The 133,518-nt window shown below is 38.3% G+C and overlaps 10 protein-coding genes, 2 long non-coding RNA genes and 1 pseudogene across 17 annotated transcripts; 4 read left to right on the top strand and 9 right to left on the bottom strand.

Moving 5' to 3' along the window:
- Nucleotides 1-23,310: 23,310 nt before the first annotated feature.
- Nucleotides 23,311-28,512, top strand: LOC110697112. The gene is made up of 3 exons (XR_002506456.1): nucleotides 23,311-24,004; nucleotides 25,341-25,586; nucleotides 27,412-28,512. It is a non-coding gene; the product is annotated as an uncharacterized LOC110697112 (long non-coding RNA).
- LOC110697111 (BAG family molecular chaperone regulator 3-like) lies at nucleotides 28,323-30,061 on the bottom strand. Its single transcript, XM_021874455.1, has 4 exons — nucleotides 29,770-30,061; nucleotides 29,420-29,676; nucleotides 29,064-29,210; nucleotides 28,323-28,957 (listed from the first exon to the last, which is right to left on the bottom strand). The coding sequence occupies exons 1-4, from the start codon at nucleotides 30,059-30,061 to the stop codon at nucleotides 28,553-28,555; spliced, it is 1,101 nt and encodes a 366-aa protein (XP_021730147.1). The 3' UTR covers nucleotides 28,323-28,552.
- Nucleotides 30,062-45,292: 15,231 nt separating this feature from the next.
- On the top strand, nucleotides 45,293-49,592 carry LOC110697110 (dihydrodipicolinate reductase-like protein CRR1, chloroplastic). 3 transcript variants are annotated; one of them, XM_021874452.1, is made up of 10 exons: nucleotides 45,298-45,807; nucleotides 45,902-46,024; nucleotides 46,111-46,185; nucleotides 46,442-46,507; nucleotides 46,663-46,758; nucleotides 46,927-47,043; nucleotides 48,001-48,093; nucleotides 48,232-48,333; nucleotides 48,443-48,529; nucleotides 49,042-49,592. In XM_021874452.1, the coding sequence occupies exons 1-10, from the start codon at nucleotides 45,706-45,708 to the stop codon at nucleotides 49,072-49,074; spliced, it is 894 nt and encodes a 297-aa protein (XP_021730144.1). In that variant the 5' UTR covers nucleotides 45,298-45,705; the 3' UTR covers nucleotides 49,075-49,592. The 3 variants fall into 3 exon arrangements, with proteins under 3 accessions (XP_021730145.1, XP_021730144.1, XP_021730146.1); XM_021874454.1 differs by having other exon boundaries at nucleotides 45,894-46,024; XM_021874453.1 differs by lacking the exon at nucleotides 46,927-47,043 and having other exon boundaries at nucleotides 45,293-45,807.
- On the bottom strand, nucleotides 46,033-53,613 carry LOC110697109 (protein COFACTOR ASSEMBLY OF COMPLEX C SUBUNIT B CCB2, chloroplastic-like). Of its 3 annotated transcripts, none has more exons than XR_002506454.1 (8): nucleotides 53,356-53,613; nucleotides 53,123-53,238; nucleotides 52,969-53,040; nucleotides 51,715-51,858; nucleotides 51,415-51,568; nucleotides 50,008-50,195; nucleotides 46,642-46,739; nucleotides 46,033-46,131 (listed from the first exon to the last, which is right to left on the bottom strand). XR_002506454.1 is itself a non-coding variant. In XM_021874451.1 (7 exons), the coding sequence occupies exons 1-7, from the start codon at nucleotides 53,555-53,557 to the stop codon at nucleotides 46,692-46,694; spliced, it is 924 nt and encodes a 307-aa protein (XP_021730143.1). In that variant the 5' UTR covers nucleotides 53,558-53,613; the 3' UTR covers nucleotides 46,396-46,691. The 3 variants fall into 3 exon arrangements, 1 of the variants encoding a protein (XP_021730143.1); XR_002506453.1 differs by lacking the exon at nucleotides 46,033-46,131 and adding an exon at nucleotides 46,156-46,243; XM_021874451.1 differs by lacking the exon at nucleotides 46,033-46,131 and having other exon boundaries at nucleotides 46,396-46,739.
- A 1,906-nt stretch (nucleotides 53,614-55,519) lies between these two features.
- LOC110697108 (lysophospholipid acyltransferase 1-like) lies at nucleotides 55,520-61,497 on the bottom strand. The gene is made up of 8 exons (XM_021874450.1): nucleotides 60,858-61,497; nucleotides 59,756-59,811; nucleotides 58,233-58,453; nucleotides 57,727-58,129; nucleotides 57,475-57,560; nucleotides 57,148-57,211; nucleotides 56,951-57,063; nucleotides 55,520-55,949 (listed from the first exon to the last, which is right to left on the bottom strand). Exons 1-8 carry the CDS (start codon nucleotides 61,157-61,159, stop codon nucleotides 55,806-55,808), a joined length of 1,389 nt encoding a protein of 462 aa, XP_021730142.1. The 5' UTR covers nucleotides 61,160-61,497; the 3' UTR covers nucleotides 55,520-55,805.
- Nucleotides 61,498-65,714: 4,217 nt separating this feature from the next.
- Nucleotides 65,715-73,385, top strand: LOC110697106 (probable transcriptional regulator SLK2). 2 transcript variants are annotated; one of them, XM_021874448.1, is made up of 11 exons: nucleotides 65,734-65,856; nucleotides 66,217-66,265; nucleotides 66,627-67,829; nucleotides 68,072-68,203; nucleotides 68,308-68,356; nucleotides 69,240-69,454; nucleotides 69,544-69,612; nucleotides 70,016-70,116; nucleotides 70,431-70,524; nucleotides 70,616-70,685; nucleotides 72,163-73,385. In XM_021874448.1, the coding sequence occupies exons 3-11, from the start codon at nucleotides 66,909-66,911 to the stop codon at nucleotides 73,080-73,082; spliced, it is 2,571 nt and encodes an 856-aa protein (XP_021730140.1). In that variant the 5' UTR covers nucleotides 65,734-65,856; nucleotides 66,217-66,265; nucleotides 66,627-66,908; the 3' UTR covers nucleotides 73,083-73,385. The 2 variants fall into 2 exon arrangements, with proteins under 2 accessions (XP_021730139.1, XP_021730140.1); XM_021874447.1 differs by lacking the exon at nucleotides 66,217-66,265 and having other exon boundaries at nucleotides 65,715-65,856.
- LOC110697107 (pentatricopeptide repeat-containing protein At2g37310-like) lies at nucleotides 73,275-75,903 on the bottom strand. The gene has a single exon (XM_021874449.1). It carries the CDS (start codon nucleotides 75,710-75,712, stop codon nucleotides 74,057-74,059), a length of 1,656 nt encoding a protein of 551 aa, XP_021730141.1. The 5' UTR covers nucleotides 75,713-75,903; the 3' UTR covers nucleotides 73,275-74,056.
- Nucleotides 75,904-77,429: 1,526 nt separating this feature from the next.
- On the bottom strand, nucleotides 77,430-81,780 carry LOC110697104 (annotated as a pseudogene).
- A 521-nt stretch (nucleotides 81,781-82,301) lies between these two features.
- On the bottom strand, nucleotides 82,302-87,134 carry LOC110697103 (probable E3 ubiquitin-protein ligase ARI8). Its single transcript, XM_021874446.1, has 16 exons — nucleotides 86,893-87,134; nucleotides 86,527-86,672; nucleotides 85,591-85,715; nucleotides 85,401-85,509; nucleotides 85,207-85,297; nucleotides 84,895-85,067; nucleotides 84,688-84,789; nucleotides 84,487-84,569; nucleotides 84,298-84,402; nucleotides 84,117-84,192; nucleotides 83,950-84,030; nucleotides 83,768-83,815; nucleotides 83,586-83,657; nucleotides 83,388-83,487; nucleotides 83,168-83,294; nucleotides 82,302-82,975 (listed from the first exon to the last, which is right to left on the bottom strand). The coding sequence occupies exons 1-16, from the start codon at nucleotides 86,972-86,974 to the stop codon at nucleotides 82,615-82,617; spliced, it is 1,881 nt and encodes a 626-aa protein (XP_021730138.1). The 5' UTR covers nucleotides 86,975-87,134; the 3' UTR covers nucleotides 82,302-82,614.
- Nucleotides 87,135-104,010: 16,876 nt separating this feature from the next.
- On the bottom strand, nucleotides 104,011-108,985 carry LOC110697354 (probable E3 ubiquitin-protein ligase ARI8). Its single transcript, XM_021874736.1, has 11 exons — nucleotides 108,884-108,985; nucleotides 106,722-106,846; nucleotides 106,324-106,435; nucleotides 106,093-106,231; nucleotides 105,658-105,830; nucleotides 105,378-105,482; nucleotides 105,109-105,191; nucleotides 104,591-104,689; nucleotides 104,414-104,501; nucleotides 104,220-104,309; nucleotides 104,011-104,097 (listed from the first exon to the last, which is right to left on the bottom strand). The coding sequence occupies exons 1-11, from the start codon at nucleotides 108,983-108,985 to the stop codon at nucleotides 104,011-104,013; spliced, it is 1,203 nt and encodes a 400-aa protein (XP_021730428.1).
- Nucleotides 108,986-123,363: 14,378 nt separating this feature from the next.
- LOC110697353 (SKP1-like protein 7) lies at nucleotides 123,364-124,445 on the top strand. The gene is made up of 3 exons (XM_021874735.1): nucleotides 123,364-123,651; nucleotides 123,847-123,944; nucleotides 124,391-124,445. Exons 1-3 carry the CDS (start codon nucleotides 123,364-123,366, stop codon nucleotides 124,443-124,445), a joined length of 441 nt encoding a protein of 146 aa, XP_021730427.1.
- Nucleotides 124,446-124,613: 168 nt separating this feature from the next.
- On the bottom strand, nucleotides 124,614-129,095 carry LOC110697102 (F-box protein PP2-A11-like). Its single transcript, XM_021874445.1, has 3 exons — nucleotides 127,937-129,095; nucleotides 127,669-127,787; nucleotides 124,614-125,340 (listed from the first exon to the last, which is right to left on the bottom strand). The coding sequence occupies exons 1-3, from the start codon at nucleotides 128,237-128,239 to the stop codon at nucleotides 124,911-124,913; spliced, it is 852 nt and encodes a 283-aa protein (XP_021730137.1). The 5' UTR covers nucleotides 128,240-129,095; the 3' UTR covers nucleotides 124,614-124,910.
- Nucleotides 129,096-131,783: 2,688 nt separating this feature from the next.
- LOC110697410 lies at nucleotides 131,784-132,654 on the bottom strand. The gene is made up of 2 exons (XR_002506482.1): nucleotides 132,461-132,654; nucleotides 131,784-132,161 (listed from the first exon to the last, which is right to left on the bottom strand). It is a non-coding gene; the product is annotated as an uncharacterized LOC110697410 (long non-coding RNA).
- Nucleotides 132,655-133,518: the final 864 nt, after the last annotated feature.

Genomic DNA, 133,518 nt, shown 5'->3' with positions numbered 1-133,518 from the left:
TCATTTGATCGATTCAAACGGCTGCGAACTTGCCTTTTTTGACAGTTGGTAGGGCCATTTGTTTTAAGTTTATAGAGCAATGTGCCTCCCGAATGCCAGATGCTCTCTGCGACGAATTCACCCAAATGGGCGTCGTTGGACGCCTCCTCATGTTGGAGCAGACGGATTGTTTTATTTAATAAGATCATCCGGCCATTTTCCTTGATTTGATCACTCCGGCCATTGCCCTCAATTTGATCATCCGACCATTGGCCCTGATTTGATCACTCCGGCCATTGGCCTCAAATTTGGTTGTTCTAAAATAAACAACACAGCCGCTAAGTTGTTTAGACTTAGCTTATATCTACTTATGTTGGAGCAGGCGGTTGATTTAAATTTTACCGCCTGCACATTGCACAGGCGGTGGTTCTACTTAAGCCAGTTCAACATACTTTTAGACCTTTTTCGGTCGGTATGCTTCCGATGGAGGATTTTTATCAATATGCTGGACGATATTGAGATGCCTCCGGCTTAAATTCACAACACCATGCTCTTCAAATGGTGACAAGCGGCCATGAGACGCCGAGTAACTGAGCTTGAGAAACAAATTTGCTCTCGGATTATACAGACGACTTTCTATTGGGATGCCCCCTGCTAACCGGGCTACACCAGGCGGTTATTCTACCATGCCGCTTGGTTTCAGATTCAAATTCAAGTGCCGGGGGGTTGTCAACCCATATACATGTGGCAAGACTTCAAGCAATATACACACGGAAATTAAACAAGAAATTGTTGAGGTACCCAGGCGACATCATCTCTAGACCTTTTTCTCGAAGATGCTTTTAGAAATGAAAAAGGTTGGCTAGCCGAATCAGCAGGCGAAAGTCAATCAGTTGCTTGTTAGGTACCCAGGCGTTTCCCTGAAGCCTTGCTTGATAATACCCCAGATGGTTGATTCAGGCGACAAGGCCTTAACCCAATTTGGCTAGGCTTCAACCCATATACATACAGTCGACTTTAATGGAGTATGATCATGACGTTGCAGAGTACGCAACCACAACCAGTTTCAATGGTGCAACACATGCGCCACCCATCCAGTCAGTGCATGACGGTTGTGTATATATACATCCGGGTTTTTTTTTTTTTTTTTTTGAATTATAATATGAATCATAATAATGATGAACTTATGGTGGCAACTCACTTAGCCGGCTGTAATGAACAATCATCCAGCACTTCTCAAAGTCATCTTGCGGTGATGCCAGATGCTCTTGTAGTCGAGGCTTTTGCTTTGATAGCGATGGGCATGCCGGATGAGTTGAGTTGCCGCCTGAACATAGCTAAGCTTCATTACGCTCCACTTATTTGTTCACGGTAGTTATAGCCAAACCAGGCGGTTTGGGTTACTTGCTCATGGAGCTTTGCCACCTTGCTGATCACAGCCGGCATTCTTATACAAGAAGCACAGGCTTCTACACAAGTAACATAGGCGCCATACTTGTGCTCATTGCATCAGTTGCTCATTGCATTCACAGCCTCTGATCCGGCTGACTCAGACATCCATCTGCCCATTACACATGCCTCTTGGACACTTGAATTTATCAGGCGGCTAGGAGCCACACTTCTTGCAATGCACACACATGAGGCAAGATTTCCTGTATTGCACATGCGGCATATACATGATTGTCTAGCGTACGATGCCTGTTGTGTACCACTTACAAGTTAACTGGGTATTTGAAACATGCATTCACACATCCGGTTTCTGGACAGCTTGGCATACAACCGGCTTTACATTTGGCCGCCTGGCCGGATGCTCTGCGGCTGCACATATGGCGGTTGGCTTGTATCCGGAGGCACATCAACCTTGCTGTGCTTTTTTTATGCGGCTGCTGCCACTAAATGTCGCTGGTATTGCTACCGGATACATCACCAAATGCTGGCTGTGATAGCACAGCTGCCTGCCAGCTTGGGGATCAAAGAATATACTCAAGCCCAAACGCCTTCTGGAATTGCTGGCTATTTATACAGCCGATCTAAGACCTTGCCAGGTGTATGTCTTGGCTGGAGGCATCACATGATTCAAGTATCCGCAGCCGGCTTCAATGGCCACCTCTTCTTAGGTGATTGGGATGGTGCCGGCTGTCCTTCTCTTATATGCTTGATGCTTTATATCCATGCCAACCAATTCACCACAAGCAGCACAACCATCCTTCTTCACAAGTAAAATAGTCGGCCTCCTAGGCAAGTAGCACAGCCAGCCGAGGAAGCTATCCATCACATACGCATCATGGGAGTCGCCTGTATATGTGGAGATGGGGGCTAGGTGGTTGCTCTTATAATTGCCGCCTGACCCTTGCCTCTTAGATTGATTATCGTGCAAATATAGGTGAGTAAAGAAGGCGGACAAAGCACACGCATTCTATTCAGCCGGTGCTAATGCCAGTTGTATTGTTTCGGCTGGCCAGATGTTTGGTACAGTACATTGCTCATACTCACAAACGGAGATAACTAGAATTCCTTGGCGTAGCACCATTCGACTTTTGTTGTATTGTTTCATGCGCTTGTACTTAAGTCAACAAGTTGAGGCTCTCATGGATGATGGGTGTTTGCAGCATATAATATTGGAGCAATGCTCATCACTATATGGCTATTACCAAGGACACTATACTCGATTTTACAAGCTACTAACGCATTAACAAGCGGTTTACCGAAGTGATAGAGTAGCAGCTCTATTGCACCACCCATCCGGTCAGCTCTAGGCTTGGCTTGATGCATACAGCCGATTTTCGGTGTTATCCTCATGGGCATCCAGCCATGAAACACTGGCTGACACCCATGATAACCACCACATAAAGACCGTCTCTCGTGGACAATGCATCCCTCAAACGCTCTTTATTTGAACAATGCTCATGTTGGATAATGAAGTCGGTTACTCTCAACTGCCCAACCATCCAGACTGTCCATGATGACTCACGATTAAGCACAGCCGATTGCGTGGTGGTTGGGAATGAACCGATTATATTACCACCTTGCTGTGCTCTTTTATGCGGCTTCTTCCATCCGGATTGATTGCCGGTTGACCCCATTGATAATAGCATAGGGTAGCAGCAGCTCTAGCACTCACAACCGGACCTCTTCGTGCCGGGATGTGTTGAGTTCGGTTGTTTGCATGGAGATTCACCACCTAGTCGGTCAAAGTGACGTGTGGCTAGCAAGCACTACTCATGTAATGAGTATAAAGTCAGCGCTTGATTCCTTATTTACCAACATTGTATATATATAAAATGGTAGTTAGGCGGCTTGACTCTTACATCAATTTTATACATACATACATACATAAATATATATATATATATATATATATATATATATATATATATATATATATATATATATATATATATATATATATATATATATATATATATACAATCATAAAAATGATATTGATATACAATCAATAGCTTACAAGCTTGACCATCTGATTCTTGGCATTCGGCCATATGATGCCTGTAGCACTTGACATTCGGCCTCATGACGCCTCCTGTGCTTGACAGTTGGCCTCACGACGCCTATAGTACTTGGCCGCCTGGTCGGATGCTTGGAGGCTGGTATCTTGCCGGCTGCTATAACCATACGACTGCCGCCTATATCCAAGAAGAAACTAGCACAAGCATCCTTATTATGCCGCTTGTGTTAGCTGATGGCGTTGAAACATCATTGCATACAGCCGCCTCAGCACCCTGACCGGATGACTTGTTATAAGATGGCCGGATGCTTGGTCATTGGCTGGCCATGGCATTGGAACATGACTTGTTATAACATGTCCTTATTGCAACCCATGCACCACTCCTACATACAGCCGCCTGATTATATAATTTGGCCGACTGCTCTGTGGCGGGGATAATGCCGGCTGGGCCTATTTCTAACAACATTGCAAAGACTGGGCTCATGCATGATAATGTCGACCACAGGTAGCTTGTCCCATTTTTACACAACCAGATGTACTCATTGAGTGTCATGCTAATTGCATGTAGCCCTTCCCATATATACACAGCCGCTTGCTAGCTTAAGAAGCAAGAGAGGTGCCGCCTGGGTTCTCTCGAGATAAGAAGCCAACCAGATCAGGGCTTCCTCCATTATCTCGTTTGTGGCTGATATTCAAACTTGGGCATGAAAAAGTGCCACCTCTTCCATGCGTGATTATGTCGGTTTCCCCTCCTGAGTGCAATTGCATGCTCTTGTTAGGGGGAGTGCCGGCTGTATGGTATGCTTACAAGGGAGCTCGTGGACGATTGTGTATTAATCAGCCCCTGCTCACACGCATGTACGGACCCATTGGACTCAGTATTGAGGCCGCCTATATATAGCTGGGCTTAAAAGTATTTGAACTTCCTTAAGTCGGCTTAGCTACCGCTTATATGCCAACATGCCGGCTGACTGAGAGGCTGCTTGGTGGCATGATGCCGCCTATCTAAGCATGGGGCAAGTATGACCTCATGATGCCTGTAGCGCTGGACCTTTGGCCTCATGGTGCCTGCTGTGCTTGACAGTTGGCTTAATGACGCCTGTATTACTTGGCGATCTAGCGCTTTCGTACCAAAAGGTTATTTCTTTGAGAACACAAAAGGTTGTTCCTTAAGGTTTTTGCAGGCGGAGCTGCTAGTCCTAATGGACATTTTTGCCGCCTGACCCTTGAAAAAGGGCCGGCTGCATGCATGGTTGCCCACACAACATGTATGGCTGCTGAGGCACATACGGGCCGAGTGGATAATCTGAGTCGGTTTAGACGGACATGCCGCCTGACTAACCCTCTCAGTTAGAATATGAATACCCCATTGAGGTATTCTGAAAGTTGTCTGAGTAGGTCGATGTCGAGGCCGACTCAGACATTTGTTGACTTCTCTTCTCCTGGATGAACATCCGGGCATCCGAGTAAGTCTTTTTTGACCCATCCGGCTGAACTTGCCGGATGGCCTTCCTTTGCCCTGATTCAGGGAAAAGAAGTCTGGATAGGTCGATCACAGGCCCATCCGCCCCCTTTGGTTTAGGGTGAGGGGTTAGCACCCGATCTTTGATATGCTTCTTCCCGGAGGGAGAAGGCTTCTTGGCCGGCCGACCCTTGTTGGTGCCAGTTGACTTTTTGATTATGTCCTTGATCTCCCCTTTGAAACTCGTCATGAATTTCATGTGTTCGTCTCTAGTGACGGGGGCGAAACCCTTCGCCGCCTGGGGTCTCCCAGCCGGCTTGCCGGTTGGGCTGCTGAGACCAGCATTGTTTTTGCCCCGTTCCCTTGTTTCTTTGGAACGGGTGCATCTCGTTCTAAATGACCCGTCTGGGGCCACATAGGTGTCGATCGCATAGTCGTCACCACTATCTTGGTTCGTATGAACCTCGGTCTCGGCCCATAGGTCGTTTGCCCTCAGCAGGCGGTACAGAGTAGGATGCCATCTCGGAAGTACTCTCCCCACAGACGGCGCCAAATATTTCAGGGTTTTTTGAGTGTCCTGTGGGAGAGTTACAACACCAAGACTGACCTCCGGCTGTATGTACCTGCAAAACTACGGAGACTCCCGTGGGAGTTCCGCCTCCGACGATTAAGTTAGAACGTGTATGAGGAGTATAGTGCGGAATGTAAATATGATCGGGCTCTTCTTAGAAGAGGAGCGATCTTCCGGCTGTCTGAGACAACCTCAATATCTGAGTGTTTCACTCTCTGATTTGTGTGGATTGAATGTGTATTCGATATCCATTTTTTTTCCCTCTCAACTGATGTAAATGATCAGTATTTATAGAGTTTTTAGGAGAGGTGCCTCTTAGGTTAATTATCTTTTGTTTTACGGTTTCTAGGGTTATGGGCGTAAAGCCCGTTTTCCCCTTTAAATGATACGTGTCATGCTCTAATGGGCTCATTGAGCGCTGAGCTCAGGGACACGTGTTGCATTAGCATAGGTCCATTTGTCAGGGGTATTTTTACCCCCAAACAAAAGATACTATATTATGAAAATCTAAGTACTTCGTACTATAATAACTAATTTGCCAAAAACTTATATCATACACGCCAACTTTATGCTAGACCTTTTTTTTTTTTAGAGAGTCACAAAGGCAAATGACTTGAACAGTCACAAGTTTAAAGTACCACCACTCAAGACTTAAACCAACTTAGCTAGTTTATCATCATGCACAATAACTTATGAATACTATAATAAAAATAGACATCACTAAATCATTTTCTTATCTGTGATTACTTATTGACAAAATTTTGTGTATGATGAACTATAAAATTAGAAAATACACATAATAAGAAACTAACAAGACCATAATTTTCTTATATACTACAGTAGTATTAGCCTTAACGACTTAACCTATACTAATATATAAGTTTAATTAATTATAAATAAGAAGAATGCATCACACCAACTTAGAAGAATTTAAAAACCAAACCATAACACCTTATCTTAGACAAAGAGAATATAGCCTTAAACATCTCTCAATATAATCAATTTTTCTTAGACCGGCTAACTAGTGAAGTGTTATTCGTAACAACAGTTGACAAATACTTCGCATTACATTTTTATTTTTTTAATTTGCCAACCATGCATGCATAACCTCGTGACAGGGTTAATATATAATTCTCAATGTCTTGCTCTGCATCTAGACACTCACTAAACTCTTTGTCAAGGATGAGATCGATGAATTTTTCACCGACAATTAAAGAAAAATATTACGAGTACTTTTGTTGTATTATTTTTGACCACCTTTCCTTTTCCAACGTGTAGTTTTGAATGTTATAATTAAGCATGCATGCATGGTATTGTTAACTTTAGTCACTAACCATGCCTATCTAGCTAACTTCCCTTAAGAGACACATTTACAATCATGCAACTCCTCACTCTTCATAGAACAATCTATAACAACTTTCTAATAAAAAAAAATGGTTTTAATAATCCCAACTGTTAAAGGATCTTCTCGACCAAAAGTTTAAGTTGGTTGAGGACCAGGAATATGTTTTACAGGCCCTCCGCAAAATATTTCAAAACTCTGCGCGAAATATTCCACTTTAAAAGGAGGGGTGGATGAGATTCGAACCCGTGACCTTTGTGTCACGCTGACTCTGATACCATGTTAAAGGAGCATATCAACCAAAAGCTTAAGTTTATGGTTGAGGCCCAGGAATATGTTTAATACTCTATCACCAACTCTAAGCGATTTTCTTTGAAAAATTTCAAATCGAATATTTTGGAATAATCCCACCTTGTGATGCGTTATTTCCTAACAGTAAATGAAAGTTAAAGAAAATTAGGATTATTTAAAAAAAATCGATCAAAATTGAGATTATTAAACCCAATTTTTCCCAAAATTTTATAGAAACTCCGCATTATTAATGACCTAATTAATCAATCTTTGTTGCTCTTGTACCTCTCAAGGCCTCGATCAGCTATGCTCTCAGATTCTCATGGCCTGGAACATTCCTTTTCGATTGTTGACACATTAGTGACCAGTGACGTTCGCAAGATCAGTAAATTGAATTGTAGCGTTAGTCAAAAACTTTCTTCGCTATTTATCATGCGCCGAACTTAGCACTTTAATTAAGTCTTTTAATAATCCTTCACTCCCTCAGATCATATATAAAGGAAAAGAAAATTTAGTTATTAAAAATAAATAAATAACTAACTCTGAATAAAACCAAAAAATAATAATTTTGTAACAAGAAATTGTGCATGCTACTTGGTGTATTGGTTATTAGCTCAATACTTCTGTTACTTATTTTATCAACACCGCTATGTGCTTAAAATTAGGGAGTAGTTCGTAGAACAATTAAATTGTTTGAGGCTTTATTGTTTATTCTCAAATTAAAGTAAGATGACATATAAGATGGTAGCATTAGTCATCACATGAGTAGTTTGATTTTCCATTTCTTTAATATTATAAAAACTTTGAGAAGAACTTAAACACAAGCATAGAAGTCTAAAAGTGATTGCCCTTTTTCTTTCAAAAATTGATAAAAGTAATAAAATATTACTGCTTTCGTTTCAGATTAATCGCTCAATATAATAAATCATCTTCCTGTTTTAGTTAGTTGAAACATTTTTTTAATTGCTCGATATTTCTGCCACTAACCACACTTGCTTTACATTTTATTTTTTTTGATAAAAGTCACACTTGCTTTACTTTTTTTTTTTTATTATTTCTTTTTTCGTCCTATATACTTTTGGAAGATTTCTCCTACTAATTAATTTAACCCTACCTTTGTACGTAGTTACTTTTTAATTATTTATACTCCTCGTCTTTGCTAATAATATTATATTATAATAAACCATCATTATTTTCCAATGTGAGTTATGACTCACACACGTATCAAACAATACTACGTATTCCGCAGTAAACTAGGCTAGCTTTTAATTAACTGTATATTAAGATAAATTTGTTCTTCTAGATGGTCATGCATGAATTATTTACCAAACACTCATAGGTTAATATCTTTAGTTTATGTTAGCAAAAGTAGTGTTTACATATTCTATATATATATCAAAAAAAAAGGGTAGTTTTTAAATACATGTGTTTTTCAACATTGGAAGATGACACAATGATCTAGTTCGAGAACCTTTAGCCAAAGCAACCAAGTGGCAACATCATCATCATTCATCAAGCAATCTAGTAGTAGATGGATTTAATACTTTATATTATTACCCAAAAGATAGAATCAACAAAATAAACTACACCAACAACTTTCAATTCACATCCTAATCAAAACCATTGGTAGAAGTTATTTAAAGAAATTAAAAGTAGTAGGAGAATTTAGACTTTTGTGAATGTGATTGGCATAAGATTAATGAAAGAATAAAAGGGCGAACTGTTGCAATTACGGCGACAATGCCAACAAAGAAGGTGGTGGCGCCTTATAGGGGAGACAAAAGGAAAGTAGCTAGGTGAATTGAATGGATGGCTCACGTAACTAACGGCTATCGGCTAAGTACAAAGGGAAAGTTATTGCGAGTGGATTGGGCAGTTTTTGCAGGTAATTATATTCCGTGTCGATTTTGTGCTTCAACCCTAATTCTTGTTTGTCGACGCCCAACATGATACGCACTAGAATTTATACTTTGAAATTTCATAATAATTTATGTTTTCCATCCTTTTCATGCTTTTTCATTTTAAACAATTGGTATAATGGTACAATAAAATCTAATTAGGTTGACTTTCGGGTATGACACATATACTCTTATTTATCGTGTAGAAGTTAAGTAGGTTTGGTTTATTGGTAAAGGTTTATATGTGTAGTAATTTTTAATTTAAAAGCCGAATTAAATTTTACAATTGACATTTTAGCAGTGGAGAATCCTTAAATACATCGATTTATAGAGATGAATACGAGACTCATCTTCTTATAGACCCATGGTTATTAATAGGAGTGTCATTTTACACCTTTTTATAACTCTTGTACATTGATAAAGTACATCTATCTGATCTTCACATAGGTTTCATCTATTAAAACGCTACCTGTGTATGTAGATATTTTTTTAAGAGTACAATACGAGTATTATTTTAGCAAATAATTCCAATTATAGTCGTAAAAAAACAACTCATCTCTTGTATCGAAATGATCATATTAGATGCGTTATAAACCTCGATCTTCTCTGCCTATTGAACAATACCCCTTCTCTACAAACATATTGGGAGAAAACTTTAACATTAGGCAGGATTCATGAATCATACATTCATACATGTATCTTAATCTACAAAACTAATAGTTTTCATACTAAAACAAGAGTAAAAAGACAAGATTAACTGATCAAACCATTGATAGTGATAAAAAGAGGGGCTTAACTAAAACCAATAATCCGTATGCCAAACACTATATTTAAATGAGTAGATAGATCTTGTGTTTGAGAATCATGAATGACTACCAAGTGGCAAGCATTCCATTATTAGTACCTGTAGTTGTACTTTATAGTTGTTCTTTAACACACTAAGATCCAAATTTTAGCACTTTCGGAAAATTAAGATCTTACTCGTAAAAATGGTGGAAGTAATTTAGTATTCCCTGATCTGTCAGAACTAGTTGTCTGGCTACATTTATAATATTTTGGTTTGTGTAATACCGAGTAATATTTGGTTTGTTGTTAATTGTTATAAACTAATTTACTACTCCGTTATAATTAATCTTTCGGTCTTGTCTGATGCACATGATGTTAAAAGTAAAATAGAGCAAAAATAGACAATTATTTTATTTTATACAGTCACATTCATTTGTCTTAATTTAGTTTAAATATTAAGGCACATAATTTTAGGTGGAAGTTTAACAATGTGGTTATCAATTTATAATTCTATTTCGTAAAATAATAGCAGTTCTTTGTAAAAAAAAAAAAATGCTACTAATGGGACGAACATAAAACAAAAACAAGCAAATTACATTAAAATTAAAAGAGTTCTTTTCATATAAAAATAAAGATTAATAAAAAACGAAGAGAGGAATGGGTGAATACATGTTCAAACATGCAATTATGCTATACAAGATTATTACTACTCATTAGAATAACGAATTATGGATGAAAATATTTGTGTTTTTATAAACTTTTTTGTTACAAATTGTAGAAAAATCATACCAATAAATTATAAATTCTTCGTCATAAACTTTTTGTATTTATCGTCCTTACCTTAATTAATACCTTGATGTATTAAGTATAAGAAATGAAAATAATACCAGTTACAAGTAGACAAGTTTGATGCACAACGGGAAAATTGGAAAAGTCTTACGTAGTACATAGCTTAACAAAAATCTAAAAAGACAAATGAGAAAACCCATTGTTTGGGTCCAATTTATTCCAATTGGCTCGGTTCACAAATGATTCAATTACAAAGCTCAAAAGAAGGTTCAACTCTCCTAATACATGCTAAGTCAGTTAAAGGCCCGGTCAACATAACAAGCCCATTTGACCTCAAGGCCCAATTTATCCATTTGAGTAAAGTATAAAAGCCTTGACGCCTTTCTCTCTCAATTCATTCACTTCAAGACTTAAGTAATTAATTCTCTTGCATAACTTTCTCTCTTAGAAACACTGTACTGACTTCGGCATCGGAGGGGCCTTCCTCGGCACACCCCCGAGACCAGTTTACGTGTGTTTGCTATGCAGGAAATCCTCGTCCCAGACATCACTTGGGCTGAGTCCAGTCTTCAACCCACAGGAAAGGTCCAGACGAAGGACCCATTGTTTATACCCGAAATAATTTGGCACCGTTTGTGGGGACAACAGTAAAAAACAAGGCAAAAATCCACCATCTTAGCAACATGACTAAGAGCGGAAAGAGTGTCAAGAGCACCAAAAAGAATGGTCCTTCTTCCTCGAAGAAAGACCCAATTCCATCTTCACTCTCGAAGAAGGGACCACCTTCTTCATCATCTTCCGGGGCAACCTCGTCAGGGAATGCTGCCTCAGACAGGTCACCTCGCAACACAGGTCAGCCGTCCAACTCTTGGCGGCCTAGCCAGTCAAATGCTAGGAGTCCAACTCCTAGCCGCCATTCCCAATCTCGTCCAATGGGGACGCCCCAAACAGGTCCTACTTCGGAGAAGATGACAAGAGCCCTTGCTACCTTCATGGACTTCATCAAGGCTCAAGCGAATTATCATCTCCCACCTATTGCTCCCTCGGTGCATACTAACACTATCGACCAACCGAGGCACTTGAGAAGGATAATCGGGCAGGAGGAAGGAGGACGAGTTCCATCCTTTAAGGAACTCGAGCATTGGGAAGAAGATACTTGGAGAACAGAGCGGGAAAGAAAAGAAATCCCAAGTTCTTCGAGGATTCCGAACCCCAAAGCCTCAAGGGCAGCAACATCACATCCACGCGACTGAAGCCTGCTCGCCGAAACATTCACGAACGTATCAGTCCGAGGGAGGGGAGTGTGCACAGCCGCCTCACCTACCCTGGGGGAATCGCGCCTTACCCTGAACCATCCCAGCCAAGGACGAAAACCACTTTTACCTCTCTAAGAGGAGGAATGAGGTCCCATTGGCTAGGTACAAGGGGAAAGCCATGATGGTCCCCACCAGTTCCCCATTTCAGAGCTTGATTCTGGAAGAACATGTGCCGAAGGTCAAAATCCCGGCACACATCACATATGATGGTACTTCGGATCCGAAGGACCACATCGCCTCCTACGAGAGGCACATGTACCTGAACCTCAAGTCCGAAGCAACCTGGTGCAAATACTTTTCAACCACTTTGAAGGGTGTTGCACAATCGTGGATCACCAAAGGAGTGAAGGAAGGTTCGATAACCGGTTGGAAGGACCTTTCCAACAAGTTCAAGAGCAAGTTTTCTACGGCAAATCGCCGAGAGAAATCAACTGCAGAGCTGATGAGCCTGCAGCAAGGGGAGGACGAAAGCCTCTGATACTATCTGACTCGCTCGAACAACGAGTCATCCATAATTACAAGTCTGGACCAAGGGCTAGCCGGTTTCGCGTTGCGGAATGGGTTGCAAGCCGGAAAGTTCCTTGACTTCATGGTCATGCACACTCCGCAGACCTTGGAGGAAGCCCTTGAAGCTTCGGACAAGTACATCCGAGCCGAGGAATGGAACAAAACCAAGTCCCAATCTCAAACTGGGACTAGTAAGGCAAAATAACAACAGTCCGAAGGCAGGGCCAAAGGAAAGGGAAGGCAAAAGCCTCAGAACCGTCCTCAGCAGCTGAGCCGAAGAAAGAGAAAACCCCATTCGTAGGGAAATACGAATCTTACATTCCTCTCGCTCTTCCACGTGCTAAAATTTACAGCATAACGAAGGACGAGCAGAAGTGGAAAAAGTCGAGGCCACTACCATCGTGGTATCAGCAGAAGAATAAGGACCGATGGTGTGAGTTTTATGAGTCTCCTCGACATCACACCAAGGATTGTATCTAGTTGAGAGATCAGATTGAAGATACAGTCCAAAAGGGTTACCTGAAAAAAATATCTCGCGGATTTTCGCAAGTAGAAAAAGGCCGAGCAAGACTCTCGGCAACAACTGGACTTCAACAGAAAAAAAAAAGACAAGGCGCACGATAAAGAGAATTATATCCTTGTAATTTCTAGGGGGGAAGAGCTCCCGCAATGCTCGAAAACGCCACTTGAGGGGTCTGACCCATCAAGTCAACCATGCCTCCATCCGAAGTCCACAGTCTCCGGTGCCAAACATTACGTTCACAGCCGAAGATTGCCGGGGGGTGGCATACCCCCATGATGATCCGCGGATAATCATCACAGGGATCTTTAACCACAACGCTTGGCGAACCCTCGCCGACGGTGGCAGCGGAGCAAACATCCTGTTTCGGGATGCTTTCGACCAGCTGAAGCTGCAGTCTAAGGACCTAAGTCCAGTACCCTACCCGGTATCTAGATTTAACGATTCTGCGACATATCCGAACGGGAAAATCACACTTCCATATGTTTATAATGTGATCATGGAGAGACCCATGATCCATCATATTCAAGGAGTGGTCTCCGTGTACCATCAAATGATGATATATGACGAAGACCACTTCGAAAGAATTCAGGGAAGCTAAGAGGCTGCCCGAAAATGCAACTACCTCAAGCCATCCAAAGAGCGTTGTGAAGACAAGGATGATGAGGAAAAATAAAAAGAGAGAGACCAAAGCACCAAGAAGCAGAAAGGCTTAAGTGCTTCGGCCCAAGGGACCCTTGCCCAAGAAAAATTTAAAGGGAAAGGAAAGGCTGGTTCTTCATCCGAACCAAAGGATTCGAAAAGCCAGTCGAAGTCTGGGACGCTTGCCGACATCGATAGTAAGCCAGATTGTGAAAAGTCCGGTTCCAAAGCAATGGAGCTGGACTGGCAGACTGAGTCAATTGATTTGACCGAAGGAGACCCAAAAAAATGTGTCAACATCGGGCTCAGACTCCATTTGAACAACCGAGTCGAACTTATCCAACTCCTTTGGGATAACAGAGATGTGTTCTTTTTCTCAGCAGCAGGCATGCTTGGGATTGATCCCACCTGTCGACCGGTTAAGCAAAAGAAGCGAAATTACTCCGCTAAAAAGAACCGAGACATCGCACCTAAAGTAAAAAAACTTCTGGATGTAGGTTTCATTAAACCCTATCAATATCCGGAATGGCTGAACAACGTGGTGATGGTTCAGAAGGCAAATGACACCTGGAGAATGTGCATTGACTTCATGAACCTAAACAGGGCTTGTCCAAAGGACTTCTATCCTTTGTAGAGGATCGATTAGCTAGTCGACTCGACAAGTGGCCATGCTCTTCTTAGTTTCATGGACGCATTCTCGGGGTATCATCAGATCTTCATGCACCCCGACAAATGAGCAAAAACGACATTCATTACGAACGTTGGGGTGTACAACTACAAAATGATGCCCTTCGGATTGAAAAATGCAGGGGCAACATATCAAAGGCTGGTCGATCAGGTCTTCGCCGAGCAAAAAGGCCGCAACATGGAAGTTTATGTTAATGATTCCATCGTCAAAAGCAAAGAGGACAAGGACCATGTCGTGGACCTGGCCGAAACCTTCGCCACCCTTGGAAAGCACCAAACGAAGCTGAATCCGTAGAAGTGTGTCTTTGGCGTGAAGTCAGGCAAGTTCCTAGGCTTCATGGTCAGCAAAAGAGGGATTGATGCCAATTCCGCCAAAGTACAAGCATCGCTCGATCTTCCCAAGACAAAAACAAAGATGGATGTCCAGCGCCTCACTGGGAGAATGGAAGCCTTGTCCAGGTTCATCTCCATAGCCTCGGACAAGGGATTACCCTTTTTCAAAGCGCTGAAACTCCCAAAAACCAAAGAGCTCATCTGGGAAGATGAGCAAAAAGAAGCCTTCAAGCAGCTCCATGAGCGGCCCGCCTAGTCGAAGGAGAAACTTTATACTTATATGTGGCAGTTAGCCCTGCCACCATAATTGTGGTTCTGCTGAAGGAAGAAGACAAAGTCCAAAAGCCGATCTAATTCGTCAGCCACACTCTGACGGATGCGGAAACCCGCTATCACCTGCTCGAAAAAGTTTCATATGCAGTAGTGGTAGTCGCTCGAAAGCTAAGGCCCTATTTTGATTGTCATCAGATAGTGGTCTTAACTGATCAGCCGTTGGAAAAATTCCCCAGCAAAGTGGAAAAATCTGGTAGGCTGGAAAAGTGGGCCTTCAAGCTCACTGAATTCAGCATCAGCTACCAGCCGAGGACAGCCATCAAGGCACAAGCTTTAGCGGACTTTATGGTCGAATGCTCGTACCAAGAAATGCTAGACGAAGAAAAGAAGACATGGACCGTTTTTATGGATGGATCCTCCACCGTAAATGGTTCGGGGGCGGGGGTAGTACTTACCTCGCCTGAAGACAATTCCTTCGAGTATGCACTTAAATTTTCATTCCGAGCTTCGAACAACGAATCAGAATACGAGGCAACGATTGTTGGCCTAGAGTTGTGCATATTGTTGGAAGCCGAGCATGTCTGCCTGAAAACAGACTCTCAGCTAGTCGCAAATCAGATCCAAGGCGAGTACGAGGCAAAAGAGCCCTCGATTATTGCTTACCTCGCAAAAATCAAAACGATAATTGCGAGGCTGAGAACTTTTGAAGTCGAGCTGATCCTAAGGGTTCAGAACGCACAAGCCGATGCACTCTCCAAACTTGCAAGTTCAACTCTAACCGAGCTGAACCGATCTGTTTATGTGGAGGTGCGGTGAGAAAGAAGTGTCGACAAAGCACCTAAAGTCTACTGCGCACATGAACCGAGCTGGATGGATCCCATCCTAGCTTACAAACTTCAAAGAGAAATTTTCGAAGACAGAAACTTAGCCTCCAAACTGAAGCGAATCAGCTCAAGGTTCATTGCCTTCAGAGGAGAGCTGCTGAAAAAATCCTTCTCAGCCCCACTGTTGAAATGTGTGGGACCAACAGATGCTGATTACATCCTTCGGAAAATTCACCTCGACATCTGCGGAAACTATATCAGGGGGAGAACACTAGCCCACAAGGAATTGAGGGCAGGATACTACTGGCCCACCATGATCCTAAATGCTAAGGAGTTGGTGAAAAAAATGCAATAATGTCAAAATTTCGCACCAGTTATTCATCAGCCAACCCAAGATCTCCAGCTGATTCTGAATCCTCTTTCATTCGCTCAATGGGGTCTGGATATCTTGGGGCCATTCCTGATGCTCCGTACCAAAAAAGAAGGCTGGTAGCCGGCATCGACTAATTCAACAAATGGATCGAGGCCGAGGTAGCCTCGAACATCACAAAGCAAACTGTCCGAAAATTTATCTAGCAGAATATAATCACTCGCTTTGAAATTCGAAGGTATTTGTCTTCGATCATAGGAGGCAATTTGACAATTTTTCTAAGGCGGTACACTAATTAATTTGGCATCAAGTTGGCTTATTTTGCAGTATGCCATCCACAGAGTAACGGTCAAGCCAAAGCGGCAAACAAGTAGATTCTCAATGTACTCAAGAAGAGGATTTAGGATCAAATGTCCAAGTGGATAAAGGAACTCCCAGGAACCCTCTGGTCACTTCGGACAACCGAAAAAGAGGCTACAGGACATTCGCCATTTGAGCTGATGTATGGATCCGAAGCCATTCTTCAAGTGGAAATCGGCATAGAAAGTCTACGGGTGCACCATTTCTCAACCAAAGAAAATGAACAACTCATGAAAGAATCCCTCGATTTTTTGGATGAGGTTAGAGATTCGGCCCGAGATAGAATGCTGATGTAATGAAAAAATATCATGTGTAAGCCCTTCGGGGAAGAACAATCTATGTAAGTATATCTTTCGAAATTAATGAAAGGCCACTGAGGCACCATTCTAATCAATTTTGCAAGTTTCTATTTTCTATCTTCTATGTTTTATGAAAAAGGCTTTCCTGCGGCACTGTTCAAAGTATAGCCCAACAGTGCCATTATACTTCAGATCACCGCAAAACCTGCCCAACTGGGAACAATGATTTCATAACCAAAGTATATCCATATGAAGGCACGGTACTTCGGACAAGTCAGTTCCTTAGGGCAAAGAGGCCGTGGACAAATCTGAAGCATAGCCAATCACTGGCATTGTGCTTCAGAGGAGTTATATCTGAGGCATTGCCAAACACTGGCATTGTGCTTCAGATAGTCATTCCCTCGAAAAAATTTCAAGGATCGAGAGAATACTGCTCTCTCAGTCTAAGACTTCTAAGCAGCGAACTCATAGATTCTTCAGAAAAAAAAAAGGACAGAAACTTCAAGTATTTGCTAAGTAGTACAAGACAAAATGAAGCAAGACTTCGGCTGTGCGAGCAAAACCAAGCAAACAGCTTAGAAATCAGAAGATTAAAACTTCAGATTTCTGGGGGGCAAGAAGCACTCAGCAGGCCTACTCTTTCAACAAGTTGGGAACCAGACAAGTTCAAGCCAAACCTCAACACTTAGAAAAATTTTGCAAAAATTTATAAAAAATCAAGCAAAGAACTAAGTGAAAAGGCAGGACAGCTGGAAAGGAAAACAGTTCATTCAAAGAAAGTAAATTATGCTTGGGATACCGAGCTACATCAAATCGAGTTTAGAGTAAACAGTAGAAATATTCTAAATCAGCAGCCCCCCACAAGCGAAAAAACATAGCTGCCGAACTAAGTACAACTACTCAAAAACAAAAAGAAGGCAGAGTTTGTACATCAAGACAAGCTAAACAAAAAAGGTTCAAAAGGCAAAAACAGAAGCGGCATAATTTAAAATTAACAGCAAGTTGACCCGCAAGATTCCATAGGCGACTGTCCGAATTCCTATGCTTCAGCATCCGCTGGATTGGGCTGAAGAGCAGCAAGTTGCAGCAGCTGAGGATGAAGCAGGATGAGCTAAAAGCCTTCTCGACCTCCAGCTTTTGAGCTGCTTCCTTTTCTGTCCCTTCAGCCTCTTCCTCCTCCCAAGCCTCATCCTCTACCTGACGAGCCAGGAAGTCAATTCAGCTTGGTTGGCCTCCCTCAGATGAACATCCTTCTCATTCGAGGCCCAAACCTCCACCTGATCCTAGTTGATGTTGGGCTCAGCATGGAAAGCCAGCCGCCAAGCTACGTTGAACCCGTTCTTGTAGCCTTCGTTATACTCAGCTTGGGTATAAATCCGCACCGTCAGCAGTGGCTGACCCTTTTCAAGTTCAGTCTCAGTGTTTAAGGATTCTTCTTGCTGCGCTTTCAGTTGATCCTAGAGTCACTGAATTTCATTTTTAGACCAGTCCTTCAACGACTCCTTTTCGGCTGCAAGAGATTTCTACAGAAAGTCCTTAGCCATTTTGTCCTTCTCGCTTTCAAGCTCTCGAATTCGGGACTCAAGGCCAGGGATCTCCTCGACTTCGTACTTCCTCAGTAGTTCTGCTCCCTGATCCATGAGTGGGAACAGATTTTTCTCCAAATCTTGGAGGACAATATCTCATTCGTTTGGAGATCCTTCATGTAAGCCCTAACCCTAGCGACCTCTTCTTCGGCGGCTCTGGCTTTGAGTCCAGCGAGGTTGGCTTGAACTTCAACCTCTTCATGTTCAAACCTCAGCTCCTCGTTCATTTCCACAGCCAGAGTGTAGTTCTGAACAGCCTGCGGAGGTTAGGAAACAGTCAGCCGAAGTAAAAGAGTTGCAAAAAATTAAAAATAAAAAAAACAAAAAAAAGAGAAAAAAGAAAGCAACGCTTAAGTAAAAAATGCTTAAGTATAAGAGACTTCACCTGCATTAGCAGCCTCTGAGTCTCAGCAAAAGGGTCAAGCACCCTTACCCTGGGCTCGACTATCCCAGCAGTGGCCTTAAGAGACCAAGTTTTGGCTCTCTCCAGCTCGAGCAGCCCAGACAGGTTGCCGAAGAACGAGACAATCGAATCTCGATGCGACCAAAGGATGTTTCGGGTACTTTCGGGAACATGAAGCAGTGGAGCCGATTCGAAACCCATGTCTGCAGATTGGAAGGTTCAGAATGAGTTGTCTACAAAAGTTGAAGGCATGTCGCCCTTCACAGCCTCGACTCCCTCCTTGGTCTCAACACCCTCCAAAGATTTCAACATTGAAATCCTCAGGCTTCCAATCCAAGATATGCACCCCTCCTTCAGGATGGACTATCAAGTTATCTTAGGCATAAACTTCTTACTGGATCTCGTGCGCAAAGGGCTCGCCCAGATGTTGTGGAGATGGAGGAGGAGTCGAACCCTTAGATTGAACCTCTTGAGCCTCGACCAGCGGCTCAAAGGGTGATTCCGCTCCTCGGCTTTCTCCTCATCCTTCTCTTCAGCAAGACCGGGAGGAACGATATGCTCTTTCAACTCCTCCTCCTCCGTCTGAGAGGCTTCTTGGCAGGCGCATTAGCAGCCTGAAATTGCCCTGGTCCGATAATGGCCCTCCGCTTCGGCCTGGTTATTTCTCACTTGAGGAAAACTCTTGGACAGTTTCAGCAAGTTCGTCGTTGTTCTTTTCTTCCTCGTTTGACTGCAGACGAAGGAACAGGGGGGCAAAGAACCGTATAAGTACGAAATAAAAAAAAAACATACAACAACAACAAACAAACGAATCAAGTTTGAAAGCTCACCGAAGTCTTGAGTAGACGCTCGTCTTCGTCTTCTTCCTCTTCAACTCCTAGAGAAACTGTTTCAGTTTGCTCGGTAGCAGGAGGGGAAGTCCCAGCAGCAGCGGAAGTTCTAGCTGCAGAGGAAGCGCGAGCTACAATGGCTTACTCTTCGGCAGACAAAAGAAAATAAGGATCACCCTTCTCCCACCAAGGCTTCTACGCCTAATACTCGTCTACACTAACAATCTGGAATTTGCTAGCGTTCAAGGAGAGTGGCCGATCCTTCGATTCGGTGATCTTAGGAGTATTGGTGGCCAGACTCCTCTCCTGAGTGATCCCGAGCAACTCATAGTTAATTCTTGAGTTTTCTTCATATAGCTGTGAAAAGGCAGAACAATAGTTAGCTTTGCCGAAGAAAATAAGCATCAAAAAACAAAATAAATAAAAACGATAAAGTCCTCGGCCCCAGCCGAGCTCCTTACCGCCTCAGTACTTTTGGCTGAGGCCGACAACAAGCATCTTCTCTTGGAAAATGTAGTGGTAGCAGGGTATCCAAGTAGTGGCACGTCCTTCATTCGATCTGTGGGCCCACGCACTATGGTCTGGCCAAAAAGTGTCATTTGCTTCAAGTCCGCATCGGAGAACTCATCAAGGCCGATGCTAGGCATACTGGGGTCAGGCTTTATCAGATACCTCGGCGCACCAAAGTGGTTTGAATGGTCTTCGTCTTGGGTCGTCCTTACCCAGATCCATTGACCCCTCCAGTGTTTATCCGAGGTATCATTCGACCTAACCGAAAGGTAGCCCTTCTCATCTTCAATTTGCCACCAACCGGAGCCATGAAACCTGTTTTCCTGGGTGTTCGGGACCAGTTTATGCATGCAACGGAAACAATGAACGCTTGGTGTGAATCCGTAAAACAGGCACACCCAGAGATAAGTCATCACCCTTCAAATGCTCACGGGAGTAAGCTGACACAACGAGATGTTATACCCGTTCAGCACCGAGTTTATAAAGGAGTGAAGTGACCGGGAACCGAAGCCCGTACTGCAACTTGTGGGTATAAACCCCAATGTATCCAGGTGGAAGACGGTGAATCCTATCATCAGCAGAGGGCATTTGTTCCAAATGCCCATCTTCCTCCATAATTCCGTAGCAAACCTCACTTTGCTCGGCGAAGTAGAACTCGGCGTCGTCTTCAATCCACCATTTATAAGGCGGAGATGACATAAGGCCGACTTTTTCATTTTCATCCAGCCACTCCCTTTCCTCGGGGGTCAACGGCCTAGATGCTAAAGCCGCACTTCAGCTAGATGTACTAGCTTCTCCCGAGGCGCTGGGCAGGAAGGTAGTCAAAGGGACGACCCTAATCACAGAGCCGCTAGAAGCAGCGTCGACACTAGTTCTAGCCCTAGGGTTCTGGTCGCTGAGGGGTGGCATCATCACCAAAGGGCGGTTCCACCGCAAAGTCAATTGCGGAACCTCTTCCTCTTCTTCAATGCTCGGCTCAGCCTCCACCTTTTTCTTTCCACGGTCACCGGCCATTTTTAATAGTGGTGGTGCAATAAAACGGAAAAAAGAGGGGTACTCGAAAAATCAAGAAAACCGAAGAAAATTTTGAGAAAATTACCTTAGTCAGACGCTGAATTTGCCGGTTTATAAGTTCGGAGCAACAAATTTCAGTTTTGAGCTTCGGATTGTTGAATATGAGTGAAAAAAGAAAAAAGGTTTAGCAGCGGTGATTAGCGAGAAGAAAATTGAAATTAGCAAAATGAATGAGGAGAGAATGTGGGGCGAGTGGATAAAATACCTTCCAGAAGTGGGAATCTTGAAAGTTCGCGCCACTAACACCCCCATTAACTCCACTTCAATGCTCCAATTAACTCCAAACTGCAGTTATTGGCTCAATAACCACAATAATTTAAAAATTAATTAATCATTTGTTTTCCTCCATTTTGCAAGTCAAAACTCAACTCTTCAAATTTTCGAATCGGGTTTAGGGGGCAAGTTGTTTGGGTCCAATTTACTCAAATTGGCCAGGTCTACAAATGATTAAATTACAAAACCCAAAAGAAGGTTCAACTCTCCTAATATATGCTAAGTCAGTCAAAGTCCCGGTCAACATGGCAAGCCCATTTGACCTCAAGGCACAATTTATCTATTTGAGTAAGGTATAAAAGTCTTGACTTCTCTCTCTCTCAATTTATTCACTTCAAGCCTCAAGCAATTAATTCTCTTGCATAACTTTCTCTCTCTAGAAACACTGTACTGACTTCTGTATCGGAGGGGCCTTCCCCGGCACATCTCGAGGCCAGTTTACGTGTGTTTGTTGTGTAGGAAATCCTCGTCTCAGTCATCACTTGGGCCGAATCCAGTCTTCAATTCACAGGAAAGGTTCAAACGAAAAGACCCATTATTTATACCGAAAACACCCATTAAGGACGTAAAGTATCAGGGATTCAACAAAGACTAGCAATTTCGTGAAAGAACAAATTTAGATGCAATGAGTCCCTCTAATATCACATTAAAGATAAATATAAAGGGATAAAAGGGCAACCTCCTACAGTATTTTAAATCTTTAGGAGCTGTGATCGAGCATTCCATTATTTGCAGTTTTGCACTTTGGGAAATGCATCCTAGTTTCCTTGTTTTTTTATTATTTTTTGGACACACATCATAGCCTCCTTATTGTCTACGCTAAGATCCAAAATTTCCACATTCGGAAAGTCATGATCAACTTGCTTATCTAGCTTTAATACGAGTACCAAGTACACGGCATAGTGTATTTGTATGTTATTCTAAGTTTAAACATGTGAACATAGGTAAATAGAATATACTACTTCTATTTTTGAAAATTCGAATCACTTACTAGTTATGTAGTCAAAATAAAATAATTTTGACCATATTTTATAAGCTATACAATATAAATAGATTAGCATGTGAGATCACATTAGATTTCCCTTATTATAAATGATCCAAATATCAACTTTTTACAAATTTCACTTATGCACAACAGGAGTTATTCATAGTCAAAGATGTTCATTGGAGACCACGCAATTGCAAAGTGAGTCGAACTTTCGGAAACGGAGGGAGTACTTAAAATCAGATACTCTCTCCATTCCAGAATAACTGAACCATTACTTAAAAACTACTTCGTATTTTCCTCTACTCTTCCATGACCCATTGATTTTAGGGAAACAATTTCAGCCACATAAATAAATCAAAAAGGATCTTTTTACATTGAACAAATGTATTAAATGATCTCATTCAAAGTTTTCTTAAACTATGTACCTATTTCAACAACGACCTGATATTCTGAGAAGGAGAGAGTATTTATAATCTGAGACTTATTTTTCTTCAATTCAACGATATTTTACTTATCAAAACATATGTTTTTGATCTTTACAAATAATGTTGAGCTAAGTGTAGTATAAAGTATTAACCAACTTTTACACATTATTCAAAATGTTTACGACGTCCTGCTATTAATTAAATCCCAAAATAATAAAACGGCTATAGTAAAATTATAGTGTACTTAACTTGTGCATACTTTTCAAAATCCCCCCTCCCCCAAAAAAAAAAATAAAAAAAACCCTTATGCATACTTGATGAGCAATAGCATATTTGGCTGCCTAGTTAATTTGTGCCTTTGTGGCAGTGAAATGAAGATGATTTTGTTAGGGAGCGTTGATGATGAATGGGCTTTTCCCTATGACTATACTTTTGAGTTGGGTTATGTTTTTGCATTTCCATGATGAAATAGCACAATCCAACATCAAGCACAATAAAGCACAAAATCAAGTCAAGGCCCAACAACACACGGTCAATCGGATTTCAAGGGTCGGACCCTTAAACACGGATGACAACACAAGTCCACCATAATGTGTCATAAACCATCCTAGCCAGCCTTCCAGACGAGAGAACCCTTAAGCACGGTTGGACAACACATGGTCACCATAACGTGCCGTAAATAATCCCTAGCCAACCTTCCAGCACGATGAGGCTCAAACACGGCTGGACAACACAAGGCGCCACCATAATGTGTCGTGAACCATTCTTAGCCAGCCATCCGGCACGAGCCACAGCCTAGTTACTAATCATCCACCATCACCGAAACATCCATTGCTTTTCTCGTAACCCAATCGCGATCCATCATAAAAATAGACAAAACAACTTCATTAGTTTTCCCTTAAACACCGTGGGCAGAACTCCTAGATTTAGGCTTTTGGGCCATGCAACGGAAACTCCGGTAATTGGGCTAGCTTTAATCTTCCTCAATACTCTTCCACAGTGAAATAAATTCCCAAATTCAAAACTGCCACTCTAATTCTCCCCCCTTTATCAGAGCTATATCCTCTCATTTGTCGATCACTGGAGAAATTAATGTCGCTTGAAACGAGAAATCAGTTGCGAAATCGCTTTCTCTCTCCTCCCTACTTCTCCATCGCAAAAGCTAGGGTTTCAAGAGCTTACTATTTCCTGAAAAAAGAGGTAAAATTTGCAGCATTTCATCAGCTTAAAGTTCTAATTTATCCAGTTTTTCAGCTTAATTATCTGTATTTTTTTTCCTTAACTTTAGATTTTTGATGATGATGCGTTAATTCTGTGATGATCAATTCCTTATAACTTTGAATTTTGTGATGGTTAGAGTAATTGAGCGAAATTTTGTCAGACTAATATACCGTTATAATTTCCTAACTTATGTTGTTTGATTAATTGATTCTGTTGATGATGCTTCAACAATTTGATGCTCAATTCCTCATTATACTTAGATTTTGAAATTTGATTTAATCTGAGTTTTTGCGCCGAAAATTAGGAATATGATAAGGAGATGAGTAACTCGAAATTGCTTAAATTTTGTTGCTATTATAAACTTCTGCAAGTAAATTTTGTTTGTTATCTATTACTCCGTATTAGATAATCCTATGTTTAATTTGTCTTCGGTTTAAGAAATTTCAATAATCAGGAGTATGCAATGCTCAAAATTTTTTCCTGAAATAGTAGCTTGTTCAATTATGCAGAAAGATCTATCATAGAATTGAGAAGTTCGAAAGAGTGATCAGAACACTGCATGCTGAAACAGTGTTTCTACTACAATAATGTGTCATGTGATTATGTGTTTATGGACTTGAACTATACAGTAACATGCAGTCAAAATTTTCGCATGATTTCACATTGCATCCATGAGATTTGAGAGCAAGCGCTTCAATAGTACTCTCGTGTTGTTGCTCCTAACGTGCTTGTTTAATCAATCGTCTAAATATAGGTCTATGAACTACAACTGCTAGTTTGATTGGATTAACTGTTAGGTTCATGAAGCTTAGAAAACCGATATTCAGCTCTTTTATAAGACTTTAACTGACCTTACATAGGAAAACAGTCTCCTTATCATTCAGTGTTGGACAGGACACTAGGACTAAAGCTTTGTGCATGATGACCTCTCCAACGAAAGGATCCATAATGGTTTGGTTTTCGGTTTAATGTTGTTATTGCTGTATACTGGTTGTTTACTAAGTTTAGATAGTGATTAAATGCTCTTCGTACTACTACTATCATCTGTTTTTATGATATTAGTCAGAAGTTCAGCAGTGCACACAATTTTTCTTTTCAGTGTACTTGCCTGTGCTGTTATTGATCGTTGCTAGAAAATATCGTGCCATCCCTATTGTTCTAATTCCACCCTACACAATATCTTGTTCTTCATCAACCAAACCTTTCTACTTTATGTAATGTTACATATGAAGTATGTTTTTCTTTAATGTTATGACTACATTAAGATATTTCTTAATAATATTGAAACCAATATTCATACAAATCTTCCTTTCAGTGTTGATATGTATGGTGATCAAACAGAGTAAGATTAAGCAGAGTGATGAAGATCAATCTGCTAATCTGCTATGTGGGAGTTGTGATGGCATATGATGATGATGATGATCCTGATGTATGCACTTTTCTTGTGAATTTAATTATGAAGGGTAGAGGATGGGCCTCAAAGACAAGACTTTTCTGTTACCAATGAATTGCCTAACATTATGATCATCCGTACAACCAGTCAAACCATAATCCTGTGCAGGTACTCTTCACCGTTGTACAAAAACTATTCTTCCGTGTTCTTCTTCTAGGGTGTATGTTAGTGTTTAATGTAATACCTATGAGGCTATGACCCTTTGATTTTTGGAAGTGTAGACTAATAATCGTGTAATTTCAAGTGTCATCCATAATGTTTCTTTATCTTCCATTATGTTCTTGTTGCAGCTTATAATGAACTGGTTAGAAGTACTTTGTAAGCTGTAACAGAGGGTTTCAGGATGACATGTTATGTCCTAACACCGCAATCATTTGTATAACCAGTCAAACCATGATCCTGTGCATGAACTTCTCCAATGTCATTGATATACGAACTAACAATCGTGCCATATCAGATGTCATCCATAATGTCTAATTGCAGCTAGGGTGAACAGGTTAGGAAGTACTTTGTAACAGGGTATTAGGATGGCATGCTATGTAAATTGTACTTTTAGCTGATGAGCTTACAATCTCATATTGTCATTTCCTCGTGCTAAGTTTCATGTTTCTACATAATAGTGCTATCTGTCAATATGAAATCTAATTCAGTAACATGACTAATATTTTGGGATACATTTATAGTTCCTTCAGATCCTACATGCAGTGAACAATTCACCTTCGTACTAACTCCTATGCCTAGATAATCTGCCATCGTGATTCTGTGCAAACTTCACAGGGTTCTCCTTCCCTTGTAGGAACTTAAGTTTGGCAATACATGCCGAGTATATTACAGATCTGTCTGTCTTTAATAACCATCTTCGTATTCTGAGATCTGTAGGCACGTAGCAACCCAATCTTTCTGTGGTGTGTCACATAAATAGTTCTAGGATTTCCAGCATATCTAGAACTTTAGAATCCTGAAAATTGATGGTGTTTTTCTAACTTAAGCACCTTCTATGATAACATAAGAATAAGAAAATGAGCTGGTTTGGTCTATTCTTGTCGTTTACTTATCTCAAATTCTTCAGTCGATTCTTTATGCAATACTGCCCTTTACTTAAAAACAATTTGCAGCTATTGAATATTTCTGTGCATTTACTGTGCAGCTAAATAATTTAGTTCATTCCTAGTTTTCCGGCTAAGAGGGTGTGGGTAGTAGAGTTTTAATGTACTGTCTAATACAGTATACTATTATAACAATTACAGCTGGACTAAGCTTATCACTGCTTTTGCCCAACTGTTTCTTTGGTCTTTGTGCTCCCAAGCCAGGCATTTTGCACGTTTAGGTCAGCTTCATTTTCCCTTAATGGAATAGATTTGATTCTAGATTTGCTTTTCTGTTAGAATCTTTTCATTGTGAAATACTCTGCTTTATAAGTGTAGTACTTTCGTATATTGTATACTTCGTATTAGAATTACTATAGCATGCACTTTGCTTTTTACAGCTAAAAGCCATGATCTAACCAGTCATAGAGGACCATCAGACTATTCCGCTGGTCGAAAAGATAATGATTTAACATAGCCCTTGCAGCTGAAGAACATTATATATTTATATGACCCTTAATGATAATTTGTGATTTCGGCTCTCTTACTGATCAATTCGTTAATCACGAGACTGTAATTATCTCAGTGATACAAGTTGCATAATGTTAAAAAACTGTTTACCAAAAACAGTTATCAACTCATATGCTTTCAATGACTTGATAACGGATAGAAGTAGCGCGAAATCTGTAAAGATAAATGCTGCAAACAATCTCCCTCTTGCCATGTGTTATGCTTCTGCGCTATTTTGTCTGTTCTATCCGCATGGCTCAATTGGATTATAATTGACTTCGAAGCTCAGTCTAATCTGAATGTAACCTTCTTTGTACTTTTCCTCCATGTGCTAACAGGAATCAAAGGGACAGGGACAACTTCCGCTCCAAGTGAAGTGTGCAATACAAACAAGGAGTTCCAGGTGGCTGCGTTTTTTGCTTGCTCCCAATGTTTCAGCTTCAAGCAGACCTATATAGATCATGACTTGTGCCAGGTAATAGCCAATTATTGCAGCTTATAACATTTATAGTTTATGCTACTTTTATATCATTTTGGAGATGAATATACATTATCTTGGCCAATGTGGCATCCTACATGTAGTAACTAGAAACTGCCCTTAACTGCTATTTGAATAGGACTGAAAATAGGCCATTCCGAATTAGGGAAGCCAATAAAATGCCCAAATCCTAATCCTACTAACTTAATTACCTTGGTAATTTATTGAATGCACCGGGGATGGAGCACTTAGCATTGTGCTCCTGTTGGCACATGGAGGCCCCCGTGATGATCATGTGCCACCTCACACGTGCCATGACCATAAATGTTGCTCCTGGGAGGAAGGTACAAGTAGTAAATTACCCTCGTCCTCCCTAGTAGTGTTAGCCCAATCTATGATTATTTATGGTTGGTTTGTTAGAAGTAAGTAATGCGGTGCCTTCCCCCTCCCCACTTTTGGTTCACATTCTCATCTGTCATTGTAAACCTCACAGGAAGCAAAGCATATAAGAGCAATAATATTCCCTACCTCTAGCCTATCTACCATTCTTTGTTATGGAATCGTACTTACCAATAATAGCACTGGCTTGTAATAGAAGAGAGAGAAAGAGAGACCAAACAGCGGCAACAAACTAAGGCCTAGTTTTCAAATTGCTTCATACCAATTCATCCATGATTATAACTAACACCAGGAATTTACACCTTTTATTACTTCTCATCCCTACCACAACTAGTAGAAGGAAAATATCTAAAGAATCCAGAGTCTTAACAGTAAAATAAAACGGGCCATTATCATAGTATTAATCGATATTCATGGATACATCCCCTGTTTATTTCCCAAATGGTGAGGCAATAAGGGGGTACTAACAAAATCTAGATACAGAAAAGAATGAACAAACTGAAACCAAATCCAACTGGACACAGATATCGGAATGTGAAAGAAAAAAAAAAATTACACATCCACACACATAAAACATATAGGGGGATATGTATAAATTTCTCTTACTCAAAATCCCAAGGGAACTTGGGGCTGATGAGTTTTGGAGTGCCTGATCCCGATGATGTAGGGGATACAGGAATAAGCGGGGGTGCAGACTCGAAAGTCTCCCATTGTGTGGTTACCACAGTCCCATTCCCTGAAGTAGATTGCCTTGATGGTTGCTCTTGTTGCCGTGGTTGTAATGGCGAATGGCCTATAGAATGTCTCTGTCTTTGTGAGGAGGGAAGAGGTGGTTTTCCCAAATTTGATGTTTTCTCTTTACTATAACCATTACCGTTACCATTGACTGAGTTCCTGGCATGCCCATTTGAGTTTTCATTTGTCCTGTGAACTCCATTTGCTGCTGGTGTCGAGTTTTTCGCCTTTAGCACATCCAAAGTCTCTACATACTTCTGAACTCGCCTCACCTGTATAAATTTTAAGAAATGTAAAATCACAACTAACTTAAAAAACTAAATTTTCTACTATCTCCAGATAATTACTATATTTACTAACAAGTATCAGAAAGTTTACCTGCATCTTTCTTTGCAATTTGACATCACCGTCGGCGGTAATTCCGTCTAATTTGATCAATTCATTCATTAATAATTCAATGACATTTACAACATCCTTCTCTGCTACTCTTCCCCCTTTCAAGATCACTGATTCAAGAGCTGACACCTGCCAAAGTACCAATTACAGTAAAAATTAAAACAATTCACCAATTACCTCGATTTAGAGGTCATACAAACATTCCCTATAACACTTCCAAAACCAAACATCATTAATCCCAAAATTTTCAGCTAATTGTCGGCAATCATATCATACTCACTAATCCCTCAACTTATGTTGAAATTCAAGTAATTAAACACAACAATTAATATAATTACCTGACCACCAAGTCTGTCTACTTGCAAACTGATCTCTGAAATAGACTTGGCTGCTTTCTCCATCTTGGCATTCTTCCTCATTTCAAGGTACCTTTTTTCCTGGCTAAGTGGATCCTCCACCAATACCATTTTCGATTTATCTTTCACTCCAACAATATCCAAAAAATCCTTCGAATCTCTCTCCTTATCTTTGTAATACACTTTCATATCTTGATGATGCAAACCTGTTGGCGCTGCCAGCATTTTCTTCAATTCCCCTGCAATTTTTTAAAATTATTATTCCACAAATCAATAAATTCATCCAATTTCATAAATTAAAAATAAACAAAATTAAATAATAGAAAAATTACCAAATGAAGCTTGGGAATTAATATGGATTTCATGGTAGATTGACGCGTATTTGACCCGAACCCGAATAGTTGGTGGAGGTTTGGTATTTTGATCTTCATCTACTCTTTTCTGTACCAACATCCCACATGGCCGCATCTCCCAATTCTCCGGCCCTCCTTCTCCTTCTCCACCACCGACACCTCCGCCGACGCCGACGCCATTGACAACACCAACACCTCGGTGTCGGTCACCATGGGCTGTGTTACCATTCATAGGTGACAGCCCTGTCAACTTAGTCCTCATACGCATCATCTTCGCCTAAATTTAATATCCGCACCCTCCTCTTAAGTTCACCTTTTTATAATTTTTTGTATTTTTGCACAAAACAAAAAAACCTCACTCTAAATTTTCCTTAACTGTCACACGTGACTGAAGAAGAAGAAAGAAGTACCTTAGATCAAACCAGTTATAGAAATCCTCTCTTCCTTCTTTTCCATTGGTTCACCTTCCAAAGAAAGGAATGTGGTTTAATTTAGAAGAAGGGAAAAAACCATAAAATTAGATAGCTTCAACTTTTTCTCAAAGAATCTGTGGCTTTCTGACAAAGAAAAATAAAAACCACACCAATCTACTTCTACCAGAGAGAAAGAGAGATATATAATCAAATCTCTTCTTTATAAAAAAAATGAAAAATACTGAAATTTTAACTCTAATTTTAATTACTTGTATTTGTATCACTTTTTCTCAGATCTCCCTTTCTCTTTCTCTCTCCCTCTCTTTCTGAGAAACTAAATAAAAATTGAATGTGGGGCAAATAAGTAGCCGCCCCAGTTCTGGTCAAACCAACCCCCCTATTCTTAACAATTACCGCTACTAATGACAATAATAATCAGGTTATTAATCGGATTATTATTGCAAATATTATGAGGAGAAAAAAAATTAAAAGTAAAAGACTTCTGGAGAGAACGCGAAGAAGAGAGGGGGACACAAATACAACACCCCCAACTGGAAAGAAAGAGAAATAGAGACCTCAAAGATTTTATTATTATAGTAGATTGACAGCGAACCAACCAAGGTTTTGAACTTATGATGAGGTATGACTCGTATCATCGTATGAGGTACATAAATATTTAATAACATTATTTTCTTTTTTTAAAAAAAAAATTGTTTGTATATTTTATTTTCAGCTTCTATTTTAATTAATGGATAAATTCAAGCTTTTTTCTTAGATAAATTTGTGAATACATCTCCTCTCACAACCTTGTCATTTTCTTTTATTTTTTAAATGATAAAAGTAAAATAATAAAGTGACATAGAAATCAATGTATAAAGTTGTGAGATGAGATAAATTAAAATGTTAATCTCTGAAATAAACTGGAGCTCCCTCATTTTTAATTGTATTATATTGACTTTTGTAAAAATATAACCAAATAACCAATGTTTTCACTTAGAATGAAAATATACTACTTTGTAGTATGTTATTATGTCAATTATTTTTGGTTTTTTCTTGATGTATGTATTAATGTATATACATTTGAAAATTCAATTTTTTTTTTATCATCTTTACTTTAAAATATTTTTTAAGGTCAATATAAAAGCACGGATTGTATAAGAAAAAACAGTACATTTTGTGTGTGGCCTGTCATTCTATGTGACTGCTTATAAAAGAAGAAGAAAAAAGGTGGAAAGTACAATTATAGATAAAAATTAAAGAGAGAAAGTAAAAAAAAGTACAAAGTATATGAAAAATTCAAGGGTAATTTAGAAAGTACAATGAATAAAGTGTAAGAAAAATGAGGGTATAATGGTCTTTACTTACTATAAAAAAATAGAAATAAAAACAACATTTTAAGTCTCCAAATTAGAAAAATAAGAACTATAATATGGGACGAAGGGAGTAAAAGTACATCTTAAGATAATTTTAATGATATTTCACGTAGGTACATAGTTATACTTTCTATTGTACAAATCAAAATATGTACTTCATAGAATATGAAATGATGTTAGAAGTGCAAAAAGTGTAATATTCAATCAAACGGAAGAAGTATGTTATTACCGCAAGTAGATGACGCGTATAGGTTATTATTACTCGGGAGGTAGAATTAGGAAGGAAGATTGGAAGCCGCCAAAGCCTTAGGTGGAAGGTTTTTTTTGAAAGCCGGGTACGCGTATAGGTGGTTAAGATATTAAGATTAATGATTAAATTAATACACTCCAATATATTTTACTGTATAAGAAAGATTAATTCGGAAAGGTGAATTACTAGCCCCTAGTAAACTACGAGTACTAGGGAGAAGGGATCTTGTGTCTTTCACCAACCTAAGTCGTTGACAGTGGGATTTATTATAATAATAAGATATGATTATGATGATGAATGATGAGATGATGAGATGATAATATCGTTTCTCTAGCTGACACGTGTATATGGGAAGGGTGATTTGGGGACTTAGTGCCGTCCAATGATTGTTAAATTAATCATGAGAGCTACAGTATGGACACGTGGCTGCTAGATAGATTTGGATGCATGGTATGTTAGGTGGGGTGGATCACTGTCGATTACTCCCTCGGTAACCTTCTTTGGGTTGGAACTAAATACCGGAGTACGAAAAAAAAGCCGGGTACAGGATCTTTTAACCCAAGTAACTAAGCGCCCATCAGCCACACGTGTCGTTTTTACCAATGTAATAAAATAACCATTTCTCATGCAGACAGAAATAAAATTACAGTAGTTATCTTGTAGACTGTAGTCTGTAGAGGTTTAGGTTAAAATGTACGATTTTTGTATTAATGTTGCTCTAAACTGTAGTATCAATTGACCTTGATTGACACTTTTGTCCTGTTTTCTTTGTTTCCTGATTGGTTCAGAGCATCTTAAATCTATGCACTGTACTAATTAAATGGTACTCGTATTTTACAGCAATTTTGTTTTTAAAGGTTAGGTTGTTAAGGTACGGAAACATTAATAAGACGAGGAATACCTATAATAATTTGAACACGAATGACTTTTATAGCACGCGTTGATATTAAATTACTTTAAATGGTATTATCATGATATTTAAAAAAAATAGTAGTACTAAATACCAACGAGTGTTTTATTGGTATCGATATAGTTTCTTGTTGATATTTAGATGATACCATCTCTCTATAAGACTTTAGCCCTCCTGAAATTTGATTTATTGACCTTAAGGTAATAAGATAAATTCTTACCAATTACACCAAGTAAGCTTTGTTATTTGTATTTTAGAAATGAATACTCCGTATATATGCATGTTGTGTATTGTAATTTCTAATACTACCTCCGTTAATTTTTATGTGCAACTTTTACTATATTGGTCCGCTAAACATTATGTGCAACTTTCTATTTTCTTTCCTCTTTTAGTAAAAAAAACTAGTCAAATGTCAATTTTACCCTCATTTAAAAAATTAAAACACAATTTACTAACTATAATCAGATTTTATTAATCACTAATTCTCACCCAATTTTCACTCCAACCAACACAATCTAATTCATCAACTCTTCATCTTCAATTCAAGAAACCCAAAACCATCCTCATTCATCTTCATCTTCATCTTCCCCCATATTTTCTCTTTCCTCTTTCAAAACCATCTTCATTCATCTTCATCTTCATCTCCCCCCATATTTGCTCACTCCTCTGTCATCCTCATCTTCCCCCATTGATCTTCTTTCTCTCTCTTCAACTTCAACCGGCGGTTTCGTGGGTTTTCGTGAGGGTGGTGGTGGTTTCGTGGAGTTGGTAGTGGTGGTGGTTTCGTGGGGGTGGTACTGGTGGTGGTGAAGCCCGCGTTGAAGGCGGCGGTGGTGTTGGTGAAGGCGATGTGGGTCGTGGTTTTGGGTTCGAGTTGGGGGTTTAGTTTTTGGTGGGTTGGTTTTCGTGGGTTGTCGTTTTTGGTGGGTTGATTTTCGTGGTTCCGTTGATGGGTTTTGGTGGGTGGTCGTGGATTTGGGTTTCGTGGGTTGTCTGGAGGTGGTGGCCTGGGTTTTTGTGGATGGTACGGTGGTGATTTCGTGGGGGTGGTGGGTTTTCGTGAGGGTGGTGGTGGTTTCGTGGGGGTGGTAGTGGTGGTGGTGAAGCCAACGGTGGTGTTGGTGAAGTCGGCGGTGGTGTTGGTTGGTCTTGGTGGTGCAAATGGGTGGTTGATTAATTATCCAAACATTCTCTCTCCACCTTAATTACATACCCCTATAATACATTAATCACCATTATCAAGTTTTGCCTCGTGAACCGTAAAACCCCCCAAAGTTGCACATAAAAATTAACGGAGGGAGTATGTTTTTAGTATAAAATTATGGAGTATTGTATTACTTACTCGTAATTTTATGCGAGATTCTAGTACTCTTTATGTTCCTTAATTAAGGATTTTGGCATTTTATTTTTCAACATTTCGAAGACATGTCTTTAAACATAAACAACTCTTGTTTCTTATGCATAATTATTACAAAAATTTCACATATGATCATGATAGACATATTCCTGAGCTTCAACCATTAACTTAAATTTTTGGCTGAGTTGGTCCGCTAACATGGTATCAGAGTCGGCGTGACACAAAGGTCACGGGTTCGTATCTCATCCACCCCTCCTTTTAAAGTGGAATATTAAAACGCTGGGTATGATGGGGACCATGCTACATCCACACTTCAAGGCCAATGGGCTCTTATGTGAAAGGACGTGATAGAGTTAAAAACATATTCCTGTCTCAAATGTTCCTTTAAATAATGACACCTCACGTGCCACGCTATACCAAATAATAGCCAACTATATTTAAAACTTATAGTAACATATCAACCAAGAAAATAATACTTTAGTAACATAATAATTTTGCAGGAATCTTTTTTTATTTTCAATCAATATCAATCAAACAATAACAAGACATTTTCTGAATATTTCGATTGTAGAAATTAAAAAAGTTTTAATATTGTGTTCCTTTGCAAATTGACACATCCTGTGCATTGGCATGGATGCATATTAGTTTTAACTTTTTTTATGGAATAGGTTTTTTTTAGTGTAGTGGGGCTAATAAAGTTGTGACCCGTTTGTATATTTATGGTATGGAACAATTTTGGAGGAAAGACTTAAAAAAAAATGGAAAAAAAAAAATGGTTAAAAGGAACCTAGGGATTAGGGGGTAGTAATCTGAATTTGACTAAACTTATTAAATTGTATTAGAACTTATTTTAGTCGTAATTTGAATTATAATAGGCCAAATTAACTCATATCTGAACTTATTAATTCTCATCTAAATTATCAGAACTCACTAAAGATGCATAGAATATACTTTTTTTTTTTTTCAAACGTTGAACAGAGTCTTACTTGATAATGTTTGTAGTTTTCCTATTTTATGTTTGCCCATTACATCAAATCAAAAACAAACTAGGCCAAAATAAATCATGCTGTACAGTGTACATCAAAATGAATTTGAATTATACCATAATTTAGATGAAAATTATTCTTTGTATGTTTGTAGAAAAGAAATAAAACAGAACAATACAATCTTGTCACCTTCAATTCATGTGGACAATTTTTTTAGCTAAAATGCACTATGTTTTACGATGTTGGTACTAAGAGAAAGTATTAGTATGATCATAATAGTTTGACATTCATGCTAAAATGCAACTTAAAAAGTTCAACCTTATTCATTGAACCGGGTTGTCTTACTCGTATTTAAATTTATATACAATACGTAAGGAAAAAAAATGTCTGCGGATTAACAAAGATTCAATATCAGAGTTCTCTTTTGGGGCAATTATTAGCTAGCTAAATGTCCTTGACTAGATACTAAACTTATTGCCATCTGGTTTTATAAGGTAAGCTTAATGCCATTAAAATTAATACGAGCAATTTTGTTATGGAATATACTTTATCAATTATTGTCATGTATGTACCAAATGATACAGTATGACCTTAAATCAATTGGAATCTCTAAGAATATTCCAGCTCACAAGTCACAACAGAGGCATCTATAGGAACATTACTTTGCTAACAATTTTATGAACTAGGATGATTGGATAATGATATTTCGTTAAATGTTAGGCATAATCGCATAAAATTATTAACATACATCATGCATTCGAATTGACAAAGGTATTATGATTAGTGGTATGACAGATTATACGGAGTGTTATTAGTGGTATATAGCTTCAGAGTATAGAGTAAATTATTAACATATAGTTTATGAGTACATGCAAATTACACAAAAGTCTATGCATGTTTTTAAACAGGAAAACAATGATCTAATATCATTCATCAGTGAGAAAATTATCTTCGATTTTTTAAGTGTTATATTTTAATAGACACATAATATTTATACTTTAATATAAATCCTCCGTTAACACTTAAAACGAGTCAAGATTGATTGCATACTATTGTAGAGTACTCTCAAATTTCAAGCTCCTTGTCTTAAAGTTCTAAAATTGATTCAAAACTCTTAAATACAGGACACTAGCACTGCTGCACTTTTGGTTAAAACATAAATGTGAAGCGTGTTAACCGCAAATTTCCTCATTCTAAAAATACCTTAGTCCTTACTACTCGTTTTTCATATTGATCTGCCCTTAAAATATAAGAACACTCGTTTTCCACCTTGTTCCTATCTTTTTCGGGTAGTCTCTTTTAGACCTTTATTACTTTATCCTTGTTCTTTGCCAAAAAAAATTCAGGGTTATATTAGTCATTTACTAATGGGCACTGTAATATACGGAGTACTCTTTACATTTTTTTTTTCTAAAAGCAAATGTTCATCTCTATTTATAACATCCTTGTTTAAAAGGGTTTTAACTCAATTTTTTAAAAAAGTTTTAAATTTAAAAAGATTTAGCTTTTGTCACGGTCCTGTCACGGCCGGTGCTTTTTGTCTGTTAACAAAAATTCGAGCCACCGACACTTAGCCACAGCATCCGAGTCAGCTCCTATTGACGTTGCACTTTCTGGACCGTCATCATAGACTAGATGTTGTTATGCTCACCGTGGGGTGCTGCTTATTGGAGTATTTCCCTGCGACGTAGATGAAGATCGTACAACCTACTGATTTATTAGATAATTTAAACCAAGTGGGCGGTCGTTAGACGGATTTGTCAAACTAATTATATAATCTTTAATTTTTTTTTCGTAGTAGTTAGTATACCATCAATTTAAAACCATCACCTATTATAATGCAATCATCATTTTTTATATCGTTACCTTAATCATACTAACCAATAAAATATTAGTTGTAATACAATAAGTGAATTCATGATATTTTATTTATTTTATTTGTTGGTAAAAGATCCTAATTTATATACCATAATTCTTGTACTTTGTCATTAAACAATTAAGTCCTCCAATTGTCTTTTTTTTGAGTCAAAATACTACAATTGTCTTCTCTAGTCTAGTTTATGGTGGAATCTGCTAGTTTATGGTGGCTTTTATATTATTCAATGCACACTTGTGCCTTAGCCTAAAAAAAATTGTTTTACTCCTATTTTATTAGTAAATGGTTTGTAGGTGAGTTTAAGTGTATCTACTTAGAGTTGAGACTTCCATTTTAAGATTGGGAATTATAAATCACATTATATTAACAAAGTATTTTTTTTAAAGACAACCACGAGAAATTAATTCATCAAATCAAGATCCGGCAAAGTTTGAAAGTCTTGGGGAAACAAATTCATACAATTACGTTTATTACTAAACCCGTATCCCACCTAGCCGCTAAATAGTACAGTAGATAAGAAAAAGGTGTTTATTAAATCAAAGTATCGCACATGATAATCTTGTTTGTGTTAATGGACAAGGCCCCTTAGAGGGAGGGCGAGGAAAAGGATTTCACACCCTAAAAGTGCGTGCCTCTAGTAGCAGGGCAACTAGAACTACACACATTTAACCTCCTCCCCCTTGAGCCCTTGACATCTCTTTGTTGTATACAAATTATTGTAGCTTAGGTCTGTACTGAATTAAACATTTAGATAAATTCTCATTTCTCAATGATGATGCTCAATTTGTGAGACAGTGAAATGATGACCTTATTAAATTTTTTTATTTTTTGCTTTTATACAAACTCACCCTATTTAAGAATTTTATCCTGCTTATAACCTTTTTTTCATAAATAGTTAATTAAAAATAACTATAGTTAGATTTATTCTAAAAAAAAAAGCTAAAAAAAATTAGCCCAACCACCAACTCAGCAGCCACCCTCTCCCTCTCCCCCTTCATTGTCGGCGCTCAAGTTTCCCTACCACGCGGCTACCCTACCCTGGATCCTCGATACCCCAGCCCCCACCCCACCCCACCCCTCCGATTTTCCCCTACCCGACCACTGCCCACCCAGAACCCCAAATCCTTACCACCACTCCTCCTCTGTCCTCTAACCATGACCACCACCTAGTTGCCAAACCCATGACCCCCCTTTCTTTCTCCTTTGCCCAGATCAAAACCCAAAACCACGACCTTCCTTCTCTCTCCTCCTCCTAGACCCAAACCACATCCCATGACCCAATCACCTCGGTTAGGGTTTAGACAAAGGTGGGGTGGCTGGGGTTAGGGTTTCGGTGGGGGATGAAGGCGGTAGGGTGGCTTGAATTAGGATTTCGGTGGCGGGGTGGCTGAGATTAGGGTTTCGGTGGGGGGGGGGGTGAAGGTGGCAGGGTAGCTGGGTTGGGTATTTTTCTTTTTCTTATTTTTAGAATATATTTAATCATAGTTAATTTTAATTAACCTTTTATAAAAATAAGGTTATAAGTGGGATAAAATTCTAATAGGGTCGTTTTGTATAAAAATATTTCAAAGGAATCACCATTTTAATGTCTCACAAATTGAGGGTCACCATTGAGACATTGAGAATTTCCTAACATTTAACCACCCCAAAAAAGTAAAGAATAAGAGATCTATGCAATGTTAGGAGGTAATTTTTAAAACTGTATAGAGATTAGAGATGTTCTTACGAAGGTAAGGGGAAAAAAATCATTAAAAAACCATCTTGATTTGTGCACTCAGATAAGTGTCACCATGAACTTGATAAGAAACTGTTTCCTGTATAATAAAATATTATAATTTAGTTTCTTTCTATTAATTGGCTTAGGTTGCATAAATTATCTCCATTCCTTGATAAATCATGAGACAACACCTAGCTGCTAGTAGTAATTGCTAACGAACCGCCCACCCGACACTGTTGTTGCATTGGTTTAATTGTAGCATAATTAGCTATTATATACAAGTATTATCTTATTGGATACTATCTTAACATAATACTCTTTAATAACATCATTGTGCTTGTAACACCGGATTTCTTTAATTTCTATATCAATTAGCAATGTATCAAGATGGCATATTCTGGCTGAAGAATTATGGAAATAGTCAAGGTGGCCCTCTTTACCATTATTGAACATCATCTTTAGAAATGGGGGGAAAAAGACATAAGGGTTTAAAAGAAAAAAAAATTCCAATTCATACCTGATTTGAACGACATTTGTTCCTCCCACCTAAGAATGGGATGCATCTGGAAAAAGCCCTACTAAAGAATTAGAAATTATATTCATATGGAGTGTACTCCTTTGATTTTGCACGTTTTTACCAATACTATAACAACTATTATTATTATGTAAAATTACTAAAATATTGTTAGGTTAGTCTAAAACTAAATTTTAGTATCTCTAACTTTGTTTTATCGGTATTCGGTAATCACCTTTTAAGTTTCTATTAGTAAAGACACCTCAATTAAGTTGTTAATCATAATTTTTTTAGCCAAAGACTACCTTTAACCATACTCCGGCCTTTGACTACGATTTCCGGCATTAACTCGTCGTTAACTCTCACACTCTCTCATGCCTTGGTTGTACTACTGCTACTTAATATTAAGCCACTAAATAAGTACTATACTGAGCAATATGCTGTACCCTTAAACATTTTGTACTGGAGAAATTACAAGTAAAATCCATGAACCGACAGAATCACTCACTATAACGCAATCAATAATGCATATTTGTACTCTATACAAAAAGCTGACATTAAGAGACTTATTATAGATTTTGGTGAATTGCTGAATCTCTTGCCCAAAAGTTGTGAATTGCTGACCCAGTGACCCCTCCCCCCCTTTCTTTTTGGGTCATTTGTTTTATAAGGTTATTCTCACACACTCCTGTATCAATGGTATAATGTCTTAATGTCTTATGCAAGTATTAAGATTGTCTAAAAATGTCATGTATTAGGAGTTCATAGTTCATTGGTAATATTATGTATATACATTTGTCTTAAAAATGATCTATATTAATTTTACTAATGTATGTCTATATCTATATCTATATTTTTAGTATTTAAAAACACAAACCACAAATCATTCATATGCCACATGTCATCACAAATCACTCATATGTCACATGTTACCTCCCTTAATTTTTTCTTTTGTATTCCCATTTTAATATAAAAATTAAAATAAATATATTATATAATGTTAAAGTTTTTATGTATTTCGTAACTTGCAAATTTTCTCAAAATATGAATGTTGTACATCCTTCTTTGCTATCTTAAAGATTGTATTTGTAAATACACAACTACACGAGACAAATCCTTTTCTTTTATTTTCAGGGGTCACAACCTCACACGAGACAAAAGCCTTCATAGTGGAAATTAAATGTACTTAGTATGCAGTAGATTCTTACATTTGCGTAGTTTTTCCACAATCTACGTCAACCTCTTATAATATTCTTGTGTGTCCTTATTAACCATGAAAGTCCTTCTAGTTCGATTTTCACATAGTATTATTCTGTCACTTCATGCCTTGGACAAAAGCCAAAAAAGCGAGTATTAGCATATCCTTTAAACTTCGTTGGTGCCAACAAAGTGAACAAACGCTTACCTTCCTTTCTTTTTAATTTTCTAAATTTCTAATACTATGACACCTATTACCTTAGGCAATGTACAACATCAACTCGAATTAGCTAGCTATATATATAAAATTGAAAGAAAAAAAATGAGTTAAATGATATTAGAAATCTTCTAATACGAAGTAAAGTTTCATATATTTGATTGATATATATTTTGCTGAAATTGACTATTTTTAATACTTATACAATAATATATGATACAAGTATATAAGTAGTTCAAATCAAAGTATCGTAATTTTGTATACAATTGAATTATACACATAACTTGTCTTTCCTCAAGATGGAACCCTAATTCTTAAATAATGCGAAGTATATAAGGAAGTACTTACAACGAAAGTAGAAGGATTCAATCCTCAATTCTACAACTTAATTCACTTTTATACTAACAACAGTGATTTACTGATTTATATTGAAAAAGATAAATTACAAAAATGTGTAAAAAGTTAAAAACCCTTCAAATAAGAAATAAGTGACAAAACGAAGTAATCTTAGTAAAAAAAACCCTTCAATCCTCAATCGGCGCGTTTTTTGATAAGAGAGAGAAATAATAAAAAAAAAAGTAATGTAAGTGGGTTGATAAGAGAGAAAAATAGTAAAATATAAATTACTAATTTATCTTACAGTGAAGTTGGTAAGAGAGAAAAATAATTAAAAAAAAGTAGTGTAAGTGGGTTGATAAGAGAGAGAAATAGTAAAATATTAGTAGGTCCTTACTAAATAAAAAAGTGTTGCAATTATTAAAAAACAGATGAAAATGAAAAGTGTTACGATTATTACAAAACGGAGGGAGTAACAATAAAATAAAATATGTCTAAACTTTAAAAAGAAGGTCAGATTCTATAGATATATAAAATTTATTTTAACAAGGGAAAGAAAAAGTATGTCGTTTTTTTCCCTGTGTGCATCCTAACGAAGAAAAAAGTTGTTGTGTATCACGGGGCGTCGGTGACAAGGTTTGTTGCATGTCAAATGTGCGCATCAATATGTCAATTTTCGGCTGTTTTGTGTGTGTATATAATTAGAATGATTAAAAGTATAATGTATTAGTTAGAAAGGTGGTAGAGAGTCTCTGTATATGTTAGTTCAAATTTAATCTCGAAAATGATTTATCAACAATCATGCATATATATACAAGCAAAAGTGAAAGTTTAACAGCCTAAAAACAACAAAAAAAAAAAAATATACTGTACAAAATAAAATTGAAAAAAATAACATTGAATATGATCAGTTATTCAGTATCCCTTTAAAATAATGCTGAGAGGAATTGACCCTTTGAGCAACCACCTAATATCAAATTATGCATTCTTCTCTAGGCAAATAGTCAATAATGCCGATTAATACCTTGGATTCTTTTTTTTTTTTTTTTTTCAAAAGAAATACCTCATATATGCATATCAATATTTGCAAAGTGAGTACTAAATCCATTTGTTACTTAACAATCCAATTGGTTTTTATAATTGTTGCAGTGGTAGACTTGAGCTGTGTAAAATAGGGAATTGTAGTAATTTTATATAAACTAGAAAAGTGAAAAAACTATCTGTTCATTCGAAGAATGCAAACCAATTTAAGGCATATTTAATCGTATAAAGTAAATTTTCTACTCCTTTAGCACAATCTTATACGAGTAATTCCTATTAAAAAAATAAAAAATATATATTATGCTTACTTTTAGAGATCCATACTGCGAAATGCAAATAAAATAAATAAAAAAAAAAAAAAAAATTAATACTTGTATTATAAAGATTATAAACTACTTGATTGTCTATGCCCATGATTATGTATTTGCAACTGCAAATGGACCCTCATCATATTTCCACCTTTTTTCTGTTACATTCACCTGTTGTCTAGGCTCTAAGATTTCATGTACAATTGGCTAATCCATAAATAGGTGTTAGAAGGAAAATAAAAGTACAATACTTTACCATTAAGTAGCAAAAATTATGTTGTTATTATTACAAATGAAATGGAATTATAATCATAGTTTAGTACGTAGTACTACTTTTAAATTTTTACCCAACAAATATATGTGATCTTTTAAGTTTTAACTACTTTATTGGCAAAGTTGAATATCTGCAATGATAGCATGCTTCACGATTTGATATTTCATTAATTTATTTAGTGATTACTCATTGCCAGCCTCTTAATTAGGGTTGCCAGCTCAGCTCTCTCAATTGTGTGTTAGTGACAATTCAATAATAAGTTTCTCTTCAGTTGACTGCTGTATAACTGTATTTATGTTCAAATTATTAGAGCCCTTTAGCTTGTCTCGGTGATGAACTTGGAAAAAGAAGACCGGAGAGAAGTCTAGTTAATTCATGTCAATTTCAGCCTTTTATTTCAGCCTCTGTGGAACTTACCTTTAGATTGTAAAGTCGTGATTTATTAGTTACGTTATATATAATTTTGTTATTTAATATTTACATATATACACCGTATTTTACAAATTTGAAATTATTTATACTGATATTTTACCTATAATATTATTATTTTATAGTATGAAGTTATTAAGTCAATAGAAAAATTGAATTTTTGTCTTATATTATTTTAATTGAACCTGACCGGCCCTAATTAGTCATGATTTTTATTTTTATTTTTTTTATTATTTTTTCCAAGGGGAAGAGAGTGCACTCTAAACCTTTAATTTATTACATATTTAGATGTAATTGTTTCAGTCAAAAGAACATGGCCCTGCTAAGATGTAAGGGCAATATCCAATATTCCAATATCACCCATTTGCTAATTGTGCCATGTGAAAGTCTCTCTTGGCTCACCCTGTTCGGCTTATCCGTAATCACAAGTTCACTGTCAGCATGGGCGAAGTTCTATACATAACCTGCTGTATTTTATTTAATTATGTATTTTTTATAAGTTACCAAATGGTGTCTTATCTTCTAACCTATATATATTCAAATGTGATTGACTAATTGTTCAGTTTCATAATTCATTACCCAACCACCTGGGCCTAGCCTGCTAGGTATAATGGAAAACTATAGCATAAATGTATAGTATGGAGTATAATAACTTGTGAAGCTTCCCCTAAGTCTTCTAGGAATGGTTTTATAATATATATTAATCTATTGACCAAAATTTTATTAAATTATCATTAGGAGGAATTAGTATGAATGTCTAAGATCTCAGCCTTACCTGTTGACTTGAAACAACATCATATCTAGTAATATCTTCATATTTAAATATTCGAAAATAGTATATGTGACCGATCCCTCAAGGGGGAGTGGTGTTGTAACATGTGGTTCAATGCGAAAACTCTTGGCCCTTGGGTGACCATCTGGACCATCTATATCACCGTATAGAAGGGGCAACGCTAACAAAACGGCCCTTTATGTTGATGTGAGCGACTAAATTATGTACACCTTGCAATTCAAATGACTCGAGGATAATAAGAATAAAAAATAAAAATAAAAAAGGTTGTAATGAATTATTCTGTAGGACTGCTATAAATGGTAGGTAGAAATAGAATGGACCATAGTAGTATTGTGGCGTTGGTTCACCAATTGCCAATATCTAAGTGGGCTCACAGAAATGGGCTTCATTTTACTTTTGAATTTGAACCCCACTGGCCCACTTAAAAGAAGTTTAAGTATTTTTGTGGGCTCTATTTTTCCATAAAAATCTGAAATTTAACATATTATCTGTAAAATGGCTGGCTAGCAAATGGGAGAGACAGGGGACTGGTGTTTGCAGTCATAATTAAAAAAGGTGTAACTGGGGCAGAAATAAGATAGAGAATATGGAAATGATGAATTGGAAGTTTTCATTGTTTGGAATTAGAGGCATTATAATTTATATACTTGTATGTAGGTCATATTATTGTATATTGTCTATGTTTCTTGTTTTGTCAAAAATTTTGTTTGGAGAAGAACAGGCCTACAAAATAATTAAACTAATCAAGAAACTTTTATGTTTTCTATTGAAGGTATATGGGGTACAGTAATCTAAGTAAAGTTTTCCCAAACTTTACGATCATGTTTTTAGCTAATAAATCTCAATATTATACTCAATGTACATGTGTACTTCATTCCTTCACAAAATAAATTCCTTAAAATAGGTGCAAATATACTTCCTCCATCTTTTTTAGTTGCATCATTTTAGTTTTCACGTATTATTGACAATTTTTGGAGTAGAGGGAGGTTGAGAGTGAAAAATAAATGGAGCCCATGTGATGGATAGAGAGAATTAATTAGTTAAAAAAAAATGATACATCTAAATTAAAACTTTCTTATTTAGAAAGTGATGACATCTAAAAAGAGGAGTATAAATAATCTTACATTTCTCAAAAAATGAATACTCTAGACTCTAGTTGAAGGAGGGCGCCCAGTGCATAATTGAAACATACAGTCGAAGACTCATAAGTATATCATGCAGTATTTTGGTAAATTTGTTAAATATTTAAGGGTATTTTGATAAATTCACTGACATGACTTGAGGAAGACAAATGCTTATATAAATGATATATACGGTTAAATGATGTATATTCTAAACCAAATGTTGTACGTCCAAGCATAATAGCATGTATTAACAATTGAACATTAATGTGCTTTATCAAAAACTATATATATAAAAAAAAAAAATTAACAAAAAAACTTTGCAGTTATTTACAAATACCTCTTTGTAGCTAAATGCACGAAGTTCTATTTTTAGGTGCGCCATATAAGTAATGCATTGATTTAGGGTGGCCTTATGATTTGCAGTTTTGTGCCATAGGCCCATAGCCGTTTGCCTGTTTGTGATAATGGTAATTTTTTTTTTTTTTTTTGATTTTTTGTTTAATAATGGTAATTATTAAAAAGCAAGATATACATTTATAATGCAATACGCAAAATAACGATTAAGCTTATGTCAAGTAGTTTGATTTTTTTAAACCTTTTGGCGGTACATGGCCTATCGAATTATCGATATCAAATGTAAATCCAACTACAGTCACAGAATTCCCTCCAAAGAAGGACCTTATCAAAATGACAAACCTTATCCTAAGTTAGGAAACCAGCAAACCACTGCTTGTAGCAGACTATGGACACCAAGACTTAGAAGCTCAAATTGCTAGAGATATTGAACCACACTGAAAGCCATGGCAGCATTTATCTGCCACCTTCAACCAGCAAATTTCCACGCAAAAGGCCGGTCGGTTATTTCTTGCACAATGCAGCAGCCGACCCAGAGTAACATCAAGGTAATATGGCATTGCTCTTACCAACATGACATCTTGTTCCAGCTATAAGAAACTCTCTCGTCACTTGCTCGTGGCTCATTTGATAGCTTTGCAGGTGATCATAAATGGTGCTGCCAAGGAAATAGGAAGGGCAGCAGTGATGGCGGTGACCAGAGCAAGAGGGATGGAGGTGGCTGGTGCAGTAGACAACTATTATGTAGGAGAAGACATTGGAAAGGTAGAATCTCCATTTCTTTGCTTAATTCATCAGAAATGTTCTTTCCTTTCAAGCTTGTCTGTAAAACCTCTGTTGCAATTGATCAGCTATGTGACATGGAAGAAGCCCTGGAAATACCCATAATGAATGACCTTACAATGGTGTTGGGCTCGATTTCACAGGTAAATTTATGCCAAAAGTATTACTCCCTTTGTTCCACGTTAATTTGCATACTTGCCTCTGGCAAAAGATAGAGTAGTAGATATAAAGGAAAATGTAAGAGAAACTGTTGGGGGCTGAAGACATAAAATTACTTCAAAAGGAAAGTGTGCAACCAATTTGGGGCAGTGAATAAAAGCAAGTGTGCAAATTAATATGGGACGGAGGGAGTATGTCAAGTAATATCTGCCTGACATTTCTTTTGCAACATGAATTCAGTCAAAAGCAACAAGTGTAGTGGTTGATTTTACTGATCCTTCAACGGTATATGACAATGTCAAACAGGTACAATTGTTTTTTTTTATCCTCTCTTTGTACATATCTGAAATCACATACCCTTTCTCTCTTTGCACATATCTGAAATCAAATACCCTTTCGTACATAAAAAATTACATTTTTGGAGTTAAGATATTACAAACCTCCCCTGTTCTGCTACACAGGCAACAGCATTTGGCATGAGAAGCATTGTTTATGTGCCGCGTATAGAGCTAGATACAGTGGCAGCATTATCTGCATTCTGTGACAAGGCAAGCATGGTGAGCACATGGTGAGACTATAATGAGAGAAAAAGTTCACAAGAAGTTTTAGTGAAAAGAAATCCACTATAGTTTATTACAGTAGCTGTTGTCCTTAAGTTCTTTGCATAAGTTCTTTGCATACTTTCTTTCTGAAATTTCTGAATTCCACTTGAACATTCAAATCAGGGTTGCCTTGTAGCACCAACACTGTCTATAGGATCTATACTTCTTCAGCAGGCTGCAATCACAGCCTCTTTCCACTACAACAATGTGGAGATAGTTGAATCAAGACCTACTGCAAGAGTAAGCATATGCACTAAGCTCTTATTAAACTTCTACTTAGGATTCAGGTAATAAATAACTCTCACACCATCTCATAATAATAAATAAATCCACCAACCCACATTCATGATAACAGAAAACAAGTTTCAAATATTGTCTGCTGGACAACAAAACCTACTCGAATTTGACACTCCTTAGTAACCTATCAATCTTTTTCTCCTTTGCTTGTTTCAAGACAGTAGATTTACGACTGTCAAAAGGCCACATAACAAACATCCCATATGACCATATATAATCGTGAAGGTAGTTATATATTGGTAATTAGAATTTCTAACCTCAATGTGAAACCAATTACATTTAGTCCTGTTTTTTTAGCCCCTCTAGCAAATGATTATAGAAAGTCACACTTCCACATGATTTCTCTCTCTCTCCTCTTTTTTTTTTTTTTAGCATTTGAATTCGACCAGCACTCCATCAGTAGCAAACTGTGTCCACAAATCTAAAGAAAGTTTTCATGTCCTTGTTATAAAGCTGTGACTGGGACCAGCAGATGCAATTCATTTCGACACATTACATCTTGTCCAGCTCTTTTCTAATTTGGCTTTCTTCCTTAAATATTCTTAAATAGGGCCAACCAGGCAACCACTTGAGGAACCATATATCTATTACACTTCAAGGTCAACAAATTCTTTTTTCAAGCATAAATTTTTGAGATCCTACCAAAGACAGGACCCTCATACCAGCATGATGGTCATTGCTTTGGTTCATAAGCTCATAACAATAGTATGAAATAAGTTGCTTTGGTAACAGTATCAACCAAAGTTATTTATATGGAGTACTATCTAGGATTTTAAGAAAGATGCTTCATTTAATATGGTTCAGCACTAATTTAAATATCTAGAAAAACAAATGCACTAGCAATTCCTAAATCAGTAAAAAAATAAACAGCTATCAAATTGACTTCTGACTGCTTTACAGGATCTTCCATCACAAGATGCAACTCAAATTGCCAACAACTTATCAAACCTTGGCCAGCTTTACAATAGGGAAGATATCTCAACAGATGTTGTGGTAAGAAGATGATCTCATACACAGGAGAGATGCTAAAAATGTTGCAAAGTTTAAGCACAGAGAGTTTTATAGACAAGAAACTAGGAACAATATGTTTGAAGAATTAATAAAATTGAGCTCTGTCCCTTATTTCTGAAGGCAAGAGGTCAAGTTCTAGGAGAAGATGGAGTTCGAGTACACAGTATGGTCCTTCCAGGTCTACCCTCTGGCACAACAGTTTACTTCTCAGGCCCAGGAGAGGTTTGTCTAGCAAGTCCTTCTCAAAGATTTAAAAAACAAGAAAATTTTACTTCAATTAGATTACATGGAACATACTTCTTTGACCCCCAAACGAAAATTTCTGGTTCAGGTACTAACTCTTAAGCATGAGATCACAGATGTGCAAAGCCTAATGCCAGGCCTGATTATGTCCATAAGGAAGGTTGTACGACTAAAGGTAACTAGCATTTGTTGTTTTGCTGCTATTCTGATTGTTTGTTGAGGAAGATGTACTGTTGAATTGAGGACTTTAAGGTTTCAGACTGAATTGACTGAGCAGTGCGTTCTGAGATACCCCATAAAGTAAAAGTTTATCAAGACTACAGAGGTGAAGGTGTATATGTCACAAACGCAAAGTTTCACTTTAGAACACAGTTCCTAATCTAGAGCAATTTAGTTACCTCAGGTCTCAGAATTTCAAGTGACAAGAGTTTCAAAAATAGACTATCTCATAAGAAAATTAAGAAAAGTCATAGTACCTTATTCTTTTTTGAGGGAAAAAGGAAAAAAGCCATGGTTCCTAAATTTTCAATGACCTCAAGATGTCTCAGTGATAAAGAGTAGTGGTTAGGGGTGAAATGCCACTCGAACCCAGAGCTAACTTTATTATGTCATCTGCTTCTAGCTTAGCATAAATTTTTGTACTTGCTTGTTGACATTATCTGAAACCAATGTTTCCCTCCTTGACAGAATCTGGTATATGGATTGGAGAAGCTATTGTAAAGATCAGATGTTATTCCCACAACATCAAATACTATCAGACATTGGACTTTGGAGCCTCTGTCCATATTCTTAAGTCTCAGACAACGCAAACAGAAATTCGAGAAAAAGAGCTGGCCAGCAATCAGATGAAAGGAAGAAAAGTTAACACATTGAATATGTCAAATGGCGACCACACCCAGCCATTCGGAGAGTATGCGGCATGTTAGAACTGATGAGATTACACTAACAAGACATAACTGAACAATTTTTTTGGTCCTGAACTGGAAAAAAAAAAAAAAAAAAAAAAAAATCACTATTGCAGTGTCTTCCACCAGCTGCATTATGAGATCTTTAGTCCTGTATTATTTTTGTTCATTTTGTTATTGTCTCCAAAACCTGTGCTTTAATTCTGAAACTACCTATGTTAAAAGAAATAAACTCTTTAAGCAAAAGTGTTTATTGGTTAAGAAATATGGGAAATACCACCAGAATAGAGAAGATTGCTAGGTTAACCATTTACTGAAGCAAGATCTTTTTCACAAATTTCTCTCAACATAAAGAAGCTTATAATTCAGCTTGTACACTAAGCTAATTCTGTTTTTTTTTTCGCTCAGTGTACCACATGGTCCACGCCTCTACCTCAAAACGAAGTATACTCAGTCTGTGAAGAATATATACATCGCATTATTTATCCACCTACGCATATCATTGTCAGAAAGGGCTACAGATATCCTTAACTATAACAGCTTGACAAGGGTACACATATATGCCCGATATAATATCAAGATCAATGTAGAGTATGATTCAAAATGCAAACACAATTGACATATGTCATTCAAGTAGTCTCAGGAAAAAGAAAATCTTGGACTGCCTCAGTACCTCTGTTAGGACAAATAGGTATCCTGAAGCAAAAGGAGAGTTGTGAATAATTAGGAGCTATAATTTTGGTCTCACCTTAAATTTTCTGGCTATAGCTTTTGTCCACATCATGTCTTTCTCGTCATAGGCATAGCTTATGCTTGATGCTAGAAGCACAAATTCCATATCATTCTCCTCTCCAATGCCCTGTGTTTTTGCAGAGCGAAGTGGCTGTATCAAAATAGAGCCAGTCTCCTCAGGAATAGCCTCCTCCAGCACTGAACCTGTAATAAAATGAACCGTGTGCCATTATTTCAAGAAAAATCAAATGCACATACAGGAGCACCTTTGGGATACATCATACATGCATTTCAGCAAGTTGGAGAGTCATAAAAATGTGTATCATAAGAAGGTAGTCACACTAGGTTATAACTCATACTTTTGATATTCTTCTTTGCCATTAAAAATTTATTGGAATGTCCAGAAGAAAAAATGAAGCCTCTCCTTGGACATCTAATGACCAAAGTTCATATACAATACCAAAACAAGACTTATTGCCTTTAAAGAGCGCCATAAGCCATGGAAAAAGTCAATTTCTCAAAAGCCAGGGACCATATATCTTCACAACAACAGAGCATATGACAATGGTCGGCCTGTTCCTAAATGCTACGGAGTATAAATCAATCTCTACGAATAATTTCGCCCAAATGGTCATTCTACGTCCACCAAGTTTATACTTTGTCTATGCTTTATCCCATCGAAAACATTACTAGTCATGTTAAAAGATGCATTGTGAACACCAATGAAAAGGATAAGAAAGAATTGTAAGGACTAAAGTTTCATAGGCTTCCCAGCATTTCACCCCAAGTTATGTTGGTCACTTTAACCACATAATGCATAGGAAATGCCAAGGCTATAAATCATAATAGGTCAATAGTGAACCTCTTTTAGTTACAGCAAGGTGAGGAAGCCAAGGAAAACTTGGAGAAGTGAGTCCTTAATAACATTACACCTAAGTTCTTTCACAGCCACCAATTGTAACCAAATCTGCACACATACCAAGAGTTTTGTACAAATTTGTTGAGGAGTCTTTCAGGCTCCCAACTCCCAAGTATCACCTACGTTCCATTTTGGCAATCTTAGTTTTGACCACATATGACACAATTCCCATATGGCCTACCAAGCCATAATCCCATGACGTAATTGCTATAAATTACAGACACACCCTTATAAAGACAAAGGAAGATTAGAACTATTAGGAGGAAACTTGGAGAAACCTTAATCACCGTAGGTCCATACCCAGCAAGGAGTTGCTTCAGATATTATAATATACTATTATAGTAAATTTCTCTAGGAAAGCATAAAAATTAAATGATTCAAAATCCCTGGTTTTGTAATAAATGGAGAATTCATCATAAGGTATTATTCAGTGATATAAATAGATATAGTCAAATAGATTAATAGTAATAGTAATAGTAATAGTAAGCCCATATTATTATTCACCTGTGCTTTGAGGAAAATAGAGTGTCTCCTTCACATCAGACAGACCATATTTCTTTATCTTTTCCACAAACCAGTTGACAATCCCATCCTTTGATAGATTTTCTGGTAAGTTCCAATAGCCACGGACACAGATCACATCTTGCAAAGATAAAAGCTGAAATATAGAGATTAAGACTTTTTAAGAACTTGTAACTTTGTAAGGCCACTAAAGGCTTTTTTTGTTGGGGGTGCAGAGGTGAGGGGTGGCATGCAAATATTATGCATCATATCGCATAACTAAATGCTTTTATGTGAACTTACCACTGAGACAGATTTTGTATTACGTAGTAGAATATATGTTGTCCAAGCAAGGTCCTCCTTCAGGGTATTTGAAACATTGGGGGACATTACAAAGATTTGCTGAGCACATTCAGGGAGAGCTGTTAATTTTTCTGGTGTTGCTCCCTGTATTGTATTAAGATATCAGTCTACAGAGCTATCAAGATTCATACTTCCCACATAGTAGCTACATCCAGATCATATTATCTAGTGGCTAAAGACCCTTAAAAATCAAGCAAAAAGGCGCCAACCCAAATATGATAAAGGGAAGTGACAATAAACACACACACACACCCATGCAAGATTCATCAGGTGTTGTTAAACGTCGGGAAGATACATGGCTAAAGGGAAAGCTTGGAGTATCGCTACTGGACCCTTGGTACTAGATAAAGCTCAGAATATTGTAGCAGAAGATTGCACTAGTACCGCATTCCATGGCTGCTACAATAGTCATTGAATTATGTGGACACCTAGTCTTAGTTTTAGTTTCAGTTTGAACTGATTGCAAAACCAGAAATTAGTAAGCTTTTAAAAAGTTCTTAAGGTACAAAATATCTATAGCACTTTATGGAAGCCTGGCAGGATTACCAAACTGTTAATTTGATAATAAATCTCCATAGAGCATTGAGCGACTTCGCTTAGCACTTATGGATAATATTTAGTTATTCACAATAGTAGATGGCAATCAATTTACTTAATTTTTATATAAATGAATGGTTTACAAGTTTTACAACATCTGTGTGATTTTCATCATAGCTACATGATCAACATAGAATAGACCTCACTTAGCTACTTGGAGGAGTGTGTACCCTGTGTATAAGGATGTTAGAGCATTAGATTGATCTTCATGATATCACATTTAAATCAAGAAAATTAATGGTGTAGACATTGCATGAAGAACATTAACTTCTCAATAGCATAACATAAATTCCTAGTCTTCCACATTATTCTCTTAAAATATTGATTATAGAAGTCCCTATCCCTAATAAGCTCTACTATAATAGCTTGATAAACCGATTGAAAACCAGCAGATATAGAACATAATCAAAGAAACTATAAAAACACAACTTGACATATAGCTTCACCTAGAGAGAGGATTCCTTCTTTTATACTCTGTATTCTTTAATACTTTCTTTATAGTCTCAAAAACTAAATTAAACACTATATCAGTCCATTTTTTTATTAAATGAAAGTGTAATCGATAAACAATAAACGTAACTTAGCACAAAACTTTACCTTGAGAAATCTTCCCACATAAGGAAGTGACGCAGAGAAAGCCGCCAACGAAAGACCCAAAGCCTCAGAAATCTGAGAACACAATTCTATGTAAATTACTTGATCAAACAATAATCATCACAACAACAAGCAATCAAAGTAGCTATCGACTCACAAGCTGAGCTGAGGTTACAGGGGAACTCGAACCGACAAAATGGTTGAGAACAAGAAGAGATCCAAATCCATAACCAATCCATCTGGGCAAGTAAGATTCATCAAGCCAAGATATTCCTACAAAAACCCAGTTCATTTAAATGAGCAATCAATTGAAGTAGTAAACAAATCTCAAATTAATGAATAATGCACACAAGGTGTTTGTGTTTATGTCTCAGAGAAAGATGAACTAACCGAAGGTAAATCGAAGTACAGAGAGGTTTATTTGTTGCTCGGAATTTGTGGATGTCGAAGAATCATCAAGCTTGGCTGATAATTTCAAAGATTTTCTGGAATTTCTTCTGGTAACTACGCCATGAAGACGATGATAAGAGTTGGCGCGAAATGGGAATGCTAGGTTTAACGGTACCAACTGATTTCCAATGAGAATACTCATTTTTTTTTTAGTTCAAAACAAATTGGAAAAAGTATATAAAGACACAATAATTTCAGAATAATAGATTAAAGCCTATGCCATGCACAGTAAGTCTAACTTTTTACAAGAAAATTAATTATATCTAATAAATAAAATTTAATAAAACATACTGATCAAATATATAAAAATTATAACGTCATTATCTATATTAATAGACAAAGCAAAAAATTAAACAAAAGTGAATTTTTTGCGCCGCCTAAACCTGAGAATTTTTTCAAGTGGGTGGTTTGATTAGGTCTAGTGGTCATATAAGTAAATACTTATTTACAAAATGCCTTTGTAATAACATAAAAAATTAATCAAACAACAGACTAAAATCTCCACTAAAACTTTTAGCAAAAGTGCACAACATACACACATATATATATTATATTAATATATATATATTAATTACAAATAATGTATCACCTTTAATATCTAAAAAATCATTGCAATGAAAATAAATACTACTCAGATCATTGAAGGCAATCAAGAACAATCAATAATTGGGCAACACAAATCTATATTATTACATTTTTAGTTATGGATTGATGTTCTACATATACGATATCGTCATTTTTTGTTACTATAAAAAATGTGTTTGAAGCTAACAATAACTATAGTTTAATCATTTTTGTTTATTGTCTTAAAAGTTTAATTGTAGATAATAGATATATATCCCAAAAAAAAATACAAAAGGAGATGTCAATTGTCACTACGTCTGACGTGTCTTTCAGTATGCAGATTATTTATGAATGTCGAATGTAATAAATTTATTATCTCAATCAAGTGTCTTAGCAAAAGATAATAATATTTTTTTGCTTTTACTAAGATATTGATTTTTTTAATTACGTAATTTACAAAAAAATTAATTGATATTTTACCTTTTCCTAGAATTAGACATATGATATGATTGTCAAACACAACATTTATTTTATAGTTATACTATACTCTATAAATCCTTAATTTGTGATAATATATATGCAGTAGTAAAATTTCATTAACAAAATTCTAATTAATTTCAATACATAGTTATATTGAAATTGAAATTGAAATATGATATTAGCTAGAGGTATTTGAAATAAATAAATAAATAAGTGATGTTTTAAAGTAATTTCCTTAACATCTATCATATGAATCAATTTATCATTACTTTTTTGGCAAAATCTTATAATACTCCATTTAAAAGATAATTAAAAAGGAGTTGGAATAATTATTTAAGTAAATGTATATAGAAAAATTATGAACACCAAGTAAAAATAATATAAAAAATTTGGAATGATATTATTATAGAATCAAATATTAACAAAAAAAATGGTTAAAAAGGGAAGGGGAGTTTTGGAGGGAAAAAACAGCACCAGGATGTGACACGTGTCACTCCCGGTGTCTGTTTTAGTATTAAGATTATTATTATTATTGATTCCAAGTCTTTTTTCAGAGATATATAATGCGTGAATTAGATAGTAATCAATGGCCGAGATTATAATTTGATGTTATAATAAATTCTCTAGTTAAATTACTTTATAACGTACAAATTTTTTAAATGTGATTAATTAAAATATGATTGGAAGTGAATCATGTTGTATTGTTGTCTACCCTTAAAGATTGATATTCAATTAACGTACAAAAAGTCGTTGTTTGATAGACGCGCAAATGTATTGAAATTACTAGTTACTAGTTACTACTTACTAGTTAGTATGAAGTATTAAAGTGTTTTGACTAAATTTATTACTCGGATTTCTAGTTTATACGAAATGAAGTTGTTTGCTTATCCTCCTGCCTAGGTGATGGCTGTCCACTTGTGTTGTCAAAGCTCGGATATAACTTTTATCCCACTCCTTCCTTGTTCAGTTGATGTGGCTCCAATTGTCAAAGCTCTTCAATAGCAAGCCTTAACTTACTGTCTGTACACTTGTGTTGTTAGCGAGCGAGGGGGCAAGGCAGTGCCAGAAATAATCAAATTTGAAAGACATCACAAGATTTGTGATTTCTAAATTTTGGCTCTATCGTTTAAGCAAACTTTGTTTTAAGTAATGCTAAAAAAACAAATACGAGCAATGACGTGCATAGTTTCAAAACAGAACCTCAAAAATAAAGATTTCGCAACAGCAGAATGAAAGCAGCTAAAAGCATGATCAATACTTCAGGTTGGTCTGTGATGAGACTGATTAATTTCTCTGGGTTTTGGATGACCAAGAAGAGACCGTGTCAGGTTTGTCCACATTCCACATCACAGTTCCTTCTTCTGAGCTTTTGACCTTGCTGGTCTTGGAGGTTTGACAGCAGAACCCAGAAGTAGAAGGACAACTGGAATAATGGTGCCGATATAATACACACTTCCATACGCGGTCAAGGTTTCATGCAAGCTTAGTACCTGGAAAGCCAACCTTGTTAGAAATGGGAAAAAATATCATAGCAACAAACAGCAGCAAAACTTCACTAAAAAAAAAAAAAAAACAAACAGCCAAACAGCTGCAAATTCTCCAAAAATCACAATAGGGATCCTACTGCGAAAGTTGATCAGCCTCGTTTGATTTTATCACATTCCACACTTCATGGTTTTATCAATAGTCACCATATCTGAGACCTGAGGAGCCAAGCCTACATACCCAAGGCATTAGATGCCTGGGGGACTGGGGAGGTTTCCTCCAAACCCTCATATTCCTGACTCTACAAAGCCAGAAAAGTATTATACAGCTATCCAAATTCCACGTACATCAGGTCATCATCACCCACCATAACTAACACAGCAGCCCCACCAAAGACCCACCTTAAAAAGGCCAACCAAAACAACCTTCAAATCACAAAAGCCGCCGTGGCACTGCGACCACCAGTCCACCAACACAACCCAAAAAATTGAAAATAAGAACGCCAAGATAACCGTTAAAAGTTCCAATTATTCGATGGTTTGAATGGAAAAGGCTTGGTGTCATCTATTTGACAAAAACCTCATACCAAAGGCTTGAGTAAGATGAGATGTAGTAGGTTGAGAGGGTAAGAAGGTGGTGTAAGTGAATATGAGCAACAGCATCAGTAGGGGTATATGAAAAGAGAGACACGGTGGAAGGGAAATACAGGCACAGAGGAAACGAAGGTGTAGAAGGGAAGAGCAAATTAACAGATACATCAAACCTAGGAGGACTGAGAAGAGAATAAATTATGAGTGGAAGCTGGCAGGGTTTAAATTCAAATTCTAACAAAACATAATTCATGAGGTAAGGGTGTCAGGGTTATTACTTATTACTTATCACCCATTCAGAATCCGTGTGTTTAACGCCAAAGCCCATACAATGAAGTACACAATAAATTAATCAGAACCAAACAGGCCCTAAGAGATATGAAAAAATGAGAAACAATGGACGCAAGGAAACTAACCATGAAACCAACTGCTGAATAATTCAGAACCAGCATTGTATATGCGAAATTTACAAATGTCAATAACTTCTTCAAAATTTTTGCAGATACACCTTGCTGCCATCTGTAAATTACTGTTGAACGTATAAAACAGAAATGAGCATCAGTAAGTAAAAAAAAAAAAAAAAAACCATTAACAGCATTAGATCAAGTAATACCTTTAGAACCAGCAATCATCAAAGCCGACTGAACAAAGAAAAATATGTAGCCAGGATATAATCCCTGTATTTTCAGAACAGCCAGGAAAAAAGAAATCAGTGAGTGAAGCATATGCAACTATATAATGGCACAAAAAACCAAACAAGTACTCAAGAATCAAGATGCAAATTATCCCATAGAAGACATGGATGTATGACATACAAGGAGTGATCTTGCATGCAAGGAAATTTTACGTATCTAAGAGATGTATGGTTATCCCTAATTTCACTGTATTGTCTAAAGCTAAATGATAGGCCAGAGGACTTATTAGTTCAAAGAAGACTCACATGCCAAACAGCACTGACTGTCTGTGTAGCGAGAAGCTGAAAGAAACCAGCCTTCTTGTTCTTCTGGACCAGTCTCTCATAGACATCTGTGACAAGCAAAGTGCTGCTTCAGATACACAAAATTGGTGCCATAGTGAAATAATGAATGAGAAAACAAATCTTTTAAGAAGGTATACAAAGGTTATTTATAGCACAATACAGCAATATAAGATGAACGGTAGAATAAAAATGATAAGAGGCCAAGAAACTTACAGTGGCGGAGCCAGGTGCTAACTTGTATATTCCAGACAAGTGGTATCTGAACAGCACTCTTTGCCAACTCAACTCCAATGATATCGACATTTTGGGCTCGATCCCACTTGGGCTTTGGTGGGGATGTATTTGTCCATCCACTAAATCCAAAACCAGAAATTATCGTAGCAGCTTCCGAGATAGACCAGATGAAATAATACTTCCATCGTGCTGTAAAGCCACACAAGTACTGATAACCCAGCTTTTTAAAGAATCCCCATTCCCCATACGAGGGGTTCGTAAAAGTAGACAAGGGGAAATACGGCACCAAATTCAAATAGAGAGCCATGCATATAGCAGCTCGAAGAAGAGCCCAACCTACTCCACCCCAAGGTGATGGCTGTTTCTCCAATGGACTCCAAAGCTGCAAAGACAAAGAGCACACTCATGAATCCAAGTTTATGAATTCCCTGACTTGTAATTAAAAAAAGAGCACGACGAAGAACAAGAATGCTTCATAAACCGACCCCTTTCCCTTCTGTCCAATCAAGATAATCCTTCATTTCAAATACAGGTCCAGCAAGGTGACTCCCGCAGCAGAGGCAATATCCAACATATTCAATCAATGAGGGCTTCTTCAGCAACCGGTTTTTTTTCTGTGCTTCACGTAGGTCTTCATCTTTCAATAGTCCATCTTGATAATTTATTGCGCATGAGATGACTTTGAGCGTCAAGACCATCAGAGCACCTGCAAGGAAATCAATAGTTTTTAAAAACTGACAAGCAACATACAGGATACAGAAATTTGAGAGAAACTAACACAAGCAGTGGCAATCTGAGAAGTCCAGTCACACTCTTAGTTCAATGTAATCTTCAGTTATTTCCATCTAAATGAGAAGCATTAGACTTATATTTATATCTTGGTTGCCAGAAGTCATAAGATTAGGCATCTGACTCAATTGGTAGAGCTTGGAGGACTTATAGATGTTGTAACTCTGTTGCTAGAGATCATAGGTTTAGGCACACAACTCAATTATTATTCCTCAAGCTGCTTGAAGCAAAGATTGGGGAAGGAGGATGGGGGAGGGCAGGCCTAAGATTGTGGAGAAGGATTCTACATCTATAAATATGTTGATCTTGCTAATTCAATGTAATAATACTTTATGAAAACCAGCATGAGTTTATACTAAAACAGCAAAGAAATAATAAAGAAAAATTAAAAGAGAGAGAGAGAGAGAGAGAGAGAGAGAGATTCTTGCTAGTTTAGAGTGATATACCTTTCAAACCTACAAGATTTAAGATTTAACACTGAATCAACAAAGCAAAAGGAAACAACAGACAAACAAGTTCACAAAATTAGATTTCCAGCTAGTTGGCCATACAATGTTGGAGCACTAATATGGCAAGTGTAGATGTCCAGATGTAACAAATAGATGTTTATCCCATACAATGTTCTCAGCATAAGCACAGTATTGCAGTTGGTTCCATGTATGGCAAAAAGACAAATCTATATAGAGAAAGAAAAACAGTAATGCTGGTGTCCATCTTCATCACCAATTTAAGCTCAATTCAACAGCAGTGTCAGTGAAAATATGATGAAATAACAAGAAAGATCAAACCTTTCAAATATTAAATCTCCTCCACATAAAAAAGGAAGTTCGCGGAAAATAATAATTAGCATTGTCCATTAGCAATATAGTACAAACTTGAAATTTGCAACTAACATCACGAACTTTCACTCTGCTTGTGCAATATGATACAACAATTGCCACTGAAAGAATGTTTGGCTAAAATTTTAATAAAAAGTTGTTGATATGTAGAGGAATCCAAACAAATATAAAGATAAAATTTCTGATGATCTGAAACTTAATTTTATCAATTTGGACACCTAACAACATTCAGGAAACAAAGTTCATTAAGATATTGTAAAATTATTCCAATATGGCCAACCACTACATCATATTGCACCAAATAGAGTGAGATGGTGACGGTAAACATGAATTATAGATTTATAGCTGCAAGAAGTAGATGCAATATAACAAGAGGTTACCAGTAGTGTCAATTCCACCCTCCTTCCATGCATCTCCGCTCATGTAATAAACATGGCTACAAGAGAAAATGTATTAAAATATCAAAGCAGCATTCGATATTGTCAACAGAACAAACGACATCAAGCAAACTGCATCATTTTGTAACATCATCTCAGCACGAACTACCTCCATGCAACAATTATTTTCATCGTCATCATGTTCAAATGTCCTTGAAAGTTGACAATCCTCCACTTCTCTTTTATAGGTGGACATTGAAAAAAGGTAGATCAATTCAAATGTACTACTACTACATATGAAGTACTATGTTTGTAAGGATTAGAAAAAAAGTCTGCCACTTTATTGATTCATTTTCAGTTTCAAGTACACCATTTATGATCTAGGCAAATTTGGAAATCTGTTGTGCTTAAATGCTCAGGGCTTTCTAAATCTTCGTGCCAAAGTCAAAAAAAAGTTTATCTTGGGACGACGACAGGACACTTTTCTAAGAATATATTAATCAAATCTAGTGAACAAACTTAAGCTATAGCTACAGAGTCTAATATACTAAACTCCCTCCTTCCCCCTTTCTCCAATTCTCCTCAATTAGCACCCTTTTAACCCAAGATACATATTCTTAACCCGAAATCGATATACAAAAAAATTCAAATTTCAATCATAGCAACAGCAATGTAGTACGGTTCTCCATACTATGCAACAGTAACCCCGTTAACATCGAGGCAAAACATCACAAAATCCTTCTTTAATCCTACACAGCAAACTCCATAAACCAAATGTAGTACTACTTTACTGAAACCAATTCTAAATTAAAACAACAACTAAAAAAAAAACAGGTAAAACTGACCCAAAATCAAACAAATATTCAATCTTCATCACTCAACACTATCAAATAAATACTACAGAAAATCATAAACTAACAACAAATCAACAAATTACGTAGTGTATCAAATAACAAAAACAAGTGAAGCAAATTAAATCCTTGGTATAACATATATAGACGAAATTCCCATCAATTAAAACCAATCAAAAATCAATCAAAACCCAATTAAAAATCAAAAACATATCAAAAAACCCAATTCTGAATAATGAATCTGTGAAACTTACCAACCAATCAAATACCCAAAAGCGGCGAAGAAAGCGATGAGACCACATTTAGGTCGATAAACAAGCATCGAAATATACCCAATAAAAATAGAAACAAGAAAATGAAGATTAGAAGAAACCCCAAAAGAAAGGTAACAAAGAAGGGCCCCAGTAAAAGCAGCATAGATGTGTTTTGGAAGAGTTCTTGGGACCAAACGCCATAAAAAGCTAATGGGTATTGTGGCAACATAGCATAGGAGGAATCTGAGCACTGCTACTGATAAACCCAGAGAAGCCGCCATGGACGACATGTCGAGGTCCATGGTTGCCGAGTCACCGAGTTGATTGGCTGAGTTTGGGGGAAGACGAGTTAATTAAATAAAAATAAATCACTAAAAAAAAGGAGGGGGGGTGGATGAAATTATGAAAATAAGGAGGGTAGAAGATGGATGAATTGGGTAGTGGACCCAAAGAAGTTATGGGAATGTGTAAACTGTGTGAGACTGATCAGAAATTTGTTGGAGGAAGAAGTTGATGTGCAACTGTTTTTTTGGTAAATAAATTGGGTTTTTTCAATTGGGTATATTTGGATTTGTGGGTTAATTGAGTGGTTTCACAGTTTTCAGTGACAATAGACCAGTTGTAGTCTTCTGGCTGTGTTAGAGAAAGAGTTAAGTTCTATTTTTGGGTTGCTTAGGTTTGTGCCTTTTTATTGACCAAATGGGTTAATGGGGTAACAATCTTTGATTAGAATTGTGTCTAGCTAGAATAGTCCTACCTAGGGCTTGGACTTTGGAGGCGTTTTGAGTTGTGACTAAAGGGTGTGGGAAGAGGGGGTGTGTGGGGTGGCGAGTTGAGGTGTAAAGTTGTTGTTTGGAGACTGCTTGAAGTGAACTAATTAAGTTTTATGTGGACGGGACAATGAACTTGGAAGGCTAAAGGTAGATCTCGGAAACAAGCTTTAGCCTTGTACTGTAGTAAATTTTTCATGGTGAAGTTCAGGTGACCATAAAAATAATTGTGTCTTCTTTATGATGATATGGAGGGGAGATTGTTATGAGTTTAGCCAATGTGTAGAAAAAAAAAATTTCATGAATTTGTTATGGTTGGTCCACCCATTTTGAGCCCAAGAGGAATTGGGCTCATACTGCCTAAGGCCAAACAATTGTCAAGGCCCGAATAGCTTAATAAGACCTGTCAATGCTACATATAAATAGTTGTTCAATATATTTAAACAAGTAACTATTATAACTACACTCTTAAGCTAACAAATGACACCTCAATTACTACTCAACTAGCTTAAGAATTAAAAGGGTTTTCTCGAATACCTACACACTTGATGTCAACTCATGTGCTTACTTTTTAGGTCAGCAACTCAATGCAATTAGCTCATTAAGATCTTTTCTGCTTCATAGGAAGTAAACCTCATTTGAGGTGACTATTTTTAGACAAGAAATTGTCTTATCTTGTGTTTTAATTGTCTTATGTTAAATCCACTCTGAACATTATATTTTGGCTTCCAAAGAAGCTTTTTTGTGGAGTGTGTGAATTAGGGCTCGAAAGTCAAAGGAAGACTAGGGGATTGATTAGATCCTTTATGCACATAAAGAAGCGCGCAAGATACATAGGTAGTGAGGGTTTTAATACTGTAGACATTACATAATAAGCATGTCAAAATTGTGTGTACTTGTTTGCAAATAGTAAAGATGCATAAGGAGACAAATTGGGATGATTCTTATTTAGGTATTTTTCACTAGAGAAGTTCTTTCCCTTGTTTGTATTTTAAATGAATGTTATTTTTTTACTTTCGGGGACTAGTGAAGTCGTGCTAAGGCACATTTTACTCCGGTCAATAATCTTACTAGAGTTTGGGTTGGAGGGTGTCTTATAATAATTGAGGATGTAAAAGGTTTAGACTTTTTCTTGTCATGAAATTCAAAGCACTACTTGGTATGGGCTCCCAATCCATTTCATTCTAGTTTGTTGTACCAAACGACCATGACTTTATGAGGCAAAGATAAATCTCAGAAATAGGGGTTAGCTTTGTAATTAGATGGTTAGGATGAGGACTCATGAGTTTCAAGGGATCATGGAAGTGACCTTGTCTTCCTGACTTCCTCAATATGGAATGGAGGGGAGATTGTCATGGGCTAAGCCCAATGTGTTGGTAAGATATACAAGTAATAAATTTGTGGCTTTTGTGAATGGGTATTATATTGTATTTTTACTTGTCTTGTGCTAATTCCACTTTGGGCCTTAAACTTTTGCTTCCAAAAGAAATGGGTTTTGTGGAGTACTAGAGTGTGTGAATTAAAGCCCAAAAGTCAAAGAAAGACACAAAAGACACGGGTGGTTAATCAGCTTTTTAACGCACACAAAGAAGCATGCAAAAGAGAGAGTTAGTGAAGGTTCCATGTTTCAATAGTGCATCCATGATCCATCACGTAAGCAAACACTATTGTGTTTGAAGGACTGAAAAATGAAAATGCAATGTCATTGTAAGCATGTCAAAATTGGGTGCGTTATTTACAAGTAGCAAGTATGCTCAAGGATTAAAAAAAATAAAAATAATGAGTTGGTTCTTATTTAGTTGTTTTTACGAGAGAAAGCTCTCTACCTTGTTGAATTTTTGAACAAGTGTTCCATCTATTATTTGAGTTAATGGAGGCTATTGAATCGACCATGCTACAATTTATATTAACCACTCAATTATATAAATAAAGCTTGGGAGGGAATGTGTCATATGATTAAAAATTATTTTTAGCTATAAACATTAATGATTTAATGTCGTGTATGGTGTAGTATTCTAGAATATGCTAGTTTCCAATATAATTTAAGAACAACCTAACTATTCCCATCAAACGATAAAATGAGAACATTTCTTTAAAAGGAGTAACCAACAAAGAATAGAGGGGTAATTATGGCCATAGTTGATCACAAAACTCATTATCTAATATTGCCTCGTGAAAGCACTGTTGGAAATTAATCATCTTAAATTGGAGATAATTTCTATAAAACCAACGAATAAGTCTTCCAACAATTGTTGCGCAATCATTTTGTAAGTCGAAATAATATATTTACAAGCCTTTATGTCAAAATAAAAGGAGGTCATTTTTTGGAAATTGTGCGTCTAGATGATTTTATTTTTGCGACAAGTTTATCATAATTGAGATTTCAATCACATGCTACATTAGGTATTTTTTCCATATAATTCTTATTTGAAATGTGCACTAATTAAGCTCATTATTGCACAAAATTAGAAGTGACACCCACTAAATGGAAATAGTAGATTTAGAAAGAAAGGTTTTATACACTCTCTTATTCGCTCACTATTTACTCCTCTAACTAAACTAATAAGTGCAAATGATTACCAAGGAATAAGGATGATAAAAGGATGTCATAGTATAAGTTATAAGGGGTTTATTACTTTATTCATGGGCGGTCATTAAATACTGGTATATGTAAACTATGTGTGTTTGAATTTTTACATAGAGTTGCTGAATAATCTTTTTTACTTACTTTTTATAAAACAACCTTTTTTGGGGTTAGTACTTTGTTGTTGTTGATAAAAAAACGACCAAGACCACTACTCCACTAACTTTCATTAAGCTCAAACCAAAATCAGAAAGCAATGCCGTCTTCAACTTTACTAGGACAATTCTCTAACCACATTCTCGTGACTAACTTGAGTGGGTTAAGGTGATCTATACCATAAGTCGTGAAATTGACCTCTCTTAAACATGACATTAAAAAACGTCAAACCTCAAATTAAGTAGTTTATTCCAACAAAATTTTCAATTAGCCAACATTAATCATTATTGACAAATAGAGCATTTATCATTAAAGATGGCTCTGGGCCGTGCTTTGTGCCAGGCTCACGTGTTTTGGGGTTAGTTAGGCCCGACCCATGGCTCGGTCCACGAGTTTCGTCCCGTGCCGTGTCGGGCCGAAGTTTTTTGAATGTTGGCACGTGCACGGCCCAAACCCATGTGACATCGTGTCGGGCTTGCGTGCCTAAGTAAAATTCTATTGATTTTAGCATGCTTTGTTGTGTCGGGTCCGACCGTGTCGTGCCTTATTGTGCTTCTCCCAAATATAGGTGGCCCAGGGCCGATCCACGACCCACACACACTGTATCATGCCGTGCCGTGTTTTTTCGTGCCTGTGCCGTACTGTGCTTATTTTGTGCTGGGCCGTGTAGGGTCTCAGCCTGACCCGATCTAGTGTCATCTTTATTGTTGATGAGTAATATTCTACGGAGTAAAATCTAAAAGTAATGTTCACAAAAGAAACGGACTCAATTCAAGTGGCCGGCGCAGGCCACACGAGGCCTAGATACATCCCTTGTTTTCCCAATTTTTATCATTAAAACATTTAAAACCTAAACTCTAGGTAATCTTACAATTTTTGAATTAAAAAATTGAAAAATAAAATAAAGTATTAAATATATTAATGGGTAGTAATCCCCTGTATACACTTCTACCTCCTCAACTCATCATTTACAACCATATCAATCACACCAACCCAATAAACATCTAACACGTCTCATAATAACTACAATACAAACTTCCAAAAATACCCTTGCATCAAAATCTTACTTGATTAACTGACGTGGCAACATCATAAGGTAACCCTCACCATGTACGGCGTCACAGAGTATCCCACTGACTCTAATCCGGTATTAACCCTTTGACCAATAAGATCTAGCCACGTCATCACATACCTCTTTTACTCTCCGCTTTGATTTTGCCACCGACTACGTACACCAACCTAACAGATGCCACGTGTCTTATATTACCGGTTATAGCCGGTTCATTTTCCTGTTTACTGGTGCAGTCGGTAACCCCGTCTCTCTTACTTTCCTAGCTAGCTATATAAAATTGGTTTGTATTCCAATTTTATTTTTCTCTTTCCTCCCCAAATTTTCAGCTTCTTTTTTCTTTTTTAATTTTAGTATTTCATTTTTTTTTTAATTTTTCCGGAGGCTTCAGCTTTTTTTCTTAGCTCGCCGTTTTCAAAGGTTTGTTCTTTCTCCTTCTCTTCAAATTCAGCACTATTTTTCAGTGATCAGTGCAATTGTTTTGGTATAATTGTTTTCATTTCTTAATTTATCTTGACAATTTCCTTTTTTGGCATTATTTTTCCCCATTATCATTTGATTAAAGTTTGATTTTTGTGTAATCTAGTCATCTGGGTGTTAAATCTTTGTTGATTTGAGTTGTTAATTTAATTAAAGTGATAAATTTGTTTGGTGGGCTTATGGTAATTTAAGTTCTTGGTTCCATTTTTGGAAATATAAAGTTTAATTTAAAGATTTAAAGTATGTATTTTTTGGGTTTTTTATATTATTATTGATGTTGGATTTGATGGATTTTGTTAGGAAATGATGTGATTTGATGCCTAGTTGTGTGTTTTTATGGTAAAACAAGGTGAGAATTTTTTTTCTTTAATGTGGTTAGCTTTTTTATTTTTTGTTTTTGTTTTTGTTTTTTTAGTGGGTAGTAATTAGGGTTTTCCTAGTTGATAACTTAACTCTTTAACTTCAATAATCATGGCTAGGTTTTATATTATATGGTTGTTTTGTTGAGAAATGATGTGGGTTATGAAGGTTTAACAGAGCAGCCTTGGAGTTTAGAAGTTGGTTTAATTATGGATAGATTTTTATGTTATATGGTTGATAATTCAACTAATGACTAGGCTAAGATGAACATTTGTTAAATATTGAATTTGATTGCTGGTTCACTAGGTTATGCTTCTGCTGATTGTAGCTTTGGTTTGTGTTTTCACTAGAGTATAAGGCTGTCAAGGAAAACAAACAAATCACTGTACGACCGAGCGACTTGGGTAATATAGAGCTTTTGGATTGGGTAGATTTTGTTGTAGTGTTGGGAATTGATAATATAATCTGTTCTAATATTGTATTTGCGAGGTTTACTGTGAGGGCTCTATTATGGGTTTCTGTATGTAGCTCTACTTGAGGAAATTGGGTATAGTTTTTGGTGAAAAGAGGGGGAATCAGGCCTGGCTTTGGAGAGCTATTTGGATTCCAGCCATCAGGGGTCGGTGCCGCTCATGGCACCTTCTCGGGTGGCTGGAGGACTGTCTCAATCTTCAGCAAGTTCTGGTATTTTTTTCCAAGGAGATTCACAGTCTCAGAATGTAATTAACTCTCACTTGAGTTCGTCTTTTGGGAACACTGCCAATTCAATTTCTGGAACAGGGCGCTCAAACCTAGGCCCACTTTCTGGCGACCTGAATCAGACGGTTTTGAACAGTGTGGCTAATTCAGGGCCAAGTGTTGGAGCTAGTTCTTTGGTCACTGATGCGAACTCAGCCTTCTCAGGAGGTCCCCAGTTGCAAAGAAGTGCCAGTATCAACACAGAATCTTACTTACGATTGCCTGCTTCACCAATGTCATTTACTTCCAATAATATTAGTGTTTCTGGCTCCTCTGTAATAGACGGGCCAACAACAGGTCAACAGGGTTCTCATCACGACCCTAATTCTCAACAAGCTATTCAGAATCAACATCAGTTTCCACAAGGGGCTTCTGGTGCTTCATCGTTGCCAACTTCTCAAACAGGCCAACTCGCACATTCTTTGGGGTCGAGGATTCCTAATTCATTCATCCAAGATCCTGCTAATGTATCCCACCTGCAGAAAAAACCGCGGTTGGATATCAAGCAAGAAGATTATTTGCAACAGCAAGTCTTACAACAATTTCTGCAGAGACCGGATCCAATGCAGTTGCAAAGCCATAACCCACAGTTGCAAGCTATCCTTCAGCAGCAGAGGCTAAGGCAGCAGCAACAATTTTTGCAGGCTATGCCACCAATGCAGCGTGTTCAGTTACAGCAACAGCAACAGATGAGACAGCAACTTCAACAAAACGTGCAACAACAAATGGTTTCTATGAAGAATCCACAAGATACTGGAGGCGTATGTGCCCGTCGTCTGATGCAATACCTTTATCATCAGCGGCAACGACCACAAGTGAGTTGTTACTTGTATCTTAGTGCTGCTAAATTATTATTTGTCTTCTGAACTGTACTGTCACTGCTGCAGATTGTAGTTGTACACATTGCTCTTTTTAACATATGTTATTTATGGTCACTTTGAATCTGAAATTCTCTCTGCGTCATGTGAGGCATTCTTATTATAGCATGTCGTTTTCTTCATCTTACTAGCAGTGTCACCCTTTCTGGCTATACTCATTTTTCTATGTGTGTTAACAGGAAAACACTATTGCTTATTGGAGAAAATTTGTGGCAGAATACTACGCTCCCCGTGCTAAGAAACGGTGGTGCTTGTCTCTGTATGAAAATGTCGGACAACATGCATTAGGGGTTTTCCCACAAGCTGCTATGGTTAGTTACGAAATCTTCTTAACTGGAGCGACCGTTCAGTTCTTCTGTTGTTTTTAATATATTGATCTTTCTGAGTTCTTATATTTGCTCTTTGCATGACCTAGGATGCTTGGCACTGTGACATATGTGGCTCCAAGTCTGGAAGGGGGTTTGGTAAGTTTGTGTTCTGCATACATTTTATTGTTTTGTGTTGCTTTAAAATCCTATTGTATCATGGATAAAAATATCTGGAATAAGCAAATTATGTAACTGTTGCTTGCAGGTGAATTATACTGCCTTTAGTATATTCTTGTTGATGACGAATTATTGTGACCTTCAATTATCTCTAAAATAGCCTAGTTTATTTACGAGAACTCATCAGATGAGAGATAGTTTCTCCATATATTTATAGGTACTTAATGTGTTCCATGTTAGTTTCATTTGCTAGATTCTGATAGCATGGCCATGGTTGATTCTACATAAGAGAATATTTTGGAGTGCATGCTAATTTGTGCTCTGTAATGACATCTTATAGTCTGAGACTTGGTCAATGATTGAATATACCCTACACTTTGCTTTAAAGACTGAGAAGAGATGATTGCTTTTATTTATTTTCTTAGCTATTCTAGATTTTGTTATTGTTTGCTCTCTCATCATCTTACATGGAACCAATATTAAATGTGGATTTTTTGCTAAACAATTGTGATTTACTAAATGTCTAGCGACTCGAGTGTGAGGCTCTTCATCTGTTACCTACTGGTTATATTCTGTATAGCGAATTCTGAAGGCTATAATTTTAAGATGACACAGAAGTGGTCTAGTAGCAAAGTTGTAACGCAGGTAGCTGTCTATTTGTTGCAGACTAATTGAGAGGGTGCAAATATGGAATATTATTGGTCCAAATATGGGATTAAGCTTGCTGCTATGTTTATTTATTTATCCTATATACTGTTCCTCAATGCACAATTTCATTTGCTTAAGTTATTTAGGGTGATTAAGAAACATGCTATATATGGTTTTGCTTCTAACATCTTATTATTCTCTCGTGTGTCAACAGAAGCAACATATGAAGTACTCCCACGGCTCAATGAAATTAAATTTGGCAGTGGCGTGATAGACGAACTTTTGTTTGTCGATGTGCCCCGTGAACGTAGGTTTGGTAATGGAATAATGATGTTGGAATATGGAAAAGCTGTTCAGGAGAGTGTGTATGAGCAACTTCGTGTTGTTCGTGAGGGTCAACTTAGAATCATATTCACCCAGGAATTAAAGGTAATGTGTTTGGTATTGTAATGCGATATATCCAATTACAGTACCTTTACCTTTCTACTTCTTGCACATTTACCTTATTTGATTCACAGATCTTATCATGGGACTTCTGTGCACGTCGCCATGAGGAGCTACTTCCTAGGAGGCTTGTTGCCCCTCAGGTAATTTTTTTCTTTTTTCCATTTCTTATTTCAAGTCTTAACAATCTTCACACCTTCGTTTTTGAAATATTTGTGGATAAACTTTGCTCATCTTGTTTAAGTTAATGAAGAGTTGAAGACAATCAAAATGTTGTTTTCCTCCTCTCCACCCCGTTTTCTCTTTTTTTTTTTTCCTCTATATATTCATATCACACTTCTACTCTTAATCTCCGTAATCTTACATTTTGGGATGGAGTATGTATTATTAAATATTCAAGTTCTCTGCGTGGTTAATCTTTGTTTGTGTAGCTGTTGTTTTGTCTTGTTTTGTTTTTTTTTTTTTTTTTTTTTTTTTTTTTTTTTTTTTTTTTTTTTTGTTCTTGATGGTCAATGTGTAATAAAGAAGTTATATGCTTATTATCAGGTGAACCAGCTGCTTCAGGTTGCGCAAAAATGTCAAAGCACACTTGCTGACAGTGGATCTGAAGGAGTTTCTTCACAAGATTTACAAACGAACAGTAATATGTGAGTTTATTAATCTTTAGCAAGAGGTTAATAACGGTCACGACTGGTATAATATGCTGAAAAGTGCAGTATGGAGTGCCTTGTTTACTATCTTTCATCCTAAAGGCTTTGGAATGTATTATATATACGTGGTAGTTATATTACCATTACATTTTCATACAGTTAATATCACATAGTTCAGCTGTCGATCCTGTAGTAAATCATAAAGATTCTTGGAAATAAATGCTGTGTAATTTTATGGTATTGATTTTTTCAATTCGACCAAACTAATATGGGTTATAAAGTGAAAATCTGAAATCATTGTTCTGCTATAGGGTTGTAACAGCTGGTCGCCAACTTGCTAAGAGTTTGGAGTTGCACTCGCTCAATGACTTGGGATTTTCAAAAAGATATGTTAGGTGTTTGCAGGTGCGTTTTTGTTCACCTTGTTAACACCGATGATGAATTCTTTCTTATAATGTATATTGATCTGATAGTATCTGATATACTCTTGCAACAGATTGCCGAGGTTGTCAATAGCATGAAAGACCTTGTAGATTTTTGCCGGGACAATAAAGTTGGTCCTATAGGTAATTACTTATATAATTAATTGGAATATGGTCATTTACTTGAGGGGTATATCCATTTTCTTATTTTTTAATGCATGCATGTCAACAAAGTCCACCGTCCGCTGGCTTGAGCCTTTGCACCTGATCCTCAAAAGCGGATGAATGTTTAGTTGTTTCAGAAGAGTGTATGAATCTTTGTGAACTTAGTTAATTAATCTCGTTTTATAAGAGACGCATTGCATTTACAAAATTTGCGCTGCATTAGTGAGCTTGTCATGCTTCACTCATTAGGCTCAATGTCACTGTTCAACAAATTTGTGGAAATCAATGCAATATATGTTCACCTTGTATCTCTGTATAGAATAAATTCCAAATTCATTTCTTTGTTTTATTTGTGATAGCTCGGGCAGCAGGGTTATGCTATTTACCTTGCCTACCCTCTCTCTCCCTCTCTCTCTCTCTCTCTCTTTATTATTCTAAATCCATTAAAAGCATCATGTCTTGTCAATAATTACACCTAGGAAGTTCACCTCTCCGAGGTTTGTTTTATTGGCCATTTCTTTACTGTAATCATTCATTTTTTCCATAAGTACCATAACTGAATGTATCTATAGCTCTCTCCTCGAGATTCACAGTTCAATTAGCTTGGCGAGATGATTATGCTCTTCAAGCGCATCTGTGAAAAACCCTGCCTGAAAATGGGACTGAAAGTGATGATTCAAATATGTGAACTAATATACGGGTAGATTGTTAAACTTTAGCTATGTTTCTTTGATCCCATAGGTCATACCTGTTTGGATGCCTGGTCTTGACTTGACACTGACACTTTGACTTGTGACCTAAACCATATTCAAGTTCGTAAATTTGTGAGGCCTGAACCTTAGGTTGTAATTTAAATTATCTTCTGCTCTTGGTTCTTGAACAAAGTAGGTTTCAGTTAAAATCAATTTTTGAATGCATGTAAGATCATATGGTTCTTGAAATTTGAGCAGTGAAATTGATCATTACTCAGTGGAAATTATGTCGTCCTTGCTGCTTTTAAATTGGAAAGCAGGAATGTCGAATGGAAGCCATGGTGTATATCTGATGAGAATGGTTATTTGATCACGAATGGTTATTTGATCTTGAATGTTATGAGCGTTGAACATTTGATGCTACCAATAAAGATTCTTACAAGATTATAGTTGGGTTTTAGGAAGAGGCTTTTGTTGCTTAGATTGAGTTTAGGTCTTGCGTTGGACATCTCTTCCGTGCCTTTTTATATCGTACGGTTCCTTATGACGATTCATGTTAGCCGACCCCAAATCATTTTGGGACTAAGGCTTTGTTGTTGTTGTTAGAGATCTCTTCCTATTGGTCGTTTAGTCTAAAAATATTTGAAAGCTTGGTACACCCTGTGTAATTTGCACGACTCTTGTTTTTAATCTTTAGCTCATCTGATTCTTGTAATTCCTTTTGATTGTATTTCTAAATTTTGTTCTTGTTGTCTCATATGCAGAGGGTTTGAAAAGTTATCCCCGACATGGCTCTGCATCCAAGCTGCAGATGCAGAGGATTCAGGAAATGGAGCAACTAGCTGGTCTTCAAGGTCTGCCCACTGATAGAAACACTATCAATAAACTAATGGCAATGCAGCAGTCTGGGATGAATAGCTCTAACATGGGCAACAACCCTAATATGGGCAACAACTCTAATATGCTTGCCGGTAACCGAGGCACGTTAAGTGGGCAGGCAGCTGCTGCCTTGGCACTGACCAACTACCAAAATATAATGATGAGACAGAACTCCATGAACTCAAATCCTAACTCACTTCAGCAGGAAGCATCTTCTTCTCATAATAACCAAAGTCCATCTTCCTCTTTTCAAGGGGCTTCTAGTGTCCTTCCAGGATCAATGCAGACTTCGCCAGTAGGTGGATTTTCAAATCCACAATTGGGTGCCCAGCAACAGCAGCGCACCGTGAGTGGTAATGGTTTATCTCAACAGAATCAGCAGCCGTCACCTGGCAATCAGGCTTTGCAGCAGCATATGCTTCAGCAGTTACTGCAGGATATGTCCGGAAATAATGCAGCAGGACAACAGAAAAACCTTGGTGGGCAAACTATGAATGCAAGTGCTGCTGCAAATGGGTTAGGATATGGAGGCAATGTTACACCAGCAACACCAGCTGCATCGAGCAATGTGTCTGGAGGTGGTGGGCCTACTCTAAGCAAGAACAACAGTTTTAAAGCTGCTAACAGTGATTCATCAGCAGTTGGAGGTGGTTCCAATGGTGGATTTAATCAGAAAGCGTCAGAAATGCCGCAAAATCTGCATTTGACAGATGACATGGTTCCAGATTTGCCTCATGATTTTGCAGATAATGGATTCTTTGGCAATGACCTTGATGATAATATGGGCTATGGATGGAAGGCATGAGATTGTTGATGGAGGGCAGACGACTAACTGGTCAATTCTCTTTTAGCATCCTTATCATAGGTGCTCAGGAAACATTGTACAGGACATTGAGATAGTTCTCAAATTCACTCCTCTTTTTTTTGGGGTTTTAAGTTCATGAGTTCTTTAAAAAAATATCTAGCTTCTCAGTAGGTTTACAGCAATCATGTTCTGTTTTTTTTTCCTTCTGATTTGAGTCTTGGAAGTGTAATTTATCAGACAAAACCTAATGCTTAAGTATGTGGTAGCTACACAGTTTAGTTGGCTTTCTGAAAGCTTTGTGCATTTGCACTGTCTTCGTCTAGATCTTGAATTGTTGCTTTCAGAGTGCAGTTTGTCTTTGAGATTATTAATTAGCATGGGCAATGATGAAGGCGTCTGTGCTGTAAATAATAAATCAAAATGCAGACCACATAAAAATGTGAACAGAGTGTCAATTCATTTTTACTGATTCTTGTGATACATGGGAAAAAAAAAACAGACGTATATTTGCATAATGACACAAGTACAAAAATGAGGATATTTTTCATCCCGAAAAGTTTTGACCAGTTGAGTAACTTGTCGTTTCAAAGCAAAATAGCAAATTTAAACCATCAATGGAGGAAAATATTGTGTTTTGGGAGTCCCTATAACTATTCAGGAATGACAATTTTAGGGCTCATCATATTTCTGTCTCACTATCTTCTTTAGTTAGCACTCCGTACTCTATTACACTAAACTCTTCCGACCAAAGACATTGTAATGGTTAGACTGCATACTTCAATGATAGGTTAAGAATTTAGTCTTAGGAGCAGCGACAGCATATACTAGCAAATCATACACTCGTGGCTTCCCATTTTTCAACAATGGTGGTTTCGATTAGGATAGGTTTGCAGGGGCAGTAATACAACTCTTAATTTTTTGATTGCACTTCAAGCAGTTGATCATAAGTAGACTTCCCTGAACTGAAGCACCATTTAACAACGTACTGCTTTTGCACTAGACACCATGGGTATCTTAGATATAAATTTCTCTGCTTCAGACTCTTTTCCTACTTGGGTCAAAACCCCAACAATGCATGCATAATGCTCTGCTAATGGTTGTATACCATAATTATCATGCATATCCTCAAGGATCTTCCAAGCATTGTCTATATCACCTGAATATGCGCAAGCAGTCAAGATGGCAGTGAGGGTAACAGGATCAGGTTGAGTCTCATGATTCAACATGTCATCAAAAAGGTTAAGGGCATGATTAGCATCTCCATTTGTTGCATGAGCTGCAATTATCGCTGTCCAAACCATTACACTCCTATGCCATGATTGATCAAATACATGCTGTGCTCCTCGAAGAAATCCAGCTTTTCCATACACATCGATCAAACCAGTTACCACATATATATTGTCCTCGAGATCATTTCTAATAGCATAGGCATGTACTTGTTTGCCAGCGTTTAGATTGCAAAAGTGGGATAATGCAGAAAGAACACTTGCAACTGTTACAGAATTAGGTTTGAAACCCCAATCCTGCATTTCCCTCGTCAAATCAATGGAGATCTCATGAAAATTGTTCTGTGCCAAACCAGAAATCACGCCGTTCCATGTACTCAAACTCGGGTTTTCCATCCTCCTGAATAAATCCATTGCTTTCTCCACAAAACCGTGAGCCAAATAGCCAGAAATCAAACAGCCATATGTAACCTCATCTCTCTCACTCATCTTTTCAAACAACTCTCTAGCATAATCCAAGCTACCACATTTAGCATACATCCCTATAATTGAATTACAGACCAATGTATCAATTTTAATATTTTTCTCTACCGCGAATTTATGTACTTCCACCCCTTGAACAAGATCCCTGTTTTGAGCACAGCCCTGTAGTACACTTGCCACGGTCACGCCATCCGGGCTCAAATTCTTATCATCCAACAATAACTTATAAAGCTTCAAACTTTCCTCATAACACCCACCTTGAGAATACCCTGAAATCATGGAATTCCATGACACTAAATCTCTCTTTCTCATCAAATCAAACACTTTTCTTGCCATACCGAATTCATTACACCTTGCATAATACGTGATCAAAGGGTTAACAACAAACAAATCCAATTCAAACCCACGTCGCAACGCATAGCAATGGATCTCCCTAGCCAAGTTTCCATCCGAAAACAAGCTCGACAACGCCTTCAAGACACAAGTAAGAGTGAAATTATCAGGTTTCACTGAAACACTTGAATTTCTTACAAAAGAAGAAAACAGCCTCAATGTCTCTACTGGCTTATCATCACATGAATAAGCTATGAACATAGCATTATAAGACCAAATATTTCTGTGGGGAATTTCATCGAACACCTTCCGTGCATGAACAATGTGCCCTGTTTTAGCGTAAAAATTGATGAGTTTTGAACCCAAAAAATTATCAACGCTAAAGTTGAAGAGAACAATACGAGCATGAAGTAGTTTTCCCTGTAATATGAGACGATGGTTGGCACAATATTGAAGAAGATGGCCATAATCGCCATAGGTAAGGTTATATGAGTCGTTGAATAGGTTCTTTAAAGCAAGTTGAATGGGGCTAAATTTTTTGACGAGAGAAAAATTGTGGGTATTTAATGGTCTTCTTAAGATCTTCATACATTCTGCAATCTGTCTGAAATTTGCTGTAATGACTGGTTTATACTCTGCATTCCTCTGAAGATATGTTGAGTTTGGGGTTTGTCAATGATATGGAGGAGGTAGGCATTGTATTTTACAGTTTACGCTGGATACTTGAATAGTTGAATGTGTAAAAGGGGTGGCCTTGTGTTACTTAACTTGTGTAACATTAATACGGAGTACTTCGTATGATGTCACGAGAATCTCATGCGTAATACAATGAGAATATTTAGATTGTAAAATTAGATACGATTGTTCCTTTGATACACTTAAAATTATGAGACCATGGAAACTATTAAAAATACTCGTATGTCATGTTTCTATATGGTGGCAAGTCTGGCGACTTAGTTTTTGAATTTTACTTTAGCAAAATATCTAGATATTACAAGTATGTAATTTTATACGATACGACTCTATTGTTTAGGGGTCTTTTTTTAATTTTTGCTCCCGACCATGAAAATATCCGAGATGACATTGATTGTAACCCTAGCGCGAGCATCTCCCAAATTTGCACTAGGCCATTAGCCAATAGAGGTTGAAATGGAATTGAATCAATTGATTATTACTTAATTACAGATCATTATCAATTGTTTAATTGGATTACAATGCTTACCTTCTTATTTTGTAAAATACCCCTTTTACACATTCAAGAATCCTTTGTATGGACAATTTCCAACTCAAATTTAGGTAATATTACACCATTCTATTGTCTAATTATCCATCTTGATTGGCACGTACAAATGACAACCAGTGCAAATCAAAACCAAGTCATTCATTCCTCAAAAAAAATCTAGCTGATTCGATCTATATTAAGCATATGCTATCAAATAATAACTAAATAAAACTCTATATATATTCCATGCAACATAAAATCAACCAGAAACTTCATCAATTTAATAAAAACATTCAATTAAAATTTGAATTAATAAAGATGAAGGGGGTTAACAACAACCAAAGCATGATTAAGATGGCGTGTTTTGCATTAATGATTGGGATGATGCTCTTAGCAAGCAATAATGTGGTAATGGTAGAAGGAAGACTTCTAGGAGGGCTTGCATTGAAGGTAAAACAAAAACTTGGGGATCTTCATTTCCCTGGTCTGGAGACGTGTGGATTCGACACCATGTATCCATGTCCACCAATTCAAAAGGATTGATAAGCAAGAATGCATCGATTCAGGATGTGCCCGCAACTTGGATTTAGACTTATAATCTAATGACTAATTTGTAAGAATGTTGTAATCATATTGTTGCATTTATATAAAGGTGACGGTTTTTTTGGTAAGGACATGTTTTCCTACATCTATACTTGCCATATCTGCAATATTAAATATTGATTGAAATAACATTGTTCTTATTATCAAATACGGAGTATTTATTATTAACAAACCACTTTCGCATTGTAAATTTGTTTTAGATCCAAATGAGCCACTATGCATTACGGAGTAATACTTATTGTACAATATACAAAATAGAGGATGATGAATTCGAACCTGTGAGGATATGACCTATTGTACATACACCTCATTGGTACTTTCACATTGTTTTTATTGTACAAAGAGTCATAGATTTCACAATTTTTTTGTCGAAAATCATACAAATCATGGGACTTGGTTGGAATGTCAAAGGCTAGACTAAGTAATATAGAACTAGTGTTGAATTTAAAAATGTTAGGAAAAAGTGAAAAAACAGAGAGATGCAGATGATTATATCCCTTGGTATCCCATATTATGGGGTGAGCTTTGTGTTAATATGTAAATCGGTAATACAAAAATATGACAGCTACTCGTAGTAAAGACATTGATGCCAATAAGGCCAGTTAATCGCAAATTAAATCATGAACACATTTGCATGATGCTCACTATGCACCAAGGATTAATTCTTTTACAACAAAGCCCATCCCATGAATTACAAAGCATATGTGCTTAGTGCTTTAGCTTCTACATGTTTTAGTAAGCCAAGCATGGTTTAAAAATCACGTTCACGATTAATCATTTCGTGCTTGATTTCAACCAGAACTTTAGGTTCGATACAACCCTTGAATTTTCAGACTTTGTGCTACTGACTGGGCTGCTGATGTTGCTGTCACCTTCTTCTACGGCGACTCTGGAGGTCAGGCTTTTCAAGCAGTATAGCTGTTGTTTTGCCCTCGCTCTTGTGACATTTGCAGCCTTGGCCTTAGCTTTGGGACGCATAACACTTCTGACAATCCTTTCGTTAGACCCTTTACCAATTGATCAAAGTAGTTTCTTGTCACCCTGGTGTTTTTTGAACCAAATTAGAATTTTTGATCAGCAAAAATACTGAATTAAGCAAATACAATCAGTAAGAATTAGCAACACCTTACAGTGTCTTAATTCACATTTGTGAATATTTTGATTAGTCTGTGTTAAATTATGTAAATCTCCTTGATTTGAGTGATCTCCATTGAACACTTATTATCAGTTAAGAGAAGGTGTTTGAACGCAAAAAAAAATCAGAATAGTCAATAAATGACCTACAGGATATACCTGCTTAGCTTTGTTATCCTGTTTCGGAATTCTAAGATTCTTGCAAAGGGGACATCTTCGTAGAGTAAGTTCTGGAGCTCCTCTTCAACATGCTTATGAAGTCGCTTGACAAGAACCACGACTTCTTCTGTGGTACAAAATCATCGTAACTGAGGTATAAGGGTGCAACTAAGAACAGTTTTAACTTGTAGAGGAATAACAAGATAACATTAACAATCTATCCTAGCAAAAGTTTGTATAATTTGCATAAACTCAAAGAGGCACTTCTTGATGTGCTCGTCGTTGGGCAGAAAGTATCCATATACATACGTCCATTTCAAGAGTTGCCAACGATCGACAACCTAAGAAAAACCACCAAAACATACATAATCTTAGCTTGAATGAACAATCGCCTTACAAGTGTTTATATTGAAAGTAAGATCTATCTTAATGTACAAATAATTTACTTGTAGTAGTGCTTCAACAAGAAAGTCAAGTTGTTTTGGAGAAAGGCTGTATATGCCACACAAAACTTGGAGCTGAGAAAATCACAAAGTATATGATTATTAGCTACCGCGCAAACAAGTATATATATAGATACATGACTTGCTAAGAATACTTACCTGCGTATCTAGAAACAACATTAAGTCTGCAAGCGCAGATTCTCTATACTACAAGAAAGAGATCTAAATTCAATGGCAGTTTTAAAATTATTGAATAAAATGTCCTAAATGAGTAATTTTTAGTCTAATATCCGAATACAGATCTCCCATTCTTTGCAATAATGATTGTATCTTACAAGGGATTTCCTAGCAAACTCTTTAACATAATAATCCTAAAAAAAACAACAATATCAAACGATATAACATATGCTAAACATTACCGCAGTATGCATATTCAGAAAGTGCAAAAACTTACTTCATTAAGGCTACAAATTTCGGATCTTTTTTAACTCCAACAATCACCACCACAAAGACTGAAAACATTACCATTTGAAATTCGTAAGAAAGAAAGAACTAGTTCGACAAATTTTTCAGTTGATATATATAGACAAGGGCCTTAACATGCAAAGTAGATACCTGCAGAATTCAAAATTGCATACGGTGCATTTTACATACAACCCGAATATTTGTTCATTGAAATTGCACCTTGGACATGGCGTTGTATATGCTAACTTCCTACAAGCAAAATATAATAAATATCAAAATATGCAAACTCGAGGAAATAGAATGACAATTATCACTCATAATGTTATGCAATAACTCCATACCAATTCTCTGACTGACGAGCTCCCTCTGACATCCAATCAGTAAGTGTGCTACAATCAACAGGAGCATGAGCTTCTTCGGAACACTACATAATAATAATCGATTTTGTATAGTGTTGCTATTAAGTTTTGAACAAATGATGTTTCATATATCAAGAAAAGTCTTACGCTCCAGCAGAAACAATGTGAACACCGGCAGGTAACATTGCCTTCTACACTTTCGAAGAAAACACAACATAGTTGCAGTCAGGAGCAGGACACCATTTAGCCTTAGACACAAAAACATACATTACAAAGGATTAAATCATTGAAACAAAAAAATTGAGAAGACCTGAATTTGAAATGAATTACAGTTTACAATACCTTACGACTGCTAGTGATATAAGATCTAAGAAAGTGATTTTCAAACTTGGTTCTTATCATCCTTAGATGATAGTAGTTCTATCGAGTAGAGACCCAAAGCAGCATCACACGATGGGTTTGGGCATCGCAATGTCAAACATCGAGGACCATCATTGATTGCTTCACTTATGTGTCCTTAAAGCATGACAGTACAGAAGAGTATGTGACTAGTGAGACAAGAGAATGAGTACCCCTTAATGCATAACAAAAAAAATTACTAGCTCGTACAACTTAATGGTCTTTTGACACACAAAATTGAAGAAAATTTAGAAGTTTCACAGCTAGATGTATCATTTTCACTAAGGCAAAAGTTTGACGAAACTTATCCTGACCTTCCCAGCAGGACCGGCAAATTTGATGACCACATGAAACAGAAAACAGCAATTCTCTTGGAAAGTTTGCTAAACAAATACTGCAACCAATCTGCAAATAGATAAAATTTGTACTTTGTACATCTCCTCATTAATTATCAATTTGATAAAATAAGATGGTCAATAGATTATGAACAAATCATGTTTGAGTAGCTTACTTCAGTTGCATCAGCTGGAGTTTCGACAACTGGTTTCGCAAACAGACCAACTGTCTTGTGGACCTTCTCCTCACATGCCAGCCATTCCTCATTAGTTCGATTCACATTCCTTAAAAATGCACCAAAAGTTTATATTGCAATAGAAAAGCAGTTGAGCAGAAAATATCATAAGTTCATACCTTAAAATATGAAGTGCCTAAAGCTTGTTTGTATATTGTAATTGCTTATGAGAGTAAGCCTTTCCTGGAAGATAGGCCTCCTCACTCGATCCGGTGGGTAAGGTTGAAACTTAGTAACTACCTATGCATATTTTCAATGATATAAACAGTAATTCTTGCTCATTTACCATTTAAAATGTTGCAGAAGAATTGCAGTTGGCAACAAGAGGACAGTAGCCACCTTAGTAATTTAATCTTCCAAGCGTTGACGGACATCATCTTTGCTCACTATAGTGTAATTCATCTAGACAATGCACAAAAGATTGCAATGACAAGGTAAAGAAACACCGTATAACTCAATCAAAATAACAGTAAACTCTAGCAATACAAGATAAGAGAAGTGAAAAATCTGAATGACTGATCAAACAACAAGCTTATAATCATTACAACTTCACATATAATCTTGTACCTTTTATACCAATCAAGTTAATGAAACTGCAAATCTGAGTTAAAGAGAACATGCTTTTAAAAAAACAAATTGACCTTAGCATGATTCTCATTTTGGATTGAAGGGAAAGATGAAATTTTGTCATCTTCTTGATCACCCATTTCAAATTCTTGATCAATTGTAGCATCTTTGTCTTCTTTGCTAGTGCCGAGCTCACGATCAAGCATCTCGATGTATTCCCAATCATCTTCAATTTTGCCTCCTAATTTCAAAAAAGTTGAAAAAAGGAAATGTAATCAGAACTTAAACTCATAGTACAGAGTACATAAACAGAGAAAAAACAGAGTACAGAAACAGAGGAAAAACAGAGTATATGAACAGAAAAATATAGAGAAAAATAGCAAAAGTCACTCAAATATAGAGAAGAAATAGTGGAAAAAATCACTATACTTGCCTTGGTGATGATTAAAGTAAGGTAATATGGAGAAAAGTCTACAAAGGGAATTGGGTTTACAAGATAAATGGTGGGTGAATTGAGACATTGATATTCTGTTTGGTAACAGAGAAGAAGCAGAGGAATTAGATACTAGTGTAGTCTCAAGAGAAAGAGAAAAAGAAAGAGATCATATCCAAGTTTACTTTAAGCTTCCTGCTTTATTTTTTAGGCAGATTTTGTTATTTATTTTGTTTTGGAACTTCTGAGTTGGACTACACTAAACTAGTTTTGTAGTAGAAAGCTACTTTGTTCTTCTTCTCCTTTTTATTTCACAAGCTAAGGTAGACAACTAACAAGTAACAACTCTAAAAGTAAGTTTGTCCTTGATCATTGGATTTGTCCTTGTGAAAATATAACAATAAAAAGTACAGTGTTAGGACAATTATTCGTTGATTTTTTATGCATTGTATTGACTATTGAGACATACACTATGGGAGTATGGGGTACAATATATTAACCCGATAAAATGATCAGTAATATGATATTACATGATAAATAAACAGTTAAGTATGTCCATGATACCTTTATGTAAACCAATTCCAGTTGGAAAGAAAATTAAGTTAGGGGAACCTTGGATTGGATTGGATCGGATCGGATTGGTTTTACCAAGTGTGCATTTGGTGTAAATTTGGTGAATTAAATGAATCTATGCAACAGAAGGCTACATGATGTCATGCATGTCTAATAGACTTATCGCATCACTTCAGCAAAGCTAAAACAAGAACTCAGTACTACTAAAAAGATGAATGCTTAATGATCAATCAAAGAACTGAAGAAGAGTCAATTTTAGGACTACTTTCAATCCGGATAAGTTTTATGGTAGGAAAAAAAACTTGTGTCAAATTTACATTTCATATATCTGTATCTTGATATTCAAGACTGCAAAATCAAATTCCTGATTACCACATAAGCGAAAGCTTAAGGATTGAGTGCTGTACAACCGAACCATAGCCAATATATGAGTCTAAATCTCTAAAAGACTTGTCAAAAGGAAGACTAGGAAACCAAACAAATATGATCAACTAGTGCTTCTAACTGTTTTTTCTACTGAAGATGTTTGGAACATCTTGAAGTTTGTTGGACTAAGCGTGGCTTAAGAATTACAATCAGACAAGGATAAAGATTGAAGTTCAGGTTCCGGTATAACCCAAGAATCATCAGACTTTACGCTGCTAGCTGGGCTGCTGATGTCAGTGTCACCTTCCACTTTCATCATTTTGGAGCTCGGACTTGCAGTTGGACTAATCTGGCCGAAGCTGTATGTCCCTCGAGCTCGTGACAACTTCAGCCTTGGGATTGACCTCTCGCTTGCATTTGGACTTGTTTGGCAGCTGCTGCTTATTCCTAGATCGTGTGACATCTTCATCCTTGGGCTAAACTCTGGCATACTTCCTACTTCTGACAGTCCATCCATTAAACCCTCCGCCAGTAGATTAAAGTAGTTTCTTATCACCCTGGTTTTTAAATCAGGTTAGACCAAATAACAAAAACAACGGCCCAAAATCAATCATCAAGAATCAGCATCAACAACAAGCACGGAAACAGGACCAGATGAATACAAGATACACCAAGATTTCCATGAAAAAGAAGAGAATGTCAAAACGAAAAACAAATATCATACATTGCTTAAAGTAAATAGTAAATACCTGGTCAACTTAATGGTTTTGCTCCGGAATCCCAAATACTTTCCAACGAAAACATCTCCGTGCAGGAGAGCCTCAAGTTCCTCCTCAACATGGCTATGAAGTCGATTAGCAAAGTATATTGCTTCTTCTGCAAAATTAACGATTCAAACAGTTGAGAAAGTTTTAACAGGTACAACATGCTATAGACAAGGAATGACATTGCGAACAGAAATTGGTATACTTTGCATGAACTCATGGAATTGCTTCTTGGCGTGCTCATTATCAGGCAAATAATATCCATACACGTATGTCCATTTCAAAAGTTGCCAACATTCAACAACCTAAAAAACCATAAGAATGAGGAACATAACCTTGAATTAAACTTAGTAGCAGTGTTGCATGGTTGAAAATATATCACAGTAGCTATTGAGTTACTAACCTGTCCTAGTGCTTCAACAATAAAGTTGACCTCTTTTGAAGAGAGGCTATAATTGAAGCACAGAATGTCATGCTGAGAGGGACAATAAACGTATACAGTGTTATTAGTTACCAAAAGCTATAGAAGATGATTTGTTTTCGGCTTCAACAAGTATAGGTTCATGACATGCTAGCAATACTAACCTGTAAGTCTTGAAACACCTTCAGGTCTGATAGCGCATTTGCCCTAGACTGCAAGGAAATAATCTTAATATCATTTTAAGTTGATATTAGGTTCAGTGGTAATTAGAATATGCTCGTATTTATATTAATATCATTTTAAGTTGCCATCTCAATGTAGTTAAAGGAAATAATCTGTCCAATACCGATTCACAGGTAGTCCATCCTTCATAATGAAGATAGTATCTCTCGAGGGATTTCTTAAGGTGGCTTATAGCATCATTATCCTGAAAAAACCAGCCATAATTGAGAAGTTGACATATCCTAAACAATGCTAGCAAATGCATATATATTAAGGAAATCCAAAACTTACTCCATTGGAATGACATCGATTGTCCCAAATGTTTTGACCTTCATGTTTACCATCAGACCATTCTCCACCACAAAAACTGAAAGTATGATAGTAACTAAATGTTATTAATATACAATAAGTTCAGCAAGTACTTCAATTCATTCAATCATTTGTAGACAAGGGAGTTGATATGCAACATTACCCGCAAAATCCATGCTTGCAGACAGCACAGAAAACATATGTAGAGTAATATGTTTTCTCATAGGAGGAATTGCATTTCGGACATGCCACTGTATTTTCTAACACCCTATGGAAAAATCTCAGCAACTGAAAACTATATACAAGAAAATTATAAGCAGCATTAAAATGTTACGAAAGACTATCATCATACCAAATCTCAGACTGACGAGAGCCCTCAGACATCCATTCAGTTGCAGTGTCACAATCAACAGGTGCATGAGCTTCCCGAGAGCACTGCATAATCATCATCCATTACTAAGTAATCTGTTTGTGTGCGTCGTATTATTTGCCTAAATATTGTATGATTTAGCTGTTAACGAAATAGTGATTTAGAAATCAAGAGACATCTTACTTTCCAGCAAAAACTATGTAAACACCGACAAGTAGCCATTCCTTCTTCAGCATAAGAAGAGAATACAGCAGAATCACAATCAGGAGAAGGACACCATTTTGCCTAAGAAACATCACAAATGGGTTGGATTATAGCAACATAATAATCTTCAGGATAGAAAAAATAACAATTCCTAAAAAAACAAATGAAAGTTACAATTTACCACACCTCACGGATGCCAGCGAGGTAAGAATCAAGAGCATGTTTTTCAAATTTGATTTTAACATCCTCAGGTGATAGAAATTCTATCAAGGGAAGACCCACAGCAGCATCGCAAGATAATTCAGGGCAACGCAATTTGAAACATCGAGGATCATCAATAGTTGTATCTCTAATGTAGCCTGTGAATATTTATACAAGAAAATGAATAACTTTAGATGCAGCTTAATAAGCTAGCACCACTAGCATAGTTGATTGAGCAAAAGCTACTTAACGCGATAGAATACAAATAATTAAAAAGGATTGAGATGATTTTCTGACCTTCCCAGCAAGAACGACATATTTGATGACCACAGGAAACAGAAAACACCAAATCTCTTGGAAATTCTGCACGACATAATCTGCAAGCAATCTGTAAAGAGAAGGTCCTATTTATTACCAATTATGAAAAAACATATATGGTCTGACGATATAACTATATAGTATGAACATATCAGGTTGATGGAGGTGCTTACTACAACTGCATCAGTTGGGGTTTCGATAACAGGACTCACGAATAGACCAACTGCCTCGCGCACCTTCTTTTCACACGCAAACCATTCTTCAGTGGCTCGATTGACATCCCTTTAAAGATGCACATAGTTAGTACTCAAGGGTATAATTCCTAGGTCCTTAAAACAGAAACAAATTGCAATCAATCATTACCATTTAAAATGTTGCAGAAGAATAGCAGCTTCATTTCTTGGCAATAAAAGGACAGTAGAGACTGTTGTTATTCTATCTTCCAGGCATCGACGAATTTCTGCCTTGCTCATTATTGTGCATTTAATCTAAACAATACAGAAAAGAATGCTACAACATGTTAAAGAAACACTGTGCATTAATCCCAATCTCAACTAGCCGATGTTTCAAAAGCTGAAAGAAAGCATTTTATTGCACTAAACATCTGTAAACTCAGAGAAATTGCAATCAAGAGAGAAAAAGACTTAATGCGGATTTTTAAAATTTTGTGTAAGCTAAACTCTAGACAAATTATATCAAAAGGGCCGAATGTAGATTTTGTACTCTTAATACTCCATAAATGTTACACTTCACATTGTGTTACATCGTTATCTACTATTTAGATGTAAAAGATCGTATATCATTTTCATGTGTCGAATATGATTTTTCCAAAGGACAAAATCGAAAACCTAAGTACCATGAAGACAGTAATTTCAAAATGTTTTCCTTTGATACCAACATAGCCTAAGTATTTCGAGTGATAACACGAACACGGCTTAATTTCTTATTATTGATCAAACTTTTTAAAACAACTTACATTACTATTTATGGCTGAATTGTTCAATGATTTTCTATAAACAATCAATTATTAAAAGTTGTCTATCTTAATTTCAGTGCCCATTCAAAAGCACACATAATGACAAAATACATAACCAAACATGTAAAATGAGTTTTTTTATTTTTTATTTTTTATTTTTTTATTTTTTTTTTTTTTTTTACCATTCTTAACTAATCAACAATATCAAACATTCAAAAGGGGTAACCAAAAATTATAAAATATGATATAAAACATACAAAAATGATCATAAAAATTCCACCCAATCCAAAAATAAATAAGAGACAAAAAATTATAATGATGACCTTATATTTCGCATGAATTTGGGAATTTTCTTGATCACCCATCTTGGATCCTACCCCAATGACGGAGTTATCATCACTTTCATCGCCGGAGCTGAGTTCACGATCGAGAATTTTGATGTATTCCCAATCATCTTCAATTTTTCGCCCTAATTTTTTTTTCCAAAAAAAGAAAATTTAACATGATTTCAAAATTCAAAAAAAAAAAAAAAAAAACCCAAATGATCAAACAGAGATTTACAAAAACGATGATAAGAACCCAAGAAAAAAAGGGATTTTCTTTTCTTAATTAATAATATTGAAAAAAAAAAGAACTAAAAACAGAGTATAGAAACAGAGGAAAAGAGAGAAAGATTGAAAATTACTTACCTTGACGACGATCGAGGGAAACTAAATTAGAGAAGAGATGAGAAAGTGAAACAGAAGAGAAGTTTTTGGAAAAATTAGGCATTATTTTATGTTTTGATTATTAATTTGATTAAATGGATGAGTTTTTTTTGGGTGTAAAAACAGAGAATTTAGGGAAGAAACAGAGGAGGTTTAAAGGAAAGTAAGAGAAAGTGAAGAGAGAAAATGGGGGAAGAATGAGAAGAAAAATGAAGTGAATTGCGGTGAATTGCGAAAAAAGATTGGTGTAAGTAAACTGAGAGGCCCACTTTCTGATTGACTGGCGTTTACTTTTGACTTTTTCTAAATGTTTAGCTTAACCTAATTTTATTTATTTGGTTTATATTTAATTAACTCTTTGAGGGTTCAAATAGTTGCATATTAGAGGTTGAATGATGAGATTAAAAGAGTATAGTGTCACGGACACCTCACACTTGAAAAATTAAAATTATGTAAAAATAAAGTAATATTATAAGTTGTATATGTGCAAGTTTTTTTTACAAAAAATTGATACAAAGTAAATGCAAAATTAACGAAAATGTAATTATATTTGATCTAGAAAAATTTGAGAATTTTTATTTGCTTGCTAGTGTATGCACGATGTACCTGGAGCAAATTTTTTTTTTTTTTTTTTCTTTAACACAATTATGAGTCTCAAGGGTAAAGAAGCAAAAATTTTGTTGAGCTTGAGTCCATAATCAAAGTGTGGTAAAATTTATCCTTTGTATGTCTCACTTTCTTCTAATTGCTAAAATTTGATATGAAAAAGTGTTGGTTTGTAATAAAGAGAAAAATAGTAACGTTAACGTACTTGAAAAGAAAAAAAAATTGATGTGATGTAATACAGAGTTATACATGATAAATGTTGAAGTACTAGGGGTACGGTTCATTTCCTATACTTGGCCACATGCTAGTTTTAGGCTACAAATAAATTTAAAGTTTACTTTGTAAAATGTAATTAAGGCATGGCTAATTATGATTATATGACTATTGAGTGATGAGGAAAATTGAAAGTCTTGACCAAGCTAAGCTAGCTTCTCAACGTATAGCAATATAGCATAAGGAAATTAATTCAAACAAAGTAGGACACACTTTGTTTGGATAGAAGGAAATGAAAGGAAGAGAAAGGAAGGGGGACAAACTCTTTTGTTTGGGTAAAGGATTGGGGGAAGGAAGGTAAAGGAGAGGGAGGGATCCATTCCCCTCTCTCTTTAATAAGCATAATCTCTCCAAAATTGGAGAGTTTTGGAGGGCAAATGGAGCTCACCTCCCCCTCCCTTTCTTCTCTCTTCCCTTCCTCTTCCACCCCTCCCCTTCCTTGTTTCCTATCCAAACAAAGCGTTAAAATGATCTTGTCTGAAATTCAAAACTCCTAATCAAAAGGAGCCGATTCTTCCACAAGGAAAGTAGCCAGTCTCTCAATCAGAATCAGGAATTCTAAGGGCTTTGGCTTTCTAGAGCGTTAGAGTCTTCTAGTCCTCGTGTGGCTCCATCTGAAATAAGTATCTAAGGGAGAAGAAGGAATGAGAGACTACGAATGCGGCTTACCTCGACCCCAGAACGTGAGTTTTTGTTACCCCAACAAAACAATTCCTTTATAATGGATAGTGGTCTAAGCCGGCTGCGATCGATCGCGCAAGTACGCATCCAGTCAGTACATAGCGAACGAAAAAGCGTTCATCCTAGATTATTTTCCTGAATCAAAATTGAAGAAAGAATCCATGACCGACATCGAATTTTAAAAAATCGAATTGATAAATGACCTTTAAAAGCTCACTCCTTTTTAGGGCAGAGTGCCATCTCATCTCAAAAGTGCATTTGTTGAATAAAAACCTCCATTTTTTGCTCGTGGAATGTTATCAACAACCATGAAAATGTTACTCTCATCATTAAGATCAACAAATTCTCTCCGTTGAACTTCCACAGTGCAGTTTCTCTACTGCTACTAGAGAAAGCTCTATCGCAATACGCCCCTCACCACGGTTAAAATTAAATTTAACTAGTTTCAACAAAAAAAAATGGACATCAATATGGTTTAATTACAGGTTCTAAATGTTTCGGGGTTTTGTTCTGTGTCCTGCGGGAGAGTTACAATTCCGAGACTGGCTTGCTGACCGGCTGTACCCTGCAAAATAACGAAACTCCGGTTGGGTGGAGTTCCGCCTCCGACGATCAAATTAGAATACGTTCGAAGTGATTAATGCGGAAAAGTATATGTTTTCTCTCTGATTCAGAGAGAAATAAATGCTTGTTTGCTTTTTTGTTTTTGTTTTTTTTTGTGTTTAATTTTCTGGATGCCCCATAAATGAGGTATTTTCCTCTATTTATAGGGCAGGGGAAACAGTGTCCCTGCCAAATAAGGGCTTGCCACGTGTCAGCCTGGGATTGCCTCCCATTGGCCCTTTCTGGGGCTGACACGTGTCAGCCTCTAATTGGGCCACGTGGCATAGGTAATTTTTACCCTAATCATTTGCCCCTCACAGATGACACGTGGATTGCCACGTGGCATCTGTGACATGGCATGCCACGTAACCCTAGGTGACGGTTGTCACCATTTGGGAAGGGGACGGTTGGCCTCCTTCCCTCCTCTTCTTTATTTTTTATTTTTTTTTTGAACTGAGGGAGGCGACGGTTCGTCTCTTCCCTCCAATTTTTTGAATTTGAACAGGGGGAGGTGACGGTTCGTCTCCCCTTCTATAAAAGAAACCTCCCCTGATCATTTGCAACATTTGAAAGAAGAGCTCTGACCCCGGCTGCTGTTAAACACAACCATCATCCTCTTTCTTCACATCCGGCTTGACTTTGAAGACGTCTGCTCATCCCCGGCTGAGGTAATTTTGAAACCTTTCCTTGATTTCATTGCATACCTATCCGGATTTTAGATAGCTTTACTTGGATCACCCCATCCGGTGTAATACCGTATGGGGTGACCAGCCGGATACATATACTTTTTGATCACCCGAAATCTTGGAAAATTTCCTCTAAGCTCTTGATAGACCCCAATCCGGTGTAAACCTCATGGGGTGTTGTTGAGTAGTTTTTGATTGTTTTCAAAAGCTTTCAAGGGACCCCCATCCGGTTATGACCGCCTGGGGGGGTCTTTGAACGAATTTTTTCAAGGCTCCTCAATGTACCCCCTACCGGTTTTAACCGTCTGGGGGGCATTTGGGTAGATGCAGAATCTTTCCCAAGATCTTTTATTAAGCCCCCATCCGGTCTTAACCGTCTGGGGTGCTTTTGAGTAAACTTTGATTTTTTCCCAAAAGCTTTCAATAGACCCCCATCCGGTATTCACCGTCTGGGGTGCTTTTAGGTAAACTTAGATTTTTTCCCAAAAGCTTTCAATAGACCCCCATCCGGTATTCACCGTCTGGGGTGCTTTTGGGTAAACTTAGATTTTTTCCCAAAAGCTTTCAATAGACCCCCATCCGGTATTCACCGTCTGGGGTGCTTTTGGGTAAACTTTGATTTTTTCCCAAAAGCTTTCAATAAACCCCCATCCGGTGTTAACCGTCTGGGGGTGCTTTTGGGTAAACTTTGATTTTTTCCCAAAAGCTTTCAATAGACCCCCATCCGGTGTTAACCGTCTGGGGTGCTTTTGAGTCATTTTGACCAAAAGCTTTGACCAATACCGGATAGGGTGTTTTTGGGTAAGTTTGACCAAAAACGTTGACCAATACCGGATGGGGTGTTTTTGGGTAAGTTTGACCAAAAACGTTGACCAATACCGGATGGAGTGTTTTTGGGTAAGTTTGACCAAAAAACGTTGACCAATACCGGATGGGGTGTTTTTGGGAAGTTTTTGGGTAAGTTTGACCAAAAACGTTGACCAATACCGGATGGGGTGTTTTTGGGTAAGTTTGACCAAAAACGTTGACCAATACCGGATGGGGTGTTTTTAGGCAAGTTTGACCAAAAACGTTGACCAATATTGGATGGGGTGTTTTTGGGTAAGTTTCTGAATTCTGATTACTCGGTATTTATTTTTGCAGGTATTTGTTGAAACCGTCTGCACTAGCACCAATCAACTTCCAACTTTCGGCACAGTACTAAGGTACCGCCTTGTCCTCTTACAAACTTGTCAATTTTCTGGCTGAATAGGTAGTTAGAAATGGACTCACCCAACACACACTTGGCATAACCTAGAACTGATGTCAACCGGTCACCAAGTACGGCTGAGTCTAGGACTAGGGATGCCGCCTGGGAGTGTTTGGTACGCTCTTGTGATAAAAATCCGACCATCTCTGCTCATGTGCAGGACAGAATGGCCCGACGGCGGTTGATCCTGACTACCAGTCCAAGGGCTCAGCCGGACCTCCGGTTGAAGACGTCCCTTATGACCAACCGGGTGTACCCAGTACACCTAGCGATAGAATTCTTGAAGGGTATGACTCTGGCGGAGAGGAGGCTGCCCAAAGATCCGTCTCCTCTTCTTCTGCCACAACATCCGGGGAGCCGGATGCCCCTGAGGCAGACAAGGACGCCTACAAGTGGCCGGCCATGAACAATCCTACAGAGGCGTCAATGAGCGCCCGGGACATTGTGACCCTTAACGCCACATTGCCGGCATTTTTGGCGAAGAAGCCGGTAGAGGACGGCTGGGACTTAGTGGTACCGCCGGCTGACGCAACGGTTGTTTGGGACGACAACCGTGATCATGCAGACAACTACTTTGGCTGCTACGAGGCGACCTTTAAAGCAGGTCTCCGGTTCCCCCTGCATCGAGCAATAAGGGCCATACTAAGGGGGTATGACTTGGGCATTTGGAAACTTACACCCAACTCTTGGGTTAATATTCTTGGATATATTGCCGCCTGCGAGATGCAGGACGTGACGCCAAGCTGGGAGGCGTTCGCGCACATGCATTATCTAAGCCGTGCCCCAGGCGGCTAGAATGCGTGGTATACCCTAACTACGCATTCGGAGTTCATGATGACCCTGGACAAGCCGTCCAAGTGGTCAAGTTGGAAGAGTAAGTTTTACATGGTGTCATCACCATCTCTCCAACTGAACCGGAGGCTGAGTACCTACAACACGCAACCGTTGCTCCTTGGCAAAAAATGCGCCCTCCCAAAGATACCGGGAGAGGCCTGGGATCAAATTATGGAGCCGGGGCTCTTCAAAAAGACAACCATGCCCCTGGATGACGGGACACACATCATCGTCCCCAAATTCTGGGTCCCGCATCCGGACTGGTTGAGAGATGAGGCGTTCCTTTCCTCCTGCGGTCTGAGTACTATGTTCTCAAAACGTACGTCATAGTTAACCGGCTTTTCGATCCGCCTGTATTGTGCTTGAACAATATCTAACTGTTTTCCTTTTGTTTTGCAGAGAAAGGGAAAGAAATGGTTTCACCGGATATAACCCCGGCAAAATCAGCGGCTGAGATCCGAAAAGAGAAGCTTGAGAAGAAGCGGGCTCAAGTTGTGGCCCAAAATGAAGGGGTAAGTAACGGATGCCTTTCTCTCTAGTTTTTACCGGATGTATGAGTCACAACTAATACTCTAAAAACCGGATGTATGAGTTGTAGCTCATACACTTGATACCGGGTGTATGAGCTGTAGCTCATACTCTTTACACCGGATGCAGATTAACTTATGTTGATGCTTTCAACTTTTTCTTTGCAATCAGGGAGCAGGACGGTTCCTCGCTCCATCCGGCAAATGACAAAGAGACCCGGCGAGGAACTCTCTCAGCCGGCCTCTACCCGCCAAAGAACCGTTCCTCTTCCTCCTCCCGTATCAGGTGCCACGCCGCCTGCTTAACAAGAGCGGTCGACCTCTGGTGGAAAGAGCCTTCGAGGCTTCATCCCTGGCTCCCAGACGGGAGAAACTGAAACTGAGGAGCCGGAGGCTCCTTCTGGCCGGGTGCTTGCTGTAGCATCCGGCTCAAATGCGGCTGGGGGTGGCTCAACCCCTCGGCCACAAGCTCAAGGTATGGCTTCCCCCTTTGAACACCGTACCCCTGGCCGCTTGGACCTGTCAGAGTCAAGTCTCAGGCTTCTCAGTCGGGCGATTCTGCAGCCAGCCGGCAAAATATAGGCGGTGCTTATGCCCGATACTTAACCGGTCGATCTGTTGATGCAGAAAATTGTCGTTGGCCAGATTTACAAAATTATGCCAAGAGAATGGTCCGGACCCTTACCCGTTCTGAAAGGGAAGCGATCCCGGGTGTTGGGCAGGTCAACGTTGACCAAATAAACTCACTTCTTGCTGAGGTATGTACCGGCTGGGTTACTTTTATGCAAAATTTCATTTTGACGGATGCTTTCTAACCTTTCTTTTGCCGGCTGCGTTGCAGGTGATGTTGCGGGTGGACGGTCTCCGGGGCCCTCTTCGCAGAAAGCAGGAGGAGGTAAGGGATGGCCAAAGAAGGGCAGCCGACTTAGTAGACGTCCATCAGTATAATTCACTTATGTATGAGATTCAAACTAAAGCCCGGGAGATGAAACAGGAGAAACTTTTCCGGAAAACTACGGCTGCTGCTGAGTCTGCTAACAAGAAGGCAGCTGAGTTCGAGCAGAAAGTCAAGTCCCTTCAGGCAGACGTCCAAAAATTGACGGATGCTCAAAAGGAGAATGATGAGCTCAAGGCGGAGGTTGCTAAGGTTAAGGGTGAGCTTGCTCAAGCTCATAAGGACTTCAAAGGCAAGATGGCGGCTGAGCAGACCCGCCTGATCGATGAGAAAGAACGGGACTGTGAGGCCCGGATGAAGATGGCGTGGGAAATTCTCCACCCGGAACAGAGTACGCGTGCTTCGACCTGGCGTTATAGGTACGCGAGTGAAGTATACGACGCTCAAGTACTCGGGTTGGACAAGTCGGCGCCCTTCGAAGAGTGGGCGCAGGCGGAGTTGGAGCAGGAAGAAGAAGAGCCGGCTGAGGGTGCTGAAACCCAAGGCCAGGCTAATGAAGCTCCTCCAGCCGGCGAGGGCCAGCCGCCTCTTGATCAGCCACAACCTCAACAACCTCCGCAGCAGTAGTTTTAGTTTTTGTTTCATCTTCTGGCTTGCGTGCCATGAGCTTTTGTATCTATTTCCCGAACGGGGGTCCGGTTAACATTTTAAACAGTTAACTTGTTAATATATTTACCGGTTCTGTCGGTTTTCTCTATATATTCTGTCTTTGCAACATCTCCATTGCCATTGCTTTTGCTTTCAATTTTTGCATGAATAAAAAAATTTCGCAAGTGTTGGGTACGTCTGCCCCTGGACGGGTGCTTGCTTCAAGTTAATTCAATTTGAAGAAGGCAGCCGTCCATACTGCTATCCGGCTATCTCATAGTTTTAGCCGGGTGCAATACCGCTTGTAGAGCGAAAGACCATCTGTAGGGTCTTTTGGTAAAGACCTGAAGTAAAACACCGCCTGTAGGGTCTTTAGATGAAGACCGGCTACAGGGGCTTTTAACAGAACACCGCCTGTAGGGTCTTTAGATAAAGACCGGCTACAGGGGTTTTCAATAGAACACCGCCTGTAGGGTCTTTAGGTAAAGACCGCCTACAGGGGCTTTCAATAGAACATCGCCTGTAGGGTCTTTAGATAAAGACCAGTTACAAGGGCTTTTGGGCACCAATTGGTGCATAAATTCAGGGCTTCTTTGGAAACCGGATGGCTGTCTTTTTGGACAGACGGTTAGTTATTGTTTTTAAAAGTTGGGCATATTATGCGCTTGCCCCTGTAGGGCTTTTCTTTGAAAGCCGGCTACTTTTGGGGCTTCAAGATTTTAGACGCCGCCTGTATTACCTTTGGGTAATGGGCGCCTGTATCTTGAAATCGAAGGATCATTCAACTGGCGTTGAGTTATGATCGCTAGAACAATGTGCCACCCGGATGGGAGATGTTCTCTTCGACGACTGAAGCTAAATTCAAATCGCCGGATGTCTGTCTTTTTGGACAGACGGTTTAAAAAGTTAGGCATATTATGCGCTTGCCCCTGTAGGGCTTTTCTTTGAAAGCCGACTACTTTTGGGGCTTCAAGATTTTAGACGCCGCCTGTATTACCTTTGGGTAATAGGCGTCTGTATCTTGAATTCGAAGGATCATTCAACTGGCGTTGAGTCATGATCGCTAGAACAATGTGCCACCCGGATGGGAGATGTTCTCTTCGGCGACTGAAGCTAAATTCAAATCGCCGGATGACTGTCTTTTTGGACAGACGGTTTAATTTTATAAATGCCCGGATGCGTATTACGCATGGGACTTGGTTTTTAAACATAATGAACGGATGAGTATCCGGCCGTGCATTGCGCAGCTAGGACATGATAAAAATTGAAAATAAAGCTTTTTATTAATACTCTATTACAAATCATCAGAAGTAGTACTTTTTCAAGTTATCTACGTTCCAAGTTTTGGGTAGCTGCCTACCGTCTGGAGTTTCTAGGCGGTAAGTGCCGCCTCTAATTTCTTCGATAATCCGGTAGGGTCCTTCCCAATTCGGGGTTAGTTTTCCTTGTTCATTTGCCCTACCGGTTGCCTCCATTTTTCTCAAAACAAAGTCACCCACTTTTAGAGGCCGCTTGTGCACTCGCTTGTTGTAGGCTCTCGTCATTCTCAGACGGTATATCTCATGACGCGAGGCAGCATTGCCCCTGTGCTCCAGGAGAGAGTCCAATGCTAGCCGCATGGCCTCCCAATTAGCCTCTTCGTCATAAAGCATGACTCGAAGTGTTGGCTCATACAATTCAATTGGCAGGACGGCTTCAGTGCCGTATGTCATGAGGAACGGGGTTTCACCAGTTGCCCCCTTTTCAGTTGTTCTGATGGCCCATAGAACATGCGACAATTCCTCTGCCCATAGACCACCAGCCTTTTCTATCTTCTTTTTTATGTCGTCTGAGATGAGTTTGTTGAAGGCTTCAACTTGGCCGTTTTCTTGAGGACGGCCTACGGATGCAAAACAGTGGGTGATTCCTTGATCCCCTAGCCAGCTCTTGAGCATAGAAGCTTCAAATTGAGGACCGTTGTCAAAGACCATGGACAGAGGCACCCCAAACCGGGTGATGACGTTTCTCCAAATGAAGGAGATGACGTCCTTTGTCTTAATGCCCTTGACCGCCTCTGCTTCCACCCACTTGGTGAAGTAATCTACAGCCACCAAGATGTACCTACGACCGCCTGAGGCTGGCGTGTATGACCCTAGAATGTCCATGCCCCACTTTGCGAATGAGACTGGGCTGTAGATGGCCGTCAGGTCTGTTGCCGGACGGTGTATGAGCCGGCCAAATTTCTGGCACTTGTCACACCTCTTCACCAAATCCATGGCATCTGATTCAAGAGTCGGCCAAAAATATCCCTGCCGCCTGGCTTTCTTGGCTAGGGATCTGCCGCCTATGTGCGATGCACAAAAGCCTGAGTGCCGATCTTCCAAGACCTCTTTCCCCTTTTCAGGAGTTACACATTTTAAGAGCGGCTGGAGATAACCTTTTCGGAAGAGTTCTTCTTGGAATATTTCAAAACTGGCGGCCCGTTTTTTCAACAAAGCCGCCTCAGCAGGAGCATTCGGCAGAGTGCCGTGTGCTAAAAAATTCCGGATGACGTCCATCCAGGTAGAGCTTCGGTCCAAAACTCCAATGGGATCATGCTCAATACTTCTCTTTTCCATGACTTCCTAGAAGACTGACCTAGGCGCATCACATGTGGCGGATGATGCCAGTTAGGACAATGCATCCGCATGATTGTTTTCTGACCGGGGCACCTGACTTAGTTTGAATTCGTCAAGTGTCCCGGCCTCTTCTTTGACCGCCTGCAGGTATTTGATCATTGCCGGATGGGTGGCTTCGTAGTCACCATTGTATTGGCTGACGATCAACTGAGAGTTTGAACAGGCGTCAACCTTTCTCGCCCCTGCTGCCTTACACATGCGTATACCGGCTAGCAGGGCCTCATACTCCGCCTCGTTATTTGAGGCTTGAAACTTGAACCGTAGTGCGTATTCATAAGTATCCCCTTCCGGAGATTTGAGAATTACGCCTGCACCACAGCCGTTCATTGTAGAGCTCCCGTCTATGTTATCCGGCTGGATTGGCCTTGTCATTTCGACGATGAAGTCGGCGAACGCCTGACCCTTCACTTCCTTTCTAGGCTCGAAGGTGATTTCTAAGCTTTGAAAGGCGATTGCCCATTTCAGAAGCCTGCCAGATGAGTCCAGGGTTGTCATTGGCCGCTTGAGGGGTTGGTCGGTATAGACCACCACCGGATGTGCCAAGAAGTATGGTTTTGACTTCTTGACAGCCATGAACAGAGCGAGGCCAAACTTCTCAACCATGGGATACCGGAGTTCTGCGTTCCGGAGGACATAGCTTATGAAGTAGACCGAGAGCTGCGTGCCGTCTCTCTCAGCAAGGAGAACGATACTGAGGGCATGATCTGAGGCGGCTAAGTACATATACAACACTTCACCGGTTAAGGAGCTAACCAGCCGCGGTAACGAGTGAAGGTGTTCCTTTAATTTCTGAAATGCCGCCTCAGCATTCTCCCCCCATTCAAATCTGGTCTTCTTCTTGATTGCTTGGAAGAAGTAAAGGCATTTGTCACCTGACCGGCTCAGGAATCTTCCCAAGGCAGCCAGGCAACCGATAAGTTTTTGGACCTCTTTGATGGTACGGGGTGACTTCATGTCAATCATCGCCTGTATCTTGTCCGGATTTTCCTCTATTCCCCTTTGATCAAACAAGAAACCGAGAAACTTTCCAGAATCAACACCAAAGACGCATTTTTTGGGATTTAACATCACTTTATGCCGTCTGAGGGTTGAGAAAGTCTCCCGGAGGTCAGCAAGGTGATCCGCCTGTTGCTTGGATTTGACTATCATGTCATCAATGTACGCCTCTACATTCCTCCCGATTTGATTAATGAAGACCGTATTAATCATCCGTTGGAAGGTAGCAGGCGCGTTCTTCAACCCAAACGGCATCACCGTATAACAGAACAACTCTTGATCAGTGACGAAAGCCGTCTTTTCTTGATCTCTTTTCCACAAGGGTATCTGATGGAAGCCGGAGTAGGCATCCATGAAGCTCATCAAGGCATGAACGGCTGTTGAGTCAACCAGACTGTCAATCTTAGGAAGCGGATAACTATCCTTTGGACATGCCTTGTTCAGATCCGTGTAATCTACACACATCCGCCAGGTACCATTCGGCTTCTTGACAAGGACAACGTTTGCTACCCAATCTGGGTAGTAGCATTGCCGAATGAACCGGGCATCAAGGAGCTTCTTGACCTCGGCGGCTGCCGCCTGAGATCTTTCTTCGCCGTGGTTCCTCTTCTTTTGCCTAACCGGCTTTTTCTTTGGATCCACGGCGAGTTTGTGAGCAGCAAGATCCGGGTGTATACCTGGCATCTTGTCCACTTCAAAGGCAAAGATGTCTTTGAATTCTTTGAGAAGTTGGTGCAACGCTACGCCCAACTCCCCTAAGGCAACCGTCCCCACCTTGACAATTCTCTTTGGACGGCTGTCATCCAGGATGAGGTCAGTGTTTTCACCAGCCGGTTGGGGACGGAATTTATCTGATCGCTCCCTAATCAGTGATTGCTATTTCTTGCCTTTTTTGGCGGCCAAAGGATGGTCCGCCTTTCTTTTCTGGCCGGCTGCTAAAGGAGCAGGCCCGGCTTCCATGCTTTCTCCAACGAGGGTGGGTTCCTTATTGATGCCGGCTGTATATACAGTCGGCTTGACGACTGTGAGGTAGCACTCCCTCGCCGTCTTCTGGTCACCGCTCATGGAACCCACCATCCCATCATCCCTCTCAAATTTGATCAACATGAGGGAGGGGATGATGACTGCCTTGGACTCGTCGAGGGTTGGACAACCCAAGATTATGTTGTAGGCGGTCAGTTCCTCGACAACCAGGAACTTGACCACCATATGTCTTCCTTCCCCCTTCTCACCCATCCGGATGGGTAGGTCAATCCTCCCAACCGGATGCACAACTCCTCCCCCAAAGCCAACCAAGGGGCGAGGAGCTGGCTGCATGCTACCAGGCTTGTATTTCAGCTTTGCTAGGCACTGGTAGCTGATGAGATCAGACGAGCTCCCGGTATCTATAAGGATACGACCCACTCGCTGATTGGCGACCTTGCATTCTACGACCAGGGGGTCGTCATGAGGTCGCCGGACCTTGCCCCGGTCCCTCTCGGAAACGAGGACTTCGGGGAAGGTATCCGGCGACGCCTGGCCCTCATCCACTGAGTTGACCAGACGCCGGATGTTGTCTCTAGCCCCCCGGATGGTTGGGCCCCCTCCGGCGAAGCCGCCTGCTATGGTGAAGATTTGCTCTTCATCCGTATCAGAGATGGCAGTCGGCTTCTTGGACGGATGCCCTTTGCTTTGCTTGGCTCCGCCCTTGGGATTCACTACATAAGACCTCAGGGCCCCTTCATCAGCCAGACGGTCCAGTTGTCGCCTAAGGGTATACCAGTCACTGGTGTCATGGCCAATTTCCTCGTGGAATTGGCAATACTTGCTCTTGTCCCGGCTGTTGACGGGACTTTTCATTGGAGCCGGTCTCTCAAGGGCCATCCGGTTCCTTATCTCCACGAAGATGGAGGATGGGTCCTTGTTGAACTCGTACTTTGGGACGTACGGCTGCAACTCTCTTGCTTTCTTCTGGGACGGCTGACCAGGACGGTCGGCTGCCCAGACTTCCTTTCTCTTGCCCTTATCTTTTGCAGCAACCGGCTAGGCAGGCCGGCTGTCTTTTATGTCGAACTTTTTAAAGTCCGACGGCTGCCTGATGGAGCACAGCTCTGTCGCCTGTATATAGGTTTCAGCCTCCATCAGGGCTTCATGAAGGGTAGAAACCCTCTTCTGGACGAGGTCAAACTTGAAAACTGACCCGTCCTTCAGACCCTTGAAGTTGTCTGTATAGGCAACCTCATCCGTCAGGTCGGCTATCTGAATTCGTGTCAGATTGAACCGCCTGACGTAGGACCGGAGTCCTTCCTTTTCCCCCTGCTGTATTGCCCCTAGATCGAGGCTGGTCTTCTTGGCAGGAATGTTCATGGAGAAGTTGGACGTAAAGAGATACGCCAACGTTCTGAAATTGTTGATGCACCCGGCTGGGAGGTTGCCAAACCACCTCTGGGCTATGCCCTTGAGGGTAGCTGGGAAGCACTTGCACCAGACGACGTCATCCAACCCCTGTAGGTACATGAGATTGGTGTATGCCATGAGGTGGTCTTCTGGGTTGGTGGTACCGTCGAAGGTACCAACCAACACATTCTTAACCTTGGCCGGCTGAGCCGCCTCGGCTATTTCTTGGGAGAAAGCTGACGGCTGCTCACCCAGGTTGAGCAGCCGGAGCTGCCAGTCGGCTGACTGGATTGGTTCCGCCTGACCTCCAAAGAGACTCGGCTGCATGTATGGGGATCCATAGGGCATGTATGGCGGTTGGGGCGCATACGGTGCCGGCTGGATCATTTGAGGGCCAGTGCGCGCGGAAACTCTGAGCGACTGACTTCCTCGATTTCTCCGAATACTTCATTGAAGTATTACGGAAGCTGTCTGGGAAGGTCGACGTGGAAGCCGACTCAGACAGCTGTTGACTTCTCCTTTCCTGGATTAAAATCCGGGCGTCGGAGTACGTCTTCTTGGACCCATCCGACTGTACTTGCCGGATGGCTTTCCGTTGCCCTGATTCAGGGAAACGGAGCCTTGAAAGATCGATTTGGGGCCCATCCGCCCCCTTCCGCTTAGGGTGCGGAGTAGGCACCCGGTCTTTTACTTGCTTCTTCCCGGAGGGAGAAGCTTTCTTTGCCGCCTGCCCCCTCTTTGAGGGAGAAGGCTTCTTAGCCGCCTGACCCCTCTTGGAGCCAGTAGACTTTTTTATTATGTCCGTGATCTCCCCCTTGAAACTAGTCATGAATTTCATGAGTTCGTCTCGGGTGACGGGGGCTGAGCCCTCCGCCGCCTGGGGTACCCCAGCAGGCTGGCCGGCTGGGGGGTCATGGACTGCATCCAATCCCCGTTCCCTTATTTCTCGAGAACGGGTGCGTCGTGACCTAAATGACCCGTCTGGGGCCATATAGGTGTCGACATCGTTATCGTCACCACTGCCTGGATCCGTGTGGACCTCGGCTTCGACCATAGGTCGTTTGCCATCAGCAAGCGGTACATAGTCAGAAGTCATCTTGGAAGTACTCTCTCCACAGACGGCGCCAAATGTTTCGGGGTTTTTTCTGTGTCCTGCGGGAGAGTTACAATTCCGAGACTGGCTTGCTGACCGGCTGTACCCTGCAAAATAATGAAACTCCGGTTGGGTGGAGTTCCGCCTCCGACGATCAAATTAGAATACGTTCAAAGTGATTAATGCGGAAAAGTAGATGTTTTCTCTCTGATTCAGAGAGAAATAAATGCTTGTTTGCTTTTTTGTTTTTGTTTTTTTTTTGGTGTTTAATTTTCTGGATGCCCCATAAATAAGGTATTTTCCTCTATTTATAGGGCAGGGGGAACAGTGTCCCTGCCAAATAAGGGCTTGCCACGTGTCAGCCTGGGATTGCCTCCCATTGGCCCTTTCTGGGGCTGACACGTGTCAGCCTCTAATTGGGCCACGTGGCATAGGCAATTTTTACCCTAATCACTAAATGCATGATATAAACTTCCAAGAGTAATTATTAGCTTCTAAGAAAAATAGGGCTAATTCCATTAGATAAGAACAAACTTAGCTTAGCTTTCACCAAAGATACAAAAGTACATTATATTTCAATAAAAATCATTAACTTTCTCTTCATGTACGACATCAATCTTTTCTTAATTTTTTTCCTAGAATTTCTTTATGTTCGTCCTGTTTTCTTTCGAATTGGACGTGTTCACATTCAATTTATCCCTCGTCTAAAAAGGTAATCCACAATCATATATTAATAATATTTGTTAAGTAGTTGATTATGCTTTTTATTCACTAATCACTACTGTAATTACTTTTCAGCATCCTCTATTTCCCTCTTAGTCCAACACATCATGCACTATACTTAATCTCGAATCTTTTATAACGCTATTAGCCTATTAAGTGCATCCTAAAATATTTTATTCAATTGTATGGTCTTTTGGTCATTTCAAAAGTTTAAAATGAGCAAATAAAATACCATTACATGTTTAATGTTTTGTACTTTTACTCTTATTTTTAAGTGTCCCAATTTGATTGACATATTTTTCTAATAGGTACATACAATTATTTTGAGATGAATGAATATATATCCAAATCAAGTAATAAGTTCAATATCAATGAGATCTTGGCTTAGATGCCTAGTATGTATTCAAAACAATTAGCAAGTTAAAAAATGATCCAACATTTATAGTACTATTGGAATTTTTGAAGCCACACAAGTTTTGACCGTGAATATTTTGTTTGTTATAATAACAGTTGAAGGGAAGAAATCTGAAGTAAAATGAAGGGATGAAAAGTGATTTTTTTTTTTTTTTTGATATTTGGTTTAATGAAAAGAAATGAAAGATAAAGAAAGGAACTTTAATTGACAACTTTTAATTTTCACTGGCCTCTCAAATCTTTTTAATTTTGGAAGGAAAAGAGCTCGAATATTTGTGAAGGGTTTCATTTCCCTTTGTTCCTTAGTTCCGTATTTAAAGTCATCTCATTAATAGAACAAAACATGAAAACCTAATACTTCGTATAAGACTTTTATTTTCTTATATATCCCTTTGCCAAATCCCCTTTACAAAAAAGGGCCTTACAAAGATACTTATTTGATGCTCTTTGCCCACCGTCTGATTTCTGTTCGGTACTTGTATTTAAATTCAAGTACAACCAAGTGTATATAAGACATGTAAATTAGAAAATGGATTTCTTTTGATAAATGCAGCCTAAACGAGGCCCCCCTATCACCTTATAGTAAAGCACAGCCCAAAATGACATAACTTCCACAAAATCAAAGATAATATTATGGTAAAGAAATGAAGGTTCCAAACTCACAATCTAGTCTTGTTGCAATCCACCAACACAAACAAATTGTCTTAGAGAAATTATTCTTCTAGGAATTATGGTATAAACCATAACAATTCCTAGCAAACTAAAGAAAGGATTGGCTAAATAATAGTTTTACCAACACAAATGAGAAATAGATCTAATGATAGCACATATCACAAAGGAAACCAACAGGACCATTCTTCGGAAACTGACAATAATCACAATTCTTGTTGACTGGCTGTTCAGGAGTGTCTTCAATACTAGCAGCTGTTGTAGTAATAATTCCTTGTTCCAGACTCTTGATGCCCATCAGATCGTGAAGTGTCTTCAGATCCTTAATCCTGTTCTCTATGATCCACACCATGTTGTCATAGTAGTTTCGAGCCACACTGTATGAGTCAAGTCACAATATGTTAATAATTCTGAATGTAACGAAGAAATCCGAATAAGAATATATTCATGTAGATGATAGAATTAGGCTATTAAGCTTGTAATTACCCTGTCTTCAAACACAAACGATCACGAATCTCTGAGAACTGAGGTGGCAGTTTTTCCATATTGAGTACTGCTGTCAGCTGAGCTTCATACTGATAAAGCTGTTCCACAACAAATTCAGCATGCCCTGCAGAAGATTTACAAAGATGATTAAACTAAAGGAAGTAACACTTAGTCGATAATATATCAGAAATAAGCAGCATACTCATAATAAACTGTATGAGGTTTCTTCTGTCTGTTTCATAGGGTGGTATGTAGTACTCAGCAACATGAGTCCACTTCATAACTCGCTTACAATCTGCGATCTGTTTGCAAGAGAAAAGGGAAAAGAAATAAGGTAAATGCCATATTATGATTTCTCCATTATGATTTTTCTTAAGAATAGTATTGGGACTCACCTGCATCCATGCATCAGTATAAAAGCTAAGTTCTTTTTCAGTTAGGCCTGTTTTATCAGCTATTGCTTTGAGCTGCAAATTTCATAAAGATGAGACTTACATACAAGTATCTATCAAAATTTTGAGGAAATAGTAATTTTATTAAGGAAATGCTTATATTTGTGTTGAATGAAAATTTGTAATACTTAAGTGCCGATTCCATGGAATAATGCAACATTAAATGTACAAAATCATACTTAAAATGTTAAATTTCAGAAAAAGACTAATAGTGGACAACAATTTTCGGAAGCTAATGAAAGTACAACATACAAAATTTGGAAAGTCTCACCTGGCCATTTTTTAGCTTATAAAGTTCTTGCCTAGCCGCTTGTAAGTGCTGCAAGGAGAGCCAATGAATACAGGGTTACTCTCTGAACACTGCCAGTTTACTTCAAAACTAAGTTTAAGCTCTAGAAAAGATTCCAAGAAATGGCAAACGCTCTATAGTTAGTTAATTACCATTTCATTTGCCATCCAGTGATTGTAGCTATTAGTATACTTGTTAAGGCTCTCCTGGGCTATCCGTCCTTTCTCTTCTCTATCATCATTCTATAAGATCAGGAAGGATAAAATGGCTCATAATAACAGCCTGTTATAAAAATAAGTAATCTCTAGCTAAAAGTTCTTCAGTGAGGAATGAAAAGAGCACTCACCTCTACTTTCTGTTTCCCCTTAGAGCATGTGTGTTTGAACTCGTCACCATTCCATGAACCATTATCTAGCCAAGATGCACGGCACAGCCTGAAAGTTATATCAACATATTAAATGCATGATGGAGAAGAATATAGATAAAAGAAATCAAATTTGTGACAGAATTGTCATGTATTTACTTGCAAAAGTGATATTCACACGATGGACATTGCATACGCTTATGAGTTCCAGACATTTCAAAGGAGCTTGGGCACCCTTTCATGTTTGTGTTTGACTTACTGTAAAACAGTAGATAAGTTATCAGAAACTCATCAAACTAAAGCAAATATTACAGGTACAATTACTACAATATCATCGAGATCATATACAGATGCGACAAAACACCTATAATAAGTACTATACGTAACATTACTATAAACAATCATATAGAATCAATCGTGTTCCAAGGAATAAGATCAGGATTAGTAATATCAAGAATAATTGCAGCGTTCAGTTCATGTTTTCTTTAACTGAAACTGATTGTTACTGATTAAGAATGATTTTACTGATCAAAGCATTAAACAGATTGAAGCTGATTCACTAGTGTTATTTGTTTTATGGAATCACTAATCATCAAAACGCCGTAATACAGAATATTGTTTGAATTAGCTGAAGAAAAGAGGCCCTTAAATTCCAAGTCACAGGGATGATGTCATACCAGTTTTCACTCTGCACGACGCATTCCATAGTCCAGTTACAAAAAGTTGAACAGGCAATTGGCTGGTGAGCTTCCTTGGCACACTGTAAAAAGGAAAACTTTGTAACTAAAACAACCAAACTCTGCTCTTCAGAAATTACTAAGAATCAAGTCAATTGGTAAGGGCATTTATCGATACACCTGTTTCTTTCTCTGTTAACTATATATTCCATGTATAAATCTTCTATAGTGTACTAGAAAACAGTTAAAAAAAAAACCTAAAGTCTCACCTTCCAGCAGAAGGTATGGGTGCACTTACAAGTCACCTTGGGGTGGTTATTACCAGTAAGAAGAATCAAAGCATTCTTACATCCAGGACCGGGACACCAGTTAGCCTATACATGTTTCATTGAAGCGATTAGAAACACACAATCACACAAAATTTTTTTTGCAAAAGAAAACTATCAGACATAAGGGTCTCAGGATCTTTCTGACAGCAAAATAAATAAAGAAATTAACCAAAGAGAATGCATGTTTAAGATTATAGAGCAACATAGAAATCTCACGCACCTTTAAGTTATACTGGATATAAGATTTCAAAAATAAATGCGCATATTTCTCCTTGTCATCATCAGAAGCCAGCATGTTAATCATATCTTGACCAACGGCAGCTCTGCAAGAAGTATCAGGACATCGTAACAGTAGGGGTGGCACAGTTTCTTTGAGTAACGTCTCAATATAACCTACACGGAAAATAGAAACATAAGTTGATGAAATATGTTTAAGATCACTACAAATTGAACAAATCAACTGATGCCTTCATGCCTTGGACCTAAGGATTACTCCGTATAATGATAGAAATACACATGAAAGATATCATCATAGAAATTTATGTTATTATTAGATTTATGTAAATATAATTGTGAATTAATTTTGCAAATATCTAATCTAATCTACATAACTATATATAGTTATGTTTTAGCTATGTATCGCATCAGAACTGACCTGCCCAGCAAGTATTGCAGAATAAATGCCCACAAGCAGGACCAGCAACCAGCTCCGGAGGAAATTTTCCCAAGCAAATCCCACAAGTAATCTGTCCAACAAAACTCAAGCTCCTTAGGAGGTTTTCAACAATGACAACCTAACATAGAGTCACGGAAAATTTGACACACTGATACTATAACACATAATATACAGGTTAAGTGAACATTTTTACATCAAAAAGTAACTTACATCCTTTGTATTAGATGATCCAGCTGCATCAAAGGAAACGTCTATAAGACCAAGGTCATCACGGAGCTTCTCCCCTTTTGAAAACCATGCATCAGGTATTGCGCTAACATTCCTGTCAATCAGAAGATATCAGTGATTTTTCCTCAGTTCTCAACTAACTCCCCCCCCCCCCCCCCCCCCAAAAAAAAAAAATATAAATAATAACACAGAATGAATCAGTATAAGCAGTATGCTATGTTGAAATGAGTAATTGCATTTTAGAATAAGTAAGTAAGCTGTAACACTAGATTATATAAATTGCCTCCACTGCTTTAATAAAATAAGCGAAATTGGCCAAGTCTAAATATATTAAAGCTGTAGGAAATTAAAGAGAATAAACCATTATTATAGGACTTTACCAGCTAAAATGAAGCAGCAGGATAGCAGCTTCAGCCCTTGGAACTGAAAGTATATCACAGATACTCGCGATGGCAAGTTCTTGACGTTCATGAATTTCAGCTTGACTCAGGACTTCATAAGCTTTCTGAGCATCATGATAAAAATGATTACAGTTAGAATTATAAATCAAAGGAACCACAGATCAGTAAAAGCTGTTCTGTTCTAAACTAAAATTTCTTTTTATCAATGAACTTTAGTTTAATTCTCCTAGCTAGGTAATCTTCCATGCTAAAATTAGACTTATCACTATTAATCGAAGCAGTACATGATAGCGTGTATGAAGCACCTGCATCCACGCGTATATTAGGGAAACAAATCATTTACTTACCATTGATACTTAATTTGAAATTTGTTAAACAATGACAAAGATTAAGTCACATAATTTAACACCTAATCCAAAATGATCATTCCATATACTGTGTATTACTACACCCATATACATCAACTTAACCTGTAGTCCTGTACTCCTGTTAACATTTTCTGACTCACAAAATCACAATTGCTGCTTTTGTTGCACCATGTTACTACACACTATTTATTCAAAACAGGATATTGTTTAACCTATATTCGGCGTTTTATTTACAAGTTCACAGGACTGTTATGCTACTACGAAGCCACAGAACAACATGATAAAAGACTTAAACCATGAGTTATTATCATGTTATGTTATAAATCTTATAATCATTCATCCTATCCTTTCCTTTACTAAAAATGCTAATCCTAAGTTCATAAGCATCTATTATGCTCGAACTGTATAATTACAATTTTAAGACACACAAATATAAACCTCTTCACCACAAAAAAATAAAAGAGTATAAAGTCTTGATCAGATTCATGAAGAAGCCTAAAGGGTCTAGACAACATACAGTTTAATTATGTAACATCTGTAGATTTATACTATTGTATAAGACTCAATTTTTGGTAGTCGTGTGAACACGGGTATATGTCTAAGTGTCGGACATGGCCAATTTATGTAAATTCCCCCCAATTTGATAAAAAAAATTGTCTAATTTATTCCTTCCCCCAAATTGCAAACCCTAGATCTAAAAGCATCTAAGATGCAAAAATACTTAAAATTATTAATTCTACCACACAAACAAATATTTATAGTATGATTCCATTCATGGTAATGTTTATTTTGTAGCATATGTATATTTATATTGTGAGACTCGACTTTGTGTACTTGTGTGTTGTGTATGTCTAAGTGTCAAACATGGCTAAATAATGCAAATTTCCCGATTTAATTCAAAATTGTCAAAGTTATTACTTTCCCTCGAAATGCAAATTCTAGATCCAAAAGCGTCTAAGATGCTAAAACCACGTAAGAAAAATCTCTAAACAAACTCTCAAAAAGACATACCTCGCCACAAAAATAAAGATTTAGAGTCTCGATCTAATACATGAAGCTAAGGAGCCTAATGGTCTCTAGACAATAGAGTTACCATTTGATTAGCGACTTGAGTTTTGGGTATTCTTGTAGACGTGGGTGTATATGTCATAAGTGTCACACACAAGTATACAACTGTTTCGGTAAGATGGGGGCCTTCGGCAAGCCCTTTTAGGGTGGAGAAGAAGAGTCTCGGTCCAAAGAATGCTGGAGCCGAGGGTATTCAGCACAGCAAAGAACACGTAAAACTGGCCTCGGGGGTTATGCCGAGGAAGGCCCCTCCAATGCCGAAATCAGTACGGTACTTTTAGAGAGAGAGAGAGAAAGCTATGCAAGAGATTAGGTGCTTGAGGCTAATTGTGGATAGATGTAAAAATAGATGAAAGGCTAGCTTTTATACCTTTGCTCAATAATGGGGCTTGGGCCCTTGGAGCCAAGTGAGCTTGCCACTTGGATTGAACTTTTGACTGACTTGACATTGGGTTGGAGAGTTGAACCTTGCTTTTGGGCTTTGGATTGAATCATTTGTGGACCAGATCCAATTGAGAATAAATTAGACCCAAACAACTTGCCCCCCAGACCCGGTTTGGAAGAATAACAAACCGGGTTTTGACTTGCAAAATTGGAGGGAAGCAAATGATGACAACTTTAATTAGGAGAAGCTGAGAGGTTACTGATACTAATAACCGTTAACTTGGAGGTGATTAGAAGTAATAGGGAAGTGGAGGAGATTACTGGGTCATTAATTGGAGGAGAACACGAACAGTTATTGAGTAAAGTGGGATTAATGGGGTTATTAGTGGCATGAACTCCGAAAATCTTGTTTGCAGAAGACATTTAAGCCACTCGCACCTTAATCCTTGCTCACTTTAATCATTTTCGCACAACTGACCCAGCATTTCGCTAAGCTTTCTTCATTACCCAAATTTGTTTCTCCCATATTCCCAACAATCCGAGGCTTTTAGGTGAAATTCGTTGCTTCGAACTTGAAGATCGGCGAATTCCGCACCTGATTGAGGTAATTTTTTCTGAAATTTCCTCAGCTTTCTTCGACTTTCGAACTGCTTTCTTTGCTTTTAACTTTTTTCGAACTTCCGTTCAATTGGAAATGGCCGGCGACCGGGGTAAGGAACCAGTTAGGCCCGAGTCGAGTGCCGAGGAAGAAGAAGAGAAGGTGCCGCAGTTAATTCTGAGGCGGATTCGTCTTTTGGCGATGATGCCTTTCCTCAGCGGCCGAAATCCTAATGCCAAGATGGGATCAACCGTTGTTTCTAGTGGCCTTTGACTAGCGTTCCTCCTGCAGATTCAGCTGAGGCCAGTATCTCTGGCCGAAGTGAGGCTTCGGCGTCAAGGCCGTTGACTCTCGAGGAACGGGAGTGGACTGACATCAGAGAGAATGAGGGCATAATGAACACTGCGCCCTATTCTTGGTGGATTGAGAATAACGCCCAGTAACGTTTTGCCGAACAACTCGCAATCTACTACGGCATCATGGAAGAGGATGGTTACTAGTGCCGAATGCCCAGTGCCAGAGATAGGATTCACCGACCCCCACCTGGGTATATCAGGGTTTACACTCGGCAATTACAGTATGGGTTTCGGTTTCCTGCCTATTTCTTCGTCATAAAGCTGCTGAACGGATACAATATATCCCTGTCTCAACTGACTCCAGTGAGCATCCGAAGGATTATGACCTATCTCTGGGTCTGTTTATTTTGTGGGTATGAGCCGAGCGTGCACTGTTTTTGCTTCACTCACAAGCTTATGCCGAACACCCGGTCTAACAAATGGCATGGCCCTGGGTGGTGGCAGATAGAGGACGAGAAGGGGTTTCTTTCGTCCTATCCGAATGACACTTCGGATAAAGATTGGAGGGGGCAATGGATCTGGATCAGAGCCCCCTCAGATGGAGAACATCCAAATTACTTCGGCGGCCCCCGATATCTAAGGAAGCCAAATTTGAAAATGGCTAGCATCGGTCCTGATGAGTTCACCGATGCTGATCATCGCCAGATGGAGCTATTTGGCCAAAATTGGGTGTCTGGAGCTACTGGGCGAATGGCAAATGTGCCGAGCACCTGGTTACCTTGCTGTCATTACATCTTCCAAGAGAAGATGCTCGTTGTTGTCGGCCTCAGCCGAAGATACCAAGGCGGTAAGGGATTCGGCTGGGGCTGAAGTCTTTTTTATTCTTTATTGCTCTCTAACTTGTGATGCTTAACTCTTTAAGCCGAACTAATTTTTGTTCTTCTTGACTTTCCAGAGCTGTACGAAGAGAGCTCGGGCATCAGCTATGAAGTTCTTGGGATCAGCGGGGAGAGGATTCCGATCACCAACACGCCGAAGATTACCAAGTCTAAGGATCGACCCTTTTCCCTACATCCGAGGAAACTTCAGGTTGTCAGCGCTCTTGAGTACCAGAGGCAGAAGCCTTGGTATAGGAAGATCGACCCCTTCTTTCTTCATTCAGCTGAAGAAGGCGCTGCTGCTACTATTGCTGCTACAGCCCCTCTGAACGAGGCAGGGCCTTTTACCTCAGCTGCTGAGCTGAGAGGAGAAGTCCCGAAGCAGAAGAGGACTCCGAAGACGAGCATCTATTGGCGACTTTGGTGAGTTTCAAATGTCTTTTCAACTTGTGAAAAATTGTTTAGAACTTCGTCTACCTTGCTTCTTCTACTCGAACTTTTCAACTTTTTTTTTTTTTTGCTTATCTGCTTGTACTGGTCCTTGCCCCCCTTTTCTCTTCTGCTGCAGTCTGACGAAGAAAGGAAGAACCAGTAGACCCAGCCCGAACATTTCCTATTTCTGAACCTTCTTCAGATGAAGGGACGGCGGGCGAGAGGAGAAAGAGGAAGTTTGTCAGACCTGGGCAATTTCGGGCCCCAACTCTCCCAGAGAAAAGACCTCGGCTCGAAGAGGTCCAGTAAGAGGAGGCTACTACTCCGCCCCCTGATGTCCTGGATGAGGGGGTAATTAAGCTGAGAACGTCCCCTCCCTCTACGGGCCATGTGGCCGAAGACTTCTTCGAAGAGGTTCGGAGAGAAGCTGATGCGCTGATCGTCCATGCTGAGGACGAAGCGCTTGATGAAAATATGGGACAGCCGAAGAAGGCCGAGGTAGAAGTCGAAGCAGAAGTGGCTAAAAACAATGAAGTGCCATCTACCCCGGCTGCTGGCTCCTTTAGGACTTTCCAGTCCTCTGAGATGGGGTTCGGCTCAGCCCCCTTGGTGCCTGTTCCTAAGCATGCTCGGAAAATCTTTAAGTCTAAGCGCATTTCGGTGACCAAGTACTTCGGCGACACCTCGAACTTTCCTGAGCTAGACAGGGCCAGCGCATGGCTGGTAGGCGCGGCGTCTGGCGCATCCGAGCCTGCTAAAGTGCCGAACCTATTTTTGGAGAACCAAAGACTGCTGATGCAGGTGAACCTTCGTACTTAATTTTTTTCTAAGTATTTCTTTCACTTTTGCACCAAATCTCTCAAGTGTTGAACTTCGGCTAACTTGCTTGTCTTATTTTTTCCAGGTCGTTCATAACCACTTCCTTGCTGTGGAGATGAACGACGAGCTAAAGGCCAAAGTTGAGAGAGCTGAAGAGGCTGAGAGTCAAGCTCGGTCTGCCGAGCTAAAGTAGCTGAATACCGAGGATGAAGCCTCAGCTCTCAGGGCAGATATGCAGACCATGAGTGCCAACTTTATCTCCTTCTGCCAGGATCTAGAGCAGACTGTCTTCCCATGGCTGGACGAAGGTCATGCTCTGATACAAGAGTATGGGGCCGAAAGCCTTGCAGACTTCAGGGCCCGCATCGAGGAGGGAGTAAGGAAGGAGGTTGAGACTCGGCTCCTTTTGGTTGAGGACCACCAGAATCAGATTGCTCTTGTTAAGGAAGAGGCTGAGAAAAAGCAATCTAACTTGGAAGCTGAAAACAAGAGGCCGAAGGACGCGCTGAAGGCAGAGAAGGATGAGGTTGCCAAAGCCAAGACTGATCTTGAAGCTCAGAAGCTATTGGAAACTCGGATTTACACCGAGGAAGAATATGCTGAGGGCTTCGAGAATGGCTTCAAAACTGCTCGGCGGTTGGCTTTCCACGTTGATCCTGCGATTAACTAGGACGTGGCCGAGGGCTGGTCTATGGATTCTGATGATACCCATATGGCCGAGGCCAGCCCAGTCGAAGTGGCTTTCCTTGTCCGCTAAGCAGAAGCTGAGGCTCGGGAAGGAAGGAATGAAGAGGCTGAACAAGAAGTTCCAGTTGCCCAGCCTGCCTCGTCCTCAACCGAAGCTGCACCTTCTCAAGTTCCAACTGCAAATGCAAATGCAGATGCTGAAGCATAGGAACTCGGGCAGTCGTCTTCAGAATCATGCGAATCAACCTGTACTTAATTGATGGATGTCGCGTCTACTTTTGCCTTAGTTTTTGCTTTCAGCTTGCTAGAATTTGTACAAACTTCTATTACTTTTTGCAATTGTACTTCATTTGGAAGCTGTGCTTTTCCGCTTTGTGGGCGATTGCCGATATTTAGAATTTTTGCTTTGCCTTTGTTTATGACATTCTGAAACTCTCATTCTATGTTTATGAATTTTCTCAGCTTTCTTCTTCCATTGCTTGCCTTAATGTTCTTTGTGCTTTAGTTGTTTTCCTGAATTTCTTCAAAATTTAGCTAAGTGTAGAACTTCGGCTTGGAGATATACTAAGCTGAGAATTCACTTTATCTGATAGTGCACTGTCTTTGCTTGCGCTTCTTTTTCCTTACTCGTTTTTACTCGGATATTTCAGCTTGTGAAAATTTTCTCCAAGTACCAAGCTTTGGCTAGGAACTTGCCAAGTGAGTGCCTCTTGCCCCCCTAGAAATCTAAAGATGATGTCTTCTGAATTCTGGGATAATTGCCTTTATTTCCTCGGTATAGCCGAGGATCTTGCCTTGGTGAAAATTTTTGCAATATTTCTGCTCATTTCGCTTTCTCTCTTCTATTTTTGTTTTCAAAAGTTCTGATTTCTCGCTCAAGAGTCCTGGACTCTGAGAGCAATACTCTTGTGACACTTTGAATTCATCCGAGGGAACGACTATTCGAAACACGATGCCGGGGGAGTGATCTAACCGAAGTATAAGGTATCACTATGCAGTACTTCGGAAATGCAATCACCACCCGGAACTGATTCATCCGAAGTACAAGGCATCACTATCCAATACTTCGGGGCTTTATCAGTCCCTATTTTTTAGGCTATGTTTCAAATGCGCCTATGACCTCTTTGCCTAGAGGAACAGATTCATCCGAAGTACAAGACATCATTATGCAATACTTCGGGCTTTTATCTTTTATCCTCGTCTCGGCAGGTTTTACGGATTGCCGAAGTACGATGCATCATTATGCAATACTTCGAACAACGCCGAATGAAAACCTTGAATTTTTGCAAAAAAACCATAGAAGATAGAGAAAATAGAAATACATCTGAATTTGAATAGATGATGACTCAAAGGCCTTCTCATTGATAAGAAACAAATGTACTTACATAGATTGTTCTTCCCCGAAGGGATTTACACATGATATTTTTTGAGTACATCAGCCTTCCAATGGTTTTTTAGCTCGGTGCCATCCAACTGCCAAAGTCGGTATGTGCTTGGCTGAAGCTCGTCATATATTTCATAAGGTCCCTCCCAAGTTGCTGAGAGTTTTCCATGAATGCGGCCTTTTTGCACAGCAGCAGTATTCCGTAGAACCAGGCCTTTGACTTTGAGAAGTCTTTGGTGAACTCTTTGGTTGTAAAATTTGCTGATTCTCTGCGTATATGCAGCCATTCTATCCCGAGCTGAATCTCTAATCTTATCCAGGAAGTCAAGGGACTCTTTCATGAGTTGCTATTTTCCTCGGCTGAGAAGAGATTTACTCTTAGACTTTCTGAGCCAATTTCCACTGGAAGCACGGCTTCGGATCCATACACCAACTCAAAAGGTGAATGCCCCATCGCTTCTTTTTCTGTTGTCCGAAGTGACCAGAGGGTTCCAGGAAGTTCCTCCATCCACTTGGATTTTTGATCTTCAACTCTCTTCTTGAGAGCGTCGAGGATTTACTTATTTGCAGCTTCGGCCTGACCATTACTCTGTGGGTGACAAACTGCAGAATATGCCAATTTGATGCCAAACTGGTCCGTGTACCGCTTCAGCGGCAGATTATCAAATTGCCTTCCATGATCAAAGACAAAAACTTTCGGAATCCCGAAACGGGTCTTTATGTTCTGCCATATGAATTTCCTGACAGTTTGCTCTGTAATGTTCGAAGCAGCCTCGGCTTCGATCCATTTGCTGAAGTAGTCTATACCGACTATCAGCCACTTTTTTTGAGCCTCAGGAAATGGTCCCAATATATCCAACCCCCATTGAGCAAATGGAAGAGTATTCAGGATTGGCTGAAGATCTCGGGATGACCGATGGATAACCGGTGCAAATTTTTGGCACTTCTAACATTTTCGGACCAGGTCCTTTGCATCTGCGATCATGGTTGGCTAGAAGTACCCAACCCTTAGTGCTTTATGGGCTAAGTTTCTTCCCCCTATGTGGTTTTCCGCAGATGCCGAGATGAATTTCCCGAAGGATGTAATCTGCATCTGTTGGACCCACGCATTTCTATAGCGGGGAAGAAAAGGGCTTTTTCAGAAGTTCACCCCTGAAGACAACAAATCTTGAGCTGATTCTTTTTATCTTAGAGGCTAACTTTCGGTCCTCGGGGAGCTCATCCCGAAGTTTGTAAGCCAGGATGGAATCCATCCGGCTCGGTTTTTGTGCAGTGCAGCATATGTTAATTGCTTCTGCCACGCTTCTTTCTTGGCGCACCTCCACATATACAGATCGGTTCAACTCGGTTAAAGTTGAACTTGCAAGTTTGGAGAGTGCGTCGGCTTGAGCATTCTGACCCCTTGGGATCAGCTCCACTTCGAAAGTTCTCAGCTTCGCCATAAGCGCTTTGATCTTTGCGAGGTAAGCCACCATTGAAGGCTCTTTGGCTTCATATTCACCTCTGACATGATTTGCGATGAGCTGAGAGTCTGTTTTTAAACAGACATGCTCGGCTTCCAACGCTATGCATAACTCTAAGCCAGCAATTGCTGCTTCATATTCGGCTTCGTTGTTCGAAGCTTTGAATGAGAATTTTAGTGCATATTCGAAGGACTTGCCTTCGGGAGAGGCTATGACGACCCCTGCCCCCGAACCATTTACGGTGGAAGATCCATTCGTGAAGACAGTCCAAATTTTCTTTCCTTCGTCAAGTGTCTCTTGATAAGAACACTCGGCTAGGAAATCTGCTAAGGCTTGCGCCTTGATAGCTTCCCTCGGCTGGTCACTGATACTGAACTCGGTGAGCTCGAAGGCCCACTTCGTTAGTCTACCGGATTTTTCCACCTTGCCGAGGACTTTTTCTAGCGGCTGATCAGTTAGGACTACTATTTGATGGGAATCAAAGTAGGGTCTTAACTTCCGAGCGGCTACCACTACTGCGTATGCAACTTTCTCGAGTAGGGGGTAGCGTTTCTCGACATCTGTCAGAGTGTGGCTGACAAAATAGATCGGCTGCTGAACTTTTTCTTCTTTCTTTAGCAACATCGCGCTTAATGTGGCTGGACCGACCGCCACATATAAGTACAGAGTTTTTCCTTCAGCTGGTCTTGCCAGCGTTGGGAGTTGAGCCAAGTGCTCGCGGAGTTGCTGGAAGGCTTGCTTTTGCTTGTCTCCCCAGATGGGCTCTTTTGATTTTGGGAGCTTGAGCGCTTTGAAGAAAGGTAGCCCTTTGTCCGAGGCTTTTGAGATAAACCTAGACAGAGCAGCCATTCTGCTAGTTAGGCGCTGAACATCCCTCCTTGTCTTCGGCTCAGGGAGATCGAGGGCTGCTTGAACTTTGGCGGGATTAGCATCAATCCCCCTTTTACTGACCATGAAGCCGAGGAACTTGCCTGACTTCACGCCGAAGACACACTTCTTCGGATTCAGCTTCATTTGATGTTTGCGAAGGGTGGTGAAGGTTTCAGCCAGGTCCGTAACATGGTCCTTTTCTTCTTTGTTTTTGATAATAGAATCGTCAACATAGACTTCCATATTACAGCCTCTTTGCTCGGCGAACACCTGATCAACCAGCCTTTGATATGTTGCCCCCGCATTTTTCAATCCGAAGGGCATCATTTTGTAACTGTACACCTCGGAACTTGTAACGAAAGTCGTTTTTGCTCGGTCATCAGGATGCATGAAGATCTGATGGTATCCAGAAAATGCGTCCATGAACCTGAGCAGGGCATGGCCGCTTGTCAAATCGACTAGCTAATCGATCCTCGGCAAGGGATAGAAGTCTTTAAGCTTATGAGAGATGAGGTTCGGATCAATCCTAGGCATTTCTACTGCCGAGAATGCGAACACAACTCTGTTGTCTCGAAGGAGTTGGATTAGTTCAGCTCGAACGTTTGGTTCAAGTCCTAGTCCAATGCTGACACCTTTTAGAATTTCCTTCGGCCAACTCTATTGATTCAGTCTGATTATCCAGTTCCATAGCTTTGGCACTGGACTCCTCGAATTCTGGCCTGCTATCAATATCAGCAGGCTTTCCAGACTTGGGCTGATCTTCTGAGTCTTTCGGCTCAGATGAAGAACTAGCCTTTTCACCCCCAGAAGCTTTTTCTTTGACTGGGGTTCCTTGGGCCGAAGCACTTAAGCCTTTAGGCTTTTTGGCGCTACGGTCCCGCTCTTTTTCCTCCTCATCATCCTGGTCGCTGCGACAACCCTTGGATGGTTTGAGGTGGTTACACCTTCAGGCTTCTTTTTGGCTGCCCTTTATTTTTTCGGAGTGTCCCTCGTCCGAAACTTAGATCATCGTTTGATGGTACATCGAGACAAATCCTTGAATGTCGTGAATGAGGGTTGTCCCCATGATCACATTATACATAGAGGGAGCATCCATGACTAGAAATTCAGCCATGATGTGCTCCGCACTGCTCGGCCTTTGCCGATGGTGATAGGAAGAAGGATCTTCCCATCTGGATATGATGAAGAGCCATTGATCCGGATATCGAATAGGGTACCAGAGTTAGGTTCTTGGCTTCTATCTTCAGCTGGTCGAATGCTCCCCGAAAGAGGATATTCGCCCCGCTGCCGTCGTCGACGAGGGTTCGCCAGACGCTGCGGTTTGCGATGCCCATCACTACACCAATGGGTCATCATGGGGGTACACCACCCCCTCACAGTCTTCAGCTGTGAACACGATGTTCGGCACCGGAGACTGAGGCTGTCGAAGCTCTGCATGATTTACTTGATGGGTTAAACCCCTCAAGTGGCGTTTGGCTGCGCTTCGGGAAGTTCCCCCGTAAAAAAACAAGGATGTCAAGGGTGTCCTTGTCTTGCTGTTTGTCTTTTTTCCGGAGAAAGTCTAGATCTTGCCGAGGGTCTCTCTCGGCTTTCTTATCCTCGCGGCGATCCGCAAGGTATTTCTTCAAGTAGCCTTTTCGGACCAGATCTTCGATCTTATCTTTCAGCTGGAGGCAGTCCTCGGTGCGATGTCCAGGAGACTCATGGAACTCGCACCATCAGTCCTTGCCTTCTGCTTATGCCATGATGGCAGCTGCCGAGGCTTCTTGAATCTCCCCTCATCCCTTGTCGTGCTGTAAATTTTAGCGCGAGGAAGAGTGAGGGGAGTGTACGAGTCGTATCTCCTCGCGTAGGGGACAAACATCTCTTTCTTCGGCTCAACAGCCGAGGACGGTTACTGAGGCCTTAACCTTCCCTTTCCTCGGCGCCAGGCCTTCAGACAGTTGTCCTTTCGATCTCCCAGTCCCTAATTGGGACTGAGATTTTGCCTTGTTCCATTCTTCGGCTCGGATGAATTTATCCAAGGCGTCCAAAGCTTCCTACAAGGTCTGCGGGGGATGCATGACCATAAAGTCAAGGAACTTTCCATCTTACAGACCATTCCGCGGTGCAAATACAACAAGTCCTTGGTCCAGACTCGTAATTCTAGACGACTCATTGCTGAAGCGAGTCAGATAGTCGCGGAGGCTTTCATCCTCAGGTTGCTGCAAACTCATCAGTTCTTCAATTGTTTTCTCTCGGCGATTAGCCGTAGAAAACTTGCTCTTGAATTTGTTGGAGAGGTCCTTCTAACCAAAAATTGAGCCTTCTTTTACCCCTTTGGTGATCCATGATTGTGCAACACCTTTGAGGGTTGTTGGAAAATATTTACACCAGATAGCCTCGAACCTGGGGTTAAGATACATGTGCCTCTCGTAAGAGACAATGTGATCCTTTGGGTCTGAGGTACCGTCATAAGTGATGTGCGCCGGTATTTTCGCCGTTGGCACATGCTCTTCTAATATTCAACTTTGGAAGGGCGAGCTTGTAGGGACCATAACGGCCTTTCCCTTATGCCTGGCCGAAGGGACCTCGCTTCTCCTTCTCAGAGAGGTGGAAGTGGTTTTCGTCCCTGGCCGAGATAATTCAGGGTGCGACCCGGTCTCTTCTGGGAAGGTGAGGCGGCTATGCACGTTCACCTCCCTTGAGCCTAAGCGTTTGTGAACGCTCTGTGAGCATACTCCGTGTATTCGGAGGTAGTGTTGCTGCTCCGGAAACTCATTGAGTTCCGAGATTCGGAATGGTCAAAGAATTGTGGGTTCTTCTTCCTTTCCTTGCTGGAGTTCCATGTGTCCTCCTGCCACTTTTTCTCGAGCTCCTGGTTGGATGGAACTTGTCCATCCTTCTCTTGACCGATTCTTCTTCTCAGGTGTCTCGGCTGAAGAGATGGTGACTCGGGAGGTGTTGGTTGGAGTTGACCCCCTTGGGCCTTAAGGAACTCCATGCAGACCGCCACGGCCCTAGCCACTTCCTCCGTAGAGGGCCTCGAAGGAGGGGGTTTTTTCAGCTGGGACCTAGAATGCCAGCTGTTTTGTGGCGGAGGGCTCCTCGCATTAGACCCACTCGGCCTAGGCGAAGTTGTTGGCTGCCGAGTATGGTGCGAGGGCGAGTCATTTGAAGCTTCCCTTTCTTGAGAACTGGGAGCTCTTGAGGCCTCCCTTTCCTGAGAGTCGGGGGCCCTTGAGGAAGGATAGGATGGCTCCGGTGACAGGGAAATCGGTTGATGTTCCCTCACCGTGATCATGTCCCTACTCCTCCTTGAGGGGGTAGGATCGCCCCTCTTTTTAGCAATTTAGATGCTTTTGTCACTCTTAGTCATGTTTTTCGCTATGAGTGATGAACTTTTTGGCGTGATTTTTTGCATCTTCCCCACAGACGGCGCCAAATTGTTTTGGTAAGAAAACAATGGGGGCCTTCGGCAAGCCCTTTTAGGGTGGAGAAGAAGAGTCTCGGTCCAAATAATGCTGGAGCTGAGGGTTTCCTGCAATGCAAAGAATAAGTAAAACTGGCCTCAGGGGTTGTGCCGAGGAAGGCCCCTCCGATGCCGAAGTCAGTACGGTACTTTAGAAAGAGAGAGAGAAAGCTATGCAAAAGATTAGGTGCTTGAGGCTGATTGTGGATGGATGTAAAAATAAATGAAAGGCTAGCTTTTATACCTTTGCTCAATAATGGGGCTTGGGCCCTTGGAGCCAAGTGGGCTTGCAACTTGGATTGAACTTTTGACGGACTTGACATTGGGCTGGAGAGTTGAACCTTGCTTTTGGGCTTTGAATTGAATCATTTGTGTACCAGACCTAATTGAGAATAAATTGGACCCAAACAACAACTATTTAGGGTCGAATACTATGCGACTCGACTTTGGGTACTCTTGTAGACAAGGGTATATACGTTGTAAGTCTTAGTAGAGGTGTTAATTTGGGTATTTAGGATTGGTTTGGTGAGGACATGTGGTCGGGTCGGGTCAGGTCAGTTGGATCTAATTTCAAACCTAAGTCACACTAAATTATTGTATCCATTGAGTCGAAATCTTAATTGAATATTTTTTCGATTGATTTCGAATCGGGTCGGTTAGGTTAGGTTTTGACTCCTTTAAGTGTCACACACAATTATTTAGGACTCATTTGTTTTAAAAAATATTAATAACAAAAATAAGAAATTAGGGCTTGTTTGTCTTTATTTTTTGTTTTTAATTATTTTTCTTATAAAAAAAAAACTAAAAAAAACCACAAAAAGTAGTTGGACTTTTTTTTTATTAGTTTTCAAAATAATAATGAATTTAATAAATTTGACAAATTTTAGATTTGTTAAATATTTCATATAACTTTCAAAATCAAAAAACCAATAACCACAGTCGTAATGCCGAACATGGTTTTTCTTTTTCCGTTGACAGTTGTCAAAATTATTTATTTTTGGTGAAATCGAGGGGCAAGCCCCTACAGTTGTCAAAATTAAAAAAAAAAAAACTTGAAAACTACAATGATATCAAATAAGGCTCAAGGGCCCTTAATTGTGAATTTCTCATTTTTTAGCAATCCATACAAAATTGTCAAAGGGTGCATTTTTTTTAAAAAGGGAGTTGAATACACATTGTGTAACACAAAAATGAGGCAATTTATAGATCAATGTTGATAAGATGTCATAAAAAACCATAAGCAAATTTGTTAATCAACATTCAATTCTCTAGTCATTAAATTAAGATGTATTAACAAATCAAAAACAATTTGTTAGAAGCATGACTTTTAATGAAGTGTGTCATTGTATAAAGGATGCAAGAAAATAGATTAATGCACATAACACAATTTTAATGATTTTTGCTAGTTATTGAATAACATAGTAGAAGTTTAATTTATACCTTAATAGTACCATCCTTATTTTCTGTCTCTTCCAAGTCGCTAAGCATAACATCAGCATCACTAAGCACATCATAATCAGTATCAGAAGAAGAAGATGAGTCACACAACATTTCAACATCTTGTGGCTCATTTTCTTCAAGAGTGTTGTTGTTTGTGTTTCTTGGTGAAGCCATTAGATTAAGTTGATTAAAAGAAAAGATTGTTTTAATAAGAAGCTTAATTAATTTTAGAGAAAAATTAGATGAGAAAGATGAGTGGTAATAGGCTAGAGAAATAACACTCTTTTTATAGGGAGGAGAAGGGATTTTTTTTTGGGGGGGGGGGTGTTAGGGTGGAAAATGTGGAGGGAGTTAAAGATATTCAAAAACGTTACTCTTTCTATCCTACAATAAATGTCTGTATATTAGTCTATTAATTCCTCCGTTGATAAATAATTGACACATTAGACTTTATTTCACTGTTTATATATCAACCTTACTATACTTTATCAGCAACGTATTAAAAACAAATTTTATCATAAAATATATTATAAAACCTTAAAATATAAGGTTTTATAATATCAACTTTTAAATTTTTTTTTATTAATAGTTAATCATAATATAGCTAAGGTCAAACTAATGTTATGCTTATTGATAATAATGATATTATTGGTCAAAGTTTTGCATTGGCATACATGTCCAAGAGAAATGTTGCACTTAATTAAAAAAGATGTAGGGAATATTTGCTACTCTCTCCATTCTATAGTAATTGACATGTTTTGACTTTTATCGTAACTTTAACTATCAATATTTTTAATTATGTATTAATAAATATTATAAAAACTTATATTTCAATAATATTCATTAAGATAAATTCAACATCATACTTATAAACATTTTACTTTATACGAAGTATAACAAAAAAGATGATGGACAAAGTTATGATAAAAGTCAAATGTGTCAATTATTATGAAACAAATGGATTATAAAACCATTTTTTTTTAAACACTATTTACATCCTTATATGCGTGAAAAAGACTACCTAAGCAATTAATTGAGGACAAAAGGAGTGATAATTTACCTTCATGCTTAAGGAAAGAAATTACAGCTTATAGCAGTTATAATTTGATGAATTAAACCATTAGAAATCTCTTCATAATTGACTTGATACTGTCTCATGATAAAGTTTTTGATTTCATTGTTAAAACATGTGAAAAAATAACCTAGTTTTGGTAATAAATCACAAAGGATATAGGTCACATTTAATGAAATCTCATATGAGGCTGTCATAAATGAGATATCTCATATGATACTCAATAATCTCAATGAGTTTATTAAATCTACCTAGGAAAGAATTAATAATGTTTTAGTTTTTAATTCTATTTTTAATATGGGCTTAAGACCAGGCTTGATTTAGAGACCTTTAAACTCTAAAACATATTAGTATAATCACAATAGATTACAATCCATTACATATATCAAATGAGATATCATTTTCTAATGAGACAAGATAAGGAATGGATGGGATGTTGGGTTCACTTCCTAAATAAAAGCCCAAACTAAGAAAACATTTGTTCTCCTATCTTGGATTGAGCTAAACCCATATAGATTCCAAATTCCCTTTTTATTTTACCAAACTTTAATTTGATTGTTGAATTTTCTAATTATAATTAATTAATTATGGTCTTGTTTGATACTACTAAATTCTTTTTAAAAAATTATATCTTGATGGTTTTTGGTTTGACTTTTTTTCTTCATGTGGTCAAATAGTTAAATAAAAAAAAAAGGTTAATAAATATAAGTATCATTTTTGATTGCTTGAAAAACTGAGTTGAAGATAAATGATTATAATAATAAAAGAAAATACTCGAATTAGCTTTTTTTATAAAAAATTTTGCAATGATATGTGCGATAATTAATTTAATTAATAAGAGTGATTGGTAATTAAAACTCCGTAGCTATCTTGCATTAATTCATACGGAATAATTATGGTGATTAGTAATACAAATTACAGCATTTATTATTTGTAGTACTACGTATTATTAATGTAATGTTGATAACTATTCTGTATTAAATTACTATATACGGAGCAATAGTAACAATTTGATAATTTATTTATTTAATTAATACGGAGTATGTAGTATATAATTATACTTCGTATAATAGGTGCGAATGTCCTTAAAAATTATTTTGCATAATTAAGTCAAATAGTCGATAACGGATTTCTAAAAAAAAAAATATTTATTATAACCAGATTAAACACTCAGTGGTCAGACAACCAATAACCAAAAAAAGGCTTATACCTTTCCCCGAAAAAAATATGTTCATCTTTAGGAGAATATCATACATACTGACATTCTGTATACAGCTTTTAGCTTTACCAAGTCCCATTGATATTTTATGTACCAATATATTGTTCTTCGCCCAAGTCTCCCAATTGATCTTTTATGTATGCATAGTTAGCAAATCATGTTGAACATTTAACATCCTAGACACCCAACAACATGTCTTCGTCGTCTATGAGCAATAAGAGAAAGATTAAACTAAGGAGCTCAGATGGGAAGACCTTTGAAGTGGAAGAAGCAGCAGCAATGCAATCAGAGACTATAAAATCCATGATTGAAGTTGTTTCGGTTTCAGAGGTAAATGGTAAGACATTGTCATTGGTCATTGACTACTTCAACAAGTGCCTTGATCACCAGATTGCTGTAGAAAACAATGATGATCTTCTCATAGAATGGGCACTTCATCTCTTCCGAGCTGATCAAGCTGCTTTCTTAGATCTCATTCTGGTATGTATGTGTTTTTGAGATCTAATTCTGATGGTAAATCATGTTGCCAGATTTGTATATAGGAATACTTTCATTAAATGTCATTGTATTTGAAGTAAAATTATTACTGTCAAATTTTGACATCAGAAGACAAAAACAGCAGTTATTTAGAATTGCAGTAAAGAGTTGTGATAAATATGAGGTATCCTGTTATAGTGTTATCGAATTCTAACTAGTTCATCAAAACATCTCTTAGGCCGCGCATTATCTGAAAATCAAAAGCTTGGAGGATTTGACAAACAAGGTGGTGGCAGGTATTATAAGAGGAAAGTCCCTTGAAGAGATCAAACAAACATTCAATTTAGACAATCCTATTTATCAGGAAACCTCATTATGAGGAAATACAGTGGATATTGAAGAAAAAATTGTAGGGGTTTTTTGTATTTGCCTTGTGAGTTTTGATACTACTCCGTACTACTTTATACTGTATCTTTCACTTGTACTTCGTAAATGGTTACTTGTATTTCATGTCAGGTGGTGTTACTGGATTAATTTGATTCTCTAAGCGACTAAGCTCACATTTAAAAAAAAAAAATAGTAAGTAATCTCTAGTACTCTACTAAAATCATCTTTTGCACTGATAAGAGGTAAGAACACCATCAGAAGCATAAAACACAAACATATCCCAATGCAGGAAAAACATTCCTATGTGTCTGATTGTTTGTAACGCTAACTGCACATGTTACATCTTTTAAATCAGATATCCTGCACTAGTGTCTAATGTTAGGATAGTGACTCCATGTCAAAAATGTTGAGCTTCGGCATTTCTAACAGACCATACCCAGCACTCTTAACCTTGTCTTGATTAAGATAGGTTGTCAGAGACTCAAAGAAATCAACTCAGCATGACAGTGCTGAAATTCATTTCATCAGTAATCTCTAAAGAGTAGTAGCTCATCTTACATTCTGAAGCTTGGACAATATTTTCTATTTTGATCTATGTTCCAGGAAATTGAAGGGAGGAAACTACAGGTCTGCTCATGTACAACAAATCATTCAACCCTTTTCTTTTGAATGTTCAATATAGAATTTTACATAGTATTACATTACATCAGCAAGCCCACATCACTAATTCATCTGTAATACTGCAAAAAATAATATTAAGCTATAAACCTATAGCATAACATATGACATAACAAACAAATGAATAGTTCTATCACTCCCAGTTTCCAACAGATTTCTACTATCTACAAAACCTCCGGCCTTAGACTACGAGTGAACTATAAAAGCTGAGACTGCTGCATACGGTCTGCTAATTCACTGGGATATATAACTACAGAGTCCAAGCAAAGCCCCCCTTTGGTGTGTGTACAATCAATTTGAGCCAAGGAGAACTTGATCTTCATAGGAGTGTGGTGATTCTCAACTGTGAAATCCCCAGCATGGTAGTTAAGCCAGTTCCCAGCTGGCTTTAAGTAACACTGGGAGACGGCATGCTGGCCATTCGAGGCTGACAATTTAAACCTAACTGGCTTTCTGTCCCAACCATGCACTCCCTCTGTGTTGCAAATTCGCCGACCAAATCTTTTGGAGGGTTTGCCTAACTGAAGTCTGAAAAACAGGCTGTATGTACCAGCAGGGAAATTGAACTCCAGTTCCCCTCCCACCTCCAACCACCAAACTTGCTTTAGGTATGCAATCGCTTGGAATCTACACACGACACAATTAATTCTCAATCAGTGTTTATAGTTTTTCCTTTTTTTCAGAATCCATCCTAAGCCACTCATGAAGATATGTAATATCTAACTATCTATGCATCAAAATCAACATTAACCCCAATGCCATTAAAGACACCCCTCCAAGGGTGGGTAACGTAAGGGGTAACCCCCAGCCTTGATAAAAACTCAAAGAGACTAAATGCAATTTACCATTACATCTATATGCAATGATTGTCCGCTATTACTCCCATATCCTACCAGATGATAACAATATTAGATGGTATTCGTTATACATGAAGAGAAACACGTGTTTGGGGATGGACTTTCTTTATCATGAATTAAACGAAATGTAAACATAGATACAAAACTAATACTATTGCCGCCATTGGATCTAATACTGTTACTGCTGTTATTGGTTGTCTACCAAACAAGCTCAAAGTCCTTTTTTTTTTTTTTTTTTTTTCAGATGTTAGAATTTACTAATTGAAGGAACAGGGGTCAACACCTAAGTTTAGCTTGCAAGCAATGTAATTATGTAAAGTCTAAGATATTTAAGAATCTAATTGCGTAAGAAGATGAAGAAAACACAAACTAATACGTATACATGCATGAAGAAAACTACACAAGGCAGCCAAATGATCAAAGAACAGCGTGTATTGGTGATCAAATTGACAGTTAAATCGCTAAACACGTTAATTAATAAAAAAAATCAAAAGATAATCAGCAATTATTAGATGCCTGCAACATGACTACAATGCTTCCTTTGTTAATGCAGTTGTGGGACCTGATACTTAAACTAATAAGGTTGCAAGATCAGGAAGCAGACCGATTCCAAAGCTAAATAACCAAGAAAAGTCCAATTTAGTTGATCTACTATCATATATATTACTAATTTACGAGTACTATATATGTGTGATCTCATATAGGTTGATATTGTAACTCATTTTGATGGCATTGACTTTTAAACACGATTAAGTTAAGCGAGAAAATTAGAGCTTCAGATCTAGTATGTAAGCTGCAAATTATATCACATAGTATTCATATAATCATAAATTAATTTGATTGATGTATTCTCTCAATATAAACATGAAAATTGTTAAATTCATAATACTACGTAATAATAATGCCTACAGAACTCACAAATAAAGTCTCATATTACAAATTATTTGTGCACTGCACGAGATCACAAATTAAATCAGCTTCAAAAGGGAAAAAAACAGTTATATTAGTGGATTAGAGCGGTAAATTTGGTAATTTTTAACTCTAAGCATCAAATTAAACTACACGCTATATCATTTTGTTAATCTGTTGATAATTGATGGTAAAATTCTGTTTTTGCATCCCTTTTATTCTTATCATTGGCTACGAGCAGCACTTAAAACTGTCACTACTTTCATGTTTCCCGTTCATACAACCACTATGATTTCATACAAATTATTTTTGTCCATTAATTAAGGAAATATCTTTTCTTGCACAATAAGAGCCAGCCAAAAAGTTCAAATCTTGAATACGACCCTTAAAACTTTTTGTGCACGCAAACATCATAGTTCATACAAAATGTGCTTAGCTAGAAGCCTCTTGTTTTGCTTCACAAGAAAAGATTTATGGACATTTATTTTATGATTATATATTTGTAAATACAGCTAACATTATTTTCAAAGTTTGAAAAACTACACTTATTTGGAAAACAGAAAAATATCACACAAATAGTTAAGCTATTAATTAATTTGTTGTTTAAATTAACCAAAAGACTCCAAATCTGCCTTACATTATCATATCATTAACCTAATAATGTATAATTCGTAATTCTTTCTATCCTAAGAAAGTGACTTTAAAAGGGTTGCCTTCTTGCAACATCACCGGTGTCGGAGATGATGCCCCCGGAATCAACAGGGAAGGTAATCCCACGCTGATGCGTGTCTCTCACACACCGGCGTTGGCTTCATCTGATGCGCATTTATCTAGCACTAATTCGCGCTTGCTCTAGATCAAGACAAGAGATCGGTAGATAAACCAGTTGTGAATGTGCAACAAGGCTTATACTAATTAATCTTGCCTCACAACAATACATACATTGATAGGGTTTTGTTTTCATGTTACACAATACACACTACACTCGAAAATTACTGATTACACTAATTATAGCAACAGAGTAATCAAACATTAATTTAGTAAATTATCAATATCCAAAGTCCATAATTAGAAACTTTCTTTATGAAAATGGAATGAACCAATTAAACATTGCTAATTATGATAAGTACTCCATGAAATCGTAAATAGAACAAATTTAAACAAAAACAAAATCAAATCAAATTCTGACCTGGATTCATGAGTCGAAATATGACTCCAATATCTACGATCATCTATTCCTGTGATCGTCATTCCTCTCCATGAAATCGCCATGCACATCTTCCCACTATTTTTCTCCAACCATATCTCCTGCACACAGCCCCACACACACAATCCAACTCAATCACAAAAACTCGTCCGAATTCATTTATCGCATTACTAGTTCAAATTACACTACCTGTCCGACTATTACCAAAACCCGACAAAAGAAAAATAATACTCGTAATTTAATGGTTTACCTTAGTTCCAGCATCAAATCTGACAGAGCGAGAAAGTCGAGAGAAAATCTCTCTCTTACTAAATCTCTTAGGACTTTCATCAAACAGTTTCCGAACAAGAAACTCATAAGTCGAAGGTAACTTAGTCTCCCAAACATAATCCGATAATGAAGCTTCGTAAAAAGCCCAATTGACCTCCGAAAGCCTGCAAATCTCAGGTGGGCTTAACTGGCCCAATATCACCGCCACACAACTTTCCGGCATATCACCCAGCCCAATTCTCCTTGGTACAGTGGACCTCAGCCCAGATTGCCCACTTCCCATTTTTTTCAAAAAATTAAAAAAAAAAAAAAAAAAAATCAATAGAAAAATAAAGGAAATGAAGGTGTTATTATTAGAAATTTAATGGTATAATAAGAGGTAAAAGACGGAAAGAGAGATGGAAGAGAAGTAGCTAACAATGGAGTTTAGCATATTTTAGAGTTTAGCCATTTAGAGACAGAAGGGTGCTCAATTCAAGATTGGTTGGAGTGGGGTGACTTTTGAATGTTGGTAATAAGATGGAAATTGGAAAGAGGGTGGGTCCCACATAAGCACATACTAGGGTCATTTGAATTGTTATTGGCTGCTTGGTTTTTTATAGGCCAATCAATCAACTTTTAGACTAACTGAAAAACGTGGGAATATTTTTTCATTTTTTATTTATTTTTTATAGTAATGATGATGATAATGGGCTATTAATTGTGACAACAAAGTTTTTGGTTGAGGGATTAGTGAGTCCCTTTTTTTATTAGGATTAAAAGTGTTAACTATAGAAAATAAAAATAATAAGTCTAGGTTTATAGGTGTGCTAAAAAGATATTGGCGATTTTACGTAGGGTCTGAGTGAGAATGGGCAATAATCGATATAAGTTATTTTTCATTGTCGTGTTAGATTTTTTTTCTTAAAACAATTAATTGAAATTTGTTTCAAACTTCTCTATACATCTATTTTACCCACAAAAACAAAAATAATAATAAATAAACAGAACAACGTTTTATAAACCATTTTCATGAAATAATAAATGGTAAATTATGATTTCTCCCCTTTCCAACAAAAAAAAAAAGAGAAAAAAAAATCATTTAAAGAAACCTATTTTTATGCAATGATGAATGTTACTCCATGCTCTTTCCTGGAATCAAGGGAATAACTTAATAATTAATTATATATTGGTCCAATCAAAATAATACAAATTGAATACGGGAATTTATTGTTATTTAAAATCAAAAAAAATAAAAAAAATAAACACTAGAATTTATAGGCTTTACAAGAAAATTAAATATACAATAACTCCAAAAATGGAAGTGAAATGATAATATTCCTAAAGTAATTTAATAATTTTTAGCCCATCTTATCACCATGCAAACTAAGATTGCATGGCTGTGAGGGTTTTATACAAGCTTTACATATCAGTAACTCTTTAGTGTGTTGACGGCACACTGGCAACCCAAAAGCATATATCAATGTTTTGGGCAGTGAAAACTTCTGCTTGTGGTGAGTTGTGTTAGGAAATTTATTATTTTTGCTTGTCTGATTGATTTTAGTGAAGAAGCCGGAATTCATTATTTTTGCTTGTCTGATTGACTTTAGTGAAGAAGCTGGAATTCATTATTTTTGCTTGTCTGATTGACTTTTAATAAAGAAGCTGAAAGTTGGAAGTAATAGAGGCATAAGGGGATTTAGGATATCTTCTAATTGAGAGATGCATGCTCCAAGAAATGCATCTTAGAAGTTTGCTCCATTCAATGATGAATAGTCTTTGAGCAGGGTGTTTCTTGATAATCAGCATTTTGCGTTTTTTTTTTTTTTTCTTATGTATCCTGATTACATTGATATAATTTATGCTTTCTAATTCAATTCTGTTTTGCTTGTTTTGTTGTTCAATGGTAGTCATACTTGTTGCCTATTGGTCATCTGCAGTCCTGGGGTTGTCATATTGCCTATACTTGCCTCTTTGGATTATTTTCCCTCTTGCAAGTCATCTTTTCTTGATTAAAGAGTCTTTCCGGCCTGATCATGCCAAGCTTACTCCTCTAACAAAGATCATCACCAATCAGAACCAAGTTTAGAAACAGATTTGTGTGTGACCTTGTATTTTATTTTATATATTTTTTTGGACGAAATTGTAATATCACAGCCTTTTTTAAAGAAAATATGTAACTTTATATATATGTTAGTGTTTCTATATCAGTTTAAGTGAAAAAAATGCAAAAAAAAATTAAAATTATTTTTTTGGGGTATTTTTGGCACCGGTTTTGAACTAGAACCGGTACTAAAAGTTTTTTTATAATTTTTTGGGTCATTTTTCGCACCGGTTCACAGCAAGAACCGGTACTAAAAGTTTTTTTTTTTTTTTTTTTGGGCCATTTTTTCGCACCGGTTCACAGCAAGAACTGGTGCAAAATCTTTTGATTTTTGGCATCCCTCAGATAAAGACCGGTTCAAAAGCGGTGCGAAATGGGGGTTTTGAACCGGTGCCCATTTGTAATTTTCGCTTAGTGGTTGTAAAACCAAAGCAAAAAGCAGAGGACCAAGGGGATCACCCTGTTGCACCCTGGTAGGCGTGTCGCGTACCTATCAAAAATAACCTAACAGACCAATACTAATGTAGACTGGCAAGTAAGGGTCGGATCTCAAGAGACTAAGGTTCAAAAATAATTAAATAGACTCGAATTTCTACTAAGCAAGAATCAATTATAATCAATTATCTACGGAACTAAGTATGAGAAGAATTCGAAAATAAGCTAAATAAGATGATTAAATCAAGTACTTAAAACATCCAAGATCTAGTTTCACCACAATTATTATCGATGCAATTGTAATTCTACCCTTAACATACAATTTCAATCGAACGGGGAAAAGTAAACCCTAATAATTACCAAGGATCTCTCTCGAGTATCAATGGCTTCCCTAACATACAATCAATCTTATTCTCATGGTATCATGCATATTAAAGACATTAAACACGTTACTCTCACTTCCCAATTATCAAACATAACTACTCTTGTGTTATGAATCAAACCCTAAATTAATTTACTCAAATCCGTTTATACCCAACTCTCGCTGTGATAAAAACAATGGAATAATCGCAATACTATAGTTACGTCTAACCTAGCATTGGCATAATCACAATCAATTTAGCAATTCAATTGTTAAAGTTGTTAAAGAATTTAAAGATTTAATTCATGCATCAATAATAATAGGGCTACACTAGATCTTGAATTAAAGAATCTACTCACACATGATTAAATAAAAAATAACAATAATAATTGAAGAAAACATAATTAAGAAACAAGAGATTAAAAGAAAATACCGAATCTTGAATTGAATTGAAGGCGGAAAGTGTAAATCTTGAATCTTGAATTACAAAAGTAAAGAAAAAAAATAAAATAGAGAGAACTAGTTCTTAATAATAGGAATTGAAAAATAATATAAACTTAATGAATAAAAGATAAAAAGAAAAACAAGGCTAAAATATATATATATACAAGCCCAAAAAGATAAGAAAATCGACCAAGCCTTGGCGCACAAGAATCCCAGGAGGTAGGGGTGTACACCGGTCCAAAACCGGACCGGACCTGGACCGGACCTGTTTGGACCGGGGACCTGAATTGGGTAAATTTGAGGACCGGGGACCGGACCTGATTTAACAGGTCCGGTTCCGGGTCAGACCTGAAACATCAGGTCTGGTCCGGGTTTGGACCTGAATGGACCTATTTTGTGGTTTTTTCATTTTTTTTTTATAAATAACCTGTTGGACCTGCATATGGACTTGTTTTGTGATTTTTAGACCTGTTGCATAATTTAATAATTACATACAAACCAAAATTATCAATCACAAAACTACATAACGTCTCTAAAGTTCCAATTTCCAAACACCAAAAATACAAATGAGTCCACCGAAAATACAAATGAGTCCACGAAAACTCATAACATTACATAAAGTCTCTTAAGATTCACCCGGAAATGATCCAAACTTGCCAAGAAGTGAGGAAATGGATCCACCCGGAACCAATTCCAATAAGATATTTAAAGCCTCCTCCTCTCTTGCAGTCCCCAAATATCTCTAGCATGGAAATTAAGCTCAGAATCCAGCAATATCGGATCGTATTTTGGTACATGAAAAGATAAAATACTTGCAACTATATTTGTGTGTGATAGATTCCTAAGCAGCTTCACTTCCTCTTCCAGCTCCCTTATGTGAGCCTACTCTCATTTCGAAACAAAAATAAATCAAACAATCAACTTATAGGAGCAGAATGTAGATAATCTTGTATCTTTAAAGCAGGTAACAATAAGAATCAAACTAATAAATCAAAATTAATGATCCAAAAACACGGCAAATTCACACAATTAACCATCCAAGACAGGAAAAATTGTGAATTGCATGCTCAAACAAGTCTCAATTGAATAATTCCATTTCAAATTCAACTAAAATTAATAGATCAAGACAAACCAATCCCTAATTTCAAATTCATCACAAAACCCTGAATTGATTCCCTAACCTGAGTTTTCTCTCTAGAAGCACCACCAGAAGCAATCGAAACCTGCAAATTAAAACCCAATTCACAAAATCAAACTTCCACAATTACCCCCAACACAAATTCAAGTTCATAAATTCAAAAACAATAAACCCTAATAATCAAACCTGCTTAACAGCCAAAATTAAACATATATAAATAAAATTAAACATAAGAGCTTACCCACATAAATAAAATTAAACATATATAAATTCGAATACATATATAAATTCGAATATATATTCTGAACATAAATAAAATTCGGCCAAAATGAACAAAAATTCGACCCACATAAATTAAATTAAACATATATAAATTTAAGCATACTTCCAAAAATTAAACATATATAAATTCGAATTATGTATATCTTATTCGAATTAAACATATATAAATTCGAATTATGTATATCTTATACGAATTAAACATATATAAATTCGAATTATGTATATAAATAAAATTAAACATATATAAATTCGAATTATGTATATAAATTAAACAAGAACACTGAACATGAACACCAATACACCATAATTCGGAATTTCAAACAAGAACAAAAGAATAAAGAATAATTAAATATGCAAAAAAAACTTACCGGAGATTTGCGGTGGCGGATGTAGCAAGCCTTGGGTGGGCGTCGCCTGAGAGTGAGGAAGCAAGGGAGATGTCGCAGTGCAGAGGCAGAGGCGAGGAGAGAGTGAGAATGAGGGAGGAGGCGCAACGTAGAGGCAGAGCAGGGTGAGCAACGAGTTAGGGTTAGAAAATAAAATAAAAATTGAAGTAGAGCACTGAGCAGCGTTTCTGATTTTTTGAGTTTTTGTGTTTGTTTTTTTTTTTTTTAAAAAAAAAAAAACCGGGTTTCAGGTCCGGACCTGAAACCCCCGGTTTTAGACCGGGTCCGGACCGGAACCGGGAACCTTGATTTTCAAGGACCGGGACCGGACCTGAATCAACAGGTCCGGGTCAGGTCCGGTCCGGATCAGGTCGGTTCAGGTCCGGTTTCAGGTCCGGTCCAGTTTTTGTACACCCCTACCAGGAGGCACGGA

The sequence above is a fragment of the Chenopodium quinoa genome, unplaced genomic scaffold (assembly GCF_001683475.1).
Source record: "Chenopodium quinoa cultivar QQ74 unplaced genomic scaffold, ASM168347v1, whole genome shotgun sequence".
NCBI classification, from domain to species: domain Eukaryota; kingdom Viridiplantae; phylum Streptophyta; class Magnoliopsida; order Caryophyllales; family Amaranthaceae; genus Chenopodium; species Chenopodium quinoa.
The sequence above is the reverse complement of the archived record's forward strand: the minus strand, read 5'-3'. Positions and strand labels throughout refer to the sequence as shown.

Excerpts from the sequence above, each read along its gene's own strand:
- LOC110697111 (XM_021874455.1), bottom strand. The coding sequence starts at position 30,061 with ATGATGCGTATGAGGACTAAGTTGACAGGGCTGTCACCTATGAATGGT. Across the intron at positions 29,677-29,769 it reads TAATTCCCAAGCTTCATTTG|GGGAATTGAAGAAAATGCTG; the intron begins GTAATTTTTCTA and ends AAAAAATTGCAG. Across the intron at positions 28,958-29,063 it reads AATTGCAAAGAAAGATGCAG|GTGAGGCGAGTTCAGAAGTA; the intron begins GTAAACTTTCTG and ends AAATTTATACAG.
- LOC110697110 (XM_021874452.1), top strand. The coding sequence starts at position 45,706 with ATGGCAGCATTTATCTGCCACCTTCAACCAGCAAATTTCCACGCAAAA. Across the intron at positions 45,808-45,901 it reads CGACCCAGAGTAACATCAAG|GTGATCATAAATGGTGCTGC; the intron begins GTAATATGGCAT and ends ATAGCTTTGCAG. Across the intron at positions 48,334-48,442 it reads ACTTCTCAGGCCCAGGAGAG|GTACTAACTCTTAAGCATGA; the intron begins GTTTGTCTAGCA and ends TTTCTGGTTCAG.
- LOC110697109 (XM_021874451.1), bottom strand. The coding sequence starts at position 53,557 with ATGAGTATTCTCATTGGAAATCAGTTGGTACCGTTAAACCTAGCATTC. Across the intron at positions 51,569-51,714 it reads ATACAAAATCTGTCTCAGTG|CTTTTATCTTTGCAAGATGT; the intron begins GTAAGTTCACAT and ends TCTATATTTCAG. Across the intron at positions 50,196-51,414 it reads CTATTTTCCTCAAAGCACAG|GTTCAGTGCTGGAGGAGGCT; the intron begins GTGAATAATAAT and ends ATTTTATTACAG.
- LOC110697108 (XM_021874450.1), bottom strand. The coding sequence starts at position 61,159 with ATGGACCTCGACATGTCGTCCATGGCGGCTTCTCTGGGTTTATCAGTA. Across the intron at positions 57,212-57,474 it reads CAGTCAGTGCTGTTTGGCAT|GGATTATATCCTGGCTACAT; the intron begins GTGAGTCTTCTT and ends CTGAAAATACAG. Across the intron at positions 55,950-56,950 it reads ATTCAGCAGTTGGTTTCATG|GTACTAAGCTTGCATGAAAC; the intron begins GTTAGTTTCCTT and ends TTGGCTTTCCAG.
- LOC110697106 (XM_021874447.1), top strand. The coding sequence starts at position 66,909 with ATGGCACCTTCTCGGGTGGCTGGAGGACTGTCTCAATCTTCAGCAAGT. Across the intron at positions 68,204-68,307 it reads TTTTCCCACAAGCTGCTATG|GATGCTTGGCACTGTGACAT; the intron begins GTTAGTTACGAA and ends TGCATGACCTAG. Across the intron at positions 68,357-69,239 it reads CAAGTCTGGAAGGGGGTTTG|AAGCAACATATGAAGTACTC; the intron begins GTAAGTTTGTGT and ends GTGTGTCAACAG.
- LOC110697107 (XM_021874449.1), bottom strand. The coding sequence starts at position 75,712 with ATGAAGATCTTAAGAAGACCATTAAATACCCACAATTTTTCTCTCGTC.
- LOC110697103 (XM_021874446.1), bottom strand. The coding sequence starts at position 86,974 with ATGCCTAATTTTTCCAAAAACTTCTCTTCTGTTTCACTTTCTCATCTC. Across the intron at positions 85,298-85,400 it reads CCCCAACTGATGCAGTTGTA|ATTGCTTGCAGATTATGTCG; the intron begins GTAAGCACCTCC and ends TTCTCTTTACAG. Across the intron at positions 83,816-83,949 it reads GATGGACTACCTGTGAATCG|TCTAGGGCAAATGCGCTATC; the intron begins GTATTGGACAGA and ends ATTTCCTTGCAG.
- LOC110697354 (XM_021874736.1), bottom strand. The coding sequence starts at position 108,985 with ATGTCTTCTGCAAACAAGATTTTCGGAGTTCATGCCACTAATAACCCC. Across the intron at positions 106,436-106,721 it reads CTGCTGCTTCATTTTAGCTG|GAATGTTAGCGCAATACCTG; the intron begins GTAAAGTCCTAT and ends TCTGATTGACAG. Across the intron at positions 104,502-104,590 it reads TGTGAATATCACTTTTGCAA|GCTGTGCCGTGCATCTTGGC; the intron begins GTAAATACATGA and ends TATAACTTTCAG.
- LOC110697353 (XM_021874735.1), top strand. The coding sequence starts at position 123,364 with ATGTCTTCGTCGTCTATGAGCAATAAGAGAAAGATTAAACTAAGGAGC. Across the intron at positions 123,652-123,846 it reads CTTTCTTAGATCTCATTCTG|TGTTATCGAATTCTAACTAG; the intron begins GTATGTATGTGT and ends ATCCTGTTATAG. Across the intron at positions 123,945-124,390 it reads GACAAACAAGGTGGTGGCAG|ATATCCTGCACTAGTGTCTA; the intron begins GTATTATAAGAG and ends CTTTTAAATCAG.
- LOC110697102 (XM_021874445.1), bottom strand. The coding sequence starts at position 128,239 with ATGGGAAGTGGGCAATCTGGGCTGAGGTCCACTGTACCAAGGAGAATT. Across the intron at positions 127,788-127,936 it reads GATTTGATGCTGGAACTAAG|GAGATATGGTTGGAGAAAAA; the intron begins GTAAACCATTAA and ends GGCTGTGTGCAG. Across the intron at positions 125,341-127,668 it reads ATTTCGACTCATGAATCCAG|ATTCCAAGCGATTGCATACC; the intron begins GTCAGAATTTGA and ends TGTCGTGTGTAG.